At 32.8% G+C, this 144,179-nt stretch overlaps 2 protein-coding genes and 2 long non-coding RNA genes across 18 annotated transcripts; 3 read left to right on the forward strand and 1 right to left on the reverse strand.

The window, feature by feature from the left end:
- Positions 1-7,140: 7,140 nt before the first annotated feature.
- LOC129810280 (uncharacterized) lies at positions 7,141-67,871 on the reverse strand. Of its 13 annotated transcripts, none has more exons than XM_055860648.1 (8): positions 67,384-67,871; positions 50,846-51,362; positions 46,864-47,191; positions 32,962-33,076; positions 32,673-32,898; positions 17,403-17,586; positions 16,741-16,877; positions 7,141-8,156 (listed from the first exon to the last, which is right to left on the reverse strand). In XM_055860648.1, the coding sequence occupies exons 2-8, from the start codon at positions 51,021-51,023 to the stop codon at positions 7,999-8,001; spliced, it is 1,326 nt and encodes a 441-aa protein (XP_055716623.1). In that variant the 5' UTR covers positions 51,024-51,362; positions 67,384-67,871; the 3' UTR covers positions 7,141-7,998. The 13 variants fall into 13 exon arrangements, with proteins under 13 accessions (XP_055716623.1, XP_055716620.1, XP_055716617.1 ...); XM_055860645.1 differs by having other exon boundaries at positions 67,752-67,861; XM_055860642.1 differs by having other exon boundaries at positions 7,141-8,159; positions 67,752-67,861.
- Positions 33,597-39,224, forward strand: LOC129810308 (uncharacterized). The gene is made up of 3 exons (XR_008752714.1): positions 33,597-33,884; positions 34,219-34,385; positions 38,304-39,224. It is a non-coding gene; the product is annotated as an uncharacterized LOC129810308 (long non-coding RNA).
- Positions 67,872-110,650: 42,779 nt separating the features above from the next.
- On the forward strand, positions 110,651-117,467 carry LOC129810288 (hyaluronidase Tab y 2.0101-like). Of its 2 annotated transcripts, XM_055860658.1 has the most exons (8): positions 110,651-111,103; positions 112,758-112,862; positions 113,119-113,297; positions 113,377-113,516; positions 113,576-113,748; positions 116,570-116,777; positions 116,868-116,953; positions 117,053-117,467. In XM_055860658.1, exons 1-8 carry the CDS (start codon positions 110,994-110,996, stop codon positions 117,165-117,167), a joined length of 1,116 nt encoding a protein of 371 aa, XP_055716633.1. In that variant the 5' UTR covers positions 110,651-110,993; the 3' UTR covers positions 117,168-117,467. The 2 variants fall into 2 exon arrangements, with proteins under 2 accessions (XP_055716633.1, XP_055716632.1); XM_055860657.1 differs by having other exon boundaries at positions 110,844-111,103; positions 116,868-117,467.
- Positions 117,468-134,699: 17,232 nt separating this feature from the next.
- Positions 134,700-136,162, forward strand: LOC129810309 (uncharacterized). Of its 2 annotated transcripts, XR_008752715.1 has the most exons (3): positions 135,180-135,257; positions 135,363-135,709; positions 135,836-136,162. It is a non-coding gene; the product is annotated as an uncharacterized LOC129810309 (long non-coding RNA). The 2 variants fall into 2 exon arrangements; XR_008752716.1 differs by having other exon boundaries at positions 134,700-135,709.
- The last annotated feature ends 8,017 nt before the right edge of the window (positions 136,163-144,179 follow it).

A 144,179-nucleotide genomic window follows, 5' to 3' on the forward strand; every position in this document is an offset into this window, starting at 1 on the left:
CATATTATCTGAAGCAAAGAAACTCGAGTGTAATTTCCAATAAATAAAAAAATAATAATAACCATAATAACAATAACTTTATAGAATAAATCAGTCAAATCATCCCGTAAAATATATTAGGAATAAAATAATTGGATTTCGGATAAAAGTTAGTTATCCGGTTATGAACCAATAATGAACCGTTTTGAATGATGACCGATTGGAATCGGTTCAAGCAGGGGCATGACATTTCCTATATTTCCCATATGTTTTTACCGTGCCGAAAAAACTTTTGGGTTTATTAACTGTTTTCTATCAGTGTAGAAAGAATTAGAAAAAAATACAAATACAAAATAAAAACCAATTTAATATGGAATGGGCAACCGAAAACCCCAAATTCGCAACCTCCGTAGTTTTGGAGATATCTTGTGAAATGTGTACGAAAACAGGGAAAAATTTACACTAAAATAAAATCGGTCGCATTTTTCAGAGACAATGTCACCCCTTTGGGTTCAAGTTTGTCAAGAATCCAAGATCTTTTCGACGATCCCAAAGATGATACTCGGTTAAGCCTTTTTAACGTTTAACCTTGAAAACCGTTATTAGGAAAGATTCAAGGATAATTTCTTATAAAACGGTTTTGGGGCAATTGACGGACGGGTTAATGGTCGTAGGTTCAACTTATGGCGTGGGTCCCCAAAGGTCTATAGTCTCTATCTCTAACCGATTGGGCTCTAGGCGTGGTAAACGAGAAAAAATGGACAGATAAACAATCGCACAGGTGGACAAACGCGCTAATGGTGGCTGAATCAAATTCAGAATCTTGCCTTGGAGCGCCTTGGTATCGAACCTGAACATCTTCCTGAAGTGGCGGAGGAGGAGATTGGAGAGAAGGTCCTATTTTTTAAGCTGCCTTAATTCAAAGGTGCCCCATTTCTGTTTGCCATTAGGGGAAACTGGGGCGAAACTTGTCAAAATTCATATTTAATTCTTTCTTTGTGGTTGATTTTGTGGAGATTCTCAAAATTGCTGGGGCAAATTTTGTCAATCTTCGGATAGTTTGAGACGCTTTACTCTCGCAAACGTTAAAAATATCAAATAGACATATTTTTATAGGAAATTTATTCCTCTACAACTTTGTCGAAGATAATTTTTCTCTATCTTAACGATAAATGTGCTTAAATTGAGCTAATCAGTATTGATATTTTCTGTAAGCCAAATATTCCAAAAATAGGGCTCAAAATTTCATTATTTTTTATTTTACATAATCCTTCCTCGAATCCCTTGAAACTTTGTAAGTTTAAGAAGGTTCATGAAGCCTATCTATAATAAAAATTTCAAGTCTCAGTATATTTTATTTTAGAAAATAGTGAATATTGAAATTTTCGTTTTGACAAATTTTGTCCCGGTCTCCCCTATTTTTCTTCAAAAAACTTACTTGAAAAATTAACACTTATGTTGAAACAAAACAGAAAGAGGTGAGGAAAGTAATGTGTCGAAGTTTCTTGAGGTAATGTTCAATGAATTTTAGTGGTAAATTTTTCAAAAATACGAAAGAAGAGTCTTTTATTTGAGATGTTGTTTCAGTTCGAACAAAACTCGGCTTTTAAGGAACATTTCCTTTGATTTGACGAAATAGACTTGCTAAATTCAAGTGAACTATCAAAAATATTTGAATTAAATTACCAAAAAAATTAATTTTTCTTTAAAAAAATTTTAAGGAGAGATTAGTATCCAACAACCCCCTGGCAAGTTGCCAGAAATTTAAAGTCACTTTCTCATATTTCGATTTAAATTTATATCGGATTTTTTTTGCACTCGCGACCGTTATGCTAAATATTTAAAAAGTGAGAAGTTTTTTCGCATTATAAGATACCTTACCGTATGGAGGGATAAATATACTAAATTTTTGTTTAAATACATTTTTTCCTCGGAACACTATGAGCTGAGTCCGATATCAATTTATGAGTTGACTTCAAATAGCTCCATATAAAAAAGCCAAGTTGCCAGGCGCTTGGTATCCAAGAATACTTAAAGGTCTCGTCAATGTATCCAAGAATACTTAAAGGTCTCGTCATGTTTGTCTTTGGAATTGTTCTTGTGCGGTACTCCTTCTTCCCCTATTTGCATCGTTTTTTGTTATTTTACTTTTGCAGTTTAAAGGTTTTTTAAGATATTGCATTGTTGCTTTCAAATCTATGATTTTGGGAATGAAAACCACTCGAAACGGGATTCACAAGGCTCACATGCTTTTTGTATTAAATGATAGAAAGGGTAGAACTATGCGTTCAAGACAATATTGATATTGCTACCTTTTTTTCATCTGGAATGTTGCTGAACAAGTAAACGCCATAAATGGTAAGTGAACTTTTCTCTGATACGTCAAAAGATGATAGTCTCCAATAAATATTTCTCTTGCGTCTTCACATGTGAAAATATTTTCGCAATTTTCCATGATATCGTGTGAGCAAATGACGTGAATTTGTTGTTGGGACACAACCCAAAAAATAATGGGGAAAATTGTATGAATTCCAAAGGTGCGCAAGAGTTGAATGGTGGGGTAAAAGCTGAGGTAACCATCCAGTCAGTGGGAAATATGATGCTGAATACGTGATTGCAAAAGCTTTGGAAACTTTGGATATTTGCTATTTTCCGATTTCACTCAATCCCGCCAGCAGTGTCCTCAATTTCATCCTTGAATTTGTTTCACATCTCTTTGGCAGCCACGTCTCTTTCTCTCTCAGAATCAAACTAAACACCATCGAAGGCTGTTCAATTTATCAAGAAATGAATCCTCTTTTGACATTTAAATGAATTGAATTTGCGGTGGATTTTTCCCTTCTATTCCCTGTTTTCTATACCTATATACATAGTATTTGGCATTCCTTTTATTTTATTGTATTAAAGACCATCCCTTAAGGGTCAATTTGTCAACGTTGACTTTATCATCATCGTCATCATTTCTATCACGGTCTCTCTGGACATTTGTTCAGTGAGTTTTTTCCGTTTTCACCACCCTCGTCTCCTTCAATGCCATTTCTCTTTCATTTTTATTATTTTGTGGGTAAAGCATGAATAAATTTTGGGTGATTAATGTCTGTACTTTCATCTTGTGCTACTTCACGAGGCGCTGTATTCTCTGACCGAAGGCAGCGGTTACCACCCCCTCATCTGAATTGTTAAGTCTCTCCTCTTCAACTCTCCACTGTTGAACGCACTCAAAGCATTTTTCCCTATTCATTGTAAAACCAGGCACCCAATAAACGTAAGTTTTAAGAAAAACAGAACGAGGCCTTTGGTTTTTGTATAAATAAACTCTAAATGATGATGAACACACAAGATTTACAAAACTTCTTATGGTTATGAAAAAAGAAATTGTATAGGGGGAAATGGGGCAACTTTGAATTGGAGGAGCTTTAAAATGGGGCTTTTTTATTTATTTTAAGTGGAACTGAACCTTACCGTGATATTATTTAGCTCCACAATCCCATTGTGAAGTCATACATATTATATAACACTGAAAGAAATCCGAAAAAGTTAAAATAACATTCCGGAAATATTAATTTTACAAAGTTAAAGTTAAAGTTATCCTTTTTCATGTTAATTTTACATTTAAAAAGGTGTAAAATTAACATTAAAAAGTGTTGATATTTTTTACACCTAAAAAGTGTTAAAGTTATGAGGAAAAAAAGTTAATCGCACCCTCTTTTTTTCTCAGTGTATAATATGCACAAATTTCTTTTAAAAATATGATAAAGAAGTCGAATTTCAAAGGTACCCCAATTCAAAAGTGCCCCACTTTCCCCTAGTTTACTTTTACGGCAAAGACAAAATTTAAATAGTATTGTAAAATTACAAAGTTAATTATGGAAATCATTTTCTTAAAGAACCGGAAATTGATACTTACGATCTGCAATTTAACGCTGATTGCGTCATAATAAGTTTTAATATATTCCTTTCACCACATGAATGTATATGGGAGACCGGGACGTAATTAGATTGTGACCAGGATAGAATTAGACAGTACGGTGTTATAGTTTTCCTAAGAAAGAATATTAAGTAAAAAACTATTTATCCAGAGTAATGAAGTCCATCTTTGTTAATTTAAATATTTTTTAAATATATTTTTGACAAATTGTAGTAAAAGAAATATTTCATTTCCTGGTTAATCCTGCCTCGATTTCCTCTACGGTGCGGTGGTTTGATTTTATCAGTGAAAAAAAATGGAACGAAAAAGGTCTAGATCAAATTTCCTACTTCATCGGTTATGTAATTTTAATTTCAATTTTTTTTGGGTTATTTCCTATTTTAAAATAAGACATCAAATATGGGGCAAGCGAGTCACTGAGCATCAGAACTGTACAGAATAATTACTCAAAAAGCAGAATTGGTATGATTTTTTCTTCCTTGGAGAATTAATTAGAATCTCATTTGTCAGAAAACATCACCTTTGTAGTCAATATCATTTGAGAAACATTTTTTGCAGTCGAAATGAAGCTAAATGAATTGATTAGGATTAGGGGGTAGTGGGGTAGCGGAAAGTGCTCTCCCTTCGAACGTTCATGCATTCGAATAATGCGAATTTTCTTTTAGTTTACCTAAGAGTGATTATGTGATAATCATTTGTTAATCTCTTAAGAAAATTAGAAAAAAATCACATTATTATTCAAAGGCATGAACGTTCGAAGGAAGAGTCCTTTCTCCTACCTTTGAAATTGGACTTCTTCTATTTTTAGTAGAACTAGACCTTACTATGATATACTTTAGATTCATAAGCTTGTTCTGAAGATAAATTAAAATATGGTAAGGCTCAGTTCAATTTAAAAATAAGAGAAAAGCCTAATTTCGTAGAAGCCCCAATTCAAAGATGCTCAACGTTCCCTTGCGGGTGAGATGTTTTGCAATCTGATAGGAAAAGGGGTGGCAAAGCGTCCTAGGCTTTGCGAAATTCTTGAACTCGTGACTTAAATGCTATACCTAAAAAAAAAGTACTTTCGCATCATTTATCATTCACCGGTTCTCAACTGATTTGAACCGATTAATAAATCTTTAAAAAGATCCCCCAAAATTGTTTTCATAGTAAATAGAATTGATTTTCAGATAAAAATTAATTATCGGCTATTAACCTGTTCATTACCGGTTCAGAACCGATTTGAACTAGTTCAGTTTTATAGGAAATTCCAAGACCTTTCCAACGACCCCAAACATGACCACATTCGCTTGATAAATGCGCTCTAGGGTCTTTTTAACTTTTGACCTTTAAGAACCGTTATCAGGAATGATTCAACGATATTTTCGTTGTATATTCGCTTGTATAATCTCTAAAACATATCCAAAAATGAAAAAAAATCGCACAACGCGTTTTCGAGTAAATCGAAAAAACATGGTTTTGGATGGGAAGGATCCTTAGGTCGATTTATGGGGGGTCCCCCGAAGGTCCCAAGTCTCTATCTCTAACCGTTTGGCCTCTAGAGCTAGGGACAGCTGCAGGGACAGGCGGACAGATGGACAAACACCGTGACGACATTTCTCAGAAATCGTCTGATACGCGAAGATTTGTTGACAAAAGTGGTCTCCGGGGGGTGGAAGGTGGAAATTTTGGGAGTAAAGGCTATTGACAATCGATTTTAACGAATCCGAAGTTGTTCTAATCACTTATGAAATATGCTCTCTATATCAGATTAACATAATGACTTTTAAAAAATTATTAAAGGTTATAGGCATGTATGAACAGAAGTTTCCCAGGATAACCTTTAAAATATATAAAATGGAAATATAAAAAGAGAAAACATTTCCACGTATTTCCGGGTTATTAAAACGAAGAAAGTTTTTGTAACAAAAACAAAAGTATGTTAGGTAAAATTTCTCCCAATTACCTCCCAAACAATGAAGCAAAAGACTCCAACAGGGAAATAAACTTTCCAATCGAAAAGGTTACTTCTGTATAATTGGAAAATCTTTGTCTTACGACTTTCCGCATCGGTGTATTCTCAGTACAACAATTTTAATTTTCATTCCAAGCATTGACCGAATAGTGATCAAAGACTTTTTCACCACTCATCACGAATCCTTTGTGCTAGCAATTGTCGGAAATAAGTCTTTTCAAAATTACCATAATTCTAATCCTTTCTTCAGCCAAATTCAAGGTACCTAAAAAGAAATCCATTGAGCGGAAATAAAAAATTAAAATATTTTATTCTTGTTCTCCTATGATAATGGTAAACTTTTGCTGTTGAATCTCTAAATTAGCTTTTTTTAAATTTTCTGTAACGCTTAATTTTTATAGATATTCTTCCGAATTTAAATTAAAGTTTTATCTGTATTTGGATCAAGGTTATCACAAGAAAAAATAAAAGAATTATCCCTTTTTCTCAGATAGATCCTTTTGATGGATGAAATATGGTTTATGCTATTAATATGAAATATGCTTTTCTAAAATCTTTAAAGAAGAAATTTTAACGATTTCTTAATTCGCAAGAAAAAAAGATAAATTTCGTGATATTTTTGAAGTTCTTCCTATAGTAATCTAATTATTTTCGGCAAAAAAGACGTAAGCAGTATAACGAATAAAATTTTATGCAAAATATTAAATTTAGTCAGTCAAATACTTAAATCTACAAAAAAAGGTTTTAATTCATATTTCAATGAAATAAGATGGTTCCAGGTAAAATGAAAAAAAATCATTATTTTACCTTTTGAAAAACTTACATAATAATTTCACTGCTTTTAGAATTCTAAACTAAGTGGAGTGCTGCTTAAACTTGATTTATACTTACCAATTTTCTTTTAACCTTTCATTTGTACACTGTATATTCTGTGTTTATTTATAATTTCGTCATCGGAATATAAAACAAAAAACATAAATTATGAAAAAAAGGAGTCTCCAATATTAAATAAAAAGAATAAACGTGATAGACTTACCCAGAATGTAAAGCAGGGGCTGCAAAGTAGTAATTTAAAAAACAAGAAAGTGAAATTTCATTTAAATTTAATCAGAAAATTTCTCAAAAATAATTTTCAAAATTTTTAAAACAATATGCAAACTTAATATAACAAATGATATATCATTTGTGGTTCTGAAAGTACTTAGATGTGTAATGATTTCATAAATAAATCAATAAAAATATTAAATAAAAACAAGTTCTAATTGAAAGACATACATTTTCTCATTGTGAAATTCCTGTCTTCATTTTTATTGTTTAATAATTTCATTATTCATTAAATTAATAAATTGTGTTTTCCCTCAATTTTCGTCTCTATTTACAATAGTAATTTTTCATAAATAATTTCAAATTTAATAATAAAATTTCGTATATATTTTTCTGTTAATTAATTTTACTATCAACCAATAGTCATTTAGGATATCGTTTTTTTTTCATCAATTTTATTTACAATCTCTTTTTTTAATTTGGATTTTAACATATGCTTAAAAGAGTGCTTTTGTCCTGGATTACTCGAATATTCATTATCAATTTATATTTTAATATATTACGGTGTTTAATTGTAATAAATTTTAAATACTTTATTTCAATTCATACTCACTAAAATAGGTCTCTGATTAATTTAGTAACTTGAGCAGTCAACATTCTTACTCACGAAATTCTCCAATATTTCACATCTAAAAATACTCAATATACTTATGGTCCATCTACTCAAACACATTTCCACAATTCTTTAAGTCTCCTTCATTATGTCCTTTCATTATCCCACCAAGTATTCAAAACATCATCCTCAGAAATATTAAAATTTCGTGCATTCCTTTCCACAAAATGATTCAAGAAAGTTCTATCATACATGGGATAAGGAGATAAATTTCTGATACTTTACAAAAACAAACTATCTCGAAAATATCGCTATTCGAGACAAAAGTTTCTTGACTATGGTTATCCTCACGATTCACTCTATCCCCTAACACTTTAATTGTCTTTAAGTTCCATCGTCAATTGCAATATCTGCAATTAATTCTATTCAGTGTGGGTCTAGTGAAAATTGATAGAGCACTTGGAGGGTGGTATCGGCTCATCTGTTGATCCGGGACTTGAGGAAATGGATTGGGATGTCTTCTCCTTGGGGCCACAGCGATGTCAGAAGACAAATTACGAAGCACATAGTCCCAATAAATTTCCACTGTGGAGACGAAATTGTTGCGGTGCCGTGATGCAATTCCGCGTAGCTTTCTCCTGAAACAAAGTCAATTCCTTGGAGTATACAAAATAAATAAGATACCAGACAAAGGAAAAAATATCCCTCAGAAATAACCACAACTGATACCAACTGGTACAGAACATGAGAAAGTTATTTACTGTTTTTTACTTAAATTTTCCAAGCATTAAACAATGCATTTTGAAATAAAATATTACGAAATTAAAAGTATGTCAATATAATGTCATGTCATTATTCATTAAACACAATATTGCTTTTTAGGGATATTGTTTTCAGGTCTCTGACGACCCTCTCTCGAACCCCGAAATTAGAACTATCATTAATGATAAAATAATATTTCAACAAAACATGTTTCATAATTATTTACAAATTGTTTCAAACTGAAACTTTATATCACTCACTATATTTTCCGGAATAATGGTTAAAAATAATCGTTGAAATTATATAATATTTTCACTCGAGAAATTTCCATTTGTAATTGATTTTTTTTAGAAAATGCATAAATATTAAAAAAGTTCACAAGTTGTATTTTAATAGTATAAATTGCAATTTTTTTTCAAAGAGAAAATAACACAGCAAAATGCATTTACATAATAAAACTTCTCGTAGAAATACTCTAAATTTTTTCTCTTTTTAATTTTTCACTTCATCGCGAAGTCAGTTTTAGAAAATAAAATACACTGGAAAAAAACTTTATTTTATGCTGTTAATCAATTATCATTCCTATATTTAGTTCCTCAGAAACTCATTTTAATATTGCCTGTCTGGTGTGGTAAAACTTTATTTTTTAATAACATGAAATAGTTGCACATGGCGATAAGAAAACTCTGCAGAAAAATTATAAATTAAAATTTTAAAAACACCTGAGAAAATTTAGGACGACAAAGCTTTCCAGCTTTGCGAGATGCTCGAATCTTGCATTCCCTCATTTAACCTTCATATTGCACGTGCAAAGGGAAATGGGGCACCTTTGAATTAGGACAGCTTAAAAATTGGACCTTCTCTCCTATTTTTAAATGGAACTTTGCCTTGTAATATTGTAATTTGGTTTCACAATAGGTTTATAAAATCTAAATTATATCGTAACAAGGTCTAGCTTCATTTTAAAACAGGAGAAAAAATTAGTCTTTGAATCACTTAATAGAATTTGTTATATTTATTGATAAAAGGATAGACTTAAAAATAGTTTTCAATTGACCTAAAGAATAAATATTCTGTGAGTGAGTGATTGAGTAAAGCATAATTATATGTATCACATTAAAAAATAAATTACTTAAAATTAACTTTCTCAATAATGCTATTAATCAATTTAAATCAATTATTTCAGAGTAAATCAATAAATAGATCAAATGGTAAATATGTATTAAGCAATTCAATGACACCAATTATACATTTGGATGCTCATCATCGATAATTAATATAAATCATATTAAAATTTTAATATGCAAGTGTAATATGCAGTCAATCTGGGTCAAGTGATAGAGCACTTGTTCTATGATGCAAGTGTCCCGGGTTCGAATCCCGTTTAAGTCAAGTAAGATGTTCAAATTGCATCCCCAGTGAGCTTCTCTTGACTTGATTCTACGAGGCATGGGATGCGACAACCCTATCCCTGTATAAGAAAAATAATAATGAATGTTCCGAACTCCCCTTGCGGTAAGGCCTAAGTTCTTCTATGGAACCTTGCGTCACCATTATTTATCATTATTATTAAGTTTAATAACACTGTAAAATTTTTTATCTAGATTAATAAAGTTGTTTTCTCTGTTAAACTCATAAAAAAAACCTCATGTTCAAGAGTTTTAGCATTTGATAAAGGTTTGTTTTTACACTTCGCCGTTTTTAGGTTTATTTTTTTTCTCAACCAACCTAAATAGAGTTATAGATTACCTAAAAATCCAATTTAGACGTAATGGGTTCTATTACGGGTACTATTATGGGTACTATTATGGGATACCTATTATGGGTACTATTCCAATAAAAAATGAATATATTTTTTAGTACCTGACTATTCTCGAGTGCTCCTGTATCATCAACTTTTCTTTGTATTGGATCTCGATTATTTTGCCCAGTCCACGCCGTCGATTATGTAGAAGCTCTAAAAACACGTTCATGTTTCATTGGAATAGCACCATAATGCTATATTATTTATTAATTCGTCATTTGATTATATTCAATCACAATTGCTTCAGACTTTTCAGAGATTTCAAGACCCTTTCAATATATCTATAATTTTGAAAGAATTCGAAAGATGTTTAATTTATAAACCCCTTAAAAAAATTATTTGGAGTAATTGAAACGTGATTGAAAAGTGATTATAGTAACATATAGCAAACATTATAGCAATATTCACCAAGTCAAGTAATTCCAATAAACTTAAAAAAATAATAATCACACGACTCGTGTTCGAAATGTTATATTTAACGAGTTTATAACCTATTTAAACTTAAACGATTCTTAAAGCACTTGAAAATGTACACAAAATTGCAATGATGGTTCAAACTTGTCTGAAACATTTGTCCAATTATATGACAAATCAAAAGCTTATTTCCGTATAGTTTGCTTAATGGGGTGTAACTTTTAACTTTGGAAACCGTTATTCAAAACATTTTGTAGTTTGGAATCTTGGGCCCTGAGATTTCCAATTAACCACTTTCAAGAGCCCAAAACAAGGAACACAATACTTCCTCCTCTTCGAGCAGATCAATATTATGGTGCTATTCCAATGAAAAATGGGTATTCTTTGAGAACTCTACTGTTCTTAAGTACTTCTACATAATCGACTTTTCTTTCTGTTGATTCTTGTCACGACTGATTAGTGGATTTAGAACACGGCGATGATTGAGCAAAATAATCGAGACAGGCACCAACCCAAGGAAAAGTCGATAATGCAGGAGAGCTTGAGAACAGTAAAGTGCTAAAAAAAATTTTCAGGGAAAAGCTTTCCTTTCTCATTGTTCATTGTAAATAGAAACATTAACTTCCTCTATCCAAGAATGCCCTATCGCAGTATCGTTCTGTAAAGGAGAAGTGATTCACGATTTTCAAATAATAACCGTTATAATTTTAATACGACAAATGCGACTTCTAGAAGTTCTCGTTTATCACGTTTATCTGCTTAGTCAACTTTCAAAAATTGACACAATCAAAAACAAAAACCGTGGCAGAAATTTTCAAAAATTGTCTAATTTCTGAAAATGTTCTAATTTTTTAAATTTTGAAAATGGAAATATTAAGATTCAAAAAATTTAGGCATTATACTTATACATTCCTCTGTGTCTGTCTATGTCTTACGAGCTAAAACTGGAAGATGAAAATTTATTGTGCAGAATAGCGAGTAAAAGCTCAAGAAAATAATGAAAATACCACTTTTTTAGTAAAGTGAACATTTTTTTCAAATAATGCATATTCTTATATGCAATTTCAATCAACTTACGAATTATCTAATTTTTTTTTATTAGACAGAAGTATAAATTCTATTGCATTTCATATTACATTTTCCGTATTGTAATTGGTTAAATAAACCTAGGGGAAAATGCCCATACTTTGAACGGTTGCAAGTTTTATAATGACTAAATTTTTCCCATGTTTTTCAAAGACTCATTAAACTCATATTTTGAAAACTAGGGCAGAGTGAAAAAAAGAAAATAATAGTCATTATAAAGCTTGGGACCGTGCAAAGCATGGGAACTTTCCCCTATTCGGGATTGTCCAATAGATATACAATCTTGGGCAATTTTGAAAGAATTTTTATTTATAGATAGGGGACTCTCCGGTACAGGTCAGTAGATTTGAAGTTTCTCACAAAAAACACTTCTTCAATCTTGCCCAGAGCTTTCGCTCCTAGATATGGACCTTCTTCAGTGGTTACAAGGATTTATAAATTTATTTTAGAAACTAAATTTAAATACAAGGTCACTTTTTCATTGGGCAATTAAAACTTCTATTCACTCGACTAAACTTTTTTTTGTACTTTATGAGGATCGTTATTTACTGAGAAAAAAAAACAGGGGTGCGATTAACTTTTTTTGCTCATAACTTTAACACTTTTTAGGTGTAAAAATATATCAACATTTTTAATGTTAATTTTACACCTTTTTAAGGGTAAAATTAACATGAAAAAGGGTAACTTTAACCCCTAATACACCTAAAAAGGGTAATATTTACACCGATTTCGGATCAATACTGCAGGGTAAAATAAACATTTCCGGAATGTTATTTTAAGTTTTTCGGACTTCTCTCAGTGTTCGAGAGGAATTAGACAATATCATCACTTTCAAGTTATCAATTGGGTAGGTTTTTTTACGAAATTGTTTTCACTGATTTTCAACCTTTTTTTAATACTTGTAGCTACTAGAGAAGGTCTATATCCAGGACCGAAAGCTCTGGGCAAGATTGAAGAAGTGTTTTTTTTTATGTGAGGTGACTTCAAATACACTATCCATCACCGGAGAGTCCCCTATCTACATATCACGCCAGTCCTTCATCCAATTAAATTTTTATTTATTTATTCATTTGCTTATTATTGAGCATACCATAATATGGATTTGCCCAAAGATTAATTATGAACGAATTTTAAGTAAAAATTTCATTGGAAGTATGCAAAAATTCGTGCGTGAAACTGTTTGAAATTTAACGAGTTTTTGTACATCTAAATGCGTACCTATATGAAATTTTCATACTCGTAAAATCATTGTAAACTCCATAAAAACCCGTCAATAATAAAAAATTACGATAAAACTGAGGGAAATCATAACGAATTTCATCATATAATATTTTCCTCAATAGAAAATCTTAGCCAAATGTTACGTTAAAATCGTCAACATACTCTCTTGATATACAACAACCCCTTAAATTAAACGATCCGAATTAGTCATCTACTGTACATCTGTACATCTTTCACTAAAACAATTTATACAGACCTAATATAAAAACCCATATAATTAATCATGAGTTCGATCATTTCTCAGAGCTGGGTACCTTTGCCAGCCTTATTTTTTATCTATTGAAATATGATGAACAGAAATAATAAGTTAATATTTTCAAAATGGCTTTATCGTGAAAGAAATTATGTGGAAAATTATTGTGAAATTCATGAGATTTTCCTACAAAAACATTTATTCTCAAACAATCCCGTAGATCCCTTTTGTTGACTTCAGCTTTTTTTCCTTAAGATTTCAACCATTTTCAATTTCACCATTGAAACAGCCAAGTCGTGCGCTTTAACTTCTTATTCTCATCCTTGTTTCAACATCCATACCATGTTTAACCACCCAGCCTCACAATTTTTACATGAATTATCATATTTTATGTGATGCGTTCTGTGTGAAAATTCTCAATAGAATTTTCCGCACACATTTTTTTTAAATATACAATTTCCGTGTTGAATTATTGAAAAGTTGAATAGAATTTTATAGTACTTTTTCACAATTTAATTTTAATATGTATTCCCTATTTATTTTTCTTGCCGTTCGTGCACTCATAACAGCTTTTTTCTTTGTGGATTTTAATTTTTTTTCACATTCACATTCATCCTGTGAAATCTTTCTGGATTTTCAAAAAGGTTGAACACCATATCGGAATATAAAATCATGATTGTTGTTGAACTTAAATTTTAATCTTCAACCCCTATTTTATATTCAAAGCATGTATTTCACATTTACAATTCCTCTGTGGTAGCCCAAGTAACTCTGAATCTTAAAGAAATCTCACTTCAACCTTTTGAATAGTGTAGTTTTATATTTATTATAAATTTTCTTTTCAAAACTCGTATAAGCAGTCTTCTTTTAGACAACATTTTCAATCCCTGACACTCACAAAGTCCGATAACTTGTTTTTTTTTTCACAAATTCTACTATAAATTGAATTGAATGGGATTTTTTCAACTCAATTTGGCTTATTACATATCAAACTTGCTTGGAATGTGATTGTTGTTGAATTAATAGTGCCGATCTCATCGGTAAAACCATAAAAAACTCGAATTATGGATTAATTATTGCAATAACGCATAAATTTAATTATTTTTTGTACTTATAGCTTGACATACAATTCTTTGATTTCTTTCAGGAATTTACGAAAGTTTTCTCATCCAATCAAAAAAACTATTTTATTTTATTTTGCATATATTTAGAATTTAAATATAAGCTAATATGGATATACGGAATATACAGTAGGTGTCAAAAGTTTGTTGCTTCATGTGCGTTCGGAAACCCAGATGAAAAAAAAATACTTTTTTAAATTGGCCATTGAAAACTTTGGAAATGAGCAAACCCACGATCTGCCTCTTAAATAACATAACTTCCAAATATAACTTGGTTGAGAAGTTAGTTGCACGTATTTTGACTATTTTGAACAACTTTTTCAAAAGAGGCGACAAACTTTTGGCGCATTAAAACTTAACAACATTTGGACAAAAATAATTTTTTATATGCAATAAAATTAATTAAATTCTTTGAAATATATAAATAAGATCTGCGGATAACGGGCAAGTAATTTACGAAAAGAAAAATTTTTAAAATAATTTTTTAATCATATTTTCTATCTGTTTTCCCGAACATACATGAGGCAACAAACTTTTGATACCTACTGCATATTAGCTTTTAAAGGCTGATTTAAAAATTTAAACTTTGAAAGATTTATTTCAAAATTGAGAGGATATTTCGCGAAACTTGTGTTACTGTACTTATCTAAGTATGATTGTAGATCAGGGGCCTCTCGACATTTCATTTTTCCATACCTTTTTGCATGGAAGCACTGAAGACTATTGGCAAGTTTTTTCCTAAAGAGAATTGATTTATCACTCTGATATATTTCAAAATCGTTCATTAAAAGCTATCTAAAATACATATTTCATAATGCTTGCCAAAATTATACAAGAACTACGAGCAAATTTGTTTAAGTCGCGGTGCAATAGGTGCAAAATTTTTACAAGGAAATGTGAAAAATAGCTTCACTTTCATTAGGCTTGAAAGGCCCTTGTTTTAGATGATAGTTATTTTCTGTGTCAGATTTATTCACACACTACGGATTCCGTTGATTCTGTGAATATGACCTCAATTCAATTTGTAGACTTAATTCCAAGATTAATTTAATTGGTGATTACAATAGCATCGCAGTTAGATTAAAAGCGAGGGGTCTGTGGTGCAATTCGTAAGAAAGTTTCGGCTCTTGGGCGGTGTGATCCCCGACTCGATTGTATGTATGTATGTATTTATTTATCATCTTGAGATATCACCCACCCCCCATGCCTCCATCGCCGTCTTAGCGTCGATTACCAACCTCCAGAGTAAAACGACGGAAAAATTCTTTCAAAGGTTGTATAAGACATTAGCAAATATAGGGTACATTGTTGACTTTGTCGACTATAACAGTAGGGTGGAATCACCAGTTCTCGCCAGTGCCCCACTTGTCGCCACTTACATTGAAATCGCTATTTTTCGCAATTTATGAAATAAATGAGTCGCAATTTTTTTGTATTGTTTCTGCTTCTACGCATAGAATCGAAAAATAATAATTATTCGTTTTGGATTTACGATTTTGATCACTTTTTAGAGCAATATTTTAAGCAAGTGCATCGAATCCAACATCTCTTACCAAATGTACTAAGTGTCGTCAAATTTTCATCAGGCCAAAAATATCTATTTGGGTAAATAATTTGTATATTGAATATTTAATTGCACTTGTGGAATACATAAAATTTGTATTTAGTCAATTAATATTTCATTTTATATTATTTTTGTATAAAAATGAGGCATGGCGAGAAGTGGTAATATTCTGGAATTGATTTTACCACCTGTCGCCATATCTTTTCAATAGGCGACGCTAACTTCACTTCGTACATTCTCAGTTGTCAAATCTGCATTGTTTACTTTCTGCAAAAGCCCCATAATTTGATTTCTCAAATAAAAGTGAAGAAAAATCATTTAAAGAGAGTAATAATAAAGTGATCACAAGGAAAGAGAAATGGTGAATGTATTCTTTTCATAGCATTGCCTAAAATAACCGAGTGTGGTTCTTTTCAAGTGGGTGGCGAGAAGTGGTTACAAATTTTACAAAACTGGCGAAAAGTGGTAAAAAGTGGCGACGAAATGGTTATTTTTGCATTATTAATAAAAATCAGTTTTTTAAGTAGTCCAGCGTTATGTTCTAGGATTATTGTTTTCACGTATCTACAGCCAATACATCTAAGTAACTTTGTGTCAAATTTGACTTATCTTGTAACAAGGATTCAAAAGTTATGATTAAATGAATTTAATTTTTTCCTAAACATGGCGATAGCCGGTTATTCCACCCTAGTGAGTTCGAGTCCCACCCGGTGCAAATGATTGAGGCGTCTGAATGAATGGACATTTTTCACGAAACATTGTAAACTGAATAATACATTTGTAAACTGAACGATATACAAAAATAGCTAAATAGCTCGGTACACAAGCCGGTACATGAAAATAAATTAATTAATAAGTTTAAATAGAAGCGAAATAATTCACACAAATAGCAAAAAATTAATTAGCAGAATTTGGGAGAGTTTCCAAGGTTTTGAGAATATTTTTGCCAAGTATAGGGGATGTGGGATAAATTATATTGGTCACTGAATCTTACCATTTAGAACATGAACTGTCACAGTGTAGAATTGGGCCGAGCTTATCGAACAGGTGTAGTTGCCAGAGTCTGATTTATTCACTCTAGCCACAAAAAGAGTTGAGTTTGCTCCTCCGTTCATTAAATCAGTCTTTACACTGAAAAGATTTAGAAAAAAAAATGGAATTAAACGGATTTAATAGATATTGTACAAACTTTAATTTAACCATAGAAAAATTAAAAAAAAAGAACACAAAACGACTCTTTGTTGGTCACAGTCAAGGACGAAAAAATAGAATCTGGAAAATGAAAAAGGGATTAAGAGAAATACTTTGCTCATAGAAAAAATAACAACAGAATTCTGTACATTAATGTAAAATAAAATGGGAGAAAAAATTTAAATTCCTGAAATTTTAAAGCATTGTCTGGTGAAAGAGAGTGTGAAAAGCTCTGCCGTAAAAGCTCTTCATCATCTTTGCGTGAATATCGTAAGAATGATGTATTTGTTATAAATTTTTACGATGACAATCTCCTCCAGAAACGAAGACGTAGATATGCCACCCTAATCGCACCCTCAAAAGCCTTGAGAAATTTGCACTCAGTCACACATGTGAGGTCAATGGGCGGGAAAAAGGAAGTGTGTGTGTACATAAGAAGTGAAAAATGAGCATTTGATGGTTCACCTTATTCCTCCTCTCGTGACATCGTAATTCAGGATACGATCCCCGTGAGTCCAGAAAACGGAATGGAAGGAGGATGGCATCCTCATAGCGCGTACAATACACGAGAGTTGTATTGTCGAGTCAACCTCGTAATATTTGTCCTGAAGCGGTACACCCATCTCATCGATGATCATTACTTCAGGAGCTGCAATTCCATAAGAAATTTATAATTAATAAATTAAAATTTTTATTGATTATTCTACATAATAGGGGAAAGTGCTCTCCCTTCGAACGTTCATGCCTTCGAATAATGTGAATTTCTTATGTTTTTCGTAAGAGATTTACACTAAATTATCACGGAATTATCAACAATTAATGGTAAGCCAACTAATATTTAATAGAAATGTGTAAGTCTCTGAGGAAAATTAAAAGAAAATTCACATTATTCGAAGGCATTAACGTTCGAAAGGAGAGTACTTTCCCCTATAGTTTTACTTGCTCTAACTCATTTAAGTATGAATATAATCCCCCAATCAAGTTTTTAAATCCGTTTGTGTTTTTAATGATTGTTAAAAATTTGAAAAATGTGAAAAGTTTTGTGGTATGCTCAAGCTCGCAACGTTACAATGTGCTGTAATCCAGAAGAGTAATGCATTCGCATTATTTATCTACATTAATAAAGTATTATATATGAATGAGAAAAGCATTATTTTCATGAGTTCGAGCATTCGACGAAATATATTTTCAAAACGTACATGCGTAAATCTTTTTAATGCTTATCGATTCACAATCGATATGAACCAATTTATAAGTCATTCAAAAGATCGAGCAAAATAACTGTGTTTATTATTCATTATTGCTTTTTCATAATCTCTTCATTATCAGTTAATAAAAGATCGAAACCAGTGCAGATTTCTCCAGGATTCTAAGTAAGACCTTTTCAACGAATATAAACTTTCCCGAACTTGATTAACTTCCTTGATTATATCCCAGATTATGTTAAACATTATCAATATCGCATGAGAGTTCCTTAAATATTATATATTTTCTGTAATGTCAGTATATTAACACTTCAACTATAAATAGTAATACTTTAATATTCAAATTTAAATCTTGTTGATAATTTATTACGTCTTTACTCGATGCTCTTCCACATCCACACTAAAGAGAAGATTTATATCCCAAAAGAATTTCTACTTTGTTTAAGTTAGATGCAGTTAAACAAATGCTATCGTCTTAAAGAAAATTTCATTTTTTCATACCCCTTCTATTAATCTCTACACCATATACAGTAGTAACAATTCGATTAGGAACACTCTTAATTTCTTTTAGAGGTAACAAAATAAGATGAAGACAATTATACAGAATTATTTAAGCTCGAAAGCTTTTATTAATTATTTTTACATTAACTCATTCCTTACCATGGTATTATACATCATACGCAAATTGAGTGATTTTAGATGATTTATTCCAGGGCAATTGATATTCGAATTTCTGTCGGGAATGGATTTTTAGTTACTTTAGTCCTTCAATAACTTGGAAAAAATAGCCCGACAGAGATGGGAATACATTTTGTTGTTCTTTTCTCGCTTCACGCGAAGTCATGCAAAAATTTTGCTCAAAATGGTGGACGGAAAATGCGACATCTCGTCGAATTTGTTAAAATTGACCTTTATCCTTCATTTCGTGATTTGAATTTTGGTTGCCAATGTGTTTTCTTGGATAGTTAATCTATCTAAATCAATAGAGTTTGTAAAGAATTAATGAACAGAATTTAAATTCAGTGACCGTTAAGGCGCGTGTTTGAGAGCGGCTCCCCGCGCCCCCATAATGGATAAAAATTATTTCTTTTCAAAAAAATCATCTATTTACCTGTAGGGAACTAATCCCAAAATATGAACATTGTATCTCAAGTATTTCTGGTACATTGACTGAATGGATTAAGGTATTTTTCTAAATTTTACCATCACTCATGCCTAACTTAAATAATGCCAGTAGTGGAAATTTTGATAAAAATTCAAGATTTTTTAGTAAATGGGGGTAGCAAAGCATCTCAGGCTTTATGAAGTGCTGTAACTCGCAACTTAGATGCTATACATCAAAAGAACGTTCACATCATATACGATTTATCAGTTTTACACGTATTTGATGCAATTTATAAATCACTCAACAGATCCCACAAAATAGTTTTAAAGGCAAACAAAATTTATTTTAGGATTAAAATCAATTACCGGTTATGAACCGGGTCATTATCGATTCAGAACAATTTGGAACTGGTTCAGACTTGTCAAAAAATCCAATACTTTTCAAACGAGCCCAAATATAAATCCATTCGGACGAGAAATGCGCTCTCTGGGCCATTCAACGGTACTTTGGTATAAGAACCAAATGCCCGCCTGGGTAATCTCTAAGACATATTCAAAAAAAAAAAAAGAAAAGAAATCGCACAACGCGTTTCATTGTGAGAATAAACCGACGTGAAGTTGCAACCAACAATAGGGAAATCCGGAAGTCCTCAGGAAGAAACAATCACTGAGGGAAACACATCAACTATCTCCAAAGCTTTCGGCTCGGTCTCCAAGTCTTCATCAGGGGTCAAGTCTTGCAATCTATCTCTGAGACTTGTGCAGGGTTTTGGTCAGAATTATAACAGGGCATGAGAACATTTTATAATTTTTGTAATATTTGACACAATTGTATGTTTTTCCTTCTTCTTCTTGGCTTTTACTGGGATGCCCTCGTTTCCACTTATGCCATGTTATAATCCTGACCAAAATCTTGACCGAGACTCATAGAAAGATTGCAAGACTTGACGACTGATGAAGACTTGGAGACCGAGTTGAAAGCTCTGGAGATAGTTGATGTGTTTCCCTCAGTGATTATTTCTTCCCGACGACTTCCGGATTTCCCTATTGTTGACGCGTTTTCGAGCAATCCCTTATTCCAAAAAATATGGTTCTAAAGAGGAAGGAGAAGGGTGGAGGGAAAATGAGGTGCATATCAATGGTTCCAGGGTCGACATATAGGGGATGGGATTATACTGCTCTCTCTGTGGGGTTCGAGCAGTAAAAAAACTAAATTAAAAAAAAAATTGACCTAAATCATTCTGTGTTAAGATTTCCATCTTTTCCTACAAGGAAAGAAACATTTCTATTAAAAATGTCATTCAGTCGTTAATAAGATATTCAAAAACACTGTCCCAAATTGAATTGTTGCCACTGTATCTATTCTCAAAAAAACCTCTTAATCTCTTGGTGATGCATGAAGAAAATGAAATGAATAAATTTCGCTTGGAAAAATGGTGTATACATAAATTTATCTTAGGAAAAAGTGCATAAATTTTTAAAATCACTCTTTTATTCCCTGTATAATACGCCATACACTTTTATATAAAGGATGCAAATGATCGAGTGTGCAAAAGAAAGGGAATCAAGTGCATCTTGGCAACTTTAACTGAGGTCGATTATTGAAATGGAGAAATATGGTTTCGAATATAGAAATATGCCCTTCAACTTTAGCCTCAAGTCACATAAGATAGTCATTGTTAGTGACGCTACTACAGCACATCAACGAATAAGAATGGGTAGAATTCAAGAAGGGGGAGAGTAAATGTGGGTGGAAAGCGAAATCATGCAAAGGGAGTGACTAAGCGATTGATTGCGATGTAATGTGGGACACATTTGCCATCAGATGGAGCAATTGTGCTGCCACTAAAAAGGGATGAAAAGCTCTGGAGGGAAAAAAGGTTGATTGAAAAAAAGGAGGCACAAGAGAGAGAGTGCGGTTGGAAAAAAGTAGTGGAATATGATAAAAATGCGGACAGCCACGATTTCGCGCAAATATCGATTTCACATTACGGCGAGTCTAGTAGCATGACTTTGCAAGAGAGGCGACATTCCTTTTGGGGTCTCGATTCTCGTCTCCCCAACAATATTTCCATCTCCTTACCATTTTGGTCGATTGTATCCACTTAGCGACTCAAATCACAATGCATTTTCCTATTTTCTTTTTTTCTTTTATCCATTTTTCAATATTTCTTGTACAAGAAATTCTAATGATGAGTACTGGAGTATTGAACTTCACTAAACAACATACAATATAAAAACGTTCCATAAATCAACCTACACATAACGTATCTATCACACCGTGGCTATTAACTGTTTTTTTTATAATTTAAAGCTAATTGGAACTTTTAAAATTAATATTCAGCGTCAAAATCAAAAATTTCTTTTTTGAGTAAATGACTAACATTGCATTTTTTAAAATAAATTCTGTAACTGATAATTCGAAAGGTTCTTCCAAATACAGTAGAGTCTCGTTATAGTCCATATTTGATTTCAGATTTGACACTTGGGTCGCACTAGTCCATGTAATTTTTTAAAATTATCAACGACTTTTAGTATTGAAATTGCTCGACGGCTTCTACTTTCTTTGCGATTGTGGTACTTGTCTTTGCTCTCTTCATTTATGGATCACAATTATCACAACTACTCAATAAAGTTTGCCAAAAATATTAAAATAATTATGCTTGTTGCGTACAAAAAACATAACCTAACATAAAATCAGTGTTTTGAAATCAACGGTCGATAAATTGTGGACTATAGAGCGATGGAATATAGCGAGACTCTACTGTAACTTTTAAGATGATAGAAAACTTAAAGAAATCTTACACTTCAACTTCAGCATCGTTGTTGAGTATTTTCTAACTTATCATGTTTAAGAGCTTAAAGATATAATGTACTTTAAGATTATATGTAAATCTTAATCAGAAAATACGAATTTATCTTTAAAGAACGATTTTAAAGGTTTACCGTTTAAAAATTTATCTCAGAAATGGGATAATCATTACAATTTACAGTCAAATCACTCAGTGCATCTCATTATTTTGAGAAGATCTTCAGAATATGTAATAACCCCCTCCGTTTCAAAAATATCGTATGTCTGGGAAAAATTGAAGGGTTAAGAAATGATTTGGAATTCTTTTGTTATTGATACAAATCTTAAGCACACTCATACATGAGCCATTGCAGAAAATTGAACATTTTTACCGTAAAAAATCCCTTATTCTCAATGATTCTACTCAAAAGAAAACAACTTTTCTCTGAATACATTTTTTTTTTCTGAATTGTATGACTTTTTCTAGGACGGAGAGAGTCATATTCAGAATCAACATATCATTATCGAATATTTAGGATACAATGCAAGAATAACATAATTAATTTATTCTACTGACATTGCTTTGTCTATCCAAATTACACGATTTATGAGCTTTTATTAAGTATGTCCTATATTTAAATAATATAATTAGTAGCGTAAAAGAGTGGTGTCTGTTTATAGTTCTTAAATTTCTTCTTGATAAAACATTTGCATTTATTTCTAAGAGATATACCAAATTCTTACATTACAAAACTTCGTTAAAGAAGGAGTTCAAGAAATGCCAAAGAACTTTTGTCAAACTTGTAGTTTTGTTTGACTTCAATGAAGCAAATTTACTTATAACAGTACCCATTAAAATTACTAATAAGACCCGATAAATTTATAGTAGCCGAGATTCTTTTCAAGCAAATATGAAGTATATACTTGAAAATCGGAAGTGCAAATTCGATTGCATAAGTAGAAAATTTTTTGGGACAAAGAAAGTTTTAAAAGAGAGAAAAGTATCTCACCCCCAAGTTGGAACATTTCAGAAAGTTCTTTTTCACTTCATCATTTTTATATGTCATTTCCAAAACTATTTAAATAGTTAATTTAGAAATATTATGAAAACTTTGTAGAAAATAACAGTCTAATTTCCGATAAAAATTTTATTTGTTCGTTCACAACATGTCTGTTATACGGTTTAATAATGCAACTTATTAGAAATTGAATCATTATAACGAATTCTAAGTTTTGCACAAACTTCTTTTCATTCCAGAATTTTAGATGTTTACTGGTTCACAATCGGTTTAATTGAAACTGATAACGCATTAGATCAATTGGATCAGATTTAGACCTATCAATAATTCCAAGGTCCTTAAAACGACTCAAAGTTTTCTCAGTTGGTTGAACTAGACTGTTTTTATCGTCTAAAACATATTCAAAAGTAAAATAAATCATATTGTGTTTTCTAGATAGGGGAAAGGCTCATAATTTTGTCCAGTTTCTTATTTTGGACACTTTGAGGATAAAATTGGACACTAAAAATAAATTGATTAAAATGATGGATTTTTATTCCAATATTTGATGAATAATGAATTCTATCTAAATATTTGTTGTTTTTGGAAGATTTTAACACTAAAATCGTTAAATTTTGAATATGAGTTGAAATTGCTTTGTTGAAAATTCGGTGTGAGCAATTACTTACGAGAAATATGACAGAACTTATGAAGAAATGAAGAAGAATGGGCATCCTGTTGAGGCGGATTAGCTGTCCAAATTTACAGCCAAGTTGTCCAAATTAATAACCAAATTGTCCAAAATAAGAGTCAAATTCACCTCTATATCAATTCATTTTAAAAGTATTAAAACTAATTTTAGTAAGAATAAGACGACAAATAGCTTGCCAAGTTTCTAAACAACCCTTCTGAAAAGAGAGTAACAAAAAAAGTCATTGTAACAAAAAATAGTATTGACTTTTAGTACATTAGTACAGTAGTATTGACTTTTAGTCAATTAGTATTAGTATCGCACTTTAAACTTGGAACATCGATGCTTATAAGCAGACTGGACAAAATTATGAGCGTTTACCCTATAGACGGAGATAGACGGACAGACAGATGGATAATCAGTATGATATCCTCCGAGTAAAGACTGCGAAACGGACAATCAGAGTAATATTTTCATAAGGAGCAAGTAAAACGATTTTTAAAAATTTAAATGAAATCGATATTCCTAAAGTCATGTGTTTTTTCAGTGAGTAGGGGAAAGCTTCAGGCTTCGCACATACTCTGTCTTCAAACACTGCATATTTTCTCATATTCCTTTAATGAATCTGACCTAATTTTTTTCAAGAAAAGTATGACTTAAAAATAGCTATTGAAATATATTGCCAGAGGTCTGATTAATTAAAAAAATATGCAAAAAATATGAAATGTTTGTGAAGCCTGAAAGACTATCCCTAAATAAAATTTAGTGGACAGTTCTTCAGGAAAAATATTCCCTAAAAAACTATGCAAGTTATTGTGGAGGAACCTTGACCTTGGGGCAGACCTAGGACAAGGTGGCTGAATCAAATTCAACCGCGGACATCTTCCTGAACTGCTAAAGGATCGACTGGCGTGGGCTGCTAACCTGTGCCTCCTGGTCCCATGACCCGAAAAGGGATAAACGGTTGAAAATGAATGAATAAATGAATGAATTGGTTCTTCAGGCCAGGATGAACTTTCTGGTCATGAACTAAAAAGTATTCAGTGAATTCAGTGCAATTCTAAAGAGTCTATAAATATAAATTCCATCATTAGCGATAAGCACAAATCTGAGACTTTCTTTTAGTGAAGACCTCTTGAACTTTCTTTTTCTTCATGTCTAAACACTAAGGATAAGGACTACCATAAAAAAAATTCTTCTATTAAAGGGAAGAGAGTATCATTCACGATTTCTTAATGAATCTCACACAATTGGACATCAATTTGACTACGAGTTACCAAATAACAATTGGGATGGACCATTGTGGCAGCCGCTACCAATTTTTTTTTCAATTGTATTTTTTATAATGAAAAATAAATCATTTCGCCTAGAGGTCTAACTGAATGCATGATGAAGAATTTTTTCCTATTTCAGATAAAAATTAAATTTAAATGTAAAAATATTGCAAAAGCAAAATAAACTGCACTCGGATGAACTAACATAAGCGGCAGTTTCAGCTAAATGCATTTTATACGGGAGTTTTACATTTTGCATTTGTAATTTTCTTTATTATTCACGTGTGAAATCGGAAAAGAAACAATTTAAAAATGAAAATATAAAATATTTGAGGAAAAAAATAATTAAAATTCAATGAATTATCCTGAACGTGAAATATTCTATGAAAAAACATTTTTCAATGGTTCTGATGAAGATAAAAACAACGAATGATTAAAAATCTTCAGATACAGTAAGCAATAAGATAAAAGTTCTTATTCACAGGGTTGAAAAAAATCAGACTAAAACTCTGAACGTTAAAATAAAAGTAATATTATATATTACAATAGATTCTAAAAATCTTATCAGTGGCCTCCACTTTGTCCATTCGTGATGCTTTTAGTTATGATGTCTACATAAAAGGCGTGAAGTGATTCAGTATCGTAGGTACAGAATATTAAAAAAAAAACGTGCATCCAATTGAGGAACCAATGCTGCTCCCATTCATTTTGTTCTTATTCAAGATAAACATGTGTAGGAGTCACTTCTTCTACAATAGTCGTCCTTCCTTAGGGTTATTTATTTGAAAGTTGTGTGCCATTTCCCTCCATTACAACACGAGAAAATGCGAGAGATAAATAATAGAGGAAATCTTGGTTTGACCGTGAAATGGGGAGCATGTAGTTCCGGGGCTCCTGATCCTGAGAGCGGATAAATGGTTATTCCTGGACCTAGGACAACACATGCACGTTCATACAAATAATTTTCAAATTAGAAATTTTTACTCTTTAAGGGATAAGATAGGGTTTTTACTCATATGTGAATACTTTTGAATAGTTAAATTGTTAGGAATCCATATCCTTAATTCTTTTTTAAAAGGAGACGAATAAGTCAACATAAAAGTTTAATAATTTTAGGTTCACCAGGGTTTTCATTGCCCCTACTTTTTAAGTCAATAACTTATCCTTAAAGGATTTAAGTACCACTACGCTATTTTTAGATACTTTTACTACTAGGATCGTCCAGTCATTTCAATTATAAACAAATAGTTTAACTAAACCGATTTTATTTTTGGTTAAATAAAATCCTTTCACGAAGATACAAAACGAACCTCACTTTAAAGGCGGATACTAAAGAAACTAAGATGTTAAACGTTACTTTTACCATCCTATTTTCTATATCCTTAATCCTGTCTGATATCAATTTGGTACCATTCTAACTCTTCTAACCAGTAAGTTCTATAATATTGAAGATTGCATATTGTCAAATTCTTATTGAAATTAGGTCACTATGGGTCAGTGTTAATGCAACTCGTTCATTCACTTCTTGATCATTATTTTTTGTCAGCTAGATAAAAAATGTGCAATTTTGCAGTGGCGCATTGTGGGTACACTGAGTTCACCTTAGTAATTAAGTGGGGTAAAAATTATTTTGTGTATAAATCAGATTCCTGAATTTCACTTCCAGCAGCATGTAAGTGCTTGCTTCAAAGAAATTGCATCTTTCTTTTGGCCTCAGACCAGCGGCAGCCTATTGCTCAAGGATTGCCAGCCAGCGGCCAATTGGCCCCGACTGCCATTAAACAGCAGCTTCTCTTCATAGAAGCCTTAAAGCCTAGGGCACAATTTTGAAAATCTTTCTGGAGGAAAATTCCGTTGAGGAATTCATCCCTAGAGCCATTCATTGCCGGAGTGAAAGATTGGAAATTTATTTCTAATCTTGGTTAACTCTCTCGAGACACCACCCGGAACAAGGGGACATTATTGCCTTAACCCTTTAAGAATGATTGGATCACCCGTGACCCAAAAGTGAAGTTTTTCCTACGGCCTTCTTCTGAAGCTGTGTTTTCCTCTAAAGAGTTAGAAAAAATTATTTTTTCTCACCCTCGATTTTTGACCTTCTCGTCCTTAAAGGGTTAAACCCGATGGCTCGAGTCAGTCCAAACACTGGAAGAATTCCCCAGAAAGTTCTTACCAGAACAAGTGCATAATCTGACGGGATTCAGATTATTCTCTTCCTCTAGCTTCAGCTTTTCAACTGTTTGGAGCCGAAAGATTTTTATCAGAGAAAAATTATTTTATATTAAAAGTAGCACAATTTTTTTAATTTTTATTCGAATTTTCGTTCCGTATATTTCTTCCAAGGCGACATTACAATTCATAAATCGTCTGATTCGCGAAGATAAGTCGAAAAATATGTCCGTCTAGGTGTGGCAAAATAACATTTGGACGAAATAAAAAAGAGAGATTTTATATAGATATACATATTACTTTCTCGAAGATTTGGGCAATAAAAGCCGAAAGAAGTTGGAACCATGTGAAACTCGTGTTAATTATCCCAGTAATCATTTATTGGGATCCCCTGAATATTTCAAGACGGTATCTCTAATAGTTAATTACCAGGAGTTAAACGCAAGAATAATTGCTGGAGCTCAATGAGAAATATAATTAGGGGAGACCGGGGAGGTTTGTGACCAGGAGTAATGTGGGACAAGGCGATTTTTCATTAATTTTTTAAATAAATGGGATTTAACACTACTCAATCGTAAGCAATATTAAGATGTATCTTGAATAAAAAAATGGATATCCTCAGTTTTATTGTTTTAATTCTATCAGTACTTTCTTAAAAATTTATAAAAATTGTATTTTTTTATTTCTCAGTTTTGCTCTTCATATTTTATATCAGCGATATATAATCAAAACCTTTTTATCTCATTAGTTAGCAGTATAATCTGGGAATATATTTTTAAAAAAGTTTCAGAGATTATACACTCTCGTTATTAACTTAAAGGTCTTAAGTGCCAAAATTACCTCGGGGATGTTTGGGACACCTGACCGGGGATGAATGGGAGTTGATTTTTGATAAGATTGTAAGTGGCGCGCAAATCATTACTGTCGAAATGGAGAGTAATTCCCAATTTCTACTGGAAATCTCCCTCTTGTGCAAACTTTACCAGTTGAACAGTTGTCTACAGGGACAATTAAACTACCAACGTCTTGGGAATCAATAATTTATTCTCCAAAGGATATTCGACCTTTGCTCAATCCCGTTAAAAACTATTTTCCCGAAAATTTCTCGAGTAATATCCTCTGCAATTCTCACAAATTCTCCAGAAAAGGTAAGACGAGAGCTTTTTCAGAGAAATAGGGAAAAACAGGTACCATGCAGTTGTCGTAAAATCAAACAGAAATCCGTCAATGAGTTCAAAACTAAAAGTTGCAAGAAAATCTACTCGCGTGAGGAATTTGATAATCATGATTGCAATACAGTATACTCTCGCTCAATCGGCTCGAATCGGGCGAAAATTTTGTTGACAATTTTCACGTTTAATTTAAGCTAATTTGCTCAAATTCGCTGCAGTTCTTCCTATTTTATCGTGATTCTTTATAATTGAGCGCTTTTTGTGGAATTCACAAAGGCTCAATTCTATCGCTAAACCGGATGACACTTTGCCCCATATTCCCGATTGAGAGAGAGTCTACTGTACTTAGAATAAAAAAAGCAAAGAAAGGTAGATGGAAAATAGTAGAACATACTTTAAACAACTGATTGACAATAAATGACTCTACTGTACAAATTAAACTGATATTAATTTTTAAATATAAAAAAAGGTTAAACATTTTTATCTCTATTAGAAATATTTTTAATCTATTACTTAAAATTAATTAACGCGCTCTAATAATGCAAATTATGCGAGAAAAACGCGTCCCAAACATCCCCTTTTGCGTCCCATACTGCCTAATACCAGGGAGGTTTGGGACAAAGCGTCAAGTTAAATGTTTTATCTTCTCCAAGAATACTCAGTTGTTTTCCAAGTTCTATCGAGTACTTTTTATAAAATCAATACCCATATAAGTATCCTATAGACCGCATAAAATTGTAATACACTATCGCGATTTTTTGGAATAGTGTCTCAAAGTCAAAACATGAAAAAGTGTCCCAAACCTCCCCTATCTCCCATATATATATAACATGATTAACTTATCCCGAGCAATAGTGAGATAAAATAAGTTCTTGCTTAAAATACAGCCTTATCATTAAAGAAAAAATTGTTACCAAATAATATAGGGTAAGTGTGCCAAATTTCGGCATAGTTGCATGCAAGCGCCAAAGTCTCAAGTTTGAAATGTAATATCTTTAATAGAAATTGATTTTTTTATTCCTGTTTCTTAAGGAGTGTTACTTAGAATCTTGTAGACAGTTTATCGTCTTTATTTACTCTGAAAATCATACTTAATACATTTTAAAATGAACAAAAATGTAGACATAGCTTTGGTGCCCTATTTCGGCCACCTTCATTCGCATAGTTCCTTGCCCTTTAGGAATTCTTCCAATGCCTTTTCCACGTCACCTCGTTTGCCGAAGCTACATTTTTTGTTATTCTTTTGCATTGTATAATCTCTAGAGTATGTAAAATCTAAAAGTTCATGGAAATTCGAGGAACAAAAAAGGTGGCCGAAATTGCAATCTGGCCGGAATTTGGCACACTTACCCTACCGTTTTGAGTTCTTTATTTCCTAAAAACTATAAAACACATTTTGAAATCATATGAAAAGTAGAACTCTGAAATCATTAAAATTTATTTGGAACAATTGTTCGTTACTTGTTCTAGTAACCTTTAAGCCTTCTACTATATTTACTACATCTCATAGAGAACTTTAGGGCTCGTTTTGTCGTATCCACACAATGATAGGAACTATTTTATGTGTTTTCAGCATGGAAAAGTCTGCAGTCCATTTCACCACTCCTCTACTTCCTCCGAATTACAATGAATATTTCATAAATATACTTCTAACTGGTCTGAGAATTTGTTTATATTCATCCACCCACAACCCTCTCCCATGTGTGTCTTTTTTGCCTCTCACACGAGAATATTGTGAACATGTTCCAAAGGCATGGTAAATTTACAAGAGGATGGTGTGAAAAAAAAATCAGCAGCTCTTTTGCATTTTAAATTAATTTTTGCATTATTTTCATTCCCTGGCGAGACATGTGAAGGTTGGGGTTGAAGTGCTTCGAAAAATTTGCTAAACCTATGCAAGTTGCATGTGAAATTTTCGCAATATTCTCCACCACTTCTCCCTGCCATGTGAATTAAGAGGTTGGCACGAGTGCTGATACTCTCCCTGTATTTTACTCCAGTTCCACCCACACTTCCTCTCTTTCCTGTTGATTAAATATGAATTCATGCATCAGCACGCAAAAAAAAGATGGTATTTTTTTTCACTGCGGTTGAATATAAATAAAAAAGGAGAATTTCGTGTATTTTTGTGCCACAAAAATATTTTTCATTTCATATGTTGGCTTCTTTGCGGTGGCTTTTTGGGGGTAAGTTCCTCAAATTCTCTCATTTGATAGAGAAAAAAAAAAGATATATGTACAGTGAGTGTCAATAGTTTGTTGCCTAATGGATGTTTGAGAAATCAAGTGAAAAAAATGATAGAAGAAAATACTTTTCCAAATTTTTCTTTTTGCCGATGAGTTCCTTGTAATCCGTAGATATTATTTATAATTTTCAAAAAAAATAAATAATTTTATTTCATATCAAAAATAATTGTTTTCCAAAAGATGGTCATTTTTGAAAAATCAAAAGTTTGTTGCCTCATTAAAAAAACTAATTCAAAATGGTGAAAACGTGCAACCAACTTTATGTAAACCGGTTACATTTTGAGCTTATGTCATTTGATACGCAAATGGTAGATTTGTACATTTTTAAGGCTGTCAATGGTAAATATATAGGTGTAAAAGTGATGATAAATAACAAGAAATGATCAGTTTTTTGATAATTCATAATTTAGGTTATAATGGCAAATTACAAAAAGTTGAAAGGTGGGATATTGTCCAGAGATACTGCTGGAAGGAATCGGCGTCGCTTAATTGCCAACTTTTATGGAAATTCATGAAAAGTTATACATAAAATGGTCAAATATTATAGTTATGAGGCACGAGTACATCTGAAAAACGCTATTGGTAGACCCAGGGTTTCGACTCAGAAAGTCGATAACTGCATTCTAGGTATCTCTGATAGTAACCCCATGATGTTTGCTTCAAAAATTCAAAGTCGGCTGGTTACAGAAGGCATACAGGCTCCAAATGTTTCGAAAATCAAACTCAAAATGAAAGAAAATATAAGAATAGGTACTTGGCTCGCAAGATTCCATTGGTAAACAAAACCAATCTGGTTAAAAGGTTGTAAATTCACTTGGAGCATGCTAAAAACGTAAAAATACAACCTCTTACGTAGTTTGGTTTTGCTTACCAATGGAATCTTGCGAGCCAAGTACCTATTCTTATATTTTCTTTCATTTTGAGTTTGATTTTCGAAACATTTGGAGCCTGTATGCCTTCTGTAACCAGCCGACTTTGAATTTTTGAAGCAAACATCATGGGGTTACTATCAGAGATACCTAGAATGCGGTTATCGACTTTCTGAGTCGAAACCCTGGGTCTACCAATAGCGTTTTTCAGATGTACTCGTGCCTCATAACTATAATATTTGACCATTTTATGTATAACTTTTCATGAATTTCCATAAAAGTTGGCAATTAAGCAACGCCGATTCCTTCCAGCAGTATCTCTGGACAATATCCCACCTTTCAACTTTTTGTAATTTGCCATTATAACCTAAATTATGAATTATCAAAAAACTGATCATTTCTTGTTATTTATCATCACTTTTACACCTATATATTTACCATTGACAGCCTTAAAAATGTACAAATCCACCATTTGCCTATCAAATGACATAAGCTCAAAATGTAACCGGTTTACATAAAGTTGGTTGCACGTTTTCACCATTTTGAATTAGTTTTTTTAATGAGGCAACAAACTTTTGATTTTTCAAAAATGACCATCTTTTGGAAAACAATTATTTTTGATATGAAATAAAATTAATTATTTTTTTTGAAAATTATAAATAATATCTACGGATTACAAGGAACTCATCGGCAAAAAGAAAAATTTGGAAAAGTATTTTTTTCTATCATTTTTTTCACTTGATTTTTCAAACATCCATTAGGCAACAAACTATTGACACTCACTGTATGTGCATATTACAGTCACTTGCATTCCTGCACTAATATCTCAAGGGAAAATTCGTAGAAAATTAAATGTACAACTTGTGATATATATGTTTGGGGTGAAAATGAAAAGGGCGAGAAAACACTAAAATTGTGCTGGTGGTTAATTTTCAATTTTTATGCTAATACATTTCTTGGGGTATATACGGCATGTGGAAGAGCATACAATTCACTGTAACATGGTTTACATGTGTAATGTGAATAAATAATATTTCCATTTCCTCACTTAAACATCATCAGTGTGAAAAGTATGAGGGGTGCTTTTAATAAAACTCCCATTTGGCCCTCATTTTTCCTTTCACAAAACCCACAAGTCGCTCAAAACAAGCAAAATCAGTGCAGAAGATATTCTACCACCGAGAAAATGTTGGGAAAGATTGTGGCATCGACTTACCATTAATATGCAAATTCACTTGTATGACTCTTGGTGGGTGGGTAGAAATCTGACACTCGTACGTTCCCTCGTCAATTTTCTGGGTTGGCGAGATTTTCAGGCGCCAATTGCTGGGATACTGAAACTCAACCGTATATCGAGGGTCACCGCTGTACGTGTGATGTCCCACCGTGAGTAGCTCCATTCCGTCTTCGCCAACCTCCAACCGACGTCTCACCCACGACACCTGCGAATCATCACATTATCGTCAAACACGTCGTACAAGAGGCATTAGATATACAGCACGTACCGTTTTGTCCTGGAGGAGGCTGATTCTGCAATTTAGATATACACTGCTGCCGATCTGCACAGTGATGTTGGTCACATTGCCCACTGTTTTTATGTCCTCGAAGTGAGGCCCATACCTTCATGAAAGAATGAACACACAGATAGAGTTAGTAAATATTCTCGAATCTCATAGATGTGAGATTAAATGCTGAATGCACAACAATAACTGACATGCCCCATCAAAAAGGATAAAAAGGAATTTTGAAGCAGATAAGACTTCGCGGACTGTATAAACTCCATACCGAGGTAACCTAGGTCAAAAATTTTTGTCGGTATTCTGTTATTCCATCTAAATCCTATGTATTTCAAATAGTGATTCTTTGAATAATTTCAGGGGTATTCCAGGTATTCCGTGATTCCCAATTATTCTACTTACGTTTCTGTTTATTTACCAGTCCTATAATGAATTCCACACTAATCTTAAATAGGATCATATACAGCCAAATGAAATCACCTGACCGGTCATGACTAATCGATCACAGACAACTCTATAGCTGTCTATAGCTGCGTGATATAAATTTGGGTTGTATCTGATTCTAAAGGATTCTAACTTATTCCATTGGGGATTGTATTAAAATCTTTCATGTAATCAGGGAGGCGTCACGCAGTACAAATATATTTGAAATTCTGGTATTGGCGCTATTTTTGAGACAGCGCCATAAATTGCGGCTAGTCTGCGAAACTGAAATTTCGCGTCAATCGGAGCAAGCAAGAAACGTCAGTTGGAGTTTTGCGCGAAAATGTTTGCGAATCTGTTTTTAATAATATCGTGCAAATTTAGTGAAAAAACAATAAGGTGCGTGCCGTGGATGCAATGATGGATTGTCTGGAGGAATACTGCAGGAGGAAATTTAGAAACAATCCCTTAAAATTGTCTTTCTACAGGTGAGTGTTTGAAGGTGGTGGGAGTCTCATTTAAAGTTGTTACACGCACGTTTTCTTTACTTTGGCTAAGCAATTTATGTACTATAAGGAAGCCAATTTCATAATCCATGCGTCTGTGATTTCAAACTGCGTGTAACAACTCGATTTGACGCATTTTTTGGCTAAAATGTGAATGCATCTCTTTATGGTGAAAAATGAGAACGTTTGACCAGTGGCGTAGAAGGGCGCTTTAGCAAAATTCGTTTAAAAATTTCTACTGTCTTTTCCTTTCGACTAAACTTAATTAAAATGAGTAGTGGAACTTATATTTACTAAAATTTTATTATATTTACAGTTTCCGATCTGATTAAATTTCAGAAAGTTTGGAAGCACCACTTGGAAATTGAAGGAAATATCTTCAAAAGCAACCGTATGTGATTTTGCAGTTTGAGGAAAAGATTTTGATCCGCAAAAGCATGGCAAGAAAATGAAAAATATTTTAAAAAGGGGGCCGTTCCAAAGGTAAGAATTGCAATAATTAATAAATTGTATTGAGTTGAGATATTTACACGGTGCGACAAAATTTACCTTTTTGTGGGTGTCTTTGACGAGAGTGCCAAAACTTGTTAGAGGGTCATTTAAGGACCTCAAATCTGCAATCCGTTTGTCCGGGTCACCTCTAGATTTTTTTGGAAAAGCATTTTTTGTTTTTTTCTGTTTTATAAAATTCAAAAATTCATATCTCCGGTTCTAATTATCCGGTGGTAGTCACATAAAGCTAAACTGACGCGTAATTTCATCCTCTATAACTCTTGTGAACATATCAAGCACCTACGATGAAATTAAAGTATATTTTTTTAAAATTTTTTGAAAAAGGGCATCTAAAATGGTGCATTTTTCTGTGTTTTTTGCATCTTCTAGTAATTTTCCCACTTTAATAGAGCATTTTATATCTCAAATAACTATGCCTAAAAGTTAGAGAATTTAATATTCTTTCATTTTCTTTTGGTTTGAATTTTCTATCTTAATTTGTTTATTCACAATAATATCTTGAAAATAAAGTGCATTAAAATCTCTTATTATATATAATTATATTAGTATCTTTGTCTAACCTACTGAAGAGCATTCTCTTTTGCACTCTCACTTACACATTTCATATAAAAAGAGGTGAAATGAAAGAAAAGAGACGTATTTAGAAATAGAGAGAGAAGAATATCTGTTATGAGTGCCAAAAAACTATTCTTCTCTCTTTATTTCTATATACGTCTCTTTTTTTCATTTCGCCTCTTTTTATGTGAAATGTGTAAGTGAGAGTGCAAAAGAGAATGCTCTTCAGTAGGTTAGACAAAGATACCAAATACTTATATATAATAAGAGATTTTATTTTTATAATAATGCATTTTATTTTCAATAAATTATTGTGAATAAACGAATTAGGATAGAAAATTTAAACCAAAAAGATATGAAAGAATATTAAATTCTCTAATTTTTAGGCATAGTTATTTGACATATAAAATGCTCTATTAAAGTGGGAAAATTACTAGAAGATGAAAAAAACACAGAAAAATGTACCATTTTAGGTACCCTTTTTCAAAAAATCTTTAAAAAATATACTTCATTTAATCGTAGGTTTTTGATATGTTCACAAAAGTTATAGAGGATGAAATTACGCGTCAGTTTAGCTTTATGTGACTACCACCGGATAATTAGAACCGGAGATATGAATTTTTGAATTTTATAAAACAGTAAAAAATAAAAAATGCTTTTCCAAAAAAATCTAGAAGTGACCCGGACAAACGGATTGCAGATTTGAGGTCCTTAAATGACCCTCTAACAAGTTTTGGCACTCTCGTCAAAGACACCCACAACGTGTTGCACAGTGTTATTAGTAAAATGTAATCATTGTTGTGTCTCGTATTAAAAGAATCTTCTAAGTCGCTTGCAGAACGTCTACGAACGCATTCCCTTCAATATATACTTGTTTCGTGCTTTTGGAGTTTTTGGGCAATTGCACTATTTTATTATTCTATTAATTCTTCTATTTTAATTGCTCGAAATTAAAGAGAATAATATCTACAATCCAATGATTTTTAATAGTTTAGGAGCTTTTTTTTTGTATCCCCCCTTCCCTAACCCCCCTTACCCAGGTCTTAGGTCATGAGACCTATTTTGACCAGTTCCCGATATTTACACAAACACCTAGCACATTATTTGCTGTACTCTAGTTTAGGAGCTCAAATGGTATGAGATAGTAAGTTTCAGTTCCAAAACATTCTCAAGATACCCACATCGTGAGCATTCAATGGTTCATATTACAGCTCAAGCAAAAAATTAAAAAAAAAAACACTTCAAGATATTCTCAAAATGCGTACAGCTTAATCCTTTAACGACGAGACATTTTTTACGGACCGAAAATCAACAATAAAAATTTAACCGATAAACAAAATCAATGAAACATCTTACATCTGACTTTAAATAGAATCTGATTCAGTGCATTTTTGAGCGATAGGGTCAAAAAGCCCTAAAAATTAAATCAATTTTCTGACAATACCAATGAATAATAATTTTCAATCTAATGAAAAATATTATGTATGAGCTGTATGAATATTGTAGTTTGTTTTTCGAAAAGGTTTTGCCTAAAAAAATTAGAAGTATAAAAAATAATAAAATCATTTTTCTATATCAGAATCTAAAAATTCACAAACACAGACAGTTCAATCACAAAGCGGTTAAAATTATGCTGAATTACACAGCTCTATCATAAAACGGTATATGCGCTTAAAATCACCCACAGTTTAATCATAAAACGGTAAATGCGCTTAAAATCACGCACTGCTCAATCGTAAAACGACTAAGACTGCACTTAAAATCACGCGCAGCTCAATCATAAACGGTTTTAAGAGTAATCTTGACCGTTTATGATGAGCTGCGCGTGATTTTAAGCGAATTTACCGTTTTATGATTGAACTGTGCGTGATTTTAATCGCTTTTACCGTTTTATGATTGAACTATGCGTGATTTTAAGCACATTATCCGTTTTATGATTGAGCTGTGCATGATTTTAAGCGCATTTTCCGTTTTATGATTGAACTGTGCGTGATTTTAAGCGCATTTACCGTTTTATGATTGAACTGTGCATGATTTTTAGCGCATTTACCGTTTTATGATTGAACTGTGCATGATTTTTAGCGCATTTACCGTTTTATCATTGAACTGTGCGTGATTTTAAGCGCATTTACAGTTTTATGATTGAACTGTGCGTGATTTTAAGCGCATTTACCGTTTTATGATTGAACTATGCGTGATTTTAAGCGCATTTACCGTTTTATGATTGAACTGTGCGTGATTTTAAGCGCATTTACCGTTTTATGATAAAGTTGTGCGTGATTTTTAGCGCATTTACCGTTTTATGATAGAGCTGTGTAATTCAGCATAATTTTAACCGCTTTGTGATTGAACTGTCTGTGTTTGCAGAGCAATCTTAAACGTTTTATACTTCATCTGTGCGTATTTTAAGCACAATTTTGACGAAATTAATTTAATTTTAATGAATTAACATGCTCAATTTTAACCCTTTCTAGCTCGGGTGAGGGGGATCGGGGCACCTTATGTTCAGTATTGATCGAAAGTTCATAGGCCCAGTTATAACATACTAAAATTTGAGATCGATCGATGCCATAGGGGCTCTGTTATTGAAAAAAAAATTTGGGGGTGTTTCGAAATGGCGGCAGGAGGGGGTGGGGGTGGATCTGACATCACCTACTTCTAGCCGCCCATCGACATTTAACATCTGCCGAAAACCGCTTGTCGATATCTCTTTCCGTTCTCTCTCCAGAAGTGTTTATACTACGGACGGACGGGACGTCCACGAAAATCGATTTTTGGCGCATATGATATTCGTGATCTATGAGCGTCAATACTTGTAAATCCAAATTTGGGCCCGATCTGACGAGGTTGGATTTCACCTGTGACCACAAAAGCTGAGATTGTAAAGAATCTCAGCTAAAAAATTGAAAAATGTTTTTTAAAAAATCCTAAAAGTCGGGTCGGATAAATATTTAAGTAATACATGATATGCGCTAAAAATCGATTTTCGTGGACGTCTCGTTTCGTCCCGTCCGTCCTTCCATCGTATTACCACTCCTAGATAGAGAATTGTGAGAGACATCTATAAGCTGTTTCTAGCAAAGGTTAAATGTCGATGGGCGGCTATAGAAGTATGTGATATCAGACCCACCCCTACCACCCCCGTCCAGTCTGAAGCTATCTGGATGAAATTTTAGTATATTGTATATGTGATAGAGACTTTTATAACGATGGTTGGCATCCGTCCCCACTCAACTCTACCATACCGCGATTATCTAAATTGAAAGGACTCTATATTTAACGTTTATTAACCAATTTTAATGAACTTTCTTTTTTTTCTTTGTTCTTCGACAGACATTAAATTCTATAACAGGAATTAGTTCTCCATTGATAAATCAGACCAGAGTCAGTGAGAAGAACTGTACAGACTGTATACTCAAATTTGCTTGACATAACCATGGAACTAGAATGCTTCGTGAACAACTGAAAAAAGGAAGCAGGATGAAGACCGTTATTGGAAAGTGTGTGACATGAACAAATTATCACCATGGGGAGATTATAATCATAGATGCGCAGAAGCATACACATTAAGAAAAAAAGAGACATTAAGGTTCGAATGATGTGTCAAGATCGTCAAGATTGATGAATTTCTAAAAGGACAGCACAACAAAAACACATTCCTTACACAGGCAGAACAGTTGAATTAATTTTTCGGTCATTCATAATATGAGAATTAATAAAATTTAAAATTACAAGATAAAATTAATTTATAAATAATAAATTGAATGTATATAGCAAGTATATTGCTTAGTACAAAAAAGTTTTAGGATAGCACTGCAGTTTAATTAAGATTTAATTTTGTCATATTTGAAAAAAAAAATTATTATAATACATCAACTGGCTAACCTCACAAATTAACTTTCATAATTCTTTGAGATTTTTCCAATATTATCTTTCTGTGCTTTAAGTTCTTAGCTATCTGCAGATTTAAACTCAAAACATCGCAATGATGTTGTCAAACGTATATGTTTTTTATCGTATTTTGAAAAGGGATGATGTTAAATAATTTTTTTTTCAAAAACCATTAATCTTAAATAAAAATTTGTAAATTTTAACTTTTTAGTGTTCTTTAATATTTTGAAGTTAGCGAAATACATGCCTTTGATAAATTGTATGATTTCGCTACATATCTAATTGCTTTCAAGTTACTATTTTTTTAAGTTAACGTGTATAGCAATTCGCTGTAATTTATATAAATAAAGTTTTTAATTAAAATAAGTTCACCTCCTTTCTTTATAGTTTGTATGTACATTACAATTATGTAGCAGTAATCATGAAAATTAATCACTAAATTACTAGCTTTGTCCCAAAAAAGTCGTACGCTTGGGAAAAATTTACTGAATAAGAAATGATTTTTGTAATTTTTTTGTTATTGGTAACAATCTTAAATATAATTTCGTTCCAGAAAAAAGTGTAATTTATAACCTACGCCACTGTGTTTTCGTTAAATGAAATTATTCAAAAATTATGTGTCGCTCCTGGCGACATCTGTTACTTATTCTGAGTGGCACGAAATGTAAACAGCGACACTTTTTAGAGCTCCGTGACTACCCCCTGCATGTAATCCCATTTATTATATAGTGTAAGTGTGCCAAATTTCGGCATAGTTGCATGCAACCGCCAAAGTCTCAAGTTTGAAATGTAATATTTTTAATAGAAATTGAATTTTTTTGTTACTTTTTAATAAGGAGTGTTTCTTTCAACTCTGTAGACAGTTTAACGTCTTTATTTTCTCTAAATTCATTCTTAATCATTTTTAAAGGGAATAAAAATGTATACATAACATTAGTGCCCTATTTCGGCCACCTTCATTCTCATAGTTCCGTGCCCTCCCGGAATTCTTTCAATGTCTTTTTCAGATCATCGTGCTCGTCGAAGCGACATTTTTTGTTAGTTTTTGCATTGTATATTCTCTAGAGTATGCAAAACATAAAAATTCATGGATATTCAAAGAACAAAAAATGTGGCCGAAATTGCAAACTGGCCGGAATTTGGCACATTTACCCTAGATTTTGGCAAAAAATGTGTCGTATCAATTTACATATCTTTGTTTAGAGATAATCCCTTCCGAATTGAATTCAAGGCACAGAAATTAAGCTTTGTATAATTTTCAAAGTTTGTCGTTCTTCTAAATCGATAGAATATCAATGAATCAATAAATTGCATAGCGACTATTATAAAAATATCACAAAGAATGAATTTTAAATAAAATTAATAGTTCGCAACATTCGCAATCTATTGCAGGACGCGAAGATTGTCAAAGAAGCTCAAACGTGACCCAATTTAATCAGAAATATGCTCTATTTAGCTGTTAACCGTTACAATTTGAATTATTAAAATTAATAATTCAAAATGCTGCTTTAGGGCAGAATTACATTGACAGTGCAAAAGCTCACCGTCACAGTCACACCGTTTCTTCTTAACCCTCTAACGGTGTTTTCTTTAATATGCGAAAAAAAGTTCTAAGACAATGTTTTCATGATCTAATAAAGTCGGAAAAACCATCCATTCTTCATAATCTCTTTTTTAGTTTAGGCGCTAGGTGAGAAAATATAATTTTTTTTTGAAACTCTTTTTGCTTCTAAAATTCACATTTTTAGTTTTTTCAATTTTTTAAATAAAATATACAAAGTAGAATGACATATCTTTCAGTAAAAAATAAATTTATTTTAGTCAGATATCTTTAAATCGGTATTTTTATGGAAATTTGAAATGAGGTTTTTTGCACAAATATTTTTTGTTGCTTTTTCTCTGACCTGTCACACAAAACTGGGAATAACAACAAAACGAAGAGTCAAAATCAGTTCAAACTTTCAAGAGCTGTTTATAAGACTATTACCGAGGACACTATAGCACTTTTAAATAAATAAAACCTTTATTGTCGCTGTAAATGTGATTTTTGTGAAGACCGCCTGGAGGCGGTCTTACCCGTTATAGAGTTAATTTATGCATTTTTATAGCAATTCTTACGCAAATTCTCAATTACTGTATTACATTATCACACTCTGTGGCACTGCGTGAAAATAATATAAGAAAATTGAAGAAATAAAACGAAAATGCGACAAACGGCGACCAAAAAAATGCTGTACGAGTTATTAACCGTACAGTTTTTTTGCTCAATATTTATCGCATTTTCGTTTTATTTCTTCAATTTTCTTATATTATTTTCACCTAGGTCCACAGAGTATAAGTTATACGGAAATTGAGAATTTGCGTAAGAATTGCAATGAAAATGTGTAAATTAAGGAAAAACGGTGAGCATTTGACTGTCAATGTGATTCTGCCCTTAGTCTTCAAAGTCAATTTTTTTTTCTGGGAATGAGATATCTCGATTTCGAAGTAAATCGCTTGCATATGTTCAAGTAAATAATGACAAAATAGGGGAAAGTGACCATGCTTGATACTGTAAAATGATGTCCAAGGTTTGTGATCTTTTTCTTATTAACACACAAACCGAAGCGATTCTTCCACTATGACAAAAAAATGTCTCACTTATTAGGTTCATAGTCCTACCTCACATAGTTCCTGGAAATCCTTAGATTTTCCTCAAGAAGAAAATGAAAATTCAGTGGCGACTTTTATACAAGTCGGGTCCGGGGCCTTCCTGTATAATAATTGATTCGACAAATCGGAGGCCTATTTTCACTGCAAAAATTTCACCGGATACAAAAAACTGCACATCAATATTTAGACGGAACTCTAATCTATCTGCTTAAATCGTTTGTACGACTGGTTATTAATTTTAAAATCACTTTTATGTAATTTTTCTAAGCCGTGTTTTTATGACATTAGGGCACTAGCGAAAACCATTTTTTCTCTTGAAGTCCATGAAAATGTCACTCCTGCAACCTTAAAATTCAGGCAACAGGGTTGAAGGTTATGTCAATTGTCGATAAAATTGGCGAATTTCAATAGGTGTAATTATGAAAGAATCACATCTAATGATAGAGTTGCCACAATTAAATTATCATTCATGGACCCTTTTCAAAATATAGGATGGACACAGGTAGAATTTATTAATTTGTCACCACCATCAAAAACAGTGTCTCCAAGTAAAAATATTTTTACATAAATATTAATACTGATGAACCCTCTATGTGCCTATGATAGTAGTTTTCCTGAACAGCGACATTAATTAAGAAATATTTATAAAATATCATGTATCAAAATTACACTTTTGGACCTATTTTTGATTTTTGCTTCGTGAAACTAGGAAAAAAGAGCTAGGATCCTAATTTTTTTTAGGAAATGTGAGGCTTAGCACCAGCTATTGAAATATATTGCGATAAGTCATAACTATTGATTAACATAGAAAATAAATAGTTATTATTAAGCTTGGATCGTATCAAGCATGGGCATTTTCCCCTACACAAATTGTAGAGGTCATTTATAGGTGAGACTCAAATAAATCGTATAAGTATATCGTAGGGTAAAGTGGTACAAGTTGGCCAATGGTACAATGTGGACAGGGCTTTTTGTCTTGAGAAATTTAGTATACTTCATTTTTATTTGTATATTTTTAATGCTTTAATTTTATAATTTGGTTCCTTGTGCTTAAAAACAAATTTTGTACTGTATTTATCAAGAAAAAAGCCATGTTCAACTTGCACCGGCGAATTGTCCAACTTGTAACACTAATTCCAAATTATATCACTTTACCCTATACAAGTTCTTTTAAAATAAACTAAATACTACATTTCCAGAGAAAAACCTTATTAGAGTCTTCCTAATGCTCCAAGTCACTTTGTCTTATCATTTAGTGTTAAAATGTGCATAAATTAGTGATAAAACAGATGCGATTATGTAAGAATCACACCTAAAAAGATCCTGTTTTTTGGAAATCTTCGCATTAAGAAAGTATTAGTCCTGGGGTGGAATGATAACTTTGTGGTACTATCGAATCGATAATATCGATAAATCTATCACTTAGATTAAGTGAACGGCGAGTTTTTACACATCGTTAGGATATTTATTGTGACATTCTTAAAATAATGTGATTGTTGATAAACATCTACATTAGCTACAAATAGTAAAGCTATCGTTTTAATTTTTCAGAATCGACAATCGATATCGAAAATAAGTTATCATGTTACCCCTAGGCCTTGTAGGTATCGAAAAATCTAGGTGCGATGAGAATATACTGCTTCCTACCATTTGAACTACAAAATCATATTGTCATATAGATTAATTCCTACAGAAGACCATTTAATTTACAATTACGAAAAGCTTTCAGGACTTAAAAATGCATTTAACAAATTAGTTTGGACTTGATGAAAAATTTAGCGTAAATTGATTAGCACTTTTTTTACCCAAATGTTCTAGTTTGAGTGTAACATAACGAATTTTCAGAGGATGTCGCCATAGAGCAAAAATATGCATTTTTGATTGGGAATAGCGGTTCAATACTGAAAATTTTGTTTGTATACCAAATAGTGCACGTTTTTCTCTAATAGTATAGTGGGATTTTCAAGTATCTTTTTTTTCTTTCTACCCTACATCCAACAGAATTTTTTAGCGCAATAAAACTTCAGTACAACTAAATTTTACTGATGGCCTTTAAATAATTAACAAATCTATTATTAAATATTTTACGAAACATGTGTTTTATTGGAAGTATATTCAAAGTAAAGTATTTGAGTATTTTTATTGTACACAAAATATGACATTACATAATAAATTTTATCAAAACAATCAAACTATTTTTTTAATATTCAATTAAATAATGTTGTCAGAGCTAAGTATGTGAATAATGTTCGTATCTTAAAGTTTTAGTACAATTTCAATGGAATATGTCACAGAAATGTGATCTTTATCTGTCTCCCCCAACTTTGTTGGAATGTTGAATCATTGAGAAAAACCCACCCTCTATGAATACTTCATGTTAGATGTCACAGAGACCGGAATTTCTAAATGATTCATAGCTATAGGGAAGAGAAGAGCTACATTCTCATTTTTTTTACTGCTAGAACGCCACAGAAAGAGCAGTATATATAATCCCTTTTTGAGTTATATATATTTCGACTCCTTACCCACTAAGGGCACTAAGGGGTCGTTTTTTTGATAGAATTTTGGATATATGAAGTTTCGAGTCCTCTAAAACTTTTCCCTTATGGTTTAGGGTAAGATGGAGTAATTCGGAATCATGTTTATTTTGGAATTTTGAGATTTACTCACTATTTCAGGTGGTCAAAGAGACAAGAAAACCACGAAGAAATACAAGACTTTACATTCGAGAGTAGGGGGAAGTCAGGTACCTTTAAAATTAGGATTTTTGTCCAATTTGTAAGGAGAACTGATCTGTATCATAATGTAATTTAGCATCTCCATCTGTTTGTGCACTTAAATTATATCACGATAAGGGTAGAATCACATTGACAGTAAAATGCTCACCGTCGCCTCACCGTATTTCGTTAATTTACGCATTTTCATTGCATTTCTTACGCAAATTCTCGATTACCGTATTACCTTATCTCATACTCGATGGCACTAGGTGAAAATAATATAAGAAAATTGAAGAAATAAGACGAAAATTCGATAAACGGTGAGGAAAAAAAACTGTAAGAGAAATTAATCATACAGTTTTTTTTGCTCACCGTTTATAGCATTTTTGTTTTATTTTAAATTCAATTCAATTCAATTCATTTATTCAATCATTAGGAATATAAAATTCAAAAAGAGTATACTTACTTTACAATGTTGAGCCTTTCGGCTGTTCACATTGAAGAAAAGTTATCGATGCACAAAAAGCAGAGGAAGTTAAAATATAAATTACTGATATCTCGATTTGAGAAGGCCCCTGACAAGATCTCCGATCTAGATTTCTTTAATTTTCTTATATTATTTTCACCTAGTGCCACCGAGTATAAGATAAGGTAATACGGTAATCGAGAATTTGCGTAAGAATTGCAATGAAAATGCGTAAATTAACGAAATACGGTGAGTATTTAACTGTAAATGTGATTCAGCCCTAAGGCTCAAATTTGTTTAAGAACAGATGAAAAATCTCAATTTCAAAGATACGCTACTTTCAAAGGTGCCCCACTTCCCCCTACTTCTTCATTGTTTTTTCCCTTCGTCATTGAAAACTGGATAGGACATCTCAAAGGTAAAATTAGACATGATTCCAGATTAACCTATCTTACTCTAGAACGCTGGTCCCAATCCCAGGTCATAAGTTGTTACCTAGACCAATGTCAATCCATTGCCATAGGTCTCGTTCGTGGCGATTCCAGGACCGGATTTGACCATTGTCCTCTTGATTGTCCTTTGAACAGTTACTTAATTTAGGATTATAAAACGGGATTAGATCAGGGAAATTTCTTAAAATCGAAACTCACATTGATTTCGTTCTCAAAAATTTTGCATATGTCTATCCCACGTTTTCACACTCCAAATTGGATTGAACTAAATTGAACTCGTGATATTCAAAGGAAAAAGAAGAGCACGGAGGAATGGGATCGACATATGCAAAACCTTTCAGAAAGAGAAAGATATAAATTTTGATTTCATGAGATTTTCTTGATTTAAAACCTGTGCAGGAGCGATTAGTTTTATCAAAGAGAAAATAAAGAGTTTTTCGTTTTAGTTACAATCACCTTTTTCTAAATGTTAACTTTATAAATTAGACCGATTTTTGTGAAAATTTAGATTTATTACTGATAGGATAATCTGTTATTTTAAATACTTTTTTATCGCATACACGTTATATTGGGATTTTTTAAAGTTAATTATAAATCGCTTGAAATAAATCAAAAACAGTAAATGTGAAATAGAATTTTGCAGAAGTTCAAAAAACAGCCAGGATTTAAAAGTAAGCATGTAGCAAATCTTAGACGCTTTGCTACCACTTATCGTTACAACTATACAGGAAACGGGCTTGGTCACAGTCAATATAGCATCCTACGCGCTTTTATTTGTGGCCTATTTTATCAAGAAGACCTTTCGAACCACTGACCCGGTCTAAAAAATAGGCAACAACCCTTACTAACCCCATTACGACTTTATTTATTATGTAAAATCGCAATAGTCAGTGTGGAAATTGATCAATTTACCCCTGTTTTCCATTTTTTATAAATCCTATATAAAATTCGTGCTCAAAAAGAATAAATAAAATGCCCCTTATTGCAAATTTAGCATTGTTCTTATTTTGTTCACCTGTGAAGAATTGATTAGTAGCTCATACAGGGAATAATTATGGTATTCTATTCATTGAATGCATACATTTTTCTGTTAACTATGCCACATATGTGCATTTTGTATATAATTTATAATATATATACATACAACCACACTGAGCCTCGTTTTTCCGACTCTCAACGGCCCTTCGTTGTGGCTCCCAGTTGGGAGGACATGTCTTATTGAGGTGGAAAGAAAATTTATAGGCGGCTCTCGGTTTGAGGAAAAAAACTTTTCACAGACTGTGGGAAAATGTCCAATTTGAGGAGGAAACCATAATTCCTTCGTCCATTAAATTGATAGAACAAGATCAAAATGTGGCGATTCAAGTGGAAAATGATTTTTTTTTCATACAGTATGAGAATTCTGATGTAAAATATAAAAGCATTTTGACATTTATTACGCAACGCCGGCCAAAATATTCTTATGATCAACTTTAATTGGAATTTTAATTAATTGTAATTGAATCTGGTTTTTTTTCCTGAATAGTCTGCCAAAATCAATTCTTTGAGAATGAATTTTTTCATGCAACCCACATAAAAACATAGAGAGTAATTTCTGTCACATCTGTGGGGACTAGGGGGACTGGGAACTCTGTCTGGGAAAATCCCAAAAAGTCACAAACATCACTATGAGCTAGGGTCGTACCCAGGAGAATTGTGGAGAATGAGATTCTCACCTATCGTTGTGATGATGGTGTTTCCCCGAAGCGGAATGCGAGTCGAAGATGAAGTTATTGATGGGATGGTCTGGGTTGAAGGGTGGCCCAAGAGGACTCCTACTTGCTGAAGAATTTCCCATACCACTGGAATTTGTTAGAGGATGATGACGGTGATGAGGTGGAATTGTACGAATTCGCACTGGAAGTCGTGTTGTGGAAATTTCTCCATGGTTCGCTATAGACAGATTAATAGGCGCATCGGTGGTCACTGGTGCTGTCTCAGTTGTCGATGAGAGGAGTATCTCTGGGGCCGCAGTTGAAATCCAATCGATCGTTGAGATGTTCTCTGAAATCAAATAAAACAACGTTGAGTGTTTTTACCAATATTCCCTAAAAGTCAGAAGACACACCCTACTCTGGGGAGGATGAAACCCCCAAAGGAACAAGCTTCATAACGAACTTGAGACGAATAACAAGTAAAATTTTCTACCAATTCTTTCTCCATGGTTTCTACCCAAATATCGTCTGCATTCCATTACTCCACCAAAAACTGCCAAGAAGTAGCAAAAGACAGACCATAAAGAAAAGGGAATTGTGTTTGAGATGTTTGCCTCAAGCACTACAACTAGTCATCTTTCCATATACCTCAACTTCCTCATCATTCTCGTCCTTACTCCGACGGAAATGGTGATGAAGGATGGTGATAGAAGGTAGTAAGTACCCCAAAAAAAAAATCCAAGAGATGTGCTTTCATGTTCTTTCATGTTTGTTGTGAACAAACACCAAAATTATCGAAGGATCCGAGAATACCTCCAAATTTTGCCCTTCACAATCGCTGATTTCGGTATCAAATATCAAGGAGAGTATACATAATTCCGAAAGACATATAATTTGGTGAAATTTGAGAATGGACTATCAATGCTGATACGCTTACTGAATACAAAACAGTATTAAATTTCATCAGGATTTTATACCTATTTATCAAGTCTTTGCTTTTCTTTTATTACTTTTCAAATTTTCCAATTTTTCCAAACCGTTGGAGAATTTTTATGTATCAGCCCATGTGTAATAGTACTTTCGTTCTTATCTAAACAATCTAGTCGATGTCAAATCGATATTGCAAGATACCAAAAAACAGCTTCTTAATTCTAATGTTCAAAGTTATATAAATAAGTTAATCCTTTGAAAATATATGTTTTGTCATTGAAAAGAAAATATTTCTAAAATTGAATTTCATTGTTCGAAATCTAAAGAGACCATATATTTGTCTCGATTATTAGTTCGAAACTACCCGATGCCCGGGGAGAAATAATTTTGGTTCAATTTTAAATATTTGAAGCTTCGAGATAGCGTCAATTTATTTATCGGTTTGCCTATCAAACCATATGAACGGATCTAAAAGCGTAACGATTACAGATATCAGCTTAGAGTTTCAGGAATACACGCAATAAGACGACTTAAGGATTATTCTACGCTATTTCTTATCTATCCAATACCATACCTATTCTTTGGGATATCTCGACAACGTACTGTGCAATCTTTTCTAGTCTTCGAATTTCTGAGGCTAGGCTGATTTTCGTTCCTTATATGAAAATATCCTTGGGCGATTAGATCCCTAATTCGAATGTCGTGTATGTTCAAGTACCGCCTTATTCGAAGGATTGATGAATTTAAAGGGACATTTGTTATGTAAACGTTATAAACTCTGTAAAAATGTAAACTAAATAGCGTACAAAATTCTAAAACTAGTTGCGGTATATCAAAAACGTAATTCAATCGATTGAACTAAGTTTCTTCCAACGTTCCAATGAATCTTGAAACTTTCAATATACAGTGGCGACAAGATAAATAGCACACTTTCGGACACTGTAATATATGCTTTGTTTTTCGAAAAATTATGCTTTTAAATGATGAAAGTAATAATAATAAATGAACTTGTATACAATTATACTTTGAATATTAAAAAAAAACCTGAAAGTTCTATCAAGAAATTTAGTACCTTCAAAAAATTCTTGAAATGGCACATATTGAGAGGACAATATAAATAGCACACCCTATAAGAAGTGATAATTTTCGGCTTCTACTGCAATTAACAACTTATGAATTCTATTTGAAAATTCAATTTGGATTAATTAGTACTTAGTTAACTAACTTTTCGAAAAAATGAGCGCTTGACAATGAAGGATCATTAAGGGAATTCGGATTTAACACTATTCTATTGTGATTGCATTTTATGTAGTGTGGATATCTAATTAAAACTATCTCAAATTAGTCACATTCGAGAGATTTATCTTCTGGTAAATCTTTTCCTTTAAATTCAATAGAATTGAGGTCCTTAAACCGTCCTGGCCATTCTAGAAGTTCAATTTTGTTCTGATTGAACCAGTATTAAAAAGACTTGACAATGTATTTGGGATCACTAGCTTGGTTAAAACTTAAAAACCAAAAGCAAATTCTTTTCGATGTTGAAGTACATGGCTTGTCCAAAGATATCCTTGTAATCAAATTGGTTTATATTGCCTGATATTCCATACACAGACCATACGTCACTTTGTAAAATGTAACCCCATACTATAAGGACAAAATTCTTGACTTTTGGGACATATAATATTTTGTTATGTCATATCCTGTGATATTAAACAGGAATACATCGGTTCAAAGAATATTATTCCAGAATTACAGGACCTCCTGCATATGCTCTTTAACAAAAATCAATCAACAGGTACGGTTTCGTTTGAATACAAACTCTGTACGTCTGGCAACACTTCTAAACCGGATATTTTTACATGATTGACTTTTAATAATGCTCATAGGAGTTACTTTTTCAAATTTTTGTTCAAATTGTTCCTTTATTTTAGGAACGGCGGCAAATATATTCAGTTTTACTTATGGAACAATGACAGAATCTTCTCTAGAAGTCGTAGTTCTTTCTCGAAATTTTCGAATTTTTGCGTGATTTGTAAGTTTGATCATAAAAAATTATTGAATTGGTGGTTATCTTCCTGGAAGAATATAATTTACAAAAAAGTTTCTTAGTTATTCTAAACTCTTTTACGTAAAGCCTGGAAATGTGCACCAAAGGCTCTATTTATATGATTTTTCAGTTGTCATAACTTTGTTTTACGAAAATTTGTGGCGTTAATACCCATAAATGATCAACAATACATAACTATAATAAATTTTAAAATAAAAGTAAATTTCAGGTAATATTTTCAGAGAAAATGAAAGTGTGCTATTTAAATTGGCCGCATGAATTATACCTAAACTCATTCAATGACAAAAAACACACGGGAACAGATACAAATACTTTCTAAAAAATAAAGCATAATCAGGTATAAAGATTGATATTGTACCATAAAACTTCAAAATAGGAAAATCACTGAAGGTGTGCTATTTATCTTGTCGCCACTGTAGCCTGGAAATATAGTTTGGAAATTTTACTTATTCTTATCCAGGCTTCCCAAAAGCAAAATGTTTTGAAATGAAATATTCATGGCCTCTGACTAATCAAAACTCTGTGTGATAAAACTTTGAAATGTTTTCGTAATGTCTCTGCCAATTCAAAAATCATCTTTCAATGGTAAACGTTTATCCTGGTGTGAATTATTACTCCCCATGTAAGTGGGTCATGTGAAAATTCTTCTGGCATATGACCAACACTCTAGGTGGCAATTTCCAGCACAGAAGTCGAGTGCTGAGGCAGCAGATAAGGCGCCAGAAATCACCCCACTGAATTCAATAGGCACCCCCAGTTGTGAGTAAAATGAAAAATCCGTGGGAGTGCATAAGCAGAGACACTTCCGGCATTAGAGATTATTTGGAGGAGTCCTTATGGTGTTCATTGTAAAGAAGATTCACGATAAATTTCCTCATAAATTCCCCTTTCCCCTCACCCCTTTCCCATATGGCTTTTCAGGGTCGATTGCTCACCTAAAGTGTTCACCGCCCCCGATAGCTATCGCATTGGGTAAATCTTCTAGGATGGTATTGTGTTTTGTACCTGGTAAATTGAGCAGTGGCAGCTCCACTTCTTCCTGTTTACTCCGTGTCATTTGGCTGCTATCTCCATGACTGTGAATCTGAATTCCGTCTTGATGGTCTGCCATGGTGGTATGCATAATCATTGTCGCTATTGTGATCAGCATATGCAGGAAATTGAGAATGTGGAGTCGATGCATTTTGCTATTTAACTGCTCTCAGCACATGAAGCCGCTTACGTCTCGGACTCTTTATCATTTCTCAGGGATTTTTTTCCACCAAACAAATTTCCTCTGTTTCTTTCACCCTCAACAGCAAAGTACTATCCGGCTTTTGCCCTGTCACGTCCTGCCCCAGTGACATAGCACGGGTACTTTACACTTTTACTCGCCTGCCACTCTACACCATTTGAATTACTTCACTGCACTTTTCACCCACTTAATTGTGTAAGATAAAACTTGCTTCTCTAAATGTGTTCAGAGTGAGGAACTTTTAGATACTCCACCACAAAGTTCAAGTGAATTTTCCTTCATCCGAACCTAAACAATCTCAGTCTTTCAAATTTAATGTATTCTTGTTATGAGAAATTGAGGAATTTGTCGAAATGAATTCAGATAGTGGAGATAGAGGCAACACTTCTTAACCCACAAAACATCCCCTTCAACACACTTCAAGCAACTTTAAAGCTCTATAATGCACATTCATACATCAAACGAGAGGGTGCAACGAGACTATATGCAATTGGAATGGGAAGTTTGGAGTATATAAGTGGTGTTTTGAACCACCCTACTTCACAGACAACAACTTTACCATTTCGTTGTATAACTGGCACTAAAAGTGGCTAAGGGGCTGTTAGCTCAACAACTAATATTTCTCTCTCTACCCCTTTCAGCATGGGTAGGTCACCCGTGACTCGTAAAGGAAATAATTTTTTCTGACCTATAAAGTTATTTTTTCATAATGTTTTGTAGTAGAAATATTTGTTGTAAAAGTTAATATTTAAGATTAAAAATTAGAAATTTTCAATTTATCGCATTGATATGGAATTTTTATATTTTTTACTCCTCGAATTCCACAGAGACAACAGTATAGGGTAAGTGTGCCAAATTTCGGCATAGTTACATGCAAGCGTCAAAGTCTCAAGTTTGAAATGTAATATTTTATATACAAATTGATTTTTAAATTATTTCTTTTGTAAGAGTGTTTCTTGGAACCTTGTAAAGAGTGTACCGTCTTTATTTGGTCTAAAATCATTCTTAATACATTTTAAAATGAATAAAAATGTAGACATAGCTTTGGTGCCCTATTTCGGCCACCTTCATTCTCATAGTTCCTTGCCCTTCGGGAATTCTTCAAATGTCTTTTTACATCATCTTGTTTGTCGAAGCTACATTTTTTGTTATTCTTTTTCATTGTATAATCTCTAGAGTATGCAAAAACTAAAAATTCATGGAAATTTGAGGAACAAAAAAGGTGGCCGAAATTGCAAGCTGGCCGGAATTTGGCACACTTACCCTATAATCTTTCGATTTTAAGTTATAATATATCGCTCCCGGAAAATTACAAGGGACTAACTCAGTTTTCTGTGATCTTGAGATAATAATAAACTTAGAAAAAGAATTTAATAAATTTTCCGATAAGTCATTATATTTCGTTAGAAAAGTTTTTCAGAATTTCACTCTTTTTGATTGCTTGCGCAATTTTGTTTGCTGTTAAGAGGTTACGTGGGCCAAAAAAATTAAAAAAAAACACCATATTTTCATTCGTTTTTTCAACATCATAAAATTTAATTTTTAATTTTAATTCTTAAGCATGTAAAAGTACAATATTTTAACTAACTTTTCTGGAATTTTAATTTAAAAATTTTAAAAATTCAATCGTTGGGACCTGGTTTAAAAAAAACATATTTTTCGATATACAAGATTTCTCAAAGTTATGCCCAACGCACAATAACTTTTGTTTAGTAAACATGTTTTGACATTTCAACGAGAATGAATGAGATCTAGATCTAGTCATCTCGCTCATTCTCATAGGAAATTTTGAAAACATGTTTACAAACAAAAGTTATTGTGCGTTGGGCATTATATTCATCTGATGTCAAAAAAAGAAATATTTCCTATTAGCTCATGAATTAAACTCTTACTTGAACGGTAGTTTTTTTTTTTTAAATTGAAATTACAAAAAAAAACAATTTTCGGCATATTTTACATCCGGTTTTATATTATAAAAATAAGTTGTGATCAAGGTAAAAAAATATACCGTTCAAGTACGAATATTTGCAATTGTTTTTTTTTCATATTTGGATATGTTATACACAGAAAAAATTATAATTCGTAAATGCTCACGAAAAGCTCGTAAATCATATAGCCCACTAAAAGTTTCGTAAGTTCGTAGATTTCCACAAACATTTGTTTGCACATTTTTGTTTATCTGTCAAGAATTTACAAACAAGTGACAAAATTTTACGATCATGTGTGTTTACAAACATTTACCAACAAATGTTTGTAAAGAACAAAAATTGTTTGTCAAGTGATCATCTTACGAACAATGTGAAAAGTACAAATTTTACGAATTTGTTTGTAGGTTATACGATTTACGAGCATTCCGTTAGTCACCAATAGGAATTCACAAACATTTACGAACAATTTTGTGAAATATTTTTTTCCGTGTAGAGAAATCCCAAGCAAACATTTCGTCCATGCACGAAAATACCATTGAATAATTCTTAATAACGGTTTTTCAAGGTGAGAGAAAAAAGCTCTATGGAGCGTAATACTCAACCAAATATATTCAAATATGGGCTCGTTTGAAAGGTCTTGAAATTTCTGATAAGTTTGAACTAATTCCAATCGTTTTATCGGTTTCAATCAATTAGGAACTAGTTGTGAATCAATAAGTAATTTTTGTCCGAAAATAAATTTTATTACGGCTAAGCTATTTTGTAGTAATCTTTTGCGTGATTTATGAATTTGATCAAATAAGCCTAAAACCGGTAAATGATACATGATGTGAAAACACTTTTGAGGTACAGCATCTCAAAGTTACGAGTTCGTGCATTCCGTAAAGCATGGAACGCTTTGCCACCCCTTCTTCGTTTCCTTTTTTTTAATCAAAAACCCACTTAGACAAGAAACTACAATAACATAATATTTATCGCATGAGTGCATTAGTCATCCCATTTGTTTTCTATTTATCTCCATGCCCATCCCTCTCTATACCCAGGTCTCAGGCCCTAGGCATATCATGACCGAAAACCTACATGGTTAAACAACTATCACTAACTTAAAATCACGTACATGAAAATAAATAAACAAATAACATAAATCTGTAATGCCCTAGACACGCTTACGACTTAAGCCGAGAGACGGCTTAGTGGAAAATGATAGAAATTCTGTTTAATCATTATTTCGAAGACAATTACGCTAAGTCGTCACTCGGCTAATCCTCAAGTCTGTCAAGGCCCTTACCTACACACTTTGAGCACTCCTATGAGTGACACTGCCAGGCTTCTTAGAATTATTAAATTTGAATGCCATTTCTCTTAACAAATCTGGCTAAAGGTCCAGTCAGCTTGCGTTCGAGACACAGTGCTAATATGTCTCTAAACTGGAGACTAGAGGATATAGCACTGCATGAGGCCACAAGCTCGTCTCTGCAACCACAAATCGCTGACACCATCGCAATTATTATAGTAAATATTATTTTTGTAATGAGTGTCCTGAGACGATCTCACCACTCATCTGATAGAGAGTTACCATTTAACATTTTCCTCTATTTTGATAAGCTTCCCATCAGAAATTATTATTGTAGGGTAAATGTATCATATTCGGGACAGCTTGCAATTTGAAACACATATTATATTTCTCGAAACTTTATAGATTTTTAGTGCTTTTTATCAGTAGTGAAAAGCCTTGGAAGAGTTTCGGAAGGGCAATAAAGGTCCAAAAAAATTGTGACTCGTATTGCACACAGGTTTATTTTTATTCATATTTAAATATATTAAGGACTATTTTAAAGAAAACCAAAGACGATAGATAGATTTTTATCAACAATTTACTGAAAATACGATGTCTAAAATTAAACGTTTAAATTCAGTACATTCCTGATGCACAAATGTACATTGTCCCCAATTTGGCGCAGTTCCCCTATTACTTTCAGACCCCATTAGATCTTTGAAATGAATATTTAGTTTGTGAGATTTATGTAGTTTGTTATATTGTTTCCCATACCCATACCCCTACTAAAATTCGAAACCCAACTACAGTGTTCACCACCCTCGATGTGGCTCCCCGCGACTGATTAGTATGTTGTTCTGCATACCATCCATCCCCTTTAGTAGTTCCAAGTGGGAGTTCATCCCCACAAACACGGACTCTCCTAGTTATGCATGCATGGTATTTCATGCAAATGAATTATTATTTCAACTGTATAATGCAGTGAAGGAAAATAAACCGGAGTGATGATCATTTTGGTGGTAAATGTTTTATGTATGAGAATACTTCAATTTTGACTAATTACTTCACTCTTTTTCTCTTCCAACCTCAACATTCCCTTAATCCACTGTGCCTTTGTTAAACACAACTGGGATTGCATCTAACGAAATTAGAGACAATTTTCACTGCCATATCTCATATTTCTCACAGACTACATTTAATTTGCTTATGGGAAATTTTGTGGTACAGTTCCCGAAAGACTGTAAAATGTCAATTAGACTGTCGTTGTAATATTCTAAATCCATAGAAAGGATTTTATGTTGATAAATGTATTAACATTCGAAAATATTTAATATGGGAATCTCAAAATTTACCACAATGGGATACAATTTAGGGGAAAGCACACTACCTTCGGACGACTCAAGCTTCGGACGACTCAAACTTCGGACAATTGATTTAATGGATTTCACCCATATCTCTTTTCTGAATATTTGAGGCATTGAACCAACTATCAGAATATATTATTATAATGGGCCAAATTAATTTAAAACATATTAAAAAACATTAATTGTTCGAAGCCTGAATCATCCGAAAGTAGCGCGCTTTCCCCTATACCACAATGAGATCAAATTTATACCACAACGTGAAAAAAATTATACCGCAATGAGATAAAATTTATACCACAGTCGAGATAAAATCTATATCAAAATGGGATAAAATTTATACCATATTGGGATAAAATGTACACCATAATGGGATTAAATTTTTAGCACATTGTGATCAAATTTATACCACGTTCTGATAAGATTTATGCAACAATTGCGAAAGAATCGTAAATAGCGTAAGAGATCCTAAAAACTAAAATAAAAAAACCTTATCCATGAATTATAATAAGTTAAATAATCTTTATTAGAAGTCTTTTTAAAATTTCCTGTTGTTAATCAATGGCAATTACGTATATTAACTCCACATTAATAAAAGGATTTAAACAGAAATTAATGCGAAGAAATCCGGCCCATTAGATATCAAAAGCATCTTCAATTACTAAACAACTTTAAACGGTATGCTAAAGCACTGTGAAATTGCTCAACTTGTACCTATCTTATAGGAGGAGATACACGATACGGCGAAATTGAACCAGGAAAAGTTTCATAAGTAGATACATATAGATTTCATGGACATTTATATGTAACTTGTGCGGGATAAAGTTTATGAAGGGTAACATGTGAAAATTGATGCTTTCGAATATCATTCCCAATGGATGGGTACATGAGCAACAAAATTTATAAATAATGTCAGTCAACCTTAACTTGAACACTCATCCCTGAATGGAATCTCGTCCGTTTCTGGGGCACTCAAGTGAATCGTATTAAAGCACTGGACTTTATAGTGGTATACAAGTTGGAAAGTTTCCAATAGATTGCAATTCGCGTAAATACAAAATACCCAACAATTCTTATATAAATGATTCTGACAAGAATTGTGGGTGGATATGATACTTATCTTAAGCATATTTTGCTAATGTGAGCATTTTATATATTTTTCGATGCTTTATCTCATCGTGGAGTCAATTTATGAAAATAATACAAATTTCTCGCTAACCAGAATTCTCTTTTGTTGAGTGATATGGGTAACCTGTTGGTGGATTTTATTGAATTCCTCACGGGATAATTTGTTAGGCTGTCAAAAAGAGACCAGAAAAGGGGAAAGATTTTTTTTTCCTACTTTTATTACAAATGGCAAAAGTATGAAAGGGCGAAAAATGAACAAACTCTCATTTATTTCCACAACTCATCTATATCCAATGTTTCTGCATTAATCAACTGAAGAGAATTTTCGTTTAAACCACATCGACCATTTAGATTGGAGAGAAAGTGAGATATTTGGTTAACCATACTTACTCCCAAATCAATTGGCACGTTCGTGTAAATTTCACTCCCTTTTCCATCCTTTTCTGTGAGGTCGAGCGTACATTTCTCGGTATGGTTTGTGGTTTGAAACTGATCACTACGTACAGACTCCAATATAAGAAATATTTTCTCTTCAGCAAATTTACGAAGCATTTATTATTTTTAGGAAGATAACCAAGATATAAGAACAAAATGAATATTGACTTGATTGAAAATTCAGAATATTGAGATGTTTATTTTTATTACATTAGTAGATATTATTATTAACTCATTCTCATCTATCTCATACTACATAGTATATTAATTTTACAAACTAGGTGATTTAGGGTAGTTTATTTTAACGCAATTGATTTGTAAATTGTATGCTAATGGCGCTAGCACACCTTTTCAATTGAGTGAAATTCAATCGATTGAAATTTCACTTCTTACCGTGTTATCACACTTGCACATTAAAATTTTAATATGATTCACATTAATTGTCGCTGGTGAGAGTACAAATGCGTAATTTATATGTTTGAATCATTTTATATTCAAAATTTGATCTATTTGTTGATAAAAAGGTAGACTTGGCCCGCAAAATTTGATATGAATTGATTTATAGCATTAATGCGAAAAATTAATGTGATTATCTATTTAATTTTTTAATGTGAAAAATATTTATGCTTTAGGTAAATTTAAACTTATTTTTGCAGGCCAAGTCCACTTTTTTTATCAATAAATAGAAGAACCCAAAATATTAAGTGACTCAAAGACACAGATAATATTTGAACGCTCACAAGCGACAATTAATGTGAAACACATTAAAATTTTAATGTGCAAGTGTGATAAACGCCGTTACTCTTTCAAACTAAAATAAGATATATTTGTCTCTTTCTGTCAAATGAAAATTGGAATTTCAATTTCATTTTCAATTTCAATATCAATTTTCATTTAACAGAAAGAGACAGCAACATCTGATTTCAGTTTGAAAGAGTAAGAGGTAAAATTTCAATCGATTGAATTTCACCCAATTGAAAAGCTGTGCCAGCGCCATAAGAATTTTTGAATACCTAAAAATTGTGAAAAAATCTTCCTTCACGGAAAGTTATGCAGAGATTTTATACGAAGTTGCGAGCGGAAAGATCAACACTGCCTCGATTTTGATAAAATTTTTCTTCATTTTCTTTCTTGATTTGAAATCTGAGTGGAAAATTGTATTCTTAATTAATTACACAATAGAAAAAATGGTGTTTCAAATAATTTAATGTAAAGAATTTAAAATTATTTATTTATTTAAAATAATACCACTAGGGTCCGCCCTCTCACATGATTTGATTAACAAAGAAAAAAAGATAGAAACGGAATAAGAAAATACAAAAATAGAAAATTATAACAAAGGAAATAAGAACAAATTCAACCTGGCCCAGCCTGATAGAATCTAGCAATGCCAATCAGTGATAATCTGGCATGCTTTTGAAGTGAGTTTAACAAGACAACCTAGCTGTCGATGATAGTTCGTGATAGCTGGTTATAGTGAGTTCTCGGCACCTAGAGCTCTTATTCCCGTACTCTGCCCGAGGCCACTGGAATAACAAGTGAGATCAAGTAACGCAACCCTCCCGATAAAATCAGACGAAATAGAAAAGAAGCCGCTCTCTGACAGAGGAGTGATGAGAGGTCACAAACCCACCAGAATGTTGCGGTGCCTAGAGATATAATTACGATGACCGAAACCACATACAGATCTAACACAATATCTTCAAGATCATCACTAGGGTGAGGTGGGGCTAAATTGATATACGATTTTTTCTCATATTTCTAAAGGAAATTTTCCAGTAACGTAATGTAATCTATCTCTACAAAACAAATGCGGAACTAAATAAAATAATTCCTTTAGAAATATGCGAAAAAGTCGTACAACAATCTAGGCCCACATCTCAAAGTAGCCCCACCTCCCCCTAAGCACCTTAATGTTTTAATTCAAATTTTTATTGACGTTTAAGACGTGTGTTTTCCAGCGTCTTGCAAAAACTCCCTAATAGATTAATTTCACTATAGCGTGGAATCACCACTTCTCGCCAGTGCTCCACTTTTCGTCACTTATATTGAAATCGTTATTTTTTGCGATTTTTGAAATATGTAGAGTAGACTCTCTCAAATTCGGGCATTTGAGACCGAAATGTCACCCGAATTAGAGAGAAAGTCGGGCGTCAACCTGTTTGAAATGCAACTATCTTTTGTTCATTTGCATAGTCGCATTAAGTTTACGTACTCATATTTATTTATAAATCTCATGAAAACCTCTTAATAATGCAAAATCATATCACAACTAAGACAAACTGTGGTGAATTTAAGCATATTTACTTCATTCGATAATCATAATCAAACCTGGAAAATGTCAACAAACTTTTTTTTTTAATTTAACTGCTGCTCGAATTAAAAGGTATCCCGATCTTAAAAGAGCCGAATTAGCGAGAGTCTACTGTAAATGAGCCGCAAAGTTATTTGTATTTTTACTGCTGCTACGTATAGAGTCGAAAAATAATTATTATTCGTTTTGGATTCACGATTTACAGCATTTTTTAGAGTAATATTTTAAGCAAGTTGTCGGTTCCGAAGAAGACTATTGTAAGTCTACTTACAATAGTATAAAAAGATGGTATCATTGGATGCAGAAACCTTAGATCTATGTCCCCACAAAATTTTATGTTGATTAAGATATTCCTGCAAAAGTTACAAGAAAAAAACTTAAAATCAGCGTACCCAATTATTGAGTTTTTTATCCACAATTTTGCTATAATTAATTTAAAAGTAGTATTAACTAGAAGATATTCAATGCGTAAGTATGATAAAATAGTTTCAAAAGCTGAAAGTATACTAATTGCAGTGAAATTAATGAAAATAAATTTTAGCTGTCAAACTTCAAACCTCTTTCCTGTAAAGTTTACATTTTGGACTTACAATAGTCTTCTTCGGAACCGACGAAGTGCATCCAAATCCAAACCAATATTTCTTACCAAATATACTGTCATCAAATTTTCATCAAGCAAAATATACCTTATTGGATAAATAGTTTGTCTATTGAATATTTAATTACACTTGTGCAAAACATAAAATTTGTTTTTACTTAATTAATATTTCATTTTATATCATTTTTATATAAAAATGAGGCCACGCGAAAAGTGGTAATATTCTGAAATTAATTTACCACCTGTCGCCATGTTTTTTTCAATAGGCGACGCTAACTTCACTTCGTAGATTCACAGTTGTCAAATCTTCATTGTTTGCATTCTGCAATAGTTCTATAATTTGATTTCACAAATAAAAGTGAAGAAAAATCATTTAAAATGGGTAATAATAAGGTGATCATGAGGAAATGGAAATGTTGAATGTATTCTTTTCATAAAATTGCCTAAAAAAATCAAATTTGGACTTTTTCAAGTGGGTGGCAAGAAGTGGTTACAAAACTGACGAAAAGTCATAAAAAGTGGCGACGAAGTGGTTATTTTTGCATTGTTAATAAAAATCAGTTTCAAATTTGAGTTATCTTGTAATAAGAGTTCATAAGTTATAATAAAATTAATTCCTCATTTTCCTAAACATGGCGATAAGTGGTTACTCCACCCTAATCGTTTAAAAATCTTTAAGAATTTTATTCCAAAATATGATCTTTCTATCTCCAGTATTGCAAGTACATTGACTAAATAGTTTAAGTAAGCTTAATAATGGTAAGGGTAATAATGCTTATAGAATTGAAATAAATTATACATTTCCTTTCGTTTTCAATATCCATATCGGTTTATTCTTAATTTGAGATTTTAAATCAATTCATAGATTTACAATTTAAAAATTGTAAATCTGAAAAGACACAGTGAAAAATAGAATTAAATTTGAAATAGTCTAAATCGATTTACAACTAGTGCGAAATGTTGCAAAATATCTCAGAATTTAATACTTTATTGCGCGAGCACACCTATTCAATTTAGTGAAATACAATTAACTGAAATTTCATCTCTTACTTTTTCAAATTCAAATCAGATGTAATTGTCTGTTCCTGTCAAATAAAAAATTGAAATTGAAATTTCAAATTCAATTTTCATTTCACAGAAAGATACAATTATATTTGATTGAAAAAGTAAAATGTAAAATTGCAATCGATTGAATTTCGATCGAAAATAAAAAAAATGAATATAATTTTGCCCAAATAAATTATAGAATACTTTCTCAAGCATCGTTTAATCTTTTACCTTTAAAAGTTCTTAGAAGGAATATGTATAAGGCTTTAGAGAATATAGATGAATATGTGCCCGTTTTAAAACCGTAATACATATATACATACTTAATACCAGGGGAGTAATTTTTAGACCTTATAAAAAAACATAAGTTTCTAAATCACGAAGAATGAGTGCGAGTCATTTAAAACTGTGTGCTTAGAGACTTATGAGAAACGAAGATTTGAAGTTTATATCTCTATAACCGTTTAGCCTCCAGGGAAATAAAGACTTCACAAATTCACAGAAAAATTAGAGCGTATCCTTGTGTTTTCAGAACTTCATTATCGCTATAATAACTAAATTTTCCGACTTTATTCATAATTACTTTAATAACTTAAAATTAAAGTAAATAGGTAAATAAATACACGGTCGATTAAGAACTCTATCAACGAAATTTGGACAGAAAATTTACAAAGAGTCCAATGAATTATTTAATGTGACTTTTTTTTTGCCTTCAAACTCACAATCCAAGTCCCTGTATAAATATGCAATAATAATTTTCTTTTGCATCTGTATACCCATTGGCGATTATATCACAAAGATTAATGGATTATAGCTGGATGAGTAAAAAAGAAAAACATCGTGAAAATATTTTCTCTCTTTGTATATTTGTATATGTACTAAAAAAAAAGAGCCCCGCAAGCGAAGAATTTTACCAAGAGTATCTACCACAAAGTTCTCTGACATGAAAACTTGTGGGGGAGTAAAGCACGAGATGTCATATTTTATATGATCCTGTCAACATATTCCCTCATCATTTTTTTTTCTTCACCCCTCACTTTGTCAATTTCCCTTCCAGGTATTCATCTCTAATTTTTAATTGTACGTATATTCTTTGATGTTGAACAAAAAACAGAGAATTTTTCAATGTAAAAATCAAAGTAAGATTAGTGGGTTTCCCTGCAGACTGAAAGTATGATGAAGTTGTGTAATGATTTTGTTGGATGTATACAGCATGAAACTTAAGAAAATTGTAAACGAGAAGCAATGGTGAAAAATAGAGAACCACAATGAAAACCTTTCATACATCCAAAGGGAAAGAGAAAAGAAAATTTCTTAATCCCACTATCATTGTTCCTTGAAAATATTTACACTGACGGCCAAAATAAAGTTGTCGTTCCAATTTATTGAATCAAAAGAAAATGGACCAAATGGAGTACTTCAATATTCTTTAAAACTTCTTGGTTCTATTGGCCGTAGTAATATAACAATCCAAACAAGATAATAAAAAAAAACACAATTCAAAGAGAGTAGTTTTGGTTTCAGATTAAAAGCTTTTAGAGACTTGATAGACCTGAGGATTAGTCGAGAAATGTCTTAGTGTAATTATATCGAAATAATGGTTAAACCGCTTTTCTATCATTTTCCATTAAGCCGTCTCTCAGCTTAAGTCGTAAGTGTGTCAAGGGCCTTAGTTCAGTTCGCAAAGGCCAGGACATAATGAATATACAAGATTATGCCAAAATTTTCTCAACACTTATTTATTTTTGGAAAAATTATAGCAGGTAAGCTATATGACTAATCTGTAGGTCTAATCGTATAAAGACGTGCTTTCAGAAGACTGGGATCAATAGTTTTACTCTTATAACTCAATTTCCGAACATGAGCCCTGTCGAAAATTTGTGGGCGGGCCTTAAAATGGATCTCAAGTATGGCAACACGGAAACAGAAAAAATATACAAAATTACTAGGTAAATCGTACTATATGAGTAAGCAAAGATCTCAATAAAAAGATGTACAGTACCGGAATTCTGTAACGGTATGACAAATTTTCGTAGTAAATTCTAGAATAGGACAACATTATTAAAGTTCATTGAACATCAAATGGCTATTCCAATATGGGTCTTTTAGTAACTGATATGAATCTGATTTTCGATTAATTTTTCCGAATTTATTACATAAAAATTTTTACACATTATTTAAACATTACATTATTCCGCTCCAGATCTGAAGAGCATTTCTGAATTGATTTTAGTCATGACTAATAACTTTAGTGTCACTACTAGTTATACGGTTTTAGGAGAAATATCAGTATTTCAGTAATTTCAGTACATCGATACAGGTTTAAGAAAGAAATTTACACGAAACAAATGTGTTTGATGTACAGAACATACTGAAATATTCCTATTTCTCTTAAAAATGTATATAGCTCATACAGCTAGTAGTGAGGCTAGAGCTACTAGTCTTGACTAGAAGCACTTCGGAATTGCACCCTTAATCAACTGAATGCCATATAGAATACTTTTTAGTAGTGTAATACTGAAAATAGACACAGGCTGATCCTAGAGAATACCTAGCTCGAAAAATTTGACGGTAAAGGATCAGCCCAAACTATCATACAATTAGGATTTAGGATTATACGGGCTTCAGACCTAAGGCTTAGCCATATGGCTTAACTTCTCTAATATCTTATCAGTCAAGATTTTTTGGAAAATTTTGACATAGGATTGGTTTATTAAGGGCAAATGGCCTATTACATTTTGAAAAATCAATAAAATCGGTTGCTGTTTAAGGTTTTGAAACCCTCGGGAACTGGGCTAAAACTCTAGTCTGAAGATGGTCTTAGGGATTAGCATTTTCAGCGTAAATTTCTATTAAATGTGCACACTTTGATCGCTTGGAGACTTCTTAAGTGCAATATCAAGGGTTTTTTCGTACAGAAAAGAGCACTGTGACCTTCCCATTGCTACAATCGTAATGCATTTTTAGATTTTGCAAAATTGCGTACCATTACTCTCCATGTTTATTTGACCCAACTGACATTTTGAAAAGTACCCAAAAACACCCAAAGCGAAGCTTTTCATTATCAGCACTGGCGCTGATGTCGCCTCCAGTAATTTCACTAGACCTTATAAATTTAGAAGATCAGCCTGATCTTCCGAATTATGGGCTGATCCCTAAGCAGATCCCTGTGTCTATTTTCGGCTTAACATGATAATGAAATCATCAAATAATATAATATTAATACACATAGTAAAAATTATTCTAAAAACGTTACACAATCGGTTTATTAGAGATGAAGAACAATGCAGCCGTGTTTGAAATTTCAATACCTTTCCAAAAAAATCCAAATTCAACCAAATTGATTAAAAAATGAGTCCTCCAAAATAATTGACCTTTGGTCTTCAGTAATTCAAAATGGCGAATTTTTCGATTTTAAGTATGCATGGACAGAATGTCCGACTAGCCTACACCTAAAACATATCCGAAAATGAAAGAGGTGAAGGGAGGTGAATAGAAAAAGGAAAAAAAACGTCTGGAGATAACGTTTTTTATTAGGACTCACCGAAAACCGAAAGTTCACCGTGTAACCCTTTAAGGACGATTGGGTCACCGGGAATTGAAATTTTTCCTATGGCCATTTAAAATTGTGTTTTGCTCTAGAACTATAAAACCAGAAAAATGTATTTTTTCTGACCTCAAATTTTTAACGTTCTCATCGTTCTGATCCTTAAAAGATTAAACTCCAGATCAGTGGCAAGTTGAAAAAAGCGGATTATATAACTGCTGTCTTCTTGAGATCGAACAGTAATAAAAATCTCCTGTGATCAAAGTAACACTTATACGATATAAAACATATAAGATATGTATTTTAATACATAGGGTAAGTGTGCCAAATTCCGGCCAGCTTGCAATTTCGGCCACGTTTTTTGTTCCTCGAATTTCCATGAACTTTTAGATTTTACGTACTCTAGAGATTATACAATGCAAAACGATAACAAAAAATGTAGCTACGACAAACGAGATGGCGTAAAAAGATATTGGAAGACTTTCCGAAGGGCAAGGAACTATGAGAATGAAGGTGGCCGAAATAGGGCACCAAAGCTATGTCTATATTTTTATTCATTTTAAAATGTATTAAGAATGATTTTAGAGTAAATAAAGATTGTAAACTCTTTACAAGGTTCCAAGAAACACTCTTTCAGAAGAAAGAATAAAAAAAATCAATTTGTATTTAAAATATTACATTTCAAACTTAAGGCTTTGACGCTTGCATGCAACTATGCCGAAATTTGGCACACTTACCCTATACTTTTATTTTTTTTCATAGAATTTGAAAAAAAAATAATCCGAAAATAAAATGTCAGGCTTTACAGCAATAATTATATTGTTTTGGCTACCAGTGTATGTCTCAGCAACGTTTCTATCGTTACCTGAGAGTAATACAACTTAAACTTTTTGTTAAACTTTTTTTCTTAAAAAAAAAGAAGTTAATGATTAGCTTTTAATTTGCTCAACCTCAAAAGATGTGAATTGTAATCCTCAGAATATTCGGAAGCTCGGCAAAGTGCAAAGAAAGTTTACTTTAATGCCCATTACTGAAAAACTAAGAGTTATTTTGGAAGAAAAATTGCTTCATTTTTCATCTTCTTAAACTTCTTTTTCCTTTTTTTACATCCACTTTAAAGTGATGTAGCTTAGAGTTTTTTATATATAGGGCAATTGAACGAAACTATACATGTGAGTGGATGGCGAGACTACTACAGAGCTTTGATGGAATGATTTTGCAGCAAATATTCGTTTTTGTAGTGGCAATGTTATAGAGGGTATAGACAATATTTTGTATGCCTTATAGCATGATTCTATGATGGCATTGTTCGCTTGATATTTGGTTTGATGGGAATGTATATTTTGCCATTGCCCAATCTCTAAGTGGCATAAAGAAGAGCGCCGACTACTGGTTCTGTATATGTAGGTCTCGATAAAATGGTCAATCCAATGTTGTATAATCAACACAAACACTCGCAGAAAAATAAGGGAAAATCTACGCCGATGGTGTGGGTGGGAAAGAAAAAAAAAGAAGAGGAAGCAAAAAGCAAGGAAAATGTGCGTCCATAAAATTGGCTGAGTGGAAGCTCTAGCCCCATATCCCACCAACGTCTGTAGGGATTATTGTGGCAGCATTCGATCATGAGCCGGAAACAGAGCGACATAACATTTCAAATGTATTTCCCCCATTCTCCCTCAATTCTACGAAGCAGGACGGAAAGGATCGTCCGGGGTGGATGACAATTTGAATTGGTGACAAGTTTATATACATGCGCTCCCACTTCCATCCAATTGAAGCTAGAAGTTGATGTTGAGTTTCAGCAATTGTAAGTCGCGAAGCTAAAATACAGACACTTTATCAATGTCCATTGGATTATGTCAGTTCCAGAAGAATTCACTAATGGTTTTTATTTGTCTCCCCATTTGAGCCCCATAAACTCTCTTGTAGTCGATCACTGTTCCCCAAGACCAAAACCCTAACCAGTTCATCGATAAATCAGACCCAAAGGAGCTCCAAGGATTTCAATGGACTTCCATTGTGGGACACCCTAAATATTCTGGGGGAAAATTCTGTTTTCGCCACTCAGCCTCTTTAGGGTTATTCCGGTCTCATAGCACAGTGCAGATGAAGTAAATATTCTAGGATGTCTTTTGTATATGGTCATACAAGATCAAGAACAGGGATTTTCATCCACAATCATGGACCGCCTTTTTTTCGATAGGGAGAAAATAGGCACACAAAAAAACCACCCATTCTTTATTATTCATATTGAGACTCTGGAACTTCATTCTTTGCTCTCTCACCGTTGATATCATCACTTCCTATACATTCCCCAAAAGTGTGATATGGAAAATGTATAGTGTAGGTGACTGCAAACGTGTTCTCTAGGGATTTCCTTTCCAAAATTATTCTCACCCATTTCTGCTCTATCATATTGATAAATTTTATGTGAACGGGGTTATATTACAAGAGGTGTATGTGGAAATGGCTTCATTTAAAATTTTGGCTGCTCTACAAGTATTATGCAAAACATTGGGGGATATAGATTGCAAGTGACCCCAAAAGGACAAAATCCATCTCAAACATCTCGGTCACATACAAAAAAAGGAGATACCCTATCAACTCCCCAGGGTACCTTGGAGATTTAAATGAATTTCAGGGTTACAGATACCCCTAACATTCAAAATTATCACCACTGAAATGATGCTTAATTGAATTAATTTGAGCCAAATCCCTCAATCATCCTTTTCACGGCAGTCAATTTTCTATGTAAGTGACACCAACACTTCTGGCCAAAAAGGGATACTGAATGGCACAAATCATAAATCACATTATTTGTTCTTCAATCACTCAAGCCATTTCTAATCCACATTACACATTGTTGTCACACTTTTCTTGGCATGGCTTTCACACAATTCACCCATCAATCAGGAAGCCTTATGGAGGAAGAACCACACTGTCTCTGAGGTGATAATGGAAAAGGTTTTCGCACAAGGGACAAGGTCTTTTGGTCAGTAATTCTTCACAGTTTAATCATCAATCACTGAGTCGCGACCACCACCTTAATTTACGTAATGCCAACATATCACGATTGGGTGGCGAAGACCGCATCTAAGTCATCAGCCGGAAGCGTGCTCTTGCACTAAAAGCCACATCAACACTGATCCAGCTTTACACTCTTGGCCACAGCTATGACTTTATCAGACTGCTATTCATGGTGAAGAGCACAGGATGTCTATAGCGGGGAGATGCGCATGTGCCTCAATAACCGCCTACCCAAAAGATTTTCCCCATCCTGGAGAAAAGGAGGCAAACCTCACCTCATCACAGCCGATGGCAATTGATGTACTACAGCCAAAGTTACAAGTCCCTGTTGTCCATCAGCGCATCGTGTGAATGAAGGTCACACGGGGTGGTGACTTAATTTTCCCATCAACTACCCTCATCGAGCATTTGGACATAACCCAAAAGAAAGCCAAAAGGATACACTATGCGGTTTAGTCCGTTTCTCCCAAGACAAATCTCATTAGAGCTTTCGTCGAAAAGCTCAGCCTTGGGCAACATGCAAAATCCAAATGTGATTATCTCTCCATCTCAATTTGCCCGCGCCCCTGGCCACTCCTGGGTACAAAATCACCACAATTACAGTCAATTATCGAAAGTGTGAGAGTCTGAGGAAGTTCCAAACATGGGTTGGATAATTAATTAATTTATCTATCCACCCCAGTGTGGTGGCGTGATTTGAATAAGCAATGAACAATTTGATAAAAATTGCCTTTCTGTCCAACCCTCTGATATTTGCAGCATTGATAAACCTTTCACACCATTTCTCCAACATTACTCACTGCTAACTCCAATCAATTTACCCTGCCACTTTGACTCCAATTTGCTCAGCAATTGAGGGCTGATTTTCTTCCCCTTTGCACCAAAATGGAATTTTTAATCAAAGGGCAGTAATGAGAACAAGAAGACAATTGAGCTCTAACTTCATTCATTCACATCTATTCGAGTTGAAATAATTAAATTTCTCAAATAATTTAATGAGGGGTTTGATAACAATACAACAAGAAGCTATTAAACACAATCACTTTTATAGTTTTAAAAATCCGTATTATATCGACTATGAATATACGTTATGGAATTTAGATATATAGATTTATTCGATTTGTAAATAAAAAAAACAAATAAAATAATAAAAGAAACAAGAGAATTTCTTTCTAATGGTGTCTACACATTAGAAGGAATTTTCGTCAAAAAGAGCAAAGCGTCCCAGCTTTGCGGTATGCTCGAACTCACGAGATATAGCTCACCGTGAATTAGCTTTTTGCATAATCTTTTGGAATAACAGATCTACTAGAGATCAACTTGATTCATAAATCACAAAAGCATTTCAAAATAAAAAAATCGGTACTTAACCGATTCATTACCGATGAAGACCGATTTTGCCGAGTTCTAATTTGCAATACTTTTCTAAAAAATCCAAATTTAACCAAAAAGAAAAATGAGCCTTTCAAAGTGGTTGACCTTTGACCTTCAATAATTCAAAATGGCGAATTTTCCGGTCATTATGTTGGGCGAAATGTTCGCCTGGACCAGCTCTAAAACATATCCAAAAATCATTGAAAAAGCTTGGGCCAATTTTGAGAAAAATCGAAAAAACTTTACTTTTAGGGAATATCAATTATTAGGGATATAAAATTATACAAAATCGGTACTTAACCGGTTCATTACCGATGAAGACCGAGGCAGCCGGGTTCGACATTGCAGTACCTTTTCAAAAAATCCAAATTTAACCAAATCGGTTGAAAAATGAACCTTTCAAAGTGGTTGACCTTTGACCTTCAATAATTCAAAATGGCGAATTTTCCGGTCATAGGTATGTTTTAGCGAAATGTTCGCCTGGACCAGCTCTAAAACATATCCAAAAATCATTGAAAAGCTTAGGCCAATTTTTTGCAAAATTGGAAGAACCTCATTTTTTACCTATTTTTGGGGGATAGGGAACATAAGAAAGGGGAGGGGGAAAAGCAAAGAGGTTGAGTACGAGATAATGTCATTTGAGGAGGGGTCATCGTAGACCGGAAGTCGATATCTCTTACCGTTTAAGCTTCAGAACAGTCAGAAGTTGCAAAAAAAGTCGATTATATAACTGCTCTCTCTTTGAGTTCGAGCAGTAAAATGCCTTTTTTTAAAAAAAATCTGACGTTTCTGCCTACAAATAGGGGAAATTTTCTTTAAAAAAGCATTTTTTTAAAAGAAATTCTACTAGTGTGTAGAGGCCATAAGACATTAAAAGTAAATTCCAAAAAAACGAGTAAATACTTAAACCCTGCCGGGAAAAATAGTTACGTTCTGCATTCCTTCGAGAGAAAATATGATACAGTATAACTTTATAATATGATAAACATCCCTATTCCATGGAATTCCTTAATAGTCTAATATTGCTCCTAAAATCCTCAACTCTGCCCTTCAGATTAGCATACGGAACTTTTGTTTAATTGCAGTACTATACACCAATTTTCCCATACACATAAGATATAACCTGATAAACTTGTACATAATTCATATTGTCAAAACTTGCGGTATTATCCATTAGACTACATGGATAAATTTCAGAGATTTCATGTTACTCAAATTCTAACTCAAGCTCAAGAATATTTCCCACACACAAATCTGATCCTATTCGGTGCCTCTTGGGGTTATTGTGTACACTTGCTATATTTGTGGTGTACTGGAGACCTTATGGTTGGTTCATATATATCTTAAAATAAAGTGCTATATAACCAGGATGGGTCAATTCACCAGTGGTGTGGAACCCATTAGCTGATCGGAAGGAAGGTCGAAAATTGACCTATTGAGTATTTTTTTTTCTCTAACTAAACTTCTCAATTACGAGAATGGAAACTCATTCGAAACTCACGAAAACCCTCCATAAAACTTTGAGTGAGTGAATCGCATAAAATTCATATTTCACAGGATAAAATCATCGCAGAAGCATCAAATTCAATTTTCATCTTTGCCATATCCTATGAAATGAAATATCCTTATACAACTACACAATTACAATCAAAAGTAAAGAAAATTTAATACTCAGAGGTTTGGTTTTTTTAAAATTATCTTCTATTACAATTCAATTTATTCAATCTCCAATTTTACGTCTGTCAACGGCTTCATGATCAATCTCATCTCTTCTCATGCCTCTTATTATCTCTAGATAATTTCCATGTACTACAAAAGAGAATCGCGTAAAATTACTGTTATTATGCAGTTCCAATAATAGTGTATTTATTAGACTTCCTCTGACAATATCGACTGTATTAATTACACTATCAATAGAGCGGATAATACATATATTCTTCCGCTAAATTTTCTCATTACAAAGTTCTCTCAATTAACTTTTCAGTAATTTGTTCACTATTAAATGGAGCAAAGACAACCGGAAAATCAATGATAAGCCTAGATTAGCTCTAAAATAATGAATGTGGGAAAATTCTAAATCCGTGCAAAATTTTATATGGAATTTAAATTAAGTTGCATCCTATTATCAGTCTCTGGATTAGTTTCTGGGGATCTCAGTGGCGCAATAGGCAAGAATGTTGGCTCTTGGGCGGATCGATTCCCGGCTTGACTCACAATTGTTGTCAGTTCGAATCCCGCCCGGTGCAAAGATGTGAATGCCTGATTTAGATAATTTTCACATGTACAATAACGTAATAATAATGCACCGACTTCGTCCAACAACTCCGGGAGCATAGAAAGGCACTCCTGGGCGATCTACCTTCACAATAAAATTATGTGATATTACCTTCATAATATTGTGATATCACCTTCACAATAAAAAAAAATTAACACTATTATAGTGTGTAATCTTTCTCACCACTATTATAGTGTTAAATTTGGAAAAAGTGTTTAATTTAAAATTGTTTAATTTAAAGTTGTTGATTTTTAAGATGTGAATTTAAAAATTTTTGAATTTTTATGTGTAAATTCAAAAATTTTTGAATTCTGTTTATTGTTGAAATTTCTTTTCATTTCGAAAATTTTGATTTTTTTTGCCTTTTTAGGCATTTTTATTGGTTTTTCCTGTACTCGGGATCCCCCCAATGCAAAATGATTACATCTGATGCTCGGTTTTTCACGATATACTTATTATGCATATAAATATTTGATGTTCTATATGGCTTTTGCTCAATGAAAAGCATCTCGACTGAAGTATAAGTCTTAATTGGAAATTCAACAATTTTTACACAACTTTTGTTTAAAAATTCAACTACTTTTGTCTCAAAATTCAACAACTTATGTTTAAAAATTTAACAAATTTGGTTGAAATACACAAGGTTTCACACTATAATAGTGTTAAAAATTATGATCAAACTATAATAGTGTTAATTTTTGATCATGTGACAAAAAATACCATAAAGTTGTGTATTTTTTCACACTATAATAATGTGAAAAACTGTAATCATACTATAATAGTGGTAATTTTTAGAATTTGTCAAACAGTTTTAAATCACGAAACATTGTTGAAAAAATTTTATGATTATAACAGTGAGAAATTTTACACAGATCGCAATTAAGTAATTAATTTATTCGATTACACACTATTATAGTGTTAAAATTTTACACATTTTCAAATTAAACAACATTGTTGAAAATTTTTCAACTATAATTGTGGTAATTTTCAATCACATGACAATAAATTACCAAAATGTTGTGCATTTTTTAAACATTTTCAAATTAAACAACTAAAACGGTCGATTTTGCACTATTATAGTAGTGAAATTTTTCACATTTTTTACTGTGTTGTATATCTCGATGCGATTAATAATAATAATTAGTTTCAGTGATATTGTAAGAGTACAGAATAAACATCCTAGTGTGGAAATTTATAGGTGTGATTGTTCTTCGTCCAATTATGAGTTAACTCATCTCCTAACAGAAAATATTTGGTTTTAAAATAAGAGGAGGGAATAATAAGGTAAAGTGCCTCAAGTCGACAGGTTCCTCAATTCGACCGGTAGAGTTATTTATTCAATTTATTTATATTTATGCTAATATTTGGCTTATGATCTAACATTAATACGTAAATTATTCCATAAATTAATACGAATCAGTGACAATTTTTAGAAATTCACCATTAAAACATTCAAATATTGACCACCGGTCGAGTCGAGGAACTGGTCGACTCGAAGGCATTTTACCTTAATTATTATAAAACCTAAACTGGCTTTCACGGACATAGGTAAAATAGATCGGGATTAAAATACTATCACTATAGTTTAAATGTTGTATTTACACGTTTAAGGGCTTGAATTATTTTTTTTAACAATGTGGGAATTTCGGAAATCGTCAGGAAGTACTATTCACATACAATTAATTATGTTGAAAAAAAATTTAAAAGATATATGCTATATTTTTAGACTTTGTAACCCACGTAACCCCTAAATTAAATTAAAAATAATTTAATATTTAATCATTCGATTACAGTAATTCTTAATAATTATAATAATATAGTAATTTAACACTTAATAAATCTCCAAGGCCCTTATCGAAGCGCAACTTTATTTATAAGGCGAAGTGATATAAGCAAAATTAGAAACTGTACTAAAAAAAACGTTATAGAGGAACGATAGGATCGCTCTTAGAATAATTATCTTCCATTTCTTTTTTTTTATCTTCTATTTCTTTTTTAAATATCACATCGATACATATTGTAATTCATTTTTATGCAATTCAAACAATGTAATTTTATATCATACGTAAACTGGTGTAAGCGATCTCAAAATTTATCAATTAACTCAATTTTACTCATAAATAGAATTTTAAAAAAGATCTTCAAGCTTTCTTGAATCTTGAAACTTTTCGCATTATATCACAGGTGAGCAAGAACCGTTTGAAACCGAACAAAAATGTCAAATGAAAATTGCATGTAAATTTTTTTATTTTTTTATTTATTTTATTGTGCTTACACTCGAGTCCTTTTCAAGAAATTATATGTTTTGCATTTATGCGGCCACCAACCTCCGGATTTGACCAAGATACTATCTGGACAAACTTATGTTGACGTTTATTCGGTTTCAAACGGTTCTTGCTCACCCTTGGATTATATTGTAGAAAAGTGTTAAGACCGCCATTGATCGTAGCGAAGTCAGATAAATTCTTTGATTTATCGATTTTTGGCTGATCAAAGATTATTACATTTTGAAACGGTAATGAATCCTACGCAATTATTCTTCATATCCGTGGTAGAATATATTATCTATATTATATTTAACTTATATATTCATGTAATTCAATATACAATTCCATTTGCGTAATGGAATGGCGTGAGAAGGCAAGATATCTCAATCAAAAGTAATAAAATTCTTTATATACTTTGATTCATTTTTTAAAGGAAAAAAAAAACATTCATGTTAAATGACTTTCTTTATCAAAAATTCTCCAAATAGAAGCTTTCTTCTTTTATCTACCACTCATACATCGTAAAAGACTGTAAATCCTTGAGGGAATCACAAAGATTATTTTTACTAAAAAATTTATAACTTAGAGAACAGGAAATTGAACCGACATGAAAGTTAAATGAAAATGTGTTGAATCGTAATATTCGTTAGATAATTTTGAACAGTCAAGTTGAATAAATTTCAGTTCTTGGTTGCAGAACTAGAAAATTATAGTTTGTAAAATTGTAAAGAAATCTCCAACGCTTTCAATCGGTAATTAATAACTAGCAATTAACCTTCAAATATTATGCCTTATACTATTTTTAGACGGTTATATCTGTTAATAAAATACATTGATATCTGATACATTGGATATGTTAATCAAGTTCTGACGAGAAATTGCAAACTAAAATCACTCACAGAAAGGATAATGTGAAAAAGCCTTGGTCATAAAAATCTCTTCCCTAACGAAAATATTTACCAGGACGTCCTCGACATTGTGTTTTGTGGTTCCAAGTCATCTCACCATTTATTGGTGGTGAAGTATTTGATTACAGACGACTGACAAACTCATAAAGATGGGGAGTAAATTGAATGCCAAACATGATAACTCATACTCAATACTTACTGAAAGGAAGTGTGTGTGCATCTGTGAGAAAATCAAATTTCCGATTGACTTCCCTTTTTTTGGTGGTTCTACTACTCCTCTTTTTCCACTATCACCCACCACCCATTGTTCTCGACGGACGCTGTGCATCTACTCGAAAAATGTGTGTGCACAGCCAGAAAAATGAACCTCCGTGAAATTTGCTGGGGTTTTACTGACAAAAACTATCTGTTTGCTGTGTTGCCTTTCCAGAGGAAATTGATGGGGGACACAACTAAGGAAACTATATATTTTCTGGTCCTTGTGATAGATTGGGAGGTGGGAAATAATACAATAAGATCGAAATCTTTTCATTTGATTTCCCTACAAGAAATGCCTTTAGTCCTGTCTCTTCCCATTCTTTCGCTTTAATATTATGTGCGTTTATGTGTATTCAAACATAAAGTGTTTATAATATTTATTATCAGTCAATCGAACAGCAATGGTTATAGTTAACATAAAAGGCCAAGTATAAGGTGTTGATCTGAACATCCTAAGGCTAAATTCATGAGTGTAACCATACAATATTGTGCCTTTTTGCTGATGGTATTTTGTGAAACTAATTTTGCGTCTTTTATTTTTTGTGTAGAAAGTGTCTCAGATTGAGATAAATTGTGTATTATAAGAAATATATGTATGAATCAGATAATAGTCAGATTGAATAGTAAAGAAATCAAGATAAATATGATAAAAATATTACCATCCTCCGTATAAAATTAAAATACTAGCCATAGTAAAAGAGGCACCCAGCATACGGATTTTTTGATCATACAGAAATTAAAGGAAAAAGATATAGGAGAAAGGCTCATAATTTTGACCAGTTTCTTATTTTGGACACTTTGAGGATAAAATTGGACACTAGAAATAAATTAATTAAAATGATGGATTTTTATTCCAATATTTGATGAATAATGAATTCTATCTAAATATTTGTTCTTTTTGGAAGATTTTAACACTAAATACGTTAAATTTTGGAAATGATTTGAGTTAAAATTGCTTTGTGGAAAATTCAGTGTGAGCAATTGCTTACGAGAAATATGTCAGAACTTCGTGTTTACTTCAGTCTTATTTAGCTGTGGTGAAGTACTAACAATGTTTCTTCGCTTTTTGAGTGATATTATTGAATATTGTGTTGATTCACGTTAGTGGTGATTTGTACATTTAGCCTTGTGATTTGAGAACGATTTTTGTGAGATTTGCCTTGTGAATTAGGTTTTTCGTGTGAAAAATGGGAAATTTTTTTAAGACATTTACCAGTGAGGTGATACTCCTTATTTTTCACTTTAATGAATGATATGGAAAGTTTCCGGGCTTCTTGTGACATTCTACGTTTCCCTTACATGAACAGGAAGAGGACTTGGTAAGATTGGTTCATGAAATGATGAACAATGGGCATCCTGTTGAGGTGGATTAGCTGTTCAAATTTACAACCAAGTTGTCCAAAATAAGAGCCAAATTCACCTCTACATATCAATTCATTATTAAATGTATTAAGACTAATTTTAGTAAAAACAAAGACAATAAACCGTTGCCAAGTTTCTAAACAACCCTTCTGAAAATATAGTAACAAAAAAAGTCAATTAGTATCGAAAATATCGCACTTCAAACTTGGAACATCGATGCTTATAAGCAGACTGGGCAAAATGTCCGTCTTTAAGATTTGCAGTCCTACACACAGAAAAATGGAAAATTCTTAAACAGAAACACCCAGGAATTTAATTTCAAATTCCATCCAATGAATGCCAATGTCCTAATTCTAAATCCTTGCTCATTTAGTTTTAGTTGCAATTTGCAAATCTGTAGACATTTTTCATTTTCAAGCTAATGCTGAACTTAAGTTCCCGATCTCTTAACTTGAAAGAGCTAGGGATTCTAGCCCATTTCTTTCGCTCAGAGCTTCTAAACTTAAACGCCTCAGGGATTCACGTCCAATTTAGGGTCCTAGGTAGGATCTTATATATTCTTAAATTTAGAGTCAAAATTTTTCTGTATGTATGGATATTGGATTTTAATGTCCAGATAGTAAATTTAGCACTTAACACTAAACCTACCGACCGTTTTTGGTCATTTATCCTAGCTCGTTAGGTCAAATAACAGACTGTGAGGACTGCGGTACTGTGGAATACTCAACAAATTTTTCTTGGAAAAGAGGGGAAAATTAAAATTTAAACACTGAAAAATACATTACATGCATATTTCAAGATATTCATAAGGTTAGATAGTGTCATTGTATCGTTTAGTGTTAATTTTAAAAGGTTTTAAACCGGTCAATTTGACCAGGTTTTGGTAGCTTTAGTACTAAAAGAATAGGCATTAGCACGAATAATATTTGTCGATATTGTATGGAGGATGAATAGGACAATATTCACATCCTGTGCTACTATCCGGCATCTGGGATACAACGGAGGATCTACCTGGGCAACTCTGTGTGCCCTGGCTCCGTTATCAAAACACCCCAACTTGAAGCTTTATTGTTCTTCATCAAGGACACCAAAATACAGTTCTAACAAACATAGGGGTTAAGTACAATAGATTGATGAGTCGCGGTGCCCGGGTCTGCTTTTGGGAATACTCCAACATGTAAGTATAATAATAATAATTTAATACTTATACATTATAACTATTTGTTAATTAAGACCTAGCGCAAAGACTGCCTTACCTACATCAGACGAGACGACAACAACTTCTTTCCAAAAATAATATCCTTAAAATATATAGATCATAATTAATGATGAAGAATATTAAGTCTAGAAATAGTCTATATTGCGGACATATCTCTATCTCGATTAGTAAATGTTCGATATTTGAGCTAAAAAATACACAATGAATTCTAAAATGAGAAAAAAGCTCTATTTCAGCTTTCAAAAATTGTCGAGCTGTGACGGAAATGAAAAGTTTAATGATGTGCTATAACTCTTCAGTATTAGAAGAAACAAAATCAAAAACTGATTTTAAATGGACAGCAAAGCATCGCAGCTTTGCAAAATACTCGTACTTGTGACTTACGCTATATCCCATGTAGTTATAGGCGTTATTCATAGTCTTAATAAAATTTTATTCTGTTGTACAATTTGTTTCGAAGTTGACCGACTAATAACCGATTTCAATCGATATATACATCACTTTAAAAAATCTCCGAAAATAGCATAGAAGTAATATAATTGAACTCTGGATAAATATTAGTTATCGGTTTATGACCAATTCACAACCAATTAGAATTGGTGCAGACTCGTCAAAAATTCCAAGAACTTTCCAAACAGCCCGAACATTGTCCTATTCTTCTCGAAAATAATGCTCTTTAGACCAACATTATCCGAAAATCAAAAAAAAAAGAAAGAAATCGCACGACGTTGTACATTACCAAAATACATGGTTATGGGTTAAAATATTATATTCCGAAATCCCCGTTCAAAGTTTTGTTTTTTTTTTATAAAAAACGAGACCGAGACCTTCCCGATCGTAACATTTAAGCTCTAAATCTGAATAGTTATATTTTTTAATTAAACCGAACTGCTTTCGATAACACATTAAAAATTTTGAGAAACTGTGTGACAAAGGTAATTTGTTAAAATCTAACAGAGCTGAAAGTTGGACACATCAAGTTGGACTATGAAAAGTAATCTCAGCATACAAATTCATATGAATATGCAGTTGAGCAGTTTCTAAAGTAGAAAAACATTTTTGGTAAATAAATTCTTGAATTCGGTAAGTAAAAAATTAGTAAATTTGACAAATAAAAAAGTAAAATTGGTAGGTAAATAATTAAAAATGGTCAATAAAAAATTCAATTTAGGTAAGTAAATAATTCCTTAATTTTCCCTGCGCCTGTATGATTATTTTACTAATTACCAATTTTCATTTTTACTTATAATTTTTACCCAAGTCTCAATCAAAATACTTACCAATCAGTCAAAGTATTTCTTAATGACTCCAGCACACCTTTTAGATCAGGAAAATTTCATGAAGTCGAAATTCGAATCCCTTTCTTTCTCACATGCTTAGCATATGTCTATCTCATTCTCTCGCACTCTTCTTCTTCTTTTAAACATCACACCAAATTCAATTTAGCTCAATCGAATTTGGTATGCGAAACAATGAGATAGTCATATGCAAAACATGTGGGAAAGAAAGGGATGCGAATTTCGACTTTATGAAATTTTTCTGAACTAAAAGGTGTGCCGGAGCCATAAGTATCCGTCTTTTCAAATTTTACTCTAGGCATCTTTGAAAGCGGAGGCAGCCAAAATCCCGAAAGCCAAAATCTCGAACACCAAAATTCCGAAAGGGCCAAAATCCTGGAAGCCAAAATCTCAAATGTTGAAAATCCTGAAAGAGATGAAATTATATGGAGGATAATGTGTAGAATAATTTCCCAAGCCACAAAAAATTTCCTTTTGCCTCCAATAAGCTCGGATGCAATCATGGGAGTAGCAAAGACACTTTTAAGAATTTGGGATTTTGGCATTCGGGATTTTGGCTTTCAAGATTTTGAAGGTCCGTCCCTATTTGAATTTCGCTCACTGTATAAAAGAAAAAATTCTTATTTACTACAAATATTTTAGGGTTATTTTTAGACGTTTACATTGTAATAAAATATTTAAGGATTTTGTATTAAGATAGAATGAAAAATAGTGTGTAATTTTTAAATATTAAATTTATTCATTATATTTTTTGTCCCTACATCTACCAAGAGAAAAATTCTCAGCGTTCCATTTCTCACAAGAGCTCTCTTTGTTTTTGTGGGCGGCAGTGTGCTGGAACTTTCCGAGGATGAAACGAAATGGACACAGGGTTATATATCTGCGTCTCCTTTTACGAAATGAATCGTTTATTTTCCACTTTTATGGGGTAAACAGAGCATTGGCTTTCAGCCAGGAATTGCATTTCAAAAATTATTGTGTACATTCTGAAAGTACAGAAAAACTTCCTTTCTGACTTCCTTCAGAATTCACCATCATGTGGTGACTCCCGATCGTTCACAATAAATTCCAGTGAATTGTTTCATGTGAAAATACCATGGGAATTCAGAGAATGTGGTGGGTGTTGAAGGAGTAACATCTACTTGAGTAAGAGAATGGTTAAGTGAATTTGGAATGTAACAAAGAATTACCAAGTATCTAACCCCTCGGTCTCATTCCCAATCACACTGGATATTTGATTACCATTCACCAATAAATTAATGTTGATTTCTTCTGAAAATAGACTTTTCTATGTTATCTCGTCCTTTTGTACGACCATATTCTCCTCTCAATTGTTGTCTTTTCCCATTCTCTTTCCAGTCCCTTAGCTATATCGTGTTTCTTGACCATAACAATGTCACCACAATGTCCTTCCAATTAAACCCCCACCTTCAAGTCTCAATTGATCAAATATTTGTCCAGGAAATATCGAAATTTACTCTCTACACAAAAGCACCTCCCTCTAACCCAAAGTTTACACAATACAACAAAGAGCATTAATGACGGTAAGGGATGAAATCAATGGGCGTGAAATTGTATGGTGGAGAGGATTCAATATGCTGGAGAATCTAGTGAAAAAGTAAAAATGGTTAAAGTCTTCGCGACGTGCTCGAACTCTTTCCTTTCCATAAAGAAATTTTGTACAATGGACTTTACCAGTCAATAAGCACAATTAAAGCTACGAGTTCAAGCACGAGTTCGAGCTACGAGCTACGACGAATAAGCAAGGATCATAACACATATTAAAATAAAACAAGATGTAATCTTACATGGCCGTAAGTGTGGATGTTTTGACACCCCCTGTTCGTAAGATTTTCTTTATTTCTTAAACTTAAGGACGGTCTACCATATCTGATCGATAAGGACCATCCTTAAGTTCAAGGAACAAAGAAAAGCTTAGGAACAGGGGGCATCAAAATCAGCCGCACTTACAGTACGAAATCAGTTATAAGCCCAGATAAGCTTATGGTAGCTGAGATTCTTTACAGGCGACCTCACAGTGCGTGCAACTTGGGATGCTTACAACTCGAAATACTTGAAATTTCGATTGTGAGTTGCATTTTGGGAATAAAGTATCGCGTCGAGCAAACTGTTCTTGGAGGCAAAAACGGATAATATTTATTTAACTTTATAAACACTTACTTTTTCCTAATCCTCTCGAAAGTAGGGGAATGTTTTCAGGCTTTGCACTCTGACTTCCAATATATATATTTTTCCCATATTCTTTTAATGAATCTGACGTATTTCTTTCAGGAAAATGTGTGACTTGAGACTAGCTATTAAAATATGCCATAGATAGGTCAGATTCATTAAAGAAATACCTATGAAAAAAATATGAAATGTTCGAAGTCAGACTGTATGCGAAGTCTGAAAGCCTCCCCCTATTTAAATAAATGTTCAAAATGGAACAAAAATTGAAGGAAAGGCAAGAACATAAACTCAATAAAAAAGATTTAGAGACGAAAAAGGATTTATCACAAGTAGAGATATGGGATTATGTGTAATAGTATTTTGTTTACGCTATTACAATGCTCTAAAATTTCTTTCTACGAACTTCAAAGGCAGTACACGACTTATACGATATATTTTAAAATGTGGTAAAGACTGTAATGAAGAATCAATAATCTCACCGAAACTATCATCAGAATTAAGCTCGGTGACCTTTAAAGAATTTTTTGAGTAACTTAATAACTTAAGATAGTGAGGTTGATCTAAAAAGAATTAGATACAAGGGCAACTAGGCCAATTTTATACCGCATTGTCCGAACTGAAATATCAGAATTGAAAAATTTAGGTAAAATCAACAATTTCAGCCACCTTTCCAGAAAATGTGTGGGTCAATTAGAAAACATTTCACCCTATTTCCTCAAGCAAACTTTGTACACATAATTCTTAAGCACACCGCCAAGTTTAATAAATCGCACATTGTATGCTGAAACTTAAAATCTGTAATTAATAGCTAACAACTCCATTGTAAATGTTTCGTTATATTCGACCATCAAGCCAACGTGTTCCTATCACTCATCCTCAGTGTGTACTTAAAATCGTGTTTTGTAAACTTTTCACACCAGCATTTTGAATGATGGATACAAAAACAAACGAATAATTGTTAAGAGAAGGAAGGAGTGAGAAATTATTATGAATGGGGATAAGAGAGAAATAAATCTTAAAGTTCTACTGCCCTTATTTGTTTGTGCTTTTCGTACTCTTCTCTACCACCACCAATACAATTAGAGCTCACATTTTCCACTTCTACTCTTGTACAAAACTCTTAACTGCACATGCTTAAGATAGGGAAAACAATGTATTTATTATTCACCATGCAGCATAGAGTGGAAATCTCTCCACGTTTATGATGCCCCTATAACATTGAGGTAATACAATGAAGAAGCACATTTTCAGAAACACTGACCACAAAAAATTTACCATGCCATCCGTGAGGAAGTTTTACCAGATATTTTTTTTATATTTCTGTTTAGTGTTTTCAAGCTACAAACCCATCATTACTGGTTACCTAAGAAAAAAACATGAAAGTGCTTTTCCTTATGTATTTCATTAAAACTCTATAGCATAATCTAACAATAAAAATACTAACAAATTAGAAATTTGTTTCGACCTATACGGATCTACAGCATTATACATCATACGTAAACTAGATGATTTGGTTAGTTTAACACTACGCAATTGATATTCTAATTTCCGCAGAGAGAGGGTTTATTGTTTAAGGAAAACTGTGGCACCACCAAACACGGGGCAGCATCAAACACTGCGATTTTTTAATCGGATATTCGACTTCAGAGGACAACACTTAAAGAGATTTATAGTCATTATAGGGATGCTTGTCCACTGAAGCAATGATCGAGATAGTCCAAGTAGTTTAGAAATAGAAATTAGTGTTTGGTGCTACCCCGTGTTTCGTGGTGCCCCAGTTTACCCTAATTTTCATTTCAATGGCGTGAGAAATATAAGATGATAGAAGTAAAATTACATTTTCTCGGACTTGTCTTGCTTCATTGAAAGTCCTCCATAAGGGCCTTGACAGACCTAAGGATTAACCGAGACACAGCCTAGCGTAATTATATTAGAAATAATGGTCAAACTACATTTCCATCATTTTCCACTAAGTCGTCTCTCGGCTTAAGTCGTAAGTATGTCTAAGGCATAATTCTATAAGAAACAAATTCTAAAATATGAATATTATATCACCAATATTTCTAGTTTATTGTTCTAATTGATTAATTCTTTCAACTAAACTTAAAGTCTAAACTATGTTAAAACGATTTTTTCATGTCAGGACGAAATGCCCGCCTGGATAATCTTTAAAACATATCCAAAATTGAACAAAATCGCACGACGTGTTTTCGATTAATCCCAAAAAACATGGTTTTGGAAAGGAAAAGGAGAGATGAGGAGAAAATGAGGGACATGATAATGATGCGGAATCCGACTTATGGGGGGTCACCGAAGGTCCTAAGTCTCTATCTCTAACCGTTTGCGGAGCATCCAAAATCCTGAACGCCAAAATCCCGAACGCCAAAATTCCGAAAGCCAAAATCTCGAACGCCAAAATCCCGAAAGCCAAAATCCCGAATGTTCAAAATCCTGAAAGCAATGAAATTATATGGAGGATAATGTGTAGAATAATTTCCCAAGACACAGAAAATTTACCATTGCCTCCAGCAAGCGCGAGTGGAATGATGGGAGTAGAAAAGACACTTTTAAGAATTCTGGATTTTGGCTTTCGGGATTTTGACCCATTCGGGATTTTGGCTTTCGGAATTTTGGCTTTCAAGATTTTGTCTTTCGGGATTTTGACCGGGACCCAACGGTTTGGCCTGTAGGCGTGGTAGTAGCCGGACAGACAGACGGCCGTTACCAGGCTGTTACGTGGAAGGTGGATATTTTTGCAAGTAAGTTACCGAGGAATTATATATACTGATCTCTCTTTAAAGTTCGAGCAGTAAAAACAGTCTCCTTTATACTTAAACTGTAAAATTTACAGCATTTCTCGCCTGAACTTATTTACTTTAAAGTCAAATCTGTCACTATAGTCACAATCACAAAGGTCTTTTAAGATTCGTTTACTCTGTAAGTCAGCTAAAAAATTGTTAAAAAAAAAGAGATACGATATGTACTGTTGCAAACTGAAACTTTCTGTGAGAACACACCATCGAAAGATTTTAAAAGCTTGATAACAACAGGATTACATTACAATTAGAGACAAACCTACAACTCGTTTGATAAAATATCTGGGGAATTATGCTTTTTTATGTAAATGACTTAGAGGCTCATGTATACCAAAGATAATATGCCGATTGTAGGCTGACTTTATTTCATTGTGATCTCATGGGGTTGTCTCTAAAATGTATGGGAAATATCTCTTGGTCTGCCTGAAATATTTTAAAGCACTCAAATGCTTTTTGTATGAATGCATATTATTCATGGGATTATATGTATATATTGATTATAAAGCATGTCAAGTAAAACACCTTTCATGACATGAAAAAGGAGTATCAAAAATATTTTTTATTGGAAACAAGAAATAAATCACACATTCTCTTTTAATGCATCAAATATCCTCCAAAAAAGTGTCAAAAAGTCAGTCTTCTTTTGGCAAAAAGGAGTAGTTGACATGATACGAATTTATTGAAAGAAAATTGAAGATATTCAAACGTATAGCAATATGACGAAATGCTATATAAGCCATTCACAAGGCAAGATTCGCAAAAAAATCTGACTTTTCACCCACACTCGCATAACAATATACTCTTGTATTCCACACTAAATAATTTAAAAGAACACGCTTTTATGAAAATTTTAGTTAGAACACAATGTTCATTTATACTTCAGAAACACATATCACTTGATGTTATCCATTTGGGCAGCAATAATATAAATGTTCATTATGTACAAACAAATGTCACTACTGAAAAATTGCTCTAAAAACATTTGCTTAATTATGGAAAAGCTGTCCAGATCCAGATATATTATGCATAAAATTTCAATATTTATTGAAAAATTTGGGTCATTTCCCAAGCTATTGAACATCGCATTAAATACACAAAAATATATACAAAATACATAGGCAATATTACCGTATACAAAACAAAATATTATGAAAGGTTTTATTTTGAAAATAATTTTTCACATCAATTAGTCTTCATTAATATGTACGTGCACCCTAAAGAACATTTTTGTTGATCGAACTTCATGGAAGTTTCATGCAATTATTCACACTGAATGTGTTAATTCAATTGACTAAAAATGATAAATTTTGCAAGAACACAATTTTGCCCTATGATGATTGTCGAATGAGCCTTAATGGCATTTCCTGCAATATTACTGCTGCAGTTATTTTTAATTCACATGCAATGTATTAAAAAGCGAGATAGCAAATAAAAAATATGTGTTGTTGTGCGATTGGTTTTAGCCCAGATACATTTGCACATTTTGGTAATACAGCCAAATAAATTATTTACATGACAATAATGAAAAATACCATTGCAGCCGCCAATTTTTTTTATTATTTCCGGATATAACAATTACCTTTCGCCAAAAAATCACTTCAATTCATTTGTACATATTATATATTTTAATAATACTCATAGCTCATTAATAAAATTTCTGTATCAATAAACCCTAACTTCAAAGATCAATTGGATTTTAATAAAATAAAAATGTTATTGTAACAGAAAATATTTGAAAATTTTAATATATTATATTAATCAATCAAATTAAAAAAAAACATTCACTGTAAATTTTATTTTATCAATGAGCAGTGAAAATTAAATTTGGTGGTTACGAATCAAATTTTCATCAGTATATACGCAATTTGAATAATTAAAATCTTTAAAATCCGTGAGATTATGATACGTTTTGGCAATAGAAAAATAAAAATTTTAATGTTACCTTTAACCCTTTAACGACGAGACAGTCTTCGCTGACCGAAAATCAGCAATAAAAATTAAACCGATAAACAAAACTTGTGAAACGTCTTACATCTAACCTTAGAAAAGCCAACAGATTCTGATTCTGTGTATTTCTTGCCTCTACGAACGATAGGGACAAAAATAGCCAAAAAATGTAAGTAATTTTTCTGACGATACCAATGACTGACCATTTTCACTCTAATGAAAAATATTATGTTTGAGTATTGTAGTTTCTTGTTCTAAAACGGTTTTGCTTCAAAAAAATTGGAAGTATAAAAAATAATTAAAATCAATTTTCAATATAAGAATTTAAAAATTCGTCATTTTTTAGCTTAAAAATTTACTATATAGCAAATAGCTGGAGACTTGCAAAAAATATCCTAGATTCCTTCAACCTTCTACTTTGCAATTACGTACAAACATAAGAAAAAATAACTTTAGAAAGTCAGGAAAAATTATTTTCTTTATGGGACACCGGTGTTCCAATCGTCCTTAAAGGGTTAACCGAGTCTGTAACTCTCTTAAATTTATTTTTTTTAAACTAAACCGTCTTTGTAAAGTTTAAAGTTTTTTGTTCTACCTAGAATTGAACAGGGAGAGAAAGGGCAGTAGTAAACATGGAGTAGTTGCAAACACGGATTTTTATGTCTAAGAGCAGAATCACATTGACAATAAAATGCTCGCCATATCCTCACCGTATTTCGTTAATTTACGCATTTTCATTGCAATTCTTACGCAAATTTTGCATTACCGTATTACCTTATCTCATACTCGGTGGCACTAGGTGAAAATAATATAAGAAAATTGAAGAAATAAAACGAAAATTCGATAAACGGTGAGTAAAGAAAACTGTATCTGTGTAACCGTGTTTTCCAAAGGGCAATGCCCAACGCACAATAACTTTTGTTTAGTAAACATGTTTTTGACATTTTAATGAGCGTGAGTGAGATCTTGATCTAGTCATCTCGCTCATTCTAGGAAATTTTGAAAATAAGGTTTACAAATAAAAGTTACTGTGCGCTGGTCATAATAAGTTCTATATCGATCGGATGTCGATTTTCTTAATTTAATGCTTATTTGTTTTTTATCCATTTTTCTATAATATAAAAATGTAGCCCAATACGACAGATAAATACTGTAAATCTTTTATATTTTACTAAATCCTTGATTACAATTCGTCCGAGTTTTGCAAAATGCTCGTATGTATGATTTAAATAGAAACCCTATAACCTAATCGTGTATGCCTTAATGACAATGATCGAACTTTTTCTGGGTGAGTATCTTCACAATATCCTCAAATTTATAGTAATAAATTTAATTACCACATATCCTCATTCATATTATTTCATTTACCGTGCAATTTCTTGTAGAATGAGAACAAAGTTAAATGGTATCAAGCTGTTTCCTTTAACTTGACTAAGCAAATTTGCATTATTTTTACATTTTTCACTTAAGGCAAAATGTGTAAGAGAAAATATGAGAGGAAATAAATGTGTACATTTGCTTATGACGTGAATTTCCTTTGCTTTAATATATAATAAAGTTCACCACAATATAGGATATTTTTAATAGACTCACCTATTGTGATTCTCATCAAATTTATCATACTCTGATGAGACTAACACTTTTCAAAAGTTTGTTAAAGATTACTCGCGAAAAATAGCAAGACTCAATTGTGTTTTGCTAGTAGCTAGTAGGTTTAAACAAAATAAACAAAATAATTACAATACAACAATTCTTTAACTATTTTGAGATCACAAAAGTTAAATGAAATTCGAAGTCAATCACTGGTAACTTCTTGATCCTGAATAATACACGATTGGGAAATTCTGTTCCGATCGACTAACTTAAGTGTCAATAACCTTCAATGAACTTAAAAATTAGAACATATCGTTTGTAGTTTTTGGCAAAGAGGAATTGGGTATAAATTGCAATCATAAGCATATAAATTTCGCACTTTACACCATAAATATTTAAGACCCATATGTTTTATTTTATAGTTTTGTAATAGAGCAACCCCTATCGTATGAATCGCGCTTAAATTTTAATACAAATCTGACTTTCAGTAGACTAGAACAGTATACACTAAGACAAAAGAAAATCATTAAATGCACTCAACTCCTGTTCTCGTTCAAAGAATTTAATAATTTTTAAACAAAATGAAATATTTCACTTTCAAAATCCAATATGAAAAAATAGAAATTGCTGTGTTCATCTAATTCTACAAATTAATCTCACCTACAAGAACATGATTTAGTTTTATCCACGATTTTTATTATAAGAACCACGAATTCTATTTTTTCTACTCCAATGAAGTTCCCTTGCGTGTCTAAATATGATTTACTTTAGTAGTGTTGAAATTCTCCATCATAAGAAATTTGTCACACAAAATAATGCTCAGAGGGAGGGGGGGGGGGGGAGAATAATAATTAATAAGCGATTAGTGAGAAAAACAGTGGCAAAATTCTGAAAGTTTTTTTTATATTCTTCAGCAGCTTCAACATTTGAACCAAGGTGAAAGTGAGTAAAAATTGTAAAATGTAGTAAAAAGGAATTCCTTACGTTGCAAAATGTGGAGAAATTGTCTGTAAAATTGACGCTTTATATTATCCTGTCACGTTTCTCTAAAGTCCATAAAATAATTAAATAAGAAATATTATGTTACCGTGTCGAAATTGCTCAAGAGAGTAATTTTCATCCCTCAATCTCAGTATTTTTTTTTATTGCTCCCACAGACAGGGAAATAATATATAAACCCTCGATCTTAAGTTTTATACTCATCTCGATTTCTCACCTTCCAAGAAGTAATCTTTTTTTTATAAAATTTGGAAAATTTAAAACTTTCATTCATCCAGCCCCCCCCCCCCCTATTCTGGCTTCAATCAGAAGAGGCGATACGGTTACTACATTTGGTCTTCGGGAACCCTTTATAAATCAACTCAAGGACCATTATCATGATTTTTATTTCTTTATACATTATGCCCCACCAAAATATGTTTTATGGATATTTCTAAAGTGGATGACATATTTTTACTGCTCGAACTCGACAGAGAAAGAAGTATTTATATAATATAATTCCTCGATTTTTTACCTTCACCTCCCCCCCCCACCCTCGAGAACTACTATTCTCACAATACCTTCGCTTTTGAGATGATTTCTGAGAAATGGCGTCATGCTCTAGCCGTTAGCACGCCTAGAGCTCAAACGATTAGAGATAGAAACTTAGATTCTTCGAGAATCCATCCCCCATAAGTCAACCCTGGTACCATTAACGTGCTCCTCATTTTCTCCCTACCCTCCCCCTTCCCAAACCAAAATCATGTTCATTGGGATTGCTCGAAAACACGTCGTCCGATTTTTTTCGTTTTTGGATATGTTTCAGAGTTTACCCAGGTCAACATTTCGTCCTTATACGAAAATATCCTTCAATTACTCCTAATAACGGTTTTTCAACATCAAACTTTTAAAAGCTCTATAGAAAGTGCATTTCTCAACCGAATGGTATTATGTTTGAGCTCGTTGGAGAGGTCTTGGAATTCCTGATGCTTGAGGTGATTTCAATCTACCTAACAGTAACTAACTTTTGTTCGCAATTCAATTATATTGTTCCCAAGATATTTTGGGAAATATATTCAGAGATTTTTAAATCGATTCAAATAGGTTAAGGACCGGATATGAACCTATAAGTAATATTAGTCCAAAAACCAATTCTATTTACTCTTACTACCGTGTCCTTAATTACAAGCTCAAAAGAAATCTAAATATTTTTTAAATAGATAGATAAACCAGCTAAAAACATAGGGGAAAGTGGGGTATCTAGAAAATTGGGATTTCTTGTCCTATTTTTCAAAATACCTAAGCCTTATCATAATGTTATTTACCTTCGCTATTGGTCTGTGGGTCCAAATTATATCATGGTAAAGTCCAATTCCATTTAAAGATAGGAGAAAAAAGCCCAATTTTAAAGATGCCCCACATCCCTCTACGATAAAAATTTTAGAAGTCAATTGCAATTTTTTCCGAAGAAGCATTGTAAGACGAAAGCAAAGCATTGCCGAACATCCAAAAAATTGGTCAAAATTTTGTCCAAAAAATATTTTTTTTAAACCTGGGAAAAGGTCCGATTTTACAGATAAAAATTACGAGCTGTACATATCCCGCCAATTAGGGATTGACTTGACGAAGTGCTTCAAAAACTCTTACTCATTAATCCGAGACTTTATGATATTTTTATTCCTGAAAAATTTGTTTAAACACTTTAAATATCGTCGGTTCCGAAGAAGACTATTGTAAGTCCAAAATGTAAACTTTACAGGAAACAGGTTTGAAGTTTGGCAGCTAAAATTTATTTTCATTAATTTCACTGCAATTAGTATACTTTCAGCTTTTGAAACTATTTTATCATACTTACGCATTGAATATCTTCTAGTTAACACTACTTTTAAATTAATTATAGCAAAATTGTGGGCAAAAAACTCAATAATTGGCACGCTAATTTTAAGTTTTTTTCTTGTAACTTTTGCAGGAATATCTTAATCAACATAAAAATTTTGTGAGGATATAGATCTAAGGTTTCTGCATCCAATGATACCATCTTTTTATACTATTGTAAGTAGACTTACAATAGTCTTCTTCGGAACCGACGATATGTATAAACATTATATGTTAAAAATTTCAAGAAGATTTATCATTTCTTCGTTTTCCAAAAAAAAAATCGTGAAAAAGAGCTCACCTTTGGCCTCTTAAATATGGGAAAACGACCTTAAAACTATTTTGGACAATCCTTTGAGTGATTTATGAATCGTTTCTAATCGGTTGAGAACTAGTAAAGTAAATGTTGCGAAAGTATTTTTGAGGTTAAGTCACAAGTTAGAGTACTTTGTAAAGCCTTGGGCGCTTTGCCACCTCTTTTATTAGGGTATTTAAAGCTGTCGTTTCATCTATATAAGGAAATACCCTAAATTCGTTCCGAAAACACTTTTCAAGGACAAAAGTTAATCAGTTCTAAAAAGAGTGTATACAAGGGTGGAAAGATGAACAGAAAACTTTTCAACCTAAAGATGAGCATGGTTACCACTCACCGATAAAAATCAATATCCCTTAATGTTTCAAATTGATAAAAAGCTACATCCAATATCAATATGTTTAGAAATATTTTTGCCGGTGTACAGTGATTCAGCTTAAAATCCTTTCTATTATTACACTTTATTCTAATGTACTTAACTCATCCATTTAACGTTGAGAATTGTAAATATGAAAATTTTCATCTCCACACAAGTTTTCAATACCTCAAGTATAACTGAAGTGTTGTAAAACATTGCTAGAGGGAAAATTTCTAATAAGAAGTTTGTCTAACGCAGAGAATTTTCCGAAATTGCAGGTTAATTTAGAAAATGTAATTTATACACCACCGTTGTTCTAGATTGTATGTTATATCTTTTTGCTATATAGTTTCATGTTTTTGCTCTAACGAAATTTCCCATTACTTCTGCAAAAATAAACATATAAAAACTTTGAAGAACATTAACAGTATAATTTGTTAGAGACCAAAAAGTTATTTAGATGTTTCTCTAAATGAGTATTTTAGCTGGAAATTCCTGAGATGGCATTTCTTTGGTAAACAGAACAGTGTGATCGTCAACTTTGCTGTGGAATGCACCAAATTCACCTTTTCACAATTCCACAATTCATACAAGAGCCATTCCTCATGAAATTTGTGACATAGTGACTGAAGAAGTTCGTTGCACAGCAAAACTGAAGGAATTTATTTTGACACAAGTGGTTAAATTTTCTCCATGAGGATACCACATCCTGGTGATGAAAATTTCACTTTAAGCACAGATAGGAAGATTGTGAAAGTACAATGAGAAAAGTTGAGGAAATTTAGCTGAGAGCAGAAAGTGTTTTGTGGAAATCTCACATAAATCTGATGGCCTTTTAAGCACTCACACAGCATCCTTTAAGTGTAGAAACCATCTGGGAAATCATGGGAAAATTCTTTACTTTGCACTACTCCAATCAATTTCCCTTATTTAGTTGTTCCTGATTTATATCGCTCTAACTTATTGTCACTTTTCGCTGACTTTAATCTCTTCATCAACTTCTGCGGTACATACAATGGATTTTCCCCCCAATATTTCCAGTCTAGTGAATTGTTTTCATTTAACTGTGCAAAGTCACTTCCTACGAGGATATCAATTTAAATCTCTGTATAAGCTTTTCCGAAAATCTTCTTAACATCGACTTAATTACGTAAACATTCTGTTATATAGCGCTGTAGCATATTACATCTAATTCCCAAAATTATAACTTGTAGATAATAGAGAAAAAAGTTAAAATTAAACTAAAATTTTATTTTATGACAAAATATTTAATTACCCAAGCGAAATTTGTGAAGATCATAATCGAAAAATAAATAATTCCAAATGAACTCTTGAAGTATAAATCGATGAAGCGCTTTTAATTGCAGTGTAGGGATCTTAATGACCAACTTTCTTCCTGTGACTTTTACATTTTCGTGTTTTTGCTCCTTCCTGCAATTTGCTACAATATTTCTTTTCCACTTTCGCTTCCTCCCGAGTCTTATATGACCCAAAGGAAGTGAAGATGTTGAGAATAATATAGGGGAATTTTGTATATGTGAAAACCATGAAGTTTCATTTGTACAAGAAAATGGTTTTCTTATGCGAAATCACAGTAGAAAATGAGAAGAAATAACACATAAAAAATCCGGAATATCTGTCTGAATAGGAAATAAAAGAGATTTTTACTAGAACAATCTTCAATAATAGGGAAAATATTTTATTAGCTTTTATACGACCATTATACAAATTTTCCATCTTACTTCATTTTCGTTCTGTTAATATCAATCCTATTCTTTATCATTTGTTATTAAAATACCAAGTGACAGATTTTTTTTTCAATCACGGAAGAAAAACTTGTGATAAATTTGGATAAGATTATAGATAGATAATTTATTCATCACAATGTCTGAGAAGTACAAATTTATAAAGTTGCAAGAGTGTGTAGTGTTTTTTGCGGCCACCGCCGTCTTAGCGTTGATGCCCAACCTCCAGAGTGAAAACGGTGGAAAACTCTTTCACAGGTTGTATATGCCAATCATGCATCAAACATGAATAAAAAAAAATCATGATGTGTACAAACTCTAAACATACATTTTGCTCATTTTAGTGAGCAGTAGGAAAAAAGCAAACAGAAAATGCTGCTCTGTACCATTTGTACTCCTTTAAACATAGTGAGAGAAATTCAAAATGGCTAGCTCTGACTGAGCTGTAAGCCATTATTGGGCAATGCCCAAATTAAATAAAAAGTCGTTTGTCCTGTAGTTAAAATAAAAGAGAACTAAATTTAAACCTATAATTTTGGAACAGATAATCCCATGAAGTCCTTGGAAAAATTGTAAACTAAAAAGTAGGGGAAGTTAGAAAAAGAGAAAAAATACGAGAGAAATTCAAAAAGAAAAAAAGGGCAATAAGAATTATTAATAAAAAAAGAAAAAAAATCACTGAAAGGAAGCGGAAGGTTATTCTAGGTTATATTCTGGATATACTATTCAATCCATACCTATTATCAGGCTGACAACATATTTTGTATCCCTGGGCATGAATTCTGAAATACGTGAGTTCCGTGAGTTATTTCGCATGAGGAATTTATGGTTCTTAGATTTTCTTTTGTACATGATTAGTAAAGCTTTCATAAAAAGTGTCATATAAAACGCTAATAGCATGTAAAAATTCACCTGAAAGTTTTTGCAAATGCTTCACAAAATGCTTTCTAAAGATAATCTCAGAGCGGTGGATTTCTCAAGTAAATAATTTACCATCTCAAATTCACATACTGGTTTAATATTGCATTATGTACGACTCATTCGACAACTGCTAACCCAGTCGATGGATAAGTCCAACATTTCTCATCCTTCGTTTCTATCACATGCCTTAGCCTTCATCTCAGAAAACTACTTAGATAGCGCTATCATTGCTTATGACATCTAACACCACTACTTCAGTTAATAAAGATTTGTGTTGAGAAATGGGTGGCTTCTTTTCTCCATATTTCACTTTAGAACTAGTAATATTCTTATAATAGCATTTTCATTATAAGATTTTATGATAACCAACAAATTTTCATAAAGTTTTAGAGCTCGGTACTGAGAGTAACATATTTTTTGTTGAAGTAAACTTTTTCGAACTCAGATAACTGCAAGCACCACTTTGAAAAAAAATATTTTGATCATCAAAAAACACGTAAAATTTTCTTAAGATGGGTTTAGATGAAAAAGATGAGATGAGTAATAATACTGATGGTTCCACCTTACTATGTTGCAGTATCGGCCATAAGTTTCTTGACACATTTCTCATACCACTTTTCTTAATTTATTATTGATTTTTAAAATATTTGGGGCCTGTTTCATTCAAGAACTAACTGGTTCTGAATTTTTGAAGCAGATTATCATGAGGTCACTGTGAGAGATGCCTTTAATGCGGTTATCAACCTTCTGAGTCGAAACCCTGGGTGTACCAATAGCATTTTCCAAGTGTACTCGTACATCATTACCATAAATTTTGACGATTTTAAGTATATCCTGTCATGGCTTTCCATAATATTAAACAATAACGGACGCAGAGTCCTTCCGGCAGTATCCATGGACGATTAACCATCCTTTGACTATTTTAGCATGCCATTGTAATTTATATATAGTTGGTTAGTTTAGTTTACACATTGTAATTTAGGTTAACCTAAATTACAAAGTAGCAAACAATACAATATTTTATTATTATTTGTCATCACTTATATATGCCTAAATTGACCATTGCAAACTTTAGAAATGTGCAAATCCACCATTTGTCTCTCAAATGACATAACTTCAAAATAAAACAGGATTAAAAAACGTTAGTTGCACGTATTTGACCATTTTGAGTAAGTTTTACGAATTTGTCAAGAAACTTATGGCCGATGAAAAATTGCTCAAATTTACGAATTTGTCAAGAAACTTATGGCCGATGAAAAATTGCTCAAATTTTAGAAAAAAAAATTTTGATGTAAAATAATATGAATTATTTTCTTTAAATACATAAATAACATCTATGGATTACAAGCAAGTCATTTGCAAAAAGAACAATTTTAAAATGTTATTTTTTCTATCATTTTTTCCACCTGGTTTCTCGAACATCGATTTGTCAATAATGACAACTTTTCAGGAGAGCCATTTGAAGTTGTCAAATTCCTATGCTGCCCGTGTAATATTTTCCGAAAAAATTGAATATCTCGTTATCGATCTCAGGAATAACATATCTCGGAGTTAAAATATCTAAAACAGGGGCGCCCATTTTACCGGTTTTATTCAAACGGAATTTAGTCACGTTACATCGTATTTTTTCGCTTATTGTTCGGGACAAATCGCGAAAATTTAACCCAAAAAACATTAATTACGCGTAATAATTAATCTAGAATTTATTACACTATGTAAATTATTAATATTTTTTTTGAAAAATGCGACTGAAGAATGTACTGGGACTCAATAGTATAAATATAAATGCTTGTGGTGTTATTAAATTACAAATATGATTTTAAAGCTAAAATAACCGAAAAAGCTTTTTTAAATTTAAACAAAAATATTTGTCATATAAAACAACTTTGTTGAATGAGTTTTAAGCGAGAGTTTTTCATACTTTAATTTTGTAAGAGAGTGCTAGTCCGAGTTTATTTTATTAGTCTCTTTCTTGATCAATAAATCAAATTGGCAACAATTCTTATATAATATTACATTTTAAAACACAATACTAATTTCAATTATTTTCAATTATTTAAATTTTCTTTATTATCTATTCATTTTTCACATCACGTTTTCTTTAGTAAATTTGGAAGAGGATATGTGATATTGAAATATTCATACATGCGAAACAGAACAAAACGCAGACTGTTAGCTCCAAAAATATACAATACATACAAACGGAGATTTATCGCTCGAAAACGTCTAAAAAAAAGCTTACGAAATAGGACGAAATGGGAATTGTTAGTCCGAAAATGTCCAGAGTACTTGCAAAATAGGACAAAACGAGGTCTTTCAGTTTGAAAATGTCTAGAATACTGGCGATATAGGACAAAAAGGGGAATGTTAGCTCGAAAATGTCTAGAACTGAATGTTTGAAAGCGTCCAGAATACTTGCGAAATAAGGGACAATGGAAACTGAAAAACCGAAAGTTTCAAAACGTCCAGAATACTTGCCAAATAGGACAAACCGGAGACTATTACTTCGAAAACGTCCAGAATTCAATTCAAATAAATTTGAAGTTAATTTTATACCTAAAGATACAATGATGTTTCTGTTTAAGGCTACATAAGTTTTGATTTTGTTTAGTTTTGTGTAATTTATGATTTACATAAGTTCAATTACATTTCTTTTAAAATTTTATTGTATATTCTTCAAAACTTCTTTTTAATTCATAGAAAGCTATTGTAATTAGCTATTTAGTTAAGAATACTTGCTAAATAAGAAAAAAAATGAGGACTTTTAGTACGAGAACGTGCAGAATACTTTCGAAATAGAACAACATGAAGACTATTAGTTCGAAAATGTCCAGAATATTTGCTAAATAGGACAAAACGGGGACTGCATTGCCGAAAACGTTCAGAATATACTTGCTAAATAGGACGAAACGAGGACTTTTAATCCAAAAACATCCAGAATGCTCACGAAATAGGACAAAACGAAGACTATTGATTCGAGAACGTCTAGAATACTTGCTAAATAGGACAAAACGAGACTTTTCAGTCAGAAAACGTCCAGAATACTTGAGAAATAGAACAAAACAGAGACTATTAGTTCGGAAACGTCCAGAGTACTTGCTAAATAGGACAAAATGAGGATTATTCAGAGCTAATAGAGAAATATGGGTTGACGATGGATGATAATTTTATTCCAAACACCGACGCTCACTAGAAGGACAATCTATCCTAAAATAAGTTTTTTTCGCGCTAATTTGTATCATCTCGCAAGTACTCTGGACGTTTTCGAACTGAAAGCCCTCGTTTTTGTCCTACTTAGCAAGTATTCTCACAATTTTCGAACTAATAGGGTGGAATAACCGGCTATCGCCATGTTTAGGAAAAAATTAAATTCATTTAATCATAACTTTTGAATCCTTGTTACAAGATAAGTCAAATTTGACACAAAGTTACTTAGATGTATTGGCTCTAGATACGTGAAAACAATAATCCTAGAACATAACGCTGGACTACTTAAAAAATTGATTTTTATTAATAATGCAAAAATAACCATTTCGTCGCCACTTTTTACCACTTTTCGCCAGTTTTGTAAAATTTGTAACCACTTCTCGCCACCCACTTGAAAAGAACCACACTCGGTTATTTTAGGCAATGCTATGAAAAGAATACATTCACTACTTCTCTTTCCTTGTGATCACTTTATTATTCCTCTCTTTAAATGATTTTTCTTCACTTTTATTTGAGAAATCAAATTATGGGGCTTTTGCAGAAAGTAAACAATGCAGATTTGACAACTGAGAATGTACGAAGTGAAGTTAGCGTCGCCTATTGAAAAGATATGGCGACAGGTGATAAAATCAATTCCAGAATATTACCACTTCTCGCCATGCCTCATTTTTATACAAAAATAATATAAAATGAAATATTAATTGACTAAATACAAATTTTATGTATTCCACAAGTGCAATTAAATATTCAATAGATAAATTATTTACCCAAATAGGTATTTTTGGCTTGATGAAAATTTGACGACACTTAGTACATTTGGTAAGAGATGTTGGATTCGATGCACTTGCTTAAAATATTGCTCTAAAAAGTGATCAAAATCGTGAATCCAAAACGAATAATTATTATTTTTCGATTCTATGCGTAGAAGCAGAAACAATACAAAAAAATTGCGACTCATTTATTTCATAAATTGCGAAAAATAGCGATTTCAATGTAAGTGGCGAGAAGTGGGGCACTGGCGAGAACTGGTGATTCCACCCTAGTCTTAGTTTTGTTCTATTTCGCAAGCATTCTGGACATTTTCGGTCTTACAGTTACCATTGTGTCGCATCTCACAAGTATTTTCAACGTAAATTCTGTACAAAAGAAATTTACAAACAAATACGAATCGAGTGTTGAAATACATAGGGTAAGTGTGCCAAATTTCGGCGTAGTTGCATGCAAGCGCCAAAGTCTCAAGTTTGAAATATAATATTTTTAATACAAATTGATTTTTTTTATTCCTTTTTCTTAAAGCGTGTTGCTTGGAACCTTGTAGAAAGTTTATCGTCTTTATTTACTCTAAAATCATTCTTAATACATTTTAAAATGAATAAAAATGTAAACATAGCTTTGGTGCCCTATTTCGGCCACCTTCTTTCTCATAGTTCCTTGCCCTTCGGGAATTCTTCCAATGTTTTTTTCACGTCATCTCGGTTGTCGAAGCTACATTTTTTGTTATTCTTTTGCATTGTATAATCTTTAGAGTTAGTAAAAACTTGAAATTCATGGAAATTAGAGGAACAAAAAAGGTGGCCGGAATTGCAAGCTGGCCGGAATTTGGCACACTTACCCTAATATGTATTCAATTTTTAAAATTCATTAAATAAAATTAACATTTACTCTTTATGATCTTAACGAAAGTTTTACGGACGTACAATCCACGAAATAAACTAATATTATTTATTGGACTTTGTAAGATGGAGGAAATAATGGTGTCCCTCCGTCGCGATATCCGTGGTACTGTCAGTTAATTATGATGACCTTTTACTCTGCTGCAAGTTGCAATATTTACATTTACACTACTAGAGTCGTACTGTAAAAACTTAACTTAAAAGTCTGGAAAAAATCATACGTAGATTAATAATTCCTTTTATGCCAACATAACGAACTTTTGATTTTGATTTTTTTTTAGTATTCTCAGACATGTTAATGAATTTTGTTTATTTAAAATAGAAATAATTATAATCCCAGGCAATAAATATAGTATCACGGCACTTATTTTTGACAATTGGCGGTTAATATTATTTAATATTTTAATTATTCACTGTAATTATTGGGTTTTAATCCTTTTTACAAATTTTTACATAACTTTCTCTAAAAATAATGGCAAAATGTTTAACGCTCAAAAATAAGGGAACAATTAACGACTTGAAGGCGAAGAGTCATAACATAACTAATGAAAATCTTTGAAATATTCATTAGGTCCCATCAGGTGATTTAAATTTTGTCAATATAGCCGACATACTGGCATCTTAAGCCATTTCCAGGTTCGAAAGTTTTTTGTTGTTAGAGGCAAAGAGATCATTCACATTGCCACAGTAGATTGAGATTTAGTCCAATTTTGCCAATGCTAACGGCAAATCCAATGCGTCTCCTCGTATCGATTGGATTGGATTTAACCTATCCCATTTGTCCCAAAAAAAAATTCAGATCGCGTGAAAAGGAAGTCGGAGCTATATTTAACGTTCAGTCTAACCTCATTTTATGGTTTTAGGTGGCAAAACGATAGAAACAAATTACAATAAAGTCTTCCAAATTTGAACCACTCGGGAGATATTTTGGACATTTCACACCTTCCAAATTCGAACGATATTTTCAAAACAAACAAAATTTTTGTAAGATTAAATTATGATTTGAATCAAATGCCTGTACTTTTTCACAAATCTTTATGGTGACGAACTTCCTTTTCATTTCATTCGCTCATAATGTATATAGAAAGCAGCACTGAGTATTTTTTAGCACTAGTATTTTTTTACATGACCCCACAATTGACATTCCGAATTCAACTGTCATTCGAATTTGAGAGACTCTACTATATTTTGTGGCTTTTTTTCAGTTGTCTTCGAAGAAATGATTCCGGCTCTCATGATTCCGGCTAAAATGAAAAGATCACGGATATAACCCAATCTCTTTTTTAAAGATTACAAGAAAATAAAATAATTTAGATGATAGGCTATATTAAAAGTCATTAAGTATTTTTTGATACTGGCAATAACTTAGCTGAGATTTTATATAGAGTTAATAGAAATTAAACAAAAAAAAACACATTTAGAAGTTTAACATAATATTTCTATCATTTATAATCTCAAAAAGGTAATGTCACTAAAACAACTTAATCACTCTCCATATTACGATATAAATTCATAAGATTAGATTCGAATTTTGGAACAATTCAATCTCAATATAATCCGACGATATAAATGGACGATACAAAGACTTTAATTTTTCCCATATTTTTGTCCGTTAATCAATCCAACAGTGTAATTCCCGTAATTTCCATGCAAATTCTCAACAAAAATAAAGTAAATGTTATTAAAAAGAATTCTAAATCAATTAACATAGTTACTAAATTGAATTATTAAATGATATTAATCAATACTTGTCAAAAATAAATACCCTGACACAATAATTATTGTCTGGTATTCCCACTTAAGAATACAAAATTATGACAGTTTTGAGAATAATAAGAGTTAAGTATAAAAATTGCGTTTTTGTACTTAGTAATGTACGTATACATTTTTTGGAGACTTTGTTTTTGTTAAGTTTTTTTCATATATTTTAGGTGGAATTATAAATATTTCCACTACTGTACAATCCTTTAGCCACTCAGAACGGTTGCAAAATAAAATTTTCGAAATTATGTTTTTTTTTACATATTTTACACCAGCCATATAATATTTTTATACCGCGTAAAAAATAACCATATTGCAAAAATTCTTCCAGAAGAAGAGTGACAAAAAATGCATTGGAAAATTTATGAAATTATGAAAAGAAAAACTATTCCATCGACATTCTTTGCGTCAGACAACCTCAGAAAGCCCATACTCGAAGGGACTCGTTGATTGGAATAGCATGGAATGGCAGAAATATGTCTTATCGATGGTACCTTCCATATGTTTACATTTATTTTTATTTTGTGAGGTTACGGATGATACCGGATGACCCCATGAAATATTTTACATGACAAAACCAACACGAAAGTACACGAAGATCGACTCGAAGTCAGGAATTTGATCACCCATTCTTATTGTCAAATTTGACACAGAATGAAAACGTCAGGGCGCCCCTGATCTAAAACAACGTAGCATATGGAATGGAGCAGTCAATATAGTTTTATTTATTAATATTTTATAAGCACCCTTACATACAAATAATTTGAACCCCTGGGAAGTGAGAGGACAAAATTTTGGGGTAGAGAAAGGTAGAAGGATTTATTGTTCTCACTATGCAGTCCGAGAAATAGCAAGAAACAACTTGAATTTACTCCTAAGATATTATCTGGTAGCACATTTTCTAAGGACATTTCGCAGAAATTTCCCAGAACAAGTAGGGGTGTAATTTAATAAGAGTTGATGAAGACACAGAGATTCTCTTTGTTCTCTTTTACCATTCCTCTAAAATCCAACTCTTGGTTTAGCTGTTGATTTTCCCTGCTGATAATGAAAAATGCAAATAGAACCGAAATAAATGGAAAAAAGTGCTATATATATCTACATAAACTGAATTATTCAACTGCTTTGACCTATTTGCCAAATGACAACATTATTCAATTACAAATTTGTCTAATGACGGTCTTTTGGTTGATAATAAACCCTCAGACAGTGACATTTGTTCTTTTTGCAAAAATTCTTTCGGTTCTTTTCTTATAATAAGTCTAGTAATAAGCATCTTTACAGTTTTTTGAGCAGAAATTTTATGCCTCAATGATTTTTTAAACTTTATTCAAGTGAATATTGTGTACTGAATACATATTTTGCTTTGGTTAAGAATCTATCCTTAAGGTAAAAGGTATCCTTAAAAAAGGTAAACAATGCTAATAAATTAGTAGTGTGTTTAAAAATAGTGTTTTTGATATTTTTTCATTGGTTTAAATTTCATAACGTTTCATCAGTCAGAAACGAATACTCTAGTAGCTCAGTAGGGAAAGGTATTCTTACTTCGAACGTGCATGACTTCGAATAATGTGAATTTCTGTGACCTTTCCTAATGGCCTCTACACACTAGAGAAATTTATGTCCATACTGAAGCAAATTCCCTACGCTTGTATAGGAAAAACTGTCAAATATGGACATCAATTTCTACTAAGATACTTATGACCTCTACACACTAGAGAACTTTATGTCCATATTGAAGAGTTTTTTCTTTTTGCTCTCTTCAGGAATTTGCTTCAATATGGACATAAATTTTTCTAGTGTGTAGAGACCATTACACATGATAAAAAAATGTGTACGTCTCTTAGGAAAACTAAAAGAAAATTTACATTCGAAGGCAGGAGCGTTGGAAGGGAGAGTACTTTCCCTAGTAAAAGCTTTTAGCGAATTATCTAGCGACACGTCCACAGTAGAATAGGGGAAAGTACTCTCCCTTCGAACGTTCATGCCTTCGAATAATGTGAATTTCCTTTTACTTTTCTTAAGAGATTTACACATTTCTATTAAATATTAGTCAAGTTATCGTTAGTTATTGATAATTTCGTGATAATTATTTATAAGTCTCTTAGGGAAGATTAAAGAAATTCACATTTTTCGAAGGTATGAACGTTCGAAGGGAGAGTACTTTCCCCTACGAGGTTTAAGCAAGAATATTTTTGTATCAGTGAGGATTGAGGATACTCAGTCACTTTCGATTGACGCTTCTTTCTATAAAAAGCTGCAATGAATTGGGCAGTAGATTTGTAAAAAAAAAATCACAGTAAATATTATTTTTAAAAGTTAGGTAATGCATTTTCACTTAACATGAAAACACTGAAATATGGTTGGTAAAATAATTAAGAAAATATAAACCATCTTGATATCTCAAATACGATTTAAAGTCACTTGTGATCAGTTTTCGTTGTATTCTGAGCAAAATAGAGTATTTTATTGACTAAAATGGAATATTAACTGACATTTTTCAAAGTAGTAAAAGAAAATAATTATTAAATTTCAAACAAACTATACTCAATTTAAACCGGTAACACAGAGAGTGAGTTTCCTTTACACGTAACAATAATAACCAGCTAAATAGCTAAATAAAAAAATAACAATAAAATAGTTAACCCTCTATCAGGTAAGACCGGTAAGACGGGTAAGACCGTCTCAAGACGGTCTGCACAAAAATTACATTTACTGCGATTATAATTTTTTTATTTATTTAAAAGTGCTATAATGTCCTCGGTAATAGTCTTATAAACATCTCTTGAAAGTTTGAACTCATTTTGACTCTTCGTTTTGTTGCTATCCCCAGTTTTGTGTAACAGGTTAGAGAAAAAGCATAAAAAAATATTTGTCCAAAAAACACTCATTTCCAATTTCAAGAAAAATACCGATTTAAAGTTATCTGACTAAAATTAAACTATTTCTTACTGAAAGATATATCATTCTACTTTGTATATTTTATTTAAAAAAAAAATGAAAAAAATGAAAATGTGAATTTAAGAAGCAAAAAGAGTCTCAAAAATGTTATATTTTCTCACCTAGCGCCTAAACTAAGAGATAATGAAGAATGGATGGTTTTTTCGACTTTATTGGATCATAGTTATCCTAGAAAACATTTTTTAGAACTCTTTTCGCGTATTAAAGAAAACACTGTTAGAGGGTTAAGTAAAACTAATCTTTAAAAAAAATAATGTTAAATAAAAATGTTTATTTTACCGAAATTTTGAATATTCGTGAACTTCTTAGAAAATTTAACGTGAGCTTTCGGAATGCATGCAAATTCGATTTAGAGCTGAAGTTGGGGGACGGCATTCAGTTATCTTGAATCAAATTCGTGAAATTTTACGAATTTTGTATTTAAACTAAAATATCAAGGATTTGGATGAATATTCTAAAATGAAACATCAAATAAGCAGTGACGAAAAATTTCTGTAACCTTAATTATACTAAAATCACCCCGCATTCGTATACATACAATGTTACAGAAGCTACATCCTGAAGGGAATGGTAATGGTTACAGGAATTTCCATAAATTTTATTTCTCAAAATTTGCTGTTGGTGGAACGCTTGCATTTGAAGTATTATTATGACACGTTCACATGCATTGAGCAGAAATTCTATGAATATCTCTATATAATATAATTTGAAGACGTATATTCTTGTAGAAATTTTAAAAAACATTCTGCAACACCTTTTAACTGAAGAGAGAAAGGGAAAAATGGCAAGTGAATAAAAATATAAGTGATGTGACACAGAATAAATATTCTACAAATGAAATGAAATTTTGTTGAACAAACATCTTTGCCAAGTTTCACTGATTTTATTTTAGAGTAATTATCGTCACAAGTTCTTTTACAATATATAGCTTTGCGTTTTAATTTAGCTTCAAGAGAAAATGTTCAAACACCCACAATAGTCGCTCTTTAGCTTTTCATTTGTGAGCTTTTTCTCTCATAGCTCTGTTGAAGAACCCACTTTGGTTTGAGACCCAAGTACTGAACAGTATTTGGCAAATTTGTGCCGAAGACGAGAAGAAAAGGAGGAATAAAAAATACTAAATCGTGCAGATAAAGGGCACTTAAATGGATCTCTCTTGGCTTGAAGGATATATCTCCTTATCTTTGGGAACGGGATGAAATATTTATATATCGAATGAGCCCAAGGGGCTCAGCTTTATGGTGTTCAACATTGAGGGTTTTACCCCTCAGGAGGGGCCTTCCATTCGAAGATGAAATAGCAGAAGATGGAATATTTTCTCTCGATATTACGATCCATTCAACTACTAGAGAACACAATCATTATAGTTGGTAAATAACATTGTGAAACAGCTCTTTCTCACATCTTACAGACCTCGGCACATCCCAAAATTTGTCGCTTCAATGTAATGATGGTGTTTCTGCACGAAGATTACACAATTTACTCGAGATTGAATCAGGCATTCATGGTTAGAAGTTAGATATATGCTGTACAAATAGTATCAAATAAAATTTTGGGAGGACAACAATGGAGAGTGACGAGATAAGAAAATAACTATACCATCCCAATTAATAAATACTTAACTCTCCTCAAACACTTGAACTGGTGACATACTAATTCACCTTGTAATTTTCATTCTCCAAAATGATGGAAAATTGTGTTTATTTTGGAAGATTTTCAGATGGAATTACGTAGAACTGTTTGACTTTTCTCATGTATACCTTTAATTAAGGGAGTGATTGTCAAACGTGCTTTTCAGCTGAATTTGATTTCAAAATTTTATGCCAAATACCCAATTAGCACCATCAAAAGCTCTATATATACGCTTTAGCTTCAATATACCTCTCTGCTACAAATACGCACGTATTTAAGTCAGAACACTCATCCACTTTCAAATTTCCTTAGAGATATATCCACGTGAAAGACGGGGAGTTTAGATCAGCAAAATACTCAAAATACTCTGTGACATATATGTCAAGACATTCATGTATCTTAAATTTTCAGTTGAGAGGTGGAGAGACCGAAAAGGTGGATGAAAAGAAATACAAACTGATTTTCCTTAAAACAGCATGACGGGGTGGTTTGATGTGAACAAATATGGTTTGCGTGAGAGGTGGAGGAATGAATTTGATAAGTTCTCACCAAACATGGAGGGGGGGATGCTCATGGCGTAAAATATTTGTACAACAACTCATAATTTTGATGAGATAAAGTTTCAGTGGCTGAAATTTAATTCACCTAGTATGTCTATACAATTACTAAAGTATTTTCTTACATACATATATGTATATCATTCACTTCAATGACAATCCTCTTAAATGAGAATCAGGAGTTTAAAACTACCGCAACCCGCGATATATTTTCCAGAACACACGCAGGAGCTCCATAAGCATAAAAGCGTCACATTGTCTTCCGCCATGGAGGTCTTACGGTGGAGTAATAACAATTTCACCTTCAACTAACAAATAATGACAATAATGAGCATACCGAGATTCTTATGCATTACATTGTGTATTTATTCAAGTGGGACGCGCAATATTTAGAAAATTGAGTGGAAATCATTAAAAAGTGTCTCTTCTGTTTTTACGACAAAACTCTATTAATTATATTCTTCCTTAAAGCTTATTAGTACATAGCAAACTTAACCCACAAAATGTTCATGAAAAACCATTTTCTCCGTGTGCAATTTTTTTTTCTCGCTCCATAATAAAACCTCCGCCAATGACTGGCAGAATCTAGGATTCTATACCCTTGAGGCTATTAATTACATTTATATTTATTTTCGTCCCACGACCCCCAAGAAACTTTGGCCATACTCTCATAAAACTCACAAGTGATTTTCTCCGCAAAACTTTTCTCCGCAATTATCTTTATCATTATGCCTTATTATTATAGTAAATTGCATTTCTGAAGAGTCAAAGAAAATCCAGCTAAGAATACTCTGAAAATACTTTACACGACGGATGGACTTCACAGATTGCGGAAAGTCGTTAAATTTTTAAAAAAATATGGAAAAGCGTCACAAATTTTGCAATGCTCAAACTCATAACTTTGACGTAATGCTGATAAAATTGGCAGTATATTTCTTTTTTGAATGAAGATTTCAAATGGAAAATTACTAAAGAGTAAGTAGGGTAAGTGTGCCAAATTTCGGCATAGTTGCATGCATGCGCTAAAGTCGCAAGTTTGAAATGCATTATTTTTAATACAAATTGATTATTTTTGTTACTTTTTTATAAGAGGTGTTGCTTGGAACCTTGTAGACAGTTTATCGTCTTTATTTTCTCTCGAATCATTCTTAATACATTTTAAAATAAATAAAAATATAGACAAAACATTGGTCGCCTATTCCGGCCACTTTCATTCTCATAGTTCCTTGCCCTTCCGGAATTCCTCCAATGTCTCCTTCAGATCATATTGTTCGTCGAAGCGACATTTTTTTGTTATTTTTTGCATTGTATAATCCTCAGGGTATGCAAAAACTAAAAATTCATGGATATTCGAGGAATAAAATAGGTGGGCGGAATTGCAAACTGGCCGGAATTTGGCACACTTACCCTACCTTAATCAAACTTTACATTTCCCTCCAATACGATTCGTTCTCCGCCGGCTTAGCATTGATGACAAAACCTCGAAATAAATCAAAAATAAAAAGTTTTTGAAAAATCGTTCTCAAAATTTGAAGCTTTTTTAACAAATTTCTTTTAATTTTCTAACTGATTCACTTCAAAAATCCTACGAACTCCAGTACAAAACTACAACTACAACAGTACAAACTCCAGTATTTAATATAAAAAATATTATAAGATTTTAGATTTGATTTATTACCACGTGACAATCTGTGAAAATTGATTTAGACTTGTCGCAATTTCTCAAAGCTCAAATGAATCTTTCGATTTGTCGATTTATGTGGAGATTTCCTGTAAACCCCAAATCTTTATCTCTAACCGTCCGGCATCTAATGCGACAATACGAGTACATTATCTTTTGACAAGAGAAGCTAGAAAATTGTTTATTTTTTTTAAGTATTGTCCAATTAGAGAATTTTTTAAGTATTAAGTTCCAATTAAACAAACGTTTGACAAAACTTTTAATACAATTCCAATTATGCAATTTATTTTCATAGTGATCCTACAGATCCTACAGTAGAGTCTTGCTTATACTGTTCCATTCAGATCGCACTTTCCGTCAGGCAAGAGTTTCATTTAAAAAAAATGGTTGACATTTTTCACGTTTGGTTAAATGGTTACGTGAATTACGAAAATAAAAAAAGCATTTTAAAGATTCTTTTTTTTTAACCTTTTTTTTGAAAGACCCTTTTTTTGAAAAACTTACTTTGCGGTGGTTATGATTAGTCCTTGGATTAGTCAAGATAGATCCTTAAAAAAAACTAAATATTTCTTGTTATCAGATGAACTAAACTCGTACATGAAATCAAATTTTTTGAAATTATATTTTTTTAAGTATTTAAACAAAAAAAATACCGTTTTAGATGCGATTAATTCCATATTTTGCCTTGAAAAATTTAGTTGTGATCAAAGAAATAAAAAAAAACTTTCATTTAAATACGAATTTAATTGGTTACACTGACCTGTAGGGAAATTCTGTAATTTTCGTGGGATTATCATGCGTGAGTTCGAAACGTGACAATGCCAATCGAGCTTTCTGTGTCATATCATATGAGTTCGAAAATGCAATTCATTGAATTTTTAATGAAATCCCTTTACTTGATGAATTTATGAAAACACAGTACATCTTGGTTAATTTATTTAACAAAATTCATTGTCATTTTAATTACCAGAAATCTTAAATATGTGACTTCTGACAATGACACGTGAGCTGAAATGGCAATGTTATGGCTACAGAATCGCATTTTCGAAAAAGCTCTCCTAAGATTCGAACCCAATTTGTCATATGGCATTGCCAGAGCGTTACAGAATTCCCCTCCTGATAACAGGAAATACATATTTCGTTTTTCGACCCCTAAATAATATATTATGTGTAATCGTGCCTATGGCAAAGTTTTCGTGACTTTCGTTTTGAAACTCCTTTTGCTTCTAAAATTCACATTTTTAGTTTTTTCAAATTTTTTAAATAAAATATACAAAGTAGAATGACATATCTTTCAGTAAAAAATAAATTTATTTTAGTCAGATAACTTTAAATCGGTGTTTTTATGGAAATTAGAAATGAGTTTTTTTGCACAAATATTTTTTGTTGCTTTTTCTCTGACTTGTCACACAAAACTGGGAATAGCAACAAAACGAAGAGTCAAAATGAGTTCAAACTTTCAAGAGACGTTTATAAGACTATTACCGAGGACATTATAGGACTTTTAAATAAATAAAACCTTTATTGTAGCTGTAAATGTGATTTTTGTGAAGACCGTCTGGAGGCGGTCTTACCCGTTAGAGGGTTAAGATTTTGAGACCTTCGGGAACTGGGTTAAAACTCTAGTCTAAAGACCGCTTAGGCTTGCAACTTCTAACTCATACTTGAGTATTCTAAAATGAATATCTCTTTTTAAAAAAATTCGATTTTGAAAAGCTTTTATAATTTCTGAATTACTGTAATCGCTGATAAACTAGTAAGCACCAAAAGCCCATGCGATGAATAATTCACAAAGAGCTCTATCTCGTCAGTTCGAGCATTCCGCAAAGTTGGTTCGCTTTGCCATCTCTTTTTTCTTAGTTAGACATTTTGTGATTTTTCTTGAAGTTTTTTCATAGAGTTTTATGAACATTAATGTACATATTTAAGACAAAAATCATTTTATTTTAAGCAATGTTACACCGGAATTTCTCCATAATTCGAAAGGCATTCCAGTCCCAAAAGCCCGATTTTGAAACAGTCTTCTATTGTCTTTTAATTGTGATTCTTTCAAATAATTGAGAAGTAATGATAATCTTAGTCTATTACAAAACACTAAAAAGAAAGGCTAATGATATTTCACGAATTGTGAGAATTCTTGTTCCCTGCAAATATTATTTCAAGTTAATGTTTAATTATTTCCGTGAATATTTAATACGAAATTCACACAGTGCTACCATATATTATTAAGTATTCAGTTACCTATTATGTAACTAAATGCTTGTTTACGATTTTAATGTAATTCTAGCACATCACACTGTCACACTTCACTAGTTGAAATGTTATTTAAATTGACCAATTACCCATGACGTTGCATATGAATGTAATTAAAATATCTGTATATAGTATGATCCCATGAGAAATTTTATGTTTGCATTTTAATAACTCGTCTATCTCTAAACATGATTTTCTCTCATTTCTCAAGAAAGTCCATGGTGTTTTCAAATGATATTCGTGATTTTTTTCCATGTACAGAGGTGATTGTCAAAATTGGCTCGCAATTGTGCATAAAAGCGACATTTATTTAACATAATTGAATGACATTAATAATGTTGAAACCTGTTTATTTTATTTCACTCTATTGTTTATCAATGTGAGGAGTGTTGGTGAAGAAGTATAAAAACGTAATTGAAATCACCTGTTTGTGGATTTATTACTTTTTCCATCAACTTCTGCTTTTCGCGCTAAATAACAGTGTTTTTTTTCACAGTACGGAAACAAATTCACCTCTCTTTCCATTGAACTTGACAGAAAGGTGCTAAAACTGCTGGTTGGGCAAATCGGGCAAATCTGAAAGAGAACACCTTAGAGACTGCAAATGGAATAATTAGCATATCATGAGTGGATTTCAAGGGCCTTGAATCCCACAAATTTTTGGCTTTTGTCTCTTTTATTGGAAACATTTTTGGAGCATTTCCAATCAACACATAATTTTGCTGTATGTGGCTCAAGTTAACCATTTTTCACTACGCACTCAATTCTATCCGTGCACTCCAGTATAAAGGCAGTCCCACGATAAGAATTCGGGCCAGTACATCGGTGTAGAGTTCTGCAATAGCACATTGAGGAATCCAACTCTGGTGCACTTCGGTAATAAATGACGAGTACCTGTGAAATCAACAAGTTTATAAATTTCTCAGTTGAAGTGCACCAGAGTTGGATTCCTCAATGTGCTATTGCAGAACTCTACACCGATGTACTGGCCCGAATTCTTATCGTGGGACTGCCTTTATACTGGAGTGCACGGATAGAATTGAGTGCGTAGTGAAAAATGGTTAACTTGAGCCACATACAGCAAAATTATGTGTTGATTGGAAATGCTCCAAAAATGTTTCCAATAAAAGAGACAAAAGCCAAAAATTTGTGGGATTCAAGGCCCTTGAAATCCACTCATGATATGCTAATTATTCCATTTGCAGTCTCTAAGGTGTTCTCTTTCAGATTTGCCCGATTTGCCCAACCAGCAGTTTTAGCACCTTTCTGTCAAGTTCAATGGAAAGAGAGGTGAATTTGTTTCCGTACTGTGAAAAAATCACCTGTTTGTGGATTTATTACTTTTTCCATCAACTTCTGCTTTTCGCGCTAAATAACAGTGTTTTTTTTCACAGTACGGAAACAAATTCACCTCTCTTTCCATTGAACTTGACAGAAAGGTGCTAAAACTGCTGGTTGGGCAAATCGGGCAAATCTGAAAGAGAACACCTTAGAGACTGCAAATGGAATAATTAGCATATCATGAGTGGATTTCAAGGGCCTTGAATCCCACAAATTTTTGGCTTTTGTCTCTTTTATTGGAAACATTTTTGGAGCATTTCCAATCAACACATAATTTTGCTGTATGTGGCTCAAGTTAACCATTTTTCACTACGCACTCAATTCTATCCGTGCACTCCAGTATAAAGGCAGTCCCACGATAAGAATTCGGGCCAGTACATCGGTGTAGAGTTCTGCAATAGCACATTGAGGAATCCAACTCTGGTGCACTTCGGTAATAAATGACGAGTACCTGTGAAATCAACAAGTTTATAAATTTCTCAGTTGCGTGTCGTGATGATTGTGTCTAGTTTTCGCGCGGGAAAAATGCTTTGGCCAATTTGTCGCAGTATTCTTGTTTTGTGTCTATCTCTTGTGGAATTTCCTCCGGCAAGTGGCTTCATCAGGTGAGTTTTCAGGAGGAAATTCGGTAGTTTTATTTTTCAATCACTCTGTTGCAAAGAATTCACATGTGACTTTAAGTATCACAACCGTGGACCTAATAGAACTAGGGTTAAATAAAAAAAAATTAACAAATTTGCAAAGTGTCCAAAAACCTCCTAAACAAGCATGTGGCAAGTTATTTTTTTTATATGGAGCTATTTGAAGCCAATTTCCTAAATTGATCTCGGACTAAGCTCACAGTGCTCCGAGGGAAAAATGTATTTAAACAAAAATTTAGTATATTTATGCCTCCCTACGGAAACGTATCTTTTAATATGGAAAAACTTCTCACTTTTTAGATATTTAGCGTAACGGTCGCGAGTGCAAAAAATTACCATATAGGGTCTGAGGAACGTCTGTTCGACAGGGAACCCCTATTGACACTTTTGTCAAAATGTTGAAAATTATTTAATGTATTTAGTAAAATATAAGTAATATAACGTTTTTTCTGTAATATACCTTTTACTATAAACAGAGATGTTCAAATTTCGTATCCCAAATGGTATAGAGTAGGGTGTCAGGTGCTGACACGAGTTCTTAAAGTGTCAATAGACGTTCCTTTCACCCTAAATTTAAATCGAAATATGAAAAAGTAGCTTCAAATTTCAGGCAACTTTCCAGGGGCGTGCTCCTAGGAATCGCTCCTATTCAAACACATCAGTGTAATGAGCTTATTACTGATTACTTATGTTATCAACAGATTTATTTATTTTTTACTACTTTGAAGGAATTAAGGCACCTTTGAAATGGGGTACCTTTGAAATTTAGGTTTTTCCTTCAATTTTCAAAGAGAATTACGGCCAAGGGGTAGATAACTGTGTCGTTCATGGTTCACTCGAGCGTCGATCTGTCAATTTGTTCCAAAAATTTTGCCGATCTGCCGATATCAGGCCGGTTTCATTCCGATCTACCGATCTTATGCCAGTCTCATATCGATCTACCGATCTCTGGCCAAATTGTGCCGATCTGCCGATCTTCAGCTAAATTTTGCCGATCTGTCGATCTCGCAAAATAGTGCCGATCTACAGATTTCTAGCTTCAGATCGGCATTGTTTTGCCGATCGCTGCTCACAGTTCACTCTAAGAGCCACTTATTCACCCCTTCATTACGACTCATCATAATGCAATTTAGCTTCACAATCTCTTTGTCGAGCTGAATTATATCATGGTAAAATCCAGCTTCATTTACAAATTGTGGAGAAAAGCTCGATTTCAAAGATACCCCAATTCAAAGATGCCCCACTTCCCCCTATGGAGACTGATAAGTTAATAGACACCTTCGAAAGATTGTGAAATATCCAAGACTGGATATAATATCAGCTTTCTCCCCAAATTTGCAATAATAATTACCCATTAGGAGCTTTTTTGAACGAAACTCTGAAGCTATGAGCTGCCTCTTCCTATGCGAATTTATAATTTTAATCAGAAAAAAAATATCCAATCCATAATAAACAAGCAACTAATAACCATGTAGACTAAAAAAATAACATCAATTCCAATGTTGAAAAGCCAAAATTCGTCCGAGTTTAACAAATGAAAAAATAAGTATTTTGCATTAAACTTAATTTAAAATTTTAAATGAATTCTATTTAAAATTTTAATAATCTTCTACATCAGAATCTACTGGAACGTGCCAACTTTCATGTGCTCAAAATATGGAATTCAATTCAATGATGTGGAGAAGGAGTATGGTGTGATCCAGAATGTGAATGACACTTTTCGGTAATTAAATTGAACACAGTTTCCAATGGACCACCCAGAAAGTAACTTTAGTAAGGTTAGAGGTATGGGTACAGATAAAAGGTATAAAGAAAGGAAAAACAACAAAATAATCTATTGACTTCTTCCTTGATTCTTTGATGAAAAAGTTTTCTGTTGTCCTGTTCCCTCTGCTTTGATCAAAAAAAAAGAGAAAAGAAAGAAAATAAGTACAAATGTAAGTTGAGATTTTGATTGATACTGGTATTTTATTTTGTAGCGGAAATGAAATTTCGATTCTCTACGACCCGGGAAACTTTCCAGCGTTGTTGGAAAATTCGTCGTCAGGGCGATTGGTGAAGCGTAACGGTGGTGTTCCGCAAGAAGGCAGCCTCACTGAGCATTTGAACATCTTCAGTAAGCACTTGGATGAGTTGATTCCCAATAAGGACTATGAAGGTTACTATTAAATCTTCGACATATGCTTGAAAATCTCATTTGTATTTTACGTCATTTTGTACCTCTTAAAACCTCGTAGGTCTTGCTGTTATTGACTTTGAATCGTGGCGACCGGTTTTCCGGCAAAATTTTGGAACTCTACAGCCGTATAGGAATCTATCAATTCGCATTGAGCGGGAAAAACATCGTAATTGGTCACATCGTGAAATTGTGAAAGAGGTTCTCCATTACCATCAATTGCATTTCCATTTAAAAATTACCCTTTCACGTACTTTCAGGCAGCTAAAGTTTTTGAGAATGCCGGGAGGAAATTCATGGAACAAACAATAAAAAGAGCTAAAGCTGCTCGACCAAAAGCTCTTTGGGGTTACTATGCATTCCCCTATTGTTTCAATGGAAACTCGCGAGATCCTCTATCCTGTTCTAATGAGGTGCAACAGGAGAACAATAGGTCAGTTTTCTATAACTACCCCCATTTGTTGTTGCCGTCTATCGCAATTTCTAGGCCATTGTACTAATGTTTAAGACGATAATAACTGAAATAATTGAATTTGGTCAAGGAAATGGTAAATCATTTAATTAAAACTGTTTGTTCAGCAGTGTGATTGAGGAATTTATTTTATCTATCGAAATTGTTTATTGCTATAAAGCAACAATTACAAAAATATACGGAAAATAATTTATTCACTGTGTGTAAAACTTGACAAAATTATAGAAAATTTAAACTCATGCAGGAAAGTGATATTGTTTTAATAACACAGAAGTTGCTAAAGATTTATTGTTTTACAAATTTCAACTTTTCTGCCAATTAGTTTAGAACTCTTGACTAACACAACACAACAAAATACGAAAACTAATAATATTCACAACAATATTAATTGTTGTTCTTTTGAAAGCTCAAATATTTATATAGTAAGGAAAGACTTTTAGCTCTGGCCTCGAATACTTTACTTACATTTTTTCCTTTATATTCCTTTAATGATTTTATTAATTTATTTATCAGAAAATGTGTGACTTGAAAAAATATGCTGTAAAATTGTTCGTACCGTATATGCGGGTGACCTTGTCCTCCGTGGACGACTTTGACCCCCTCCTGTTCGTAAGCTTTTCTTTAATTCTAGCATTTAATGATAGGCTTTACCAATCCGATTTAACATGTCTAATAGGTGAGAATCATTCTTAAACATTAGAATTAAAGAAAAGCGTACGAACAGTAGGGGGTCAAGGTCACCCAGGGAGGGCAAAGTCACCTGTATCTACGGTAAATGTTTGTGAATTCGTACTGGGGACTTACGCAATGCTTGTAAATCATATAACCCACTAAAACATTTCTAAATGTTTGTACTTTTTTCACGAACATTGTTCATGTTACTTGTACTTTCACAAATTTTTGTTCGTAAAAGTTTGTCATTCGTCCGCAATGTTTTGCCAGATAAACAAAATTGTACGAAAAAAATATTTGCAAAATAACATAAAATGCTCGTCGAGTGGTCATGTTACAAACAATGTTTGTGAAAAAGTGCAAACTTTTACGAACTTTTCTTGGGTTCTACGATTTACGAGAATTTCGTAGGGGGAGTTGGGGTTTCTTTGATCTGTGGGGCTACATTGTTAGGGAAAACTGGAGCACCACCAAACACGGGGTAGCACAAAAACAATAATTTTTATTTCTAAACTACATGGACTATTTTGACCATTTCTTCAATGGACAAGCATCCCTATAGTGCCTATAAATTCCTATAGGCCTTGTCTTCAGAAATCGAATATCTGATTAAAAAATCGCAGTGTTTGGTGTTACCTCGTGTTTGGTGGTGTCCCAGTTTCCCCTATACGATTTTTTCACATATTTCTAATGAAAACTGCGATTTAACATGATGTAATTTGGATACACAAAACAATTGTGGATCTAAATAAAATAATTGTAAGGCCCAGCTTCATTTAGAAATAGGCGGATAAGTCGTATAACAATCTAGCCCCACAGCTCAAAATAACCCCATCTCCCCCTAAGTCTCTAGTATGAATTCATAATCATGTACGGTACGAACATTAATACAAAAAAGATTCTGTCTAGGTTAGATTCATTAAATGCATATGGAAAAATATGAAGTGTTCGAAGCCAGAATATGTGCGAAGCCTGAAAGCCTTCCCCTACATTAAATGTAGTTAGGCCAATTTTTAACAAACACTAACTACTACAAGGAGAGAAGCTACATTGAAAACGCCTTCTTTTTTCTAGCCTCCATAGACCTTCTTCAATGTCGTAAGTTTCTTAGAATTCGAACAAGGAATTTAGAAAATAAAAAAAAAATATCGAAATTTTTAGCCCTATTTTTGAAATATTTTCCTTGCAGAAGATAACAATTATTACCTACTTATTTTCCAAAACTGATGCACTGGTGAATATTTTCTAAATAATTTGGATTTTTTGAATACGAATCCGCTATCTATTTTAGAATTTCACAAAAGTTCTTTTTTCCAGAAATCCTTTTATTAAAAATGGCCACTTGGGGTAAAAAGTAACAAATGGTATAGAGCAAAAAGTAACTATAAAAAGCGCAGCAATTTCTGATGTCTCACGGCGAAAAGAAACGTCATTATCATGTCTCGCCGCTTGTTGTTTGCATTGGTCAAACGAGTTGCAGTCTTTTGTGTGTTTTTTCCAAAATAGCTTGAAAAGCGCTTCTATCGTTTTCTCACTTTTCTCGCAGAGAAAACGGTGTTTTACAAAGGTGTAGGTGAATAAATGTTCTATGAAAATATGTCCTCTATGTATTTTTTCAAATTTACGGAAGCCTGTAATGAAGCGAATCAAAATATGATAATACCCAATGTCTGATACTATTTGCCCTAGTATTTTTGAGAATAGTCACAAAATTACCTTTTAGAAAGTGGCTCGATAAACGTATTTCCTTACAAAATAGAGGAAAATTACTTACACAAAGTTGTAGAGCGGTAAATTTCCTATAAAACTGCGCTAATTAGAAATTTTTGAAGCTCTCGAGTAGCTTGTAAAAAAATAAAATATCCGTTTTGTGATTTTTTGCCCCAGTCTCCCCTAATGTAATGTAATTTTGATAGACAAATCAATTGTGAAACTAAATTACATTATGACTAGGTCCAGCTTGCTTTAGCGAAGAAATAGCGTTATCAGTGTAGCGGTAGCCCAAGCTTAATGTAGCCGCACCTCCCTATACTTGAAATATTTATTAAAAATCTCTCATTATAAAATACATAAAATGTTTAATTTGATTGCCTAAATTTTTCCTTCACAGAATAATGTGGCTCTTTGATAGTTCGGACATAATTTTGCCCTCAGTATATCTTACAGAGGCGTGGGCGCCTAATATGCGAAAGAGCATCATAAAGGGTCGGGTAGGAGAGGCAAATCGTGTTGCAAGGGCTACCCGTAAGCGGCCCCGACCTCATGTGCTAACATACATTCGTTATGCCTACACAGACACCTTGAACTTCCTCAGCCAGGTAAGTCAATAAAGGTGTCAAGTATGTTAAATCTTATCACAAAAACATTTAATAAACAATTTTAGTGACATTTTCCAATAAACTTCACAGGCTGACTTGTATGACGCATTCTCTGTGATGGATCAGAAGAAGTCGGATGGTATACTTTGGGGAAGTTCTTTTGACCTCAATTCAAGGTGCGTTTATATACAAACTGACTTAGTTTTGTACACAGGTCCTTTCATCATCGCCCAATCATTCCTCTTTTCTTTTCAATCCAAATGTTATACACATAGCGTCAAGTGTCAACGCTTCAGAAAATATCTCGAAGATCAATTGGGTCCCATTCTTCGGCTCTTTACAAAACCAAAGTATTCAGTTCAGGGAGTCATTCATCAACAATGGCATTGACTGGGGAGCATGAACGGATAGGGAGAGCCTGTAAAAAATTCCACCATTGGAACGTGAACTCTGTCGGTGTATTAAATTAAATTTCATTTCACATACAAACAATTGTACAATCTCCACATACATCATTTCTCACCCACTCGATATGTGATTTTACAAATTTCACAATATATTCAAGAGCTTACTCCACATAAAACATCTTGAGACATTTTGCCACTCCATAGATTAATATTATTTTAAGGAAAGAATAAATATCCCATGATTGAATTGGCTTGTTATATCGATTATATTGGTATTGGAATCTTTTGCGTATTTTGCTCCCAAAACACACTTTGTCGGGTTAATACAACTCGACTGTGCAAAGATAAGACCAAAATCAATTTGCAAAATTTTGTTTCTACTCAGGGAGCATTTAATAAATACTCACACATTATTTAAAAAAAAAACTTATACGTTTTTGGAAATACATTCCCAGACAATCTCCAAAAACTGTATGATATTATAAATAAAACTACGCGTATGCAAATTTAATTTTTGAGCTTAAATTACTTCTCTTATCCGCATTATAAACATTTATCTTTGTACCCAATTTATTGAACAATTTCTTTTTAAAATGCGCGAATATTTGGATAGAGATACTTGTTTTAATTCAATATAGAATTGGGTCAATTTTAATTGGATTTTTTTTCAAAAATAGCTTCAAAGATTTTTTTTTAATTTTCGGATATGTTTTGGAAGTGGAATACAATGGAAAAATATGAAATTGGACTTAATGGCTCTGGCACACCTTTTAGATCGATAAAATTTCATGTAATCGAAATTCATATCCGTGCCATTCTCAAATTGTTTACATAAGTGTATCCTACTCTTTTATGGCCTCTACACATTTGGAGCAATTTTTGTCAAAAATTGCTTTTTTGAAGGAAATTCCCTGCAGTGTTGTAGGTGGAAACGTCAAATTGCTGTCAAAAACGCAATTTTTGACGAAAATTGCTCCCAATGTGTAGACGCCTTGACACTCTTCTTCTTCTTTTGAACATTACACCAAATTAAATTTAGTTCAATCGAATTTTGAGTACGAAAAAATGAAACACCTATATGAAAAATATTTGAGAAAGAAATGGATCTGAATTTTGATCACATGAAATTTTCCTGATCTAAAAGGTGTACCAGATCCATAAAGAACATGTTCAAACGAGAGTAATTCAATATGTAACTTACTGTAACTATTTACCGATAAGTTTTAGAAGATCTCCCGTCAAATAATATCTGCAGATATCTTTAAGATTTCTGTAGAGAAAATCTACACCTCTACAGAATATCTGCAGATAATTCTGTAGATATTCCTACGAATTTTATTTGGGCTTGGGACAAAATTCGTCAGAATATTTCGGCAGATTTTCTGTAGATTTTTTCTACATTCCAGACTTTCCAGACAAGATGTGTCAGAAGAGATGGAAAAATTTTTCACTGAAGTTTGCAAAATTCAATAGAGTTATTTTTTGTGATATCACGGTGTTTATATAAAATAAAGAATTCTGCGACGCCGTGTTACAAATAGAGAAAAGTGAAGTGAAAACTTTAAGCAGAGTATCGACCTAAATTTCGTGTTTTTGTATCATTCCATGGGCGATTTTTAATTAATTAGTATTTTTGCTCGCATCTTTTTACTTATTTAAAATGTTTAATCAGTAATGCTTGTTAAGCAGAGCATACCATTTTCTTTATAACTCCTACAGTTTCTACATAAATCAACAATATTTTTGTGAAGTAATGGACACTATGCCGATTTTCTCGGCAGAAATTCTACCGAAAATCTGTAGATTTTCTGCAGAAATTCTGCCGAAAATCTACAATTCTAGCAGAAATTCAGCAGAAAATCTACAGATTTTCTCTGAATATACTGGAATATACCGTTAAAATTCAAAAAACCTCAGAGTAAAATCGGCAGGTAGAATAATGATTTGACGGGCTCTCTAGTCCCGTCTGACACAGGGTAAGGGAGACCCAGCGTTGAGCCAATAATTAACACCCAGCTTTAGGCACTATTTTAGCCCTCATCGGCAAGATCCAAGTGGTAGGTACAAATTAAGGACTGAATCTTGTCACGTACATCAATGGCGGTAGAATAAAACTGTCAATTGCACATCCTGATTTCACCTTCGAATTTTATACAAATGATAGAAGCTTCAAAAATAAGAATATGTTTTATTTAACCAGTTTAAACGATTTAACCCTTTAGAAAAGCAAGAACTATTCTGAAAAATATTGTCTCCTAAAAAATACCCCCGAAAGTAAATAAAATACATATTTTAAGGTTGGAAATTTGTTTATAGTTACCATGACAATTTTCTCTACACGAAACGCACTCACGAACATATGTTATTATTAAAAAAAACACTGAAAACACTGAGAATCTTTGAATTAATTTGAAAACAATTAAAAAGATATTTGCAAAATATTCCATCTTGTCACTGACAGCTGAGAAACACGGCCGGCAATATAATTTTCGTAGTTCCGCTGTTCACCACGATGAACGCAAAACAGTGTCCTTTGCGTATATTTGGTATATATTTTGTATGGGAGCTTCTTAACAGTAAGGCATGAAAGATAGGGGTTAATTGGTGCTATAATCAACGCTTATCTGGTCAGACGGGGTGTCTGTCTATCGACTGTGTGGCAGATAAGGTAATTGAAATATTCCTGCGGACGAAAATATGATAAATATTATTAATTCAAATTATTTTTGATATTTTCTATACTTTGTTTTGGAACATGTTTGAGAAGACTTATTTCTTACGATTTTATCGAATTTTGATTCACTAGAAAGATCTCGAAATTTCAAATCCGACCACATAGATTTAAACCGGTAGCAAATAACCTTTTCCCTGACGGAATCAGTTTTGGATCAAACCTCCAGAGAGTAAGCATAAACTCCTCCATGTAAGGAAGTTCCTGTCGCCGAACAAATTGAACTTCCAAGAGGAAAACCCTAGCCATTGAAGATCATCAGAAAAGCTACCAACAGCATCAGGGTCTGAGACCGTGCATGAAGCTAATCATTAGCTTCCCAAGATGATTTCGAGTAAATGATAGAGAAATGATAGAGAAGACGCATCATGGGCCCCACCGATGTTCTTTTCGTCGCCGTCACGGGAGGCTACCTACCACTCCGAAGAAATCGTCAAAGAATTCTCCGTGAGATTTACCGCGGGACACGTAGATATTTTCTTCAGGGATTCGATCGGCAGATGGGAAGAACAAGCAATCTTCAGTCCTTGCATGGATTAACCTCATATGGACAAAGTCAGGGACATCGGGAAAAGTCTACGCCCCACACGTTTATCACTCCGTATGTAAAATGTCCCTTCTTCCCCCTTCTTGAGAGTATCGGTTGAAGATTAAAAGATTTCTATTCTTGTGCAAATCCTAGGATCTTAAATTAAATTTCATTTTAAAAATTATACTTAACTGTTTGATATTAAAAGTTAATCATCACCATCTATTGTTGAATTTTAAATAAATAAAAAGTCCAAAATTCACATTTCACTTAAATGAATGTTTCACTTTCTCTCAAAAACCATATTTCTGGACTTATTTCGGAAACGATTCCAGTGATGTATCTTGTTTTCGGATATGATTTAAAAACCATTAAGCAAGAATTTGGTCCATTACACTCCAAGTACTCTAAATTTTTTACAAGTTACTCAAAAATTTTCATTTCCTCACCAATTTTTAATTCGGAGATCATTTTCTCATAGGATCGAAGGGACATCTGTTCGGAAGGGAACACCTTATTGGCAATTTCGTCCAAAAATTTAAATTAAATTAATTTATCTCTAAAATTTAAATAATGCAATTTTTTCGTTAATGATCCCTTTTCTATAAGGATAATAGATGTTCAAATTTCATTTCCCAAATGGTACAAAATAGGATTCCAATAGGTTACGATACGATTTTTTAAAGTGCTGATAGGTGTTCCTTCGACCCTAAATGAATCGATTGGTTTCCTTCAAATAGTAACCGTATGAACCAAAACTGTATGGTACAATGGGAACAATAATTAAGTGAGAGCTTTATCTTGTGAATTCGAGCATTCTGAGAGGCTGGGATATCTTGTCATCTCTTTCTACTTTATAAATAAAAAAAATGAATCACAATAATAAAATTAATTGAATTCAAGACTTCTTGTCAGACATTTCTTTTTGAAAAAAAAATCAACTAACTTGTATTCAGTGGGAAAAAGCTGTGAAACTTGAAAATATCAGTTGAAGCACTCTGTACTTCTAAGAAAACAAAACTCATGCACAGAGAAATTTATTGGGAAACTTCAACAAAACTATGGTAATGTGTGCTATTTTCCTATCTCTCGTAAAACGCTTTTCCAACATAATTTATGTTTGCCACATTTTCCATGAGGCAGAGTATAAGGTGCAGAAAAAGAGACAATTAATATTATTAAAATTTGTAGATCAAAGTGATGAAATTCGTGCCATTTTCATGAAATACTTCACCAGTAAAATCTAAAGAATTGTACCAGCAATTTGATTGTGGTATGGAAAGACTTGGAAAATTCTTTCATTGGGGGTATTCAGGAACCACCCAGAAAAAGGGCTTCGTGAAATAATTTTCCACAGACGCGAGCTTCATTTCCACTTAATAAAAATTCTGTGCACAGCTTGAAATGCCTTTTTCCACCCTTATTCACCTCCTCACATATACGCTTCAATTGCTGTTGTGTCCGTATTTTGCCGTGATTTCTCTATTCTTGAAGATTCACCCGGAAAGATGGGTGTAGGCAGGCACAGGAACACAAGAGCAGAGATAAAGTGACTTGTGAAGGGAAGAAAAACGCCTTCGTGGCTGCAGAGGGTGTTATTCAAAGGTCGACAGTATACGAATGAAACTCACAATTTTGCATATTCAAATTTTATGCCGAAGGCATTCCCAAGGGAAAGCGAACAAAGATACACATTGTAAGGTATTGTTGAATAAGAGACATTCTTTTAAGCAGCTTAGATCAAAGAAATTTCTCCTGGTGAGGTGAACATTGGAATAAATGGCTTCAATGTCCAATCAACTTGCCAAAGACATGGAAGGGCAAAATCGATTCTCAACAGGATGATTAATGGATTTCCACTTCTTCCCCCTACTATATATTTACCCACTAAGAAGTCCTTTTGCGATGTGGAGAACGAAAGTGGGTGTATATGGGACAAATACTCCAGCATCTCAATTTTCACCAAGAAAAAAAAGGTTAAGTAGTTAATAGAAAATCTCTGATGAGTATAAAGACCATGAAACCCCGGAAAGTATGGCATCTACAATAGCAGATAATGAAGTCGCTACTGAAAGGAGGAAAAAAACCGACAAGGAATTGAATTATTTATTATTTCAGGACTTTCAACAGGAAAGAGAAGGCAAAAGAGGTTAAAAAGGGGAAAATGACGCAAATTGTTGAGACAAGAAATTTGTTTTATATATGCATACACAACATTAAATGTACTACAATGTATCTCAGTGCTATCGCAGACTGTTGCAATTGAATTGCCGGAAAATACTCATATTCATTTATTTCCTCTGCAAATAATTTAAACTTCTCATTGATTATATCAGTGACAGAGTGCATATTTTCTTATGAGTTATGGGGCAAATCTATGAAATATTATTTCTATATATTATAATTGTTTTGAGAAATTCATTCTCATTAATAACTTTATTATCACTGTTAGACTATGCAACAATGATTTTATGTCTGGGGTTTCATACTACTGCTTTTATTCCAAATATTTGCAAAAATGCTTATCATTTTTGGAACCTTTGGAACTCAACTTGTTTTTACACCATAAATCTAACCGTTTTTTACCGTCCGTCGATTAGATGACTTAGAGGAAACCTTTGTAGCTTCGTACAGTTGCAGCTTCATAAAAGATTATTTTTTTTCGTATTTTAATAAATGAATCCAAACCTTGGCCAATAGCCACATATTCTTAATGGCTAGGATGGCTAGTCCAACGCCTCACTTTAATCTAGAAAAAATGAAGAGCCTTAGCTGTCTTCCCCTAGGTTCAAGAAATGAAAATAAAAAAAAACTTTAATTTTTATTTGTTAGACTTGGTCTTGTTTTTCTTTTTGTTTATGTCTAATAAAATATTAAACCTAAATCTGCTTATGAAAGTAGCGATTCTTCATGGCCAATTCGGTGCATTTTTTTGTATTTGTCATACAATTTTCCTTAATTTCAAATGGAATTTCACACATTTGACCCATTTGACTATAAATTTGCAGCTGGTCATTTTTGAAATCAGTGATATTCAAAACATAGTCAGTAAGATAGATTGAATGTGTTAGGATTAACAATATATGTGATTAAAAATCACACATAAATGACTGATAAACTGAATTAAAAAATGGGTTTCCATCACAAAAAAAATATATTAGAAAAATATCATAAAAGTTATTTTAAAACGTATGAAACTTCCTATAAACGGTTAAAGCAAGTAGAGGAAAGTTCGATCTAAACACTGATACGAAAATTTATGTATCCGGGTATAGTGCTTATGGTGAAAATAAGGCGTACATAGGTGGACAAATTTTGTACGAAGCTAAGCAAAACGAGGCAGCTTTGCGAAAAATGTGAATAAATTATTAAGCAAATTGTGAAGTGGCTGGCTTGCGATTTTTGGGGATTCTCCGCTGCGGGGTACGCCCTTGATAGGGTGGCTGGTGGTCAGGGTCCTGTTCCCTCTTGGGCGGCTGTTTTGACTTTGCTCCCATTCTAAACTAAGTAAGTTCCACTACAGCGCGCGGGTCTCACTCGGTTCCCTCTCCGAATTTTTGCATGGCTCCCCTTGTTTATGGTGTTTTTTGTTTTCCTATTAACTTACTTTTATTTTATTTTATTTTATTTAATTTAAATTTAAATGTAATTAATTAATTTTAATTTTAATCCTTCATAAAGACCCAGACAAACCGTATTTTTTTCGTACCTCGTCTGGGTCTCTAAACTCCCCTCCACTGTTCTCAATGTACAGTTCAAAACGAAATTGTTAAAAAAAAACCTTCAATCATTTGTAATGATGGGGTTTTTATCATGAGAGTTCCATAAATTTTCAACTTATACAACCTATGAAAGAGGATTTCCACCGTTTGCCTCTGGAGGTTGGTCACCAACGCTAAGACGGCGGTGGACGCAATACTGTACATTGTAGATATTTTTGGAAAGTGAATAAATAAATAAAATAAATAAAAATAAATAAAATTTTCAATTTTCTATAGACGAAAATCCAAGAATTTCCATGGATTTTATGAGATGGGATTACGAACCTAATAAGTAAGAGATTATTTTGACATAGTATAATTGATTCGGCTTATGTGGCGTTCATTAAAAAATCTTGAAACTTGAAGATAATTTTCTGTACAAAACTGCAAAGGTTCCTCCACCTCTGATCCTACTGAACCAATTGTTGAATATTTCATAGGGCAAGATTTGTTCTTCATTAAATGACAAAAATTCTCTCTGGAACAGATTGTTATTATTAATCGGGTCAAGGCCTAAAATTAAATTTGTCTTGTCCAAAAATGGTCCACAGATGAACAGATATAGAAAAGATGAAGTTCGAGAAACTGACCTCATTTTTTTTATCGCACTTTTTATATAGAACCGATAGAACTTTTCATCAAAAGTATACAGAATATCAAAATTTATTTCTAAGAAGCTCCTTTCATGCCTTTTTCAGAGCATTTCATTAGATACATTTTGTCCATTTACAACTTTTTTGTCTCATTATTTAACTCAAATAATAAGCTTTAAACGAACGAGAGCACTCAGCTAAATTTTGTTAATTATAGTTATGAAAGCGGTAAATGGGTATTTTGTTAAGGGGTTAATATGCATCAAGAACACTAAAGAAATAGATTTTTTAAACTGAATTTTCTGAAATTTTCATTAAAACATTTTAAAAATTCAGCCATTTGGTTTCAAAAAACTCTTTTAATAAAACTTACCTTCGTACCGACGAAATTAAATGGGAATTACCTTTGAGTACTCCTGTCTTCTGCAAAATAAGTTTTTTCAAAAAAATTCTCCAAAAATCCGGCTCTAACCCAATAATTTAAAATTTAATTTAAGATTTTTAAATAAGAAAGAGCAAATATAAGGGAAGAGCACCAGTGATCGTCAGTGCTCCTCGGATCGGCAGGTTAATACCACATTGTTGCTCCAAATTAAGTGATTTTTTAAAAAATATTAGCTACTTTTTACCATTTAACTCTCACAAGAAGTGCATTAAATCAGATTTAATTTATAAAACCAATTTTCCCTGAGGCACCTGATTAAATTCCTGACGATCCGAAGTACAGAGTGCACGTTTGCAATTACACGTATTTTTTTATTATTTTATTGTAAAAATTAAAAATTCAAAAGCACAGATATAGTTAGAGGGATCACTAATGTATCAATTAGCATACATAAAAATACTAAATAATGTTTTGAGGATTATATTTTCAAATAAATATGGAGCATATCTCTTAACATTCCGATCCGAGGTACTCTTCCCTTCCTGCTTTTTATTTTCGTTACCAACGTAACCATTACTCAATTATATTCGCCAATAGTGTTGAAAGAGTATTTTTATCTATTCCCTGGTGAAGAAAAGCAAAATCGTAAAGCAAAATCGAAGAAGAAATAGCCATATACATGACAAGAAAGTGTAAGGGCCTTGACAGACCTGAGGATTGGCCGAGAGACGGCTTAGCGTAATTATATTAGAAATAATGGTCAAACTACATTTCCATCATTTTCCACTAAGTCGTCTCTCGCCTTAAGTTGTAAGTGTGTCTAGGGTATAATATCACCTGTTCCGGAGGACGCCCTCGCCTGAAAGACAAAATTTTCTTGTTTCTCTAACCACGAATATAATTCTTATTCCTTGAATCCTTCAAGATGATTCCCAGGGCGTTCCAGGGAGAAAGTATAGAGAAGACCTAATATTCAAATTCGTTTCTACAACTTCCACTTGAAAGTTAGTATATTTTCACGTACAACGTGTGTATCCGATATATCTACACATTTTCTTAAATTAAGTTCATCCTCTGTCAATTTAAATTTAATTTTATTGAATGGGATTTCCCATAAAAAAAATACCTGTACATGTACATCTTAGTAAAAAAAAGTTTCCGAATAAAGTAATATGTAAATATCCTCTGGAAAAAAACATCCGAGAAAACTAAATAGAAGGTCTTTAGAAAAATTCTCATCACGTGGAGATTTAAGAAAAGGGTTGATGTGAGCAAGCACAATTCATCATTCCGCTGAGAAAACCAAACTGCTGAAAGACTCTCGGGGGTTTCTTTATAATTAACTTAAGTGCTTCGCAAAAATAACCAACACCCCAAAACATTTTTAGTCCCCCGCCAATGCCACACAGTTAAAATTAATAGGAAGAAGCTTTTCTTTGTTTATGTAATTTTATATTTGAACCCTCGAGGTAAAATTTTCACCTGTGAAGAAAGTTGATTTGTCTGCAAAACTAAATTAATTAAAAAGTAAAAATACCCACGAGGCTGGTTTTTGGAAGATTCGGCAGCCGTCCTACATAAAAGCAAACAAGTAGATCTATTCTGTATTAACCAAAGTGAGAGGGAGAGAATTCATGATGGAAAAGTTTAATTTTCACTCCAATGTTTTCCAAGGATGCGAAATTATTCCATTTTAGAAAGTTTAACATATACAGTAACCTTCCGTATATTGTTTTGCCACCTGTATTGTGTAAGAAGAGAAATGTCGAATAATTTTGAGAATCCCAATGAAATTTCCAAATTCTTAAATGGAAAATTTATCATTTGGTATTCAAATTTTCCTGCTAGTTGATGTAATACAATTTCCTGACACTGTGCCATAGTTCTTACTTGTAAATCGAGTTTCTTTTTACCCTTGCATACCTTGCATACGAAAATCTCTGTCACATATTTGCACCAAACTGCTTGAAATTATGAGCTTCTCATATGTGATACCATAAAGCCCAAAAGTAAGAATATTGTTTTACATTCGCGTCTCAGAAATATACAACCTCCATTACATCTGCAGACGATAAATGACGAATGAGAAAGACCAAGTTCCATAGAGAAATTTATGACGATGCTCTCGTTAGTGGTTGTAAAAAGCACAGCAAAGTACTTGGGAAAGGAGCACTTTGAAAACGTAAACCAATTTGCCCGACAAACTTCTCCATTTACAAATAAAAATGCTAAAATTCATCGTAAAACTTAGATATACTTTTTTTTATTTTTTATCATCTCATATGTAGATATATTTTTAAAAAAAATGCATAATTTGGGACATGATCAAAAATTCAGGGAAAGTATGCACAAGAGCATAAATTTTCTTGCATTTTACTCCACTTTTGAACTTTTACAAACAAATTGATGTGAGTGCCAGTGAATCTTTCTCACAAGGATATACATTTTACAGTGATACCGGATGAAAAGGATTGGTGCTGACTTTTTCCAAAAAGTGATTTACCTCACATCCTGCCAAACCAAGACAGAAATGTGTCATGTGAAACATTGGGCAGGATTGGTTTGAGAATGAAGAGAACCATAAATAAAATTTACTGCTTATAAGCCGTATATAGGCAAAGAAGAGGATTCGCATACGCACAATTTTCCAGAGGAAATTTCCCCATCAGATGCTCTACCTCCATTTCAGCCAGTAACATTCCGTATGAATGAATGAAAAACAAATATTAAATTGTATTAAAATGCCGAAAATTACAGTCTCATTTGCATTCTATGAAATAATATAAATTTCACAGAGCTTTTTTACGATTCAGCTGCTGGTGTATTCGATATGTTCTGGATTTATTCTACAGATTTTATACCCTTTTTTTATCTTTACAATAAATCCCCAATAAGTCCCTTTCCTCCTATTTCTTGTCTCTCAAAATCTATTCTAGTTGTATTTCACAAGATCTACTTATTTGTCTACTGAAGCCTCATTCACAAGACTGCCAAAGAATAAGATGTATATTCGCGATGGCTTAAGCTCTCAATCCACTTCATTTTCTTGCTGTATGCCTCATTCTCGCGAAGGTCTCTCTGGAAGATCTGATATGTAGGGAAAAGCCCACCACAACGTGCAATGACTGTGACATATGTCTTCTCAGTAAACACAATTTTGTGCGCGCATAACGAGGTTTCCCTGGGAAACACAAAATCTCTAACACTCCGCCAATGCTGGGATTTATGACAAAATGAAATCAAGACGAGTATGGAAAATAAAATACATTTAACCGTAATAAGGTACACAAAAATCCTCCAACCCCATACTCATCTAATGTCAGGAATGTGAAATGAACAACACCGCAAGGTATAAATCTTACCCATGTGCTTGTACATTTCCATACACATCAAATTATAAGATAAAAATACCTCAGATCTTTTGTGAGTTAAATTTCGTTAAACTGAAGATTTATAAATATATTATGTAGCTAGTACTTGTCTTCATTCCTTCCAGAAAACCATATGCACAAGTCGCAAATTTACACCGTTTTTTTTTATCAGAAATCCACGTGTAAGATAATTTTCCCCGCTTACCCAATTTTATTTCTGTTTCAATTCTAATTCTTTTCTCGTTTCTAAATACACATATAAAAGAAACTGGAGAAAAATTATCCTTGAAATCAAATTTTTATTTGCACATGTGAAAACTAGAATTATAAATGATGAATATTTCAGTGAATATGGGGAGTGTAAGATTGTTCCTATACGTTGATTGAATAACGTAGGGTAAGTGTACCAAATTCCGGCCAGCTTGCAATTTCGGCCACATTTTTGGTTCCTTGAATTTCCATGAATTTTTGTTTTTTGCATACTCTAGAGATTATATATAATGCAAAAAAAAACAAAAAATGTCGCTTCGACGAACAAAATGATCTGAAAAAGACATTGGAAGAATTCCGGAAGGGCAAGGAACTATGAGAATGAAGGTGGCCGGAATAGGCCACCAATGCCATGTCTACATTTTTATTCATTTTAAAATGTATTAAGAATGATTTTAGAGAAAATAAAGACGATAAACTACCTACAAGGTTCCAAGCAACACTCTTTATAATAAATCAACAAAACAAATTGTATTAAAATATTACATTTCGAATTCGAACTTGAGGCTTTGGCGTTTGCATGCAACTATGCCGAAATTTGGCACACTTACCCTATTTCTTAAATTGCTTTCTAAAGAAAACTAGAATATCCCATTAACTAACTCAAACTCTTGCTAAGTTAATCCTGAAGCGATGCAGAAGAAGATTGCCTTTTGAATTAGAAATAATTATCAGATCATAACTAATTTATGAAAAAATCACAGTGTTTACAACTACCCCTATTTACTACTGCCCCAGTTTCCCCTAATCTAGAAATCTGTTAAAATTTGTCAGGAATTAAAACACCTTTCCAATGAACCAAAACTTGCCAAAACCCCCAAAACCGATTGAGTTTTTCAACCATGAGAGACTTGGACGAAATGTTAGCCTAGGTATCCTCAAAAAAAAAGCACATGAATCAGAGAATTCAAAAGAACATGATGTCCATTTTAAAGAGTTTACGGAATTTTCGTATTTTACATTTCGTGATTTACATGTTCGTTTTGCATATTTCTTATTGTGGAAACTTCGTATTTTAGGATATTTCGTATTTTACCATTTCGTATTTTGCATTTTGTCTTTTATACAGTTTCTATAGAAATTGAACATTTCGTCTGTGCCATACACTTCACAAAACCACATCAACCAATAAAATAATAAAATTGTAGTTTTACAAAGTCAAGGGTGCTGCTATACGCGACAGCTCTGAGTAGAACCTCAAGCTCTAATTATTTATCAGTATCGCCTGTTTGGGACAAAGGGAAATTTTCTGTGCTTTGGGAACTTTTCAGTATCGCCTGTTTGGGGCAAAGGAAAATTTTCTGTGTTTTGGGAAGTCGCTCTTGACCTGGAAAAACTGCAATTTTATTGGTTGATATGCTTGTGAAATATATGGCAGATTAAATGTGAAATACGAAATGATAAAATACGAAATATCCTAAAAGGGACAGATAATCCTAACCGGCTTATGTAGGTGAGATTCTTAACGTGAGCTAACTCGGAGTGCATGCAAATTCGATTTAGAGCTGAAGTTGGGAGACGCCATTCAGTTATCTTGAATCACATTCGTGAAATTATACAAATTTTGTATTTAAACCAAAATATCAAGGATTTGGATGAACTGATAGAAAAGTGATATATGGATGAAATGTAGACCAGAATGTTCTCTATAATTTTCCCATAGAACATGATCTCATCGATTACTCAGAAGCCAAGATAAGCGAGGTTTTTTGTTTCTTAACTCGTTTTTTCATCCAGAGTGCCCCAAGTAGTCATTTGTTGAGCTTCAACTATTTCAAAGAATTGTTGTATTTTGTGGGACTTTCCATTTAAAACCCTATTTTAAGTGTCTTGGTGGAGTAGAGGCAGTCAAATTGGCATCTGAGTGATTTCAAAGCGTTTTTATGGGAAAAATCATTTTTTTCACACTTAAACGGCAAAATCGGAGTGATAGCGTAGTCTGAGCGGAAAATGATGTATGGACGAAATGTAGAGACAAATGTGTTCTACAATTGTGTCGAAGTAATCATCAAAATCGGTTTAGCGACAGTCGAGATAATTGAGGTTATGTGATATTGAAATTGGTTTTTCGACTGTGGCGCCCCTGGTGTTGGTCCCACGAAGTTCAAATATTCTAGAAAGTTGTAGCATTTGGTGAGATCTTTCGTTTAAGCCCTCATTCATCAAAATCGGTCACATAGAACCGGAGATATGATTTTTTGAATTTTGTGAACTTTGACCCCTCATATCTCCGGTTCTGTTTTAACCACAGCGCGCATACGCACCATTTTGGAAACGTCCTAGACTGGACTACAACATACTAAAATTTCATTAACTTGCACAATGCCGTTTTTGAGAAAAGTGACTTTGAATTTCGATGAATTTTGACGCTATCACAGCGCCACCTGTGGTGACTTTTTGAACTTCCATCTGAAAGTGCTCATCGAGACGAAACCAAAAAGGTAAAATTTAGGTCGCTATGTTAATTAGAACCGGAGATAGAGGCCGGTCAATGTTCGAACTTTGACCCCTTATAGCTCGGGTCAGGGGTTATGGATCGACTTAAGGTTTTTTTTGTTTGATAGGTATAATCAACGGCTACAACATACTAAATTTTCAGCCCGATGCACAATGGAATTTTTGAGTTATTTAACTTTTAAGATTTAAAAATTTTCTTTTTAAAAAAAGCGCCCCTAGCGGTGGTTTTATGAACTTGCGATGTTAGAAGGGGAAGTGGCATTTCACGAGAGCTTTCCAAAAAGCCCTCACTTTTTAAATTCTGACAATTAGAACCGGAGTTATGGCCATTTTAAGAAATTTTTTTTGGACCCTTATAGCTCGGGTCAGGGGGGTCGGGGGACCTTAAGTTTGGTATTGATGGAAAGCTCTAAGGCCCAGCTATAACATACTAAAATTTGAGTCCGCTGAATGCCATAGGGGCGGAGCTATTGAGAAAACAAAAAAAGGGGGGTCTTCAAAATGGCGGAAGGAGGGGTGGGGGGTGGGGGGTCTATGCACCAAGTTGCAATTTTCACCCGATATATAACCTTTGCCGAAAACCGCAAGTCGATATCTTTTTTAGTTTAGGAGCTATTAAGCTCCAAAGAGCGGCCGGCCGGCCGGCCGGCCGGGAACGTAACTTAGCCACATATATATTCGGAATCAGGAAGTGGCGAAACACATTTTGGCCAAATTTGAGGTCGATCGGACGACATGAAATTTTGTTAGGATTATAGTAGGTGAGATTTTGTTAAGAATCTCACCTAATACGACTGAGAGAGAAATCCGAAAAAGTTAAAATAACATTCCGGAAATGTTTATTTTACCCTGCAGTATTGATCCGAAATCGGTGTAAATATTATGCTTTTTAAGTGTATTAGGGGTTAAAGTTACCCTTTTTCATGTTAATTTTACCCTTAAAAAGGTGTAAAATTAACATAAAAAAATGTTGATATATTATTACATCTAAAAAGTGTTAAAATTATGAAAAAAAAGTTAATCGCACCCTTTTTTTTCTCAGTGGAAGTTTCCGCAATACGAAATGTGCAATATGAACATGTAAAATACGAAGTTTTCAAATCCCGTTTTAAAGATACCACAAAACATATTTGTTTAAAAGATTAAAAAAGTATACCATCGTATTTTTAATTCGCAGAGCTAGTAGGGGGAAGTGGGGCACCTTTGTAATTGAGATTTTTCACCCTATGTTGAAGTGGAACTGAGCCGTATTATCATAATGTAATTTAGCTTCTCAATCTGTTTGTGCAACTAAATTATATCACGATAAGGCTCAATTTTATTTAAAAATAAGAGAAAAATCCCAATTTCAAAGGTACCCCACTCTCAAAGGTGCCCCACTTCCGCCTAAGTCTTTAATTTTTGTGGATAGGAAAATTCTTTTATGTGGTCTCCGATCGAGAAACCACACCGAGGTTGTTATAGACCATTTACGGGGCCAGTTTAATACCACTTTCAATCGTATCAATCAAATGAGGCGAAATGGGGATAAGGTCACAATTAGAATAACAATTTAGAAATTACAATTTCAATTAATTGTGGGTGCTAGTTGTTGAGGGAGTTAGGGCAACAGAAACAAGCATAATGAGGATTGAGTATTATAGCTTAGTCAAGAAGGTACGTGTTGTTGACACTTGGACTCTTAGTAAGATAAATAGCAAGTTTAAAATTCGTGCATAGTTATTATCAGGGATTCTGAAATTAGGAGGAGGGATACGAAGAGTTAATGTACAACACAATGGTAAAGAAATGATAAGAAGAAATCATCGCGTTCAGTGTCCAGTTATCATTTCACCGCTTATGTAAATCTTTTCAATTTGAGATGATTTTACTATAAGAAGTAATAGGTAAACAGCTAATCCTCAAGTTTGCACAGCCCCTAAGGTAGAGAGTGTGGGGTAAAAATGTAGATTATATTAATAATGCAATGGTCGACTTATATAGGGGGAGTCCCGCCAATACTCAATAATAAACCTTCACTTGTGTGCCAGCTTCAATGGCTATATTCACTAAACATTGTCCCATTACTGATGCATACAGTAGAGTCCCTCAAATTTGAACGCATCACAGTAAAAAAAATTTAGCTACTTTACCATGATTTTCATTGTAAATTTTACATAAACATGTAATCATGTGTACTGATACACATTTGTGTAATTTGTACATATTTTGTTTTAAAACTGTGTAATATGAAATTTGTACACGTTTTATCTGAAAATTGTGTAATTTTACACGAAATATGTAAGAAAATGGACGCAATTATGTAATCATTCTCGGTTGATTACACAATTTACCATTACATAAAATTTAAATTACACATTTTCAGATTACACGTTTTACTGGAAAACATATTTATGTAACTTTACAAGTATAATCGTGGTAAAAAGCAAACAAACGATTATCCTTGAAATCTTTTTTTACTGTGTTAGGAGTATAATCCAGCGAGCACCAAACGTTAACCGATTTCAGTTTAACTGAAAATATAATGTATTTTCATCTGAATTCTGATAACCTTAAAACGACATTCGCGAGACAGTACCATTTCCATATATTTGGTTAGCACCTTTTGTTGGAGAAGTGCTGACCGGTCAGCATATTTTTGCTGATTGACTCAGCAAAAATATGCTGAAAGCCCAACCTTTTTCAAGTAACTGTGCTCGCTGGGAAATGACATTTCTCACTTCCCATATTCGAACGATCAGTTGCCCGTACTTTCCCACAAACTTCCATGGTGATGTACACTCAACTCTTCGTTATCCAGCACTTCGATATCCGGGTGACAGCTGCCAGACACTGGCGATTGATATATTCAAAATTATTTTCACTAAACATGAAGTTTGTCCAGAGTGAATTAAAGTATTATTAACATTGTATCGAAGTTTTTAATACATAATTGTGATAAAAAATGAAACATAAGCACACCATGAAGAAAATTCTCTTTTTCTTTGTCAGACAGAAAATAAATTCACACTGCACAAAATAGAAAAACCGTTGATCATTCAAAAAACCTAAATGTCATTTTGTGCCCCGGTCAGCCGGATATCGAAGAGTCTACTGTATTTCCTTTTCGTCTTATACGATTACATTACATGAGTAAATATTCAGGAAGCTGCAGAAAAATATGATTCTCAGTCATCCATAACACGATGTTTTTTTAAGATAATCACTAATTTAACATTTTTAATTTAACCGTCATCGTTCAAATTTAAGAGACTCTACTGTACAATGACGCAATTCTCCTGTTAATACATTCGGCTTCCGTGTCTCAAATACCCCAAAACTCAGAATACCATTGTGCTGCAACAGAATAACTTCGATATGAATATATCCGGATTTTTGATGCTTAAAGTATGAGCTATAAAATGCTCCCACATGCTTACACTGAAAAAAATATCGGCACCCTCCCGGGTAATATGGTTATACCAGCAAAAAGTTCCCATACATTAGTGGGACTTTTAACGTCAAGCGATATTGAAATCACCTGAAACGGCTAAATTTTTACTACAGCTGCCAAAATCAAAAATTTTTCTGCTTGTGAAACACATAACCCCAGTCGACAAAGTAATTTTGATTTCCCTGGTATATTAAAAGGACTCTGAACGTCAAAAAATGTCGATTTGGTTTTACCGGTAATAAAATTATCCTTTCTGGGTTAACTATTTAACCTCATGGGGATATTATGCATTTAGGGTATAATATTATGCTTCCTGGGTAAAGTATTTGACTCAAAATGAAAAATATGTATGGTTCTCTCTTTCACACAAAACAAATAACAGTTGTCTCTTTCATTTTTTCACGGTCATGCGATGCGTCATTTTTATGAGGCGTCAGTTCTAATTTGACATGTAAATTGTGCAGAGTGAATTTCGTGAAGTGAACTTTTTAAAGAATTTTCTCGGGAAATTGTAATTCTTAGACTTTTATAAGAAGTTCGAAGGTAAGTTAATATACCATTATACAACCTTCTGGTAAAAATTCCATGGAATCCACGCGAAATCAACAAAAAAAACTTATGACATTTTTCTCTTTCTATTCTTTCTAGAGAACTGTACTATTTCCAGGAATGTTTTCAGTGGATTATCTACGATGGATTAAAAGCAATGATCGAAGAAATCATTTACGAAGACTTATTCTCAACGAAGTTGCGAGCTTTGAAAGAGTCAAAGATTTCATTCTGGAGATGGTCACATAACCTTAAGACGTCAAACTACTTTATTTGCTTCTTTTTCTTGACCTGCAAGCCTGGCCAATCCCTGCTACCAATCGTTCTTGCCTAAAAGTGTTCACATCTGACTTTAAACTTTTCGTACAAATACCGAAGGAACCAAGAGAAAACGTAATTTGTGACCAAATCAGGAATTGGTTTATGCACTCATCATTTATTAAAAGGTAAGGATTACTTAAGCAGATACCCCAATTAAGAGGTCCCCTATTTCCCCTTATTATCTAATATCCCTTAGAGTAGTCCTAGCTTGATTTTTTTTCTCATTTTAAGACAATCGCTTTTTTTTGCAGGAAGTAACCAAACACTTCTCGAAATGAGACAAATAACCCATTTTGGAATTCGTCAGCACAAAAGAGTTGAACTTTTTGGGATTCTACGTTGCAATGACGAGGCCGTTGCCAAAAACAAAGCGTGTTGGTCCGGTGAGTCCGGTGATTAACGTGTAGAGAATTAGATTTGAAGGGAAACATCGAGTTGTAACAAATACGACTGTAAGTTGTTATGCCCGTCTTAATATTTGCTAAACTATTACAAAATCGTTATTTAATTTAAAATTCGCATTCGAAACAAAAACCTTTTGAAAAGGAAATGAAAATAAATACGGACCTTTTACAAAACTATAGAGTAAATTAAATTCAAATTTCTTACATGAACACAGATGATTTAAAAAATCCAATAATGAGATTTTAATATTTTAGTATATAGATAAATATTAAACGAAATATTTTGATGAAAGGGCTAATGCCTATGTATTGAAAAAAAGAATAGAATGAGAACAGAGGATTAGGTGTTAAAAACATAAGTGAAATGTATAACAACACTCCTTGGAAATTACAAGTGGCCAACTCATTCTGAGCCATTTTTCAGCAGGACGGTGTGAAGGATTATTTTTTTGTAAATAATTAACTCTAATTAATATCTGAACAAAAACAATGTATTTCTTTTCAATTCATCGAAGCATTAAGTGAGTTAGATTCTTGTAATTTCCAGAGAGCGGTAATAACTATGAGATTTATTTAGTTTGACACAACAATAATATGTAAATATTTACTGGATGTATTTGATTTCTTGTGATAAAATAAAAAAAAAATTCTAGAAAACTATTGTTTTGTTTTGGTAATATATTGTACTGAAAACGTGAATTACGTTTTTTCTATAAGGTAAATCGGTATACCAGGAAAAAATAATAGATTTTACAAATACAGTAATTCACATTACTGGTACCAACAAAATGTTGTTTGTAGCTGGTATAATATTATACCAAATTATGCTTTCTCAGTTAAAAATTTTGACCACTAGCGTCAAATGATAGGTTAAAATATTTTCCCTTGTTGGTATAACCATTCTACTATGGTCGGCTAACTGTTATACAAGGACTAAAAGCGTTATTCATAATACCACAGCAGACTGAATTTTAGTCACGCTCGGTTATATTTTTTTTCAGTGTACCATTGAATTTTCTCATGACAAAGCTTTGCTAATAGAAAATCAGTATTTGATAAAATCTGATTACAAGACTAAAGCGGTGGCAAAGCATTTTAGCTCTGTGAAATACTCGAAGTTGTGACTTAGATGCCATACCCAAAAAATATTTATTTTTAATTCAATTCATTGGTTGAGGAAAGGTGGGACACTATATATTTATTTTTTCTATTTTTTTTAATAGGATCATTGAATATCTAAGTTTGTGCGCTATTCTTGGTTTGTTTAGGGTAAATTATTCAAATGTATTAATAGAAATTAAGGGCTTAGGTAACATTGAACAGTTTATGAGATGAGGGACGTAGTTTTGAAGGCATTGCTAAAGAAACGTCCAAAGGGGTTGAGTATAAGGTTAATGAAATCGAGAACCTAGTAACGATTTCCTTCAAGTGAACCTCATTTTACATTTATCGATCCATAATGGAGTAAAGCCGACTAAAAAATCACGTAAAAAATCATTCAAAATAGCTTAGGAATTACACAATTGCATTTTCGAATTAAAATTAATTGTTAGATCATAACCGGCTTTGTCGGTTTAGGTCCCGGTCAAAATCCCGAAAACCAAAATCCCGAAAGCCAAAATCCCGAACGCCAAAATCCCGAAAGCCAAAATCCCAAAAGGGCCAAAATCCCAAAAGCCAAAATACCGAATTCTTAAAAGTGTTATAGCTACTCCCACGATTGTGCCCGCGCTTGCTGGAAGCAAAGGGAAATCTTCTGTATCTTGGGAAATTATTCTAAACATTTTTCTCCATATAATTTCATCCCTATCAGGATTTTGAACATTCGGGATTGTGGCTTTCGGGATTTTGGCTTTCGGGATCTTGGCTTTCGGGATTATGGCCTTTTCGGGATTTTGGCGTTCGGGATTTTGGCGTTCGGGATTTTGGCTTTCGGGATTTTGGCTTTCGGGATTTTGGCTGCCACCGGTCGGTTTATAACTGATTGAAACCGGTTAAGACATGCCATAAAATCCAAGGCATTTCCAATGAACTCAAATATGATCCTGTTCGAATTAAAATTCCGCTTTCTAGAACTTTCTGAGCCTGTGACTTTGAAAAGTCATTATTAGGAATGATTCAACGATATTTTCGTTTCGATAAATCGCATGACTGCTTTTCAAATAATTCTGTAAAAAGCATGCTATTGGACGAGAGTATAGAGGGATAAGGGAAGAGTTAAGATAATGCTGATTGTCTTTAGGCCGACTTATGGGGGGTCTCTCGGAAATCCCAAGTCCCTATCTCTGACCGCTTGGCTTTTACTTACTTACTTACTAACGGATAAACAGTTCAAACGGATTGAAGTATATTATTACTAACAGCATGATACTATTTCTCAGAATTTGTCTTACTTACAGTACCTATGTTAAGGAAAGTGGTTCACATGAAGTGGAAAGCACAAATTTTTATGAGATGAAAAAATCGAGGAAATAATATAATACCGCTGTTTCGATAGAGATCTAGCAATAAAAACTATTTGAGCAATATGTTCTAGAATCCAATACCATAACACTTTAAATGTAAGTATAAAAAGGACTCACTCAGTGTAGTTTAACCGATTTGTCTGAACTTTGCTAAATTTCCTTGTATATAAAGCATTTCAACGAGGGATTTCGGTTTTACCCTCTCTCACTTTATTCTTTCCAGAAAGCTATCAAAATTATTATAATGCCAAATAGAAAACATTACTTCTACAGTTCATTAACCAATACGATCAATACTATACATTCCTACTCACACTTTATATAAAGAATGTACATAAACACGTGTACTTCATTCAAATTCAACTTTTCGCCTATAGGGTGTTAATAATAATCGTGAAAATTGATACGTACGATTCAACGTGAGCAAAAAAATTAAATTTTTTATGCAATACGGAAAATACGTGTTTATGACTTTTCCTTTACCTCAACATTGAGCTATTTCCCGAAAGAAATTGAAAATTCAAACAGCCAGCGAAAGCAAATGTTTACTTACAGTTATCTCAAATTTTATTGTGATCTCATCTCCTAAAGATGATTCACGTAAGATGAAAAAAAATCAATCGTCGCTTTTTCCACGCTCAATGAAAGAGAAAATTCTCAATAAATATTTATCTGTACACATCATTAAAAATTCTCAAAAATACCACATACTTTTTGCTTCCTGGAAAAGCATTGTCAATAAGGGGAGACAAGAGCAAGGATCCATGTGAATCCGATTGAAGAGTATTCCATATTAATCATTTCAATTCCGGTTGAAAAGGCGTTTCGAGGCAATTTTCTATTTCGATACGAGACAACATTTGTTGACAACTTTAGCCACTTTCGTGGTGTTGACATGACAAGGTTTTGTGTGCTTATTTTTCCTGGTCCAAAGAGAATATTCTCCAGTTGGAAAATTGCCACAGACACTGTCTATCAAGTAGAACCTTTCTCATTCGCTATGTTTCAGACTTTCTGGCGGCTTTCACCGAACAATTTTCCATTTCACACAATTTCTCATACCTTCATCCGTCCTACTATTCTGACCATCCTGTATAATTTATTGCTCGTACACAAGAGAGAGAGAGCCCCATATGCAGGAACCCCATTTTTATAAATATATACCGCGGATGCATCACCTAGGTCATCACAATTTGACATGATTCTTTGATTCTCAGGTTTTACGAAAAATTATGTCCTCCTTTATATTCTCAAAACCATAACAATACATTGAAAGAAAATTTAAAATCTTAAAATTATTATCGTAAAACTTGTATACCCTGAAACACATAATAAAATTTTAATAAGAAGTTTTCATAACAGATTTTTTACTAACTTTTTCTTATTCTTGGATTGGTTACATAGGTGAACCTTTTCCCCATAACAAAAATATCGTTGAATTATCCCTAGTAACGGTTATGTGCTGGATCCACTTACGACTTAAGCCGAGTAAGGGCTTAACGTAACTATAATCGAAATAATGATTAAAATAAATTCCCATCAGTTTCCCACTAACTAAGTTGTTTCTCGACTTAAGCCAAAGGATGACTTAATCAGAAACTGATGGAAATGTAATATAATCATTATTTTGATTATAATTACGTTAAGCCGTCCCTCGGTTTAAGTCATAAGTGTGTTCAGCACATTATTCAAAGTCAAAATTAAAAAGGCTCTAGAGAGCCTAATTCTCAACCAAAAAAGGTCACGTTTGATCTCGTAAAAAAGTCATTGAAATTTCGGATAAAACTGAACCAATTCTAATCGGTTATGAAGTAATAATAAAGCAATAATTTATTTACATCGAAACTTCAATTTTATTATCTTATAGATTAAATTATTATTCGGTTCAAATTGGTTCTGAAGAACAATTAAAACACTTAAAGGACAATTAAAACACTGTTGTCACACAAACAAAATGATCTTTGTTTTGAATATATGAAGTAACTATTTTCTAAAGTTTGTACGTAATTGAAAAGTAGAAGTTTACTGGAATCTAGATCTAGGATATTTTTGACAAATCTATAGATATTTGCTATATAGTAAATATTCAAGCTCAAAAGTGAGAAATTTTTGAATTATCGAATTTATGAATGAATTTTATCATTTTTTCATATTTCCAGGATTTTTTAAGCAATAACCTCCTTGCACTAGAAACTACTATAATAATACATAATACTTTTCACGATTTCATATTTCATAAGTGAAACTCGAAATGAGACTGTTTGCATCACTAAATGAATACTAATTTAATGTTCAATTTAATTTCTATCCTCTATATTTAAACAAATGTTTAATCCCATAAAATCTCTTTTAGTCGCAAATTAGGATAGGCCCAACTTCCAATTTCCGATTAAACATTTAATTAATGTTGATATTGTTAATTTCAAATTAGTTAATGAAAGATTTTTTTGTCAATTCGACCAATTTTCTAATTTACTTTAGTCATTCAACTAATTTCTCTACACTTTTAATTAAAAATGCCATGTGCTTGGTAAAAAGTGCAGCTAAGTTGATGATAAGAATGCTCTCGTGATGAAAGTTTTTGCGCAAATATATTTGAATGAGGACGTTTTTCGCACTCTGCATATTTTTGTTACTTTTAGAGAATTTAGCAGTTTTTACATAAATTGATAGAGAATTTTATGTTACTTTCGCAATTCTATTTTACAGATTTTCGTTAGTAAAAGAATGCCATTTTTCATAATTTACCGTGGCCACAACTCAAGTATAACAATTAAGTAAAAGACTATTTCTTTTTACAATAATTTTATATAATTTTATAAATAGTTTTATAATAACCTAGGCGAAGATTGAAGAGGAGTAGTACCTTAGTGTTTGTCAATTAGGTTTCTTTTGAATCATTATTTTCAATTTTGTAAGGCAAAACATTTTAATTTTTGAATTACAGAACATTTGCTTATTGTATACAAATTACAATGAAGAAGTGCCTAAAAATTTTTATAAATATTGAATTGACGTATGTGATATGCCGCTTTGTGAAATATCTCAGTTAAATCCAGAAAAATAGAAATATTTTAATGATTTTTAGAGGAATAAAATTGGTATCCTGCAATGCCTGCAGTAAGAGTAGCATACCTTTCATTAAAATTTACTATTTTATTAGTTCTACTTATTTACTCAGTTCAGATTGTCTAAATGAATTTTAATTTTTTTCGTAAAAACTGGGAATTTCTTAGATACTTTCAACTGATTTCTTATTTGATAATCTGCTTCCTTTTCGATGGTTTTATCTCAAGTCTCCAGTGTTTTTTTTTTTGTCAATTTTGTTTCTTTGAGACAGCAGAATTCCCCAGAGTCCATAGTCTCCCTACTGGTCGTCCAACAACAATTTTTCATATCAAATGCCATCCTTCTTTGCATTATCATCTTCTTGCAAGCGAATTAAATTCGCATACGTGGCATTCATGCTCTCACTGTCAAGTCTCTCCTCTTGTTTGCAATTTTCTCAATGTTGTTCCTTATGTGAAGTGTCTCCAGAACCTCTCGTTCTTTCTTGTGCTGGTGTCTGTCCAAGATTCCCATCCTATGTTGATTGTTCTACTGTCTGAGTATAGTACTGTGACTCCTTGAGCTTCAATGGTCTTCTGCGATCACATTTTTGATGAGTTATTATATTCGGTTTTTAGGTACTGGGAAGTTTTGCGTATCTTGACCCATAGTAGGGGAAAGTACTCTCCCTTCGAACGTTCATGCCTTCGAATAATGTGAATTGTCTTTTAGTTTTCCTAAGATACTTATTTCTATCAAATATTAGTTGGCTTATCATCAATTGTTGATAATACCGTGATATTTTAATGTAAATCTCTTACGAAACACAAAAGAAATTCACATTATTCGAAGGCATGAACGTTCGAAGGGAAAGCACTTTCCCATATGGAGTGTTAAGACTTATAGGGGAAAGTACTCTCCCTTCGAACGTTCATGCCTTCGAATAATGTGATTTTCTTTTATCGTCCCTCATAGACTTGTACAATTATCACGTAATTATCAATAATTGATGATAAGCTAACTAATATTAATAGAAATGTTTAAGTCTCTTAGGAAAAATAGAAGAGAATGCACGTTATTCGAAAGCATGGACGTTCTAAGGGAGAGTACTTTCCCCTACTGAGGCTGGAGAACTCTAGAGGCAATCCAGTCTTTTGATATGGGAAAAGGCATTCCCCTGATATACACCGGATGACTTAGCATTTCCAGAAAAAAAAAACATATCAAATACCTACAATATCCTAATAATTTACATTTAACTGTGAAAGCATCTTCAAGCAAATCAGAAAATGTTTTAGACTTGGTTACAACTCTGTTGCAATATGTTGCTGCACTCTGGCCAGTATAGCCTAAACCTTTATTCTTACTATTGATTTTGACACTCATGGACAAACTCACTAATAAATATTAAAAATGTAATACTGTAAATCTGACAATATCTGACAATACAACCTGCAAAGAGGTTTTCCATTTTCTATAATTTTCACCCTAATGGACCTTGGTCAAAAATACTAAGACGGCGATGGCCGTAAGTTACGGTATAGATTGAACATGAGCACATTATTGTCAATACAACACGAAATTCATAAACTGACAATTATTTGAGCGAAAACAAGTTCATTAGTGATACGTTAGAAATAAAATCGGAAAAATAAATTATAAGCAAAAATTCTAAGTATTAAATGTTTAAGCACTCCTATGTCCAAATACTCAAATTTCTCTATATGCCACTAAAATACCACAGTGCGATATAAATACATTCATATTTCTCTCTTTAGAGTCCGAGCGACAAAAAACATACCTAAAGTGAAAAGCTGCAGTGTTTTCTTCCGTTGGAAAAACACCGTATTATACTGACTGCAGTGGCCTGAAACCCACAATGCTGTGGTGTGTACAATAAGTGTATAAATAAGTACTACAATGAAATCTATACGAACTTCGACAATAAATTTAAAAAAAAATGTTACTTTTTTTAATTTTCTAAATTATCGGAATGTAGTTCAGCAAAAGTTGAATAAAAAAATAAATCATATATAAATGAGCTTATTTTATTCACCACACCATTTGAGTTGAAAATCTTTATCTTTAAAATCTCAACTTTTATCGTTCAAGATGAAACTTTACCTTGCCAGATTGGGCCAAACATTAAAAGAAAAAAATGATACTAATCGATCATGAGTATGCTATATTCAGTAAAATCTATTATCCATTAAATCTTGAAATGACTATATAATTCACTTTGAATTATCTGGATTCGTTCGTTGTTTACGTAAATGGAAGATCTTACTATATATTCCATAACTGTTCAAAACTTAAGAACTTATTACAAGGAGCGCTAAAATTAATATGTGTTGACCTAGTTTTACTTATTTGATGTGACAAGACACTAATTCAGTATCAAAATAGAATTTACACGCTGAAATTTAAGTATTGTGAACCTTATTGTGAGGTTTCATGAAAAGAATCTCAGCTAATATAAGCTTTGCTATATGTTTTTCAGAATAACTCAATCAATTGCTCTTCCAATGTTGGGTTGAATTGAACGTTGGTTCCGGAAAAGTAAAGTAAAGTATTGCATTGTTAAAGTGCTGAAACATTCACATCGAAGCTCTCATCAATGCAATTGTGGCAAAATTTTCTACTCTATTTCTTTCAATAACACTCAATCATTACGATAA

The sequence above is a fragment of the Phlebotomus papatasi genome, chromosome 1, assembly GCF_024763615.1.
Source record: "Phlebotomus papatasi isolate M1 chromosome 1, Ppap_2.1, whole genome shotgun sequence".
NCBI lineage: Eukaryota > Metazoa > Arthropoda > Insecta > Diptera > Psychodidae > Phlebotomus > Phlebotomus papatasi.

Excerpts from the sequence above, each read along its gene's own strand:
- LOC129810280 (XM_055860642.1), bottom strand. The coding sequence starts at position 51,023 with ATGCATCGACTCCACATTCTCAATTTCCTGCATATGCTGATCACAATA. Across the intron at positions 47,192-50,845 it reads GCCACTGCTCAATTTACCAG|AGAACATCTCAACGATCGAT; the intron begins GTACAAAACACA and ends ATTTGATTTCAG. Across the intron at positions 8,160-16,740 it reads GACAGTTCATGTTCTAAATG|GAGAAAGCTACGCGGAATTG; the intron begins GTAAGATTCAGT and ends ACTTTGTTTCAG.
- LOC129810288 (XM_055860657.1), top strand. The coding sequence starts at position 110,994 with ATGATTGTGTCTAGTTTTCGCGCGGGAAAAATGCTTTGGCCAATTTGT. Across the intron at positions 111,104-112,757 it reads CCGGCAAGTGGCTTCATCAG|AATCTACTGGAACGTGCCAA; the intron begins GTGAGTTTTCAG and ends CTTCTACATCAG. Across the intron at positions 112,863-113,118 it reads AATGTGAATGACACTTTTCG|CGGAAATGAAATTTCGATTC; the intron begins GTAATTAAATTG and ends TTTATTTTGTAG.